Source organism: Colletotrichum godetiae (genome assembly GCF_030913485.1).
Source record: "Colletotrichum godetiae strain CBS 193.32 chromosome Unknown BDP55scaffold_27, whole genome shotgun sequence".
Lineage (NCBI taxonomy): Eukaryota > Fungi > Ascomycota > Sordariomycetes > Glomerellales > Glomerellaceae > Colletotrichum > Colletotrichum godetiae.
The window spans coordinates 1-107,544 of NW_026851275.1; the positions used below are offsets into that span (position 1 = coordinate 1).

The 107,544-nt window shown below is 51.4% G+C and overlaps 42 protein-coding genes and 1 non-coding gene across 43 annotated transcripts; 20 read left to right on the plus strand and 23 right to left on the minus strand.

Annotated features, from left to right (window-relative positions):
• Window positions 1–453: 453 nt before the first annotated feature.
• BDP55DRAFT_555003 (uncharacterized protein) lies at window positions 454–1,563 on the minus strand (the record flags this gene model as incomplete). Its single annotated transcript, XM_060569445.1, has 1 exon — window positions 454–1,563. The coding sequence occupies one exon, from the start codon at window positions 1,561–1,563 to the stop codon at window positions 454–456; it is 1,110 nt and encodes a 369-aa protein (XP_060428052.1).
• A 3,882-nt stretch (window positions 1,564–5,445) lies between these two features.
• On the plus strand, window positions 5,446–6,269 carry BDP55DRAFT_769522 (uncharacterized protein; the record flags this gene model as incomplete). The annotated part of the gene is made up of 3 exons (XM_060581060.1): window positions 5,446–5,487; window positions 5,545–5,948; window positions 6,007–6,269. 3 exons carry the CDS (start codon window positions 5,446–5,448, stop codon window positions 6,017–6,019), a joined length of 459 nt encoding a protein of 152 aa, XP_060428053.1. The 3' UTR covers window positions 6,020–6,269.
• A 178-nt stretch (window positions 6,270–6,447) lies between these two features.
• BDP55DRAFT_729834 (monooxygenase) lies at window positions 6,448–8,414 on the minus strand (the record flags this gene model as incomplete). The annotated part of the gene is made up of 5 exons (XM_060579624.1): window positions 6,448–6,483; window positions 6,566–7,604; window positions 7,666–7,988; window positions 8,053–8,337; window positions 8,400–8,414. 5 exons carry the CDS (start codon window positions 8,412–8,414, stop codon window positions 6,448–6,450), a joined length of 1,698 nt encoding a protein of 565 aa, XP_060428054.1.
• A 768-nt stretch (window positions 8,415–9,182) lies between these two features.
• Window positions 9,183–11,338, plus strand: BDP55DRAFT_612671 (fungal-specific transcription factor domain-containing protein; the record flags this gene model as incomplete). The annotated part of the gene is made up of 4 exons (XM_060571208.1): window positions 9,183–9,455; window positions 9,538–9,551; window positions 9,613–9,753; window positions 9,807–11,338. The coding sequence occupies exons 1-4, from the start codon at window positions 9,331–9,333 to the stop codon at window positions 11,336–11,338; spliced, it is 1,812 nt and encodes a 603-aa protein (XP_060428055.1). The 5' UTR covers window positions 9,183–9,330.
• A 571-nt stretch (window positions 11,339–11,909) lies between these two features.
• On the minus strand, window positions 11,910–12,869 carry BDP55DRAFT_633265 (uncharacterized protein; the record flags this gene model as incomplete). Its single annotated transcript, XM_060572531.1, has 3 exons — window positions 11,910–12,488; window positions 12,577–12,654; window positions 12,711–12,869. The coding sequence occupies 3 exons, from the start codon at window positions 12,867–12,869 to the stop codon at window positions 11,910–11,912; spliced, it is 816 nt and encodes a 271-aa protein (XP_060428056.1).
• Window positions 12,870–13,282: 413 nt separating this feature from the next.
• Window positions 13,283–14,384, plus strand: BDP55DRAFT_705018 (Glyoxalase/Bleomycin resistance protein/Dihydroxybiphenyl dioxygenase; the record flags this gene model as incomplete). Its single annotated transcript, XM_060578019.1, has 2 exons — window positions 13,283–13,957; window positions 14,010–14,384. 2 exons carry the CDS (start codon window positions 13,283–13,285, stop codon window positions 14,187–14,189), a joined length of 855 nt encoding a protein of 284 aa, XP_060428057.1. The 3' UTR covers window positions 14,190–14,384.
• An 852-nt stretch (window positions 14,385–15,236) lies between these two features.
• Window positions 15,237–16,969, plus strand: BDP55DRAFT_584798 (uncharacterized protein). The gene is made up of 6 exons (XM_060570861.1): window positions 15,237–15,402; window positions 15,472–15,659; window positions 15,728–15,894; window positions 15,977–16,292; window positions 16,347–16,428; window positions 16,480–16,969. Exons 1-6 carry the CDS (start codon window positions 15,292–15,294, stop codon window positions 16,921–16,923), a joined length of 1,308 nt encoding a protein of 435 aa, XP_060428058.1. The 5' UTR covers window positions 15,237–15,291; the 3' UTR covers window positions 16,924–16,969.
• Window positions 16,970–17,637: 668 nt separating this feature from the next.
• BDP55DRAFT_694839 (cytochrome P450) lies at window positions 17,638–19,467 on the plus strand (the record flags this gene model as incomplete). The annotated part of the gene is made up of 6 exons (XM_060577396.1): window positions 17,638–17,717; window positions 17,751–17,955; window positions 18,018–18,258; window positions 18,313–18,431; window positions 18,521–19,291; window positions 19,357–19,467. The coding sequence occupies 6 exons, from the start codon at window positions 17,638–17,640 to the stop codon at window positions 19,465–19,467; spliced, it is 1,527 nt and encodes a 508-aa protein (XP_060428059.1).
• A 1,553-nt stretch (window positions 19,468–21,020) lies between these two features.
• BDP55DRAFT_554866 (5'/3'-nucleotidase sure) lies at window positions 21,021–21,997 on the minus strand (the record flags this gene model as incomplete). The annotated part of the gene is made up of 2 exons (XM_060569432.1): window positions 21,021–21,745; window positions 21,817–21,997. The coding sequence occupies 2 exons, from the start codon at window positions 21,995–21,997 to the stop codon at window positions 21,021–21,023; spliced, it is 906 nt and encodes a 301-aa protein (XP_060428060.1).
• Window positions 21,998–23,502: 1,505 nt separating this feature from the next.
• Window positions 23,503–24,692, minus strand: BDP55DRAFT_694841 (glyoxalase; the record flags this gene model as incomplete). Its single annotated transcript, XM_060577397.1, has 6 exons — window positions 23,503–23,534; window positions 23,589–23,698; window positions 23,773–24,023; window positions 24,076–24,228; window positions 24,280–24,517; window positions 24,538–24,692. The coding sequence occupies 6 exons, from the start codon at window positions 24,690–24,692 to the stop codon at window positions 23,503–23,505; spliced, it is 939 nt and encodes a 312-aa protein (XP_060428061.1).
• Window positions 24,693–25,956: 1,264 nt separating this feature from the next.
• BDP55DRAFT_t203 lies at window positions 25,957–26,038 on the plus strand. The gene has a single exon. It is a non-coding gene; the product is annotated as a tRNA-Ser (tRNA).
• A 428-nt stretch (window positions 26,039–26,466) lies between these two features.
• On the plus strand, window positions 26,467–27,569 carry BDP55DRAFT_667842 (magnesium-dependent phosphatase-1). The gene has a single exon (XM_060575185.1). It carries the CDS (start codon window positions 26,657–26,659, stop codon window positions 27,326–27,328), a length of 672 nt encoding a protein of 223 aa, XP_060428062.1. The 5' UTR covers window positions 26,467–26,656; the 3' UTR covers window positions 27,329–27,569.
• BDP55DRAFT_667845 (CRAL/TRIO domain-containing protein) lies at window positions 27,570–29,542 on the minus strand. Its single transcript, XM_060575186.1, has 3 exons — window positions 29,021–29,542; window positions 28,394–28,908; window positions 27,570–28,341 (listed from the first exon to the last, which is right to left on the minus strand). The coding sequence occupies exons 1-3, from the start codon at window positions 29,224–29,226 to the stop codon at window positions 27,734–27,736; spliced, it is 1,329 nt and encodes a 442-aa protein (XP_060428063.1). The 5' UTR covers window positions 29,227–29,542; the 3' UTR covers window positions 27,570–27,733.
• A 2,759-nt stretch (window positions 29,543–32,301) lies between these two features.
• Window positions 32,302–32,884, plus strand: BDP55DRAFT_667849 (uncharacterized protein). Its single transcript, XM_060575187.1, has one exon. It carries the CDS (start codon window positions 32,434–32,436, stop codon window positions 32,767–32,769), a length of 336 nt encoding a protein of 111 aa, XP_060428064.1. The 5' UTR covers window positions 32,302–32,433; the 3' UTR covers window positions 32,770–32,884.
• Window positions 32,885–33,124: 240 nt separating this feature from the next.
• Window positions 33,125–34,611, minus strand: BDP55DRAFT_667850 (uncharacterized protein). The gene has a single exon (XM_060575188.1). It carries the CDS (start codon window positions 34,253–34,255, stop codon window positions 33,332–33,334), a length of 924 nt encoding a protein of 307 aa, XP_060428065.1. The 5' UTR covers window positions 34,256–34,611; the 3' UTR covers window positions 33,125–33,331.
• Window positions 34,612–37,121: 2,510 nt separating this feature from the next.
• On the minus strand, window positions 37,122–37,776 carry BDP55DRAFT_667852 (uncharacterized protein). Its single transcript, XM_060575189.1, has one exon. The coding sequence runs from the start codon at window positions 37,625–37,627 to the stop codon at window positions 37,421–37,423; it is 207 nt and encodes a 68-aa protein (XP_060428066.1). The 5' UTR covers window positions 37,628–37,776; the 3' UTR covers window positions 37,122–37,420.
• Window positions 37,777–38,585: 809 nt separating this feature from the next.
• Window positions 38,586–39,878, plus strand: BDP55DRAFT_633275 (uncharacterized protein; the record flags this gene model as incomplete). The annotated part of the gene is made up of 3 exons (XM_060572532.1): window positions 38,586–38,733; window positions 38,796–39,208; window positions 39,267–39,878. The coding sequence occupies 3 exons, from the start codon at window positions 38,586–38,588 to the stop codon at window positions 39,876–39,878; spliced, it is 1,173 nt and encodes a 390-aa protein (XP_060428067.1).
• Window positions 39,879–44,423: 4,545 nt separating this feature from the next.
• Window positions 44,424–45,974, plus strand: BDP55DRAFT_187703 (R3H-associated N-terminal domain-containing protein). Its single transcript, XM_060565856.1, has 3 exons — window positions 44,424–44,967; window positions 45,077–45,569; window positions 45,643–45,974. The coding sequence occupies exons 1-3, from the start codon at window positions 44,565–44,567 to the stop codon at window positions 45,809–45,811; spliced, it is 1,065 nt and encodes a 354-aa protein (XP_060428068.1). The 5' UTR covers window positions 44,424–44,564; the 3' UTR covers window positions 45,812–45,974.
• A 1,170-nt stretch (window positions 45,975–47,144) lies between these two features.
• Window positions 47,145–48,305, minus strand: BDP55DRAFT_729844 (ATP synthase F0; the record flags this gene model as incomplete). Its single annotated transcript, XM_060579625.1, has 3 exons — window positions 47,145–47,850; window positions 47,910–48,167; window positions 48,232–48,305. The coding sequence occupies 3 exons, from the start codon at window positions 48,303–48,305 to the stop codon at window positions 47,145–47,147; spliced, it is 1,038 nt and encodes a 345-aa protein (XP_060428069.1).
• A 1,908-nt stretch (window positions 48,306–50,213) lies between these two features.
• Window positions 50,214–51,590, plus strand: BDP55DRAFT_554934 (WD repeat domain-containing protein; the record flags this gene model as incomplete). The annotated part of the gene is made up of 1 exon (XM_060569437.1): window positions 50,214–51,590. One exon carries the CDS (start codon window positions 50,214–50,216, stop codon window positions 51,588–51,590), a length of 1,377 nt encoding a protein of 458 aa, XP_060428070.1.
• A 2,031-nt stretch (window positions 51,591–53,621) lies between these two features.
• BDP55DRAFT_554801 (peroxidase) lies at window positions 53,622–54,909 on the plus strand (the record flags this gene model as incomplete). Its single annotated transcript, XM_060569426.1, has 2 exons — window positions 53,622–54,620; window positions 54,697–54,909. 2 exons carry the CDS (start codon window positions 53,622–53,624, stop codon window positions 54,907–54,909), a joined length of 1,212 nt encoding a protein of 403 aa, XP_060428071.1.
• Window positions 54,910–55,258: 349 nt separating this feature from the next.
• BDP55DRAFT_667871 (uncharacterized protein) lies at window positions 55,259–57,524 on the minus strand. The gene has a single exon (XM_060575190.1). It carries the CDS (start codon window positions 57,495–57,497, stop codon window positions 55,662–55,664), a length of 1,836 nt encoding a protein of 611 aa, XP_060428072.1. The 5' UTR covers window positions 57,498–57,524; the 3' UTR covers window positions 55,259–55,661.
• A 24-nt stretch (window positions 57,525–57,548) lies between these two features.
• Window positions 57,549–58,735, minus strand: BDP55DRAFT_187790 (uncharacterized protein). The gene has a single exon (XM_060565857.1). The coding sequence runs from the start codon at window positions 58,484–58,486 to the stop codon at window positions 57,794–57,796; it is 693 nt and encodes a 230-aa protein (XP_060428073.1). The 5' UTR covers window positions 58,487–58,735; the 3' UTR covers window positions 57,549–57,793.
• Window positions 58,736–59,668: 933 nt separating this feature from the next.
• BDP55DRAFT_555059 (DJ-1/PfpI family protein) lies at window positions 59,669–60,426 on the plus strand (the record flags this gene model as incomplete). The annotated part of the gene is made up of 2 exons (XM_060569450.1): window positions 59,669–60,242; window positions 60,302–60,426. 2 exons carry the CDS (start codon window positions 59,669–59,671, stop codon window positions 60,424–60,426), a joined length of 699 nt encoding a protein of 232 aa, XP_060428074.1.
• A 112-nt stretch (window positions 60,427–60,538) lies between these two features.
• On the minus strand, window positions 60,539–62,936 carry BDP55DRAFT_555018 (subtilase; the record flags this gene model as incomplete). The annotated part of the gene is made up of 3 exons (XM_060569446.1): window positions 60,539–61,597; window positions 61,669–62,736; window positions 62,790–62,936. 3 exons carry the CDS (start codon window positions 62,934–62,936, stop codon window positions 60,539–60,541), a joined length of 2,274 nt encoding a protein of 757 aa, XP_060428075.1.
• A 753-nt stretch (window positions 62,937–63,689) lies between these two features.
• BDP55DRAFT_705032 (inosine/uridine-preferring nucleoside hydrolase) lies at window positions 63,690–64,986 on the minus strand. The gene is made up of 2 exons (XM_060578020.1): window positions 64,724–64,986; window positions 63,690–64,663 (listed from the first exon to the last, which is right to left on the minus strand). The coding sequence occupies exons 1-2, from the start codon at window positions 64,831–64,833 to the stop codon at window positions 63,763–63,765; spliced, it is 1,011 nt and encodes a 336-aa protein (XP_060428076.1). The 5' UTR covers window positions 64,834–64,986; the 3' UTR covers window positions 63,690–63,762.
• Window positions 64,987–65,387: 401 nt separating this feature from the next.
• BDP55DRAFT_694853 (cytochrome P450) lies at window positions 65,388–67,254 on the minus strand (the record flags this gene model as incomplete). Its single annotated transcript, XM_060577398.1, has 3 exons — window positions 65,388–66,129; window positions 66,193–66,975; window positions 67,037–67,254. 3 exons carry the CDS (start codon window positions 67,252–67,254, stop codon window positions 65,388–65,390), a joined length of 1,743 nt encoding a protein of 580 aa, XP_060428077.1.
• Window positions 67,255–68,496: 1,242 nt separating this feature from the next.
• BDP55DRAFT_667879 (uncharacterized protein) lies at window positions 68,497–69,013 on the plus strand (the record flags this gene model as incomplete). The annotated part of the gene is made up of 2 exons (XM_060575191.1): window positions 68,497–68,588; window positions 68,763–69,013. Coding segments are annotated over 2 exons (262 nt in total), but the record flags the coding sequence as incomplete, so codon positions are not given.
• Window positions 69,014–69,726: 713 nt separating this feature from the next.
• Window positions 69,727–71,469, plus strand: BDP55DRAFT_554873 (amidase; the record flags this gene model as incomplete). The annotated part of the gene is made up of 1 exon (XM_060569433.1): window positions 69,727–71,469. The coding sequence occupies one exon, from the start codon at window positions 69,727–69,729 to the stop codon at window positions 71,467–71,469; it is 1,743 nt and encodes a 580-aa protein (XP_060428079.1).
• A 39-nt stretch (window positions 71,470–71,508) lies between these two features.
• On the minus strand, window positions 71,509–74,085 carry BDP55DRAFT_187823 (uncharacterized protein). Its single transcript, XM_060565858.1, has 7 exons — window positions 73,882–74,085; window positions 73,794–73,817; window positions 72,871–73,716; window positions 72,548–72,813; window positions 72,334–72,490; window positions 72,038–72,282; window positions 71,509–71,978 (listed from the first exon to the last, which is right to left on the minus strand). The coding sequence occupies exons 1-7, from the start codon at window positions 73,915–73,917 to the stop codon at window positions 71,549–71,551; spliced, it is 2,004 nt and encodes a 667-aa protein (XP_060428080.1). The 5' UTR covers window positions 73,918–74,085; the 3' UTR covers window positions 71,509–71,548.
• Window positions 74,086–74,781: 696 nt separating this feature from the next.
• Window positions 74,782–76,814, plus strand: BDP55DRAFT_187843 (uncharacterized protein). The gene is made up of 3 exons (XM_060565859.1): window positions 74,782–75,107; window positions 75,155–76,083; window positions 76,138–76,814. The coding sequence occupies exons 1-3, from the start codon at window positions 74,997–74,999 to the stop codon at window positions 76,637–76,639; spliced, it is 1,542 nt and encodes a 513-aa protein (XP_060428081.1). The 5' UTR covers window positions 74,782–74,996; the 3' UTR covers window positions 76,640–76,814.
• A 175-nt stretch (window positions 76,815–76,989) lies between these two features.
• On the minus strand, window positions 76,990–78,194 carry BDP55DRAFT_729856 (uncharacterized protein; the record flags this gene model as incomplete). Its single annotated transcript, XM_060579626.1, has 2 exons — window positions 76,990–77,613; window positions 77,682–78,194. 2 exons carry the CDS (start codon window positions 78,192–78,194, stop codon window positions 76,990–76,992), a joined length of 1,137 nt encoding a protein of 378 aa, XP_060428082.1.
• An 893-nt stretch (window positions 78,195–79,087) lies between these two features.
• BDP55DRAFT_705035 (uncharacterized protein) lies at window positions 79,088–80,533 on the minus strand (the record flags this gene model as incomplete). The annotated part of the gene is made up of 2 exons (XM_060578021.1): window positions 79,088–80,177; window positions 80,518–80,533. The coding sequence occupies 2 exons, from the start codon at window positions 80,531–80,533 to the stop codon at window positions 79,129–79,131; spliced, it is 1,065 nt and encodes a 354-aa protein (XP_060428083.1). The 3' UTR covers window positions 79,088–79,128.
• A 772-nt stretch (window positions 80,534–81,305) lies between these two features.
• Window positions 81,306–81,897, minus strand: BDP55DRAFT_667884 (uncharacterized protein). The gene is made up of 2 exons (XM_060575192.1): window positions 81,393–81,897; window positions 81,306–81,326 (listed from the first exon to the last, which is right to left on the minus strand). Exon 1 carries the CDS (start codon window positions 81,860–81,862, stop codon window positions 81,497–81,499), a length of 366 nt encoding a protein of 121 aa, XP_060428084.1. The 5' UTR covers window positions 81,863–81,897; the 3' UTR covers window positions 81,306–81,326; window positions 81,393–81,496.
• Window positions 81,898–82,049: 152 nt separating this feature from the next.
• Window positions 82,050–82,553, minus strand: BDP55DRAFT_554759 (uncharacterized protein; the record flags this gene model as incomplete). Its single annotated transcript, XM_060569422.1, has 1 exon — window positions 82,050–82,553. A coding segment is annotated over one exon (504 nt), but the record flags the coding sequence as incomplete, so codon positions are not given.
• Window positions 82,554–83,392: 839 nt separating this feature from the next.
• BDP55DRAFT_746446 (uncharacterized protein) lies at window positions 83,393–84,691 on the minus strand (the record flags this gene model as incomplete). The annotated part of the gene is made up of 3 exons (XM_060580548.1): window positions 83,393–84,269; window positions 84,345–84,472; window positions 84,529–84,691. Coding segments are annotated over 3 exons (1,050 nt in total), but the record flags the coding sequence as incomplete, so codon positions are not given.
• A 323-nt stretch (window positions 84,692–85,014) lies between these two features.
• Window positions 85,015–86,247, plus strand: BDP55DRAFT_746456 (uncharacterized protein). Its single transcript, XM_060580549.1, has 2 exons — window positions 85,015–85,738; window positions 85,781–86,247. Exons 1-2 carry the CDS (start codon window positions 85,039–85,041, stop codon window positions 86,119–86,121), a joined length of 1,041 nt encoding a protein of 346 aa, XP_060428087.1. The 5' UTR covers window positions 85,015–85,038; the 3' UTR covers window positions 86,122–86,247.
• Window positions 86,248–86,310: 63 nt separating this feature from the next.
• BDP55DRAFT_667887 (uncharacterized protein) lies at window positions 86,311–87,964 on the minus strand. Its single transcript, XM_060575193.1, has 3 exons — window positions 87,444–87,964; window positions 87,309–87,372; window positions 86,311–87,254 (listed from the first exon to the last, which is right to left on the minus strand). The coding sequence occupies exons 1-3, from the start codon at window positions 87,731–87,733 to the stop codon at window positions 86,490–86,492; spliced, it is 1,119 nt and encodes a 372-aa protein (XP_060428088.1). The 5' UTR covers window positions 87,734–87,964; the 3' UTR covers window positions 86,311–86,489.
• Window positions 87,965–91,428: 3,464 nt separating this feature from the next.
• BDP55DRAFT_555158 (cysteine dioxygenase) lies at window positions 91,429–92,170 on the plus strand (the record flags this gene model as incomplete). The annotated part of the gene is made up of 2 exons (XM_060569460.1): window positions 91,429–91,674; window positions 91,730–92,170. The coding sequence occupies 2 exons, from the start codon at window positions 91,429–91,431 to the stop codon at window positions 92,168–92,170; spliced, it is 687 nt and encodes a 228-aa protein (XP_060428089.1).
• A 388-nt stretch (window positions 92,171–92,558) lies between these two features.
• Window positions 92,559–94,219, minus strand: BDP55DRAFT_633295 (major facilitator superfamily domain-containing protein; the record flags this gene model as incomplete). Its single annotated transcript, XM_060572533.1, has 5 exons — window positions 92,559–92,979; window positions 93,039–93,434; window positions 93,497–93,621; window positions 93,680–93,957; window positions 94,021–94,219. 5 exons carry the CDS (start codon window positions 94,217–94,219, stop codon window positions 92,559–92,561), a joined length of 1,419 nt encoding a protein of 472 aa, XP_060428090.1.
• A 2,290-nt stretch (window positions 94,220–96,509) lies between these two features.
• On the plus strand, window positions 96,510–98,572 carry BDP55DRAFT_705040 (uncharacterized protein; the record flags this gene model as incomplete). The annotated part of the gene is made up of 3 exons (XM_060578022.1): window positions 96,510–97,016; window positions 97,065–97,358; window positions 98,549–98,572. Exons 1-3 carry the CDS (start codon window positions 96,699–96,701, stop codon window positions 98,570–98,572), a joined length of 636 nt encoding a protein of 211 aa, XP_060428091.1. The 5' UTR covers window positions 96,510–96,698.
• Window positions 98,573–100,576: 2,004 nt separating this feature from the next.
• Window positions 100,577–101,345, plus strand: BDP55DRAFT_554974 (uncharacterized protein; the record flags this gene model as incomplete). Its single annotated transcript, XM_060569440.1, has 3 exons — window positions 100,577–100,720; window positions 100,847–101,067; window positions 101,162–101,345. 3 exons carry the CDS (start codon window positions 100,577–100,579, stop codon window positions 101,343–101,345), a joined length of 549 nt encoding a protein of 182 aa, XP_060428092.1.
• Window positions 101,346–102,906: 1,561 nt separating this feature from the next.
• BDP55DRAFT_188107 (major facilitator superfamily transporter) lies at window positions 102,907–105,185 on the minus strand. Its single transcript, XM_060565860.1, has 3 exons — window positions 104,806–105,185; window positions 104,369–104,752; window positions 102,907–104,299 (listed from the first exon to the last, which is right to left on the minus strand). Exons 1-3 carry the CDS (start codon window positions 105,073–105,075, stop codon window positions 103,160–103,162), a joined length of 1,794 nt encoding a protein of 597 aa, XP_060428093.1. The 5' UTR covers window positions 105,076–105,185; the 3' UTR covers window positions 102,907–103,159.
• Window positions 105,186–107,544: the final 2,359 nt, after the last annotated feature.

Consider the following 107,544-nt stretch of genomic DNA (forward strand, 5'->3'; position numbering starts at 1 on the left):
TCAGTAGAAGGATTAGTCGTAGGGTGATCATAAGATCAGATATATAATGACCGTCTCATGACTTATGTGGAACATCCAGGAAATCTGGTATGCGATCTCGTCAAGTGATCGCCTGTTTCTCTCAATGTTGAACGACAACCGGCTATGCCACTTTGAAATTTGGGAGGAACTAAGACGTATAGGCCACGACGGGCCATGATTAGTCACTTGACGCGTTGACGGGTGTCAGCAGCGAGCTGCTGGATTTTCTTTGAGTCACCTGCTCTCAGATGCAGGCTGGATGGTGCACCCTTGGGTTTCTTGTCCGTGTCACATTGCGTAAGGGGGACTGCAGGCGTTGCGTGGTAAGTCATGAAATCGTCAATTATAATCTGAGTCATTATCTAAAATCTGTTTACTTCTGGTATAAGCCCCTACCCCGTTAACCCCTGTTCCCAATTCATAAAGGTGTCGTTAATAGATAGATTGCGAAGGGATCTCTGCCGCCTGGTTAGGATCCTTTACGTAAGGATCGACCGGGTAGAACTCCATAATGATGTACCACTGGATCAGACTGGCAATCAAGAACCCGAGTCCGCTCATAAGAAACAATGAGGCAATTGCCACAGTCGCAGTCTTTGCGAGTAAGGTTACCACGCCGATAGCCAGGAATCCACTTGCGCCGACCAAATTCCAGAATCCGTTTTGCCAGCTAGCGTCCAGCAGCTTTGGGACATACCACTTGTCTTGGGACAAAAAGATCATGAGAAGTCCGGCAAGCACGAAGAGGCTGCCGCCAATAAGCTGAGGTGCAGAGACGAAGATGATGGAGGCGTCCGGGTGTGTGAGGTCGAGGACGCCGGGAAGAATAGCTATTGCGGCGATGGTGAAGAAAGACCCAGCGAGGAGTTGAAGGATGCCGGCGCGGAAAGCTGAGCTTGGCCAGAAGATGTTGCGGAATTCGTACCAGCTGGGCCACCAGACCCACTCTTCGCTACCGAGGAGTGCTGGCTTGTAGGCATCGGGAGCATCTTTCTTCGGGTCAAGAGTGCCTCTGTCGACGTTGAATGCAGCGAGCAGGCCCATGAAAGCACTGAGAGCAAGCAGAGAGCTGCCTAGGGTAACCGTGACCTGTACACCTGTGTCGCGGCCAGGGAAGTCGAGTTTGGGGTCGAGCAGATGAATGAGACTGAAGATGCCGTTTAAAGCAAGGCAGAGTCCGGCCCCGATGAATACCATGGTAACAAGCCATCCCATATCACGGTATGGGTAAATGGTAAGCATGGCACCTAGTCTTGAGAAGCCTTTCCGTGTTCCGCTCGAGGTTGTGGAGAAGACATCAGGATCTCGTTCCGGCTTGGCTTCCCTCTCGGCATCGCAGGCTGCCTTATACGCTGCGTAGTCGACATGGTTGAAAGTGCGTTTCCAGACAGCAGATGCGAACCTCTCATCGGCCGATCTTTCCGAAGGGGGGTATCCGATGGAGCTGAGCGAAGGGTATGGCGACGCCCAAGACTCGCGCACCTCAATGACCGTGGTAGGCGGCCTGAGGTACGAGACCCGACGAGGGTTGAAGGTGTTCATGTTGAGTTGTTGAGTGTAGTGATCGTGATCAGGGTCCCTTATCCCATGGTTGCTTGGCACGCCCTTGAATAACAGAGTCACGCTCGGGATGAGCAACAGGGCAGAAGAACGGGAGCACGATGACTCTTATTTACGCCTCGTTTTCCTTCTCCCGGAACGTCATGATCCCTCACTATCTTCTAGCTTCGACCGTGCCTTGCAGAGCCCAACCCCTCTAGCGGTCTGAGCATTGATGGTTAGCCCACGTCGTTTCAGTGCGTGCGTATTGGGGGGAAGAGACGACATACTGGGAGACATCTAAAGCTTCTGTTCTTCGTACGCCTCGAATGCAAGGGGGAGCTAAGTTCCGACTTGCTGGTGACTGCTGAGCTGGAGGGCTTCAGGCACTGATCTCGATGTCGCTCTCGGCATGCACGGGGCACAACTTTTCAGACGACGTACGTCCCCGCGTGCATCCACGACGGGCTGTACTTGCCTTTCACCTTTGGGTAAGCCGAACTTACAGCGGCCTTTCTGAGACACGCATTGCCTTGAGTCCGGTTGATAAGCTGTCGTCCAGAAGTTTAGGACAGTCATTGATGGGGGATGGCCGTCGGCGGGGATTGGCCGCGAGCGGCGAACTCTGTCCGGGGGTGAAACAAACCTTGGAGCCCCCCTTCTCTTCCTCATCTTGCCTTTGGGATGCACACTCTCTCCCACTTCCAACTTTCACTGCCTTCTTCCAAGGCCTGGTCCGTGAAGTTACGCCAGGATGAACGCAGTAGGGTCAAAGAGCACTTGCAACGAGGTCCCCGAGGACTACGACCACACTGGGCTGGTTTACACTTCTAGCATGGCGGTTGAACAGTAACAGTTTATTCCGGTTGCAATTTAGCTGCTCACTGACCAGTAGACCGCCGGCGCACACCCGCAGACCTGTTGCCGGCACTACGCCGTTTAACCTTTCGGCCGTCGCCTCGCTCCCGAAGCCCCCTGGTGAAGAGTCATTAAGATACAAGTAATACAACGTTGTTTTCCCAGATCATCAGATCCACTAGACTTGATTCCAACTTGATTAATGATTGATCTCCATCACGGGAGCTTCATGGGAGTTACAAACTGGCGCAATTTTGACTCTCACTGCCGAGACAAGCAACGGGTGAGAGCCAAACGGTGGGCAGCCCTGAAGCTGCGCGTCATCTCAAATATCCGCCCTCCTTATCCGAAGATACCGCAACTTTGACTTTACTGCTGTGCCTTTCTCGCTGTCGAAGAGCAGAAAAGGAGTCCCCTTTTCCATATCAGCAAGCTCACCACCATTCCCACCTGAGAAGGCCCAGCCGCCCTAACCAAGGGCAACCTAGTTTGTTTCCAGCTGTGAACATGTCACTCTCCAGCAAGTCATAGCTTTGCGGCTACAAGTGGAATTTCGTTTTGGTGTTCGGACATTTTCACTAGCTTCCCCTCCACACAGATCCTTGCTGCGCCTAGTCCAGGTCGGCCTACACCAACCAGCGCGCGCGCGCGCGGGCTACGCACGGCACGAACTCAGGTTTGTGCTTTGAACTACAGTTTTCCTCCCCGATTCAAGACAACAAGCGGGCGTTGAGCCAACTTCCGGGCTGGGAGGGAGGGCAAAGAAAGCAGCATTTGTGTCTGATGTTTTTCTCTTCATGCCTTCGCAATCACTGTCGGCTGCATCCGCGAGCCTCAAAGTGGCAGCCAGCCCAATCCAAGGTAAGGGAAACGGCTAGCCGGCGCCGAAAGGCTAAGCCAGTCTAAACACAGGGGCAACTCTGTCATCTCGGCTCCGGGCGATCAGCGAAGGCAAATTTCTACGAAAGATTATGAAGTCGTATTTGCAGCGAGAGGTTCGAAGACTCAGAACAAGTCAGACAGGACAGATTAGACATGGGGCCTGGTGGCACGAACAACTTTGAGTGGCTGTGTGCAGGCGTTTGCAAAGATGCTGCGAACTTGCGCTTGGAGGGTTATTTATGGAAAGCCAAGAACCAAGCGCCAAGCGCTGCCAAGTAGCGACAAGCCCCCATTCGCAATGCTTGGTGTGGTGAGGCTCTTCTGCGGTAGTGTTCACGAGATATCTGCAGCTCATACAACACGCCAAGAGCACAGCCAAGGCGGGTAGACAGCCTTGGCGGCGATGAAGAGCCACAAACGTTCAACAGATGGTGCGTGTGCTGGTCCTCGTAGACCAGGTTGAACATACCTTTCTGTTGAGACCAAAGGCACCTCAAGAAGGGTGTCGTATCCGCCCACCCGGCTCCTGTCCTGGCAGCCCTACTGATGGTGCTCTGTGAATGATTCATCTTCACAGGGATCATCGTTGGCCATGCGGAAGTTTATGGGACGGCGATAGCCTAGTCATGTTGCGATCGTTTTATTCTGCAAGCGGGTAAACGGAACGTAACATTAAACCCTGGCTCAAGGTATTCGAAGCTGAACATACAATTATCTTTCAGGGTGCATTTTAAGGATTGGAATCAAGCTCAAAAGAAGATTCGACTAGAACTTTTGAATTTTAAGATTATTGGTTAAGGCTATCACGATTTGGATTCTCGGCGATGGCCTCCCGAGAAACAAGCTGACAAAACGGTGTCCAAGACCTCCAATCAGCTCCCAAGTTGGACTTCTCGAGTTCGAATCTCTGATGAATCGGAAAGTAGAGAGAACTCAACGGCATTGACCGTTGGGCTGGTAAGGTTTTGCTTGCAAAGTCAAGTTTGTCTGTGCATGAGCAGACATCCCGATTCGGACGACTTGACAAGCGTCAGTCGAGGCCAGCCAGGTTGTGGTAGTTCAGCTTGACTCAGGTACCTATGCTTCGCTTACTTCCTTTTTGTTGGATACGATAAAATCTATCTGCCACTTGGCGAGGGAGGCTTGGCTTCAAATGTTATATTCACGTCAATTATATGTTGTAACGGGCGTGTTTGTGTTTCGCTCATACCATCAGAAACGTTTCCCCCGTGATTGTTGCGATGGGCATCACTAGAAGAACATACCATCTCTTATAGATGGAAAAGACCTACTTAGACATGATAGTCCCAGACTGGATGGTATACAGGACTACTTTGTCCGCTTGTTACGACAAGAGGTCAAACTCGGATGGCGGGTTGTGACACATACATCAGACCGCGTAGTGATCAAGTGGAAGACATCGAATCGAAGTCAGTGGAAATGGCCAAAGAAAAATGAAGACCCAGCGGCTAAACTGGAAATTGGCTTTACACTTACGGCCCGCCTGTCTCCGTAGGCAGCAAAGGAAGCTGCCGTTTGTTCATCTGAACTTCGTTTCGCCGTCTTTGTCCAAAAGGGGTAATTGTGGGGCTCTGTGAGGCTTCACCCCACCAGCAACTTCACCTTTGCGTATTTCGAGTACGATCACCAGATAAGCAATGGAGAATGGTGAAGTGATTGGATAAGGAGGGCCCAGGGCTCGATAGGCACGCGCATCATGTAGATATCACATGATTTCGTGCCGTACCTACGTGTAAAACCTCTAACTGGCGAGGTGGGAGATGAAGTCAGCCTTGGTCACCAAGACAACCACCCTCGTCTCCTACAAGGCGTGACATTTGTCTTCCGCAATCTCATACTCCTAAATGCCTCCCGTTCTTACCATCAAGAGTACCCTGAGCCTTTCCCGCGACATAGCACTCACCGCGATATAGCAAAGAGCCCCTGCCAGCTCACTGTCAACCGCGGAACACGCAGGTCTTCTTCACTCTGCACGACTCTTGTACACCACAAAATATCATACGCGACGAAGATCATTTATGGGCAGGCCCGAAAGTTATTCTGATGGCATCTAGAGAGATGGACCGCCAACCCCCTAACAACAAGCGACAACGTGAGATCACAGTTGGAGACTGCTGGCCAAAGATGCCGGGACAGTTCCCAGGAGCTCGTCCTGTCCCTCCCCTGGTATTGAAAAGCTCTGTATTTACTGAGCTGCGTAATGCTGACAACAACTCTCCCTAGGTACAGACGAGCGCTATCAAATGGCCCGATGTCCGACTGGCAGATACCTCCTCCAAGACGCCGGCATCTCCTGGTACCAACCCTGAAGTAGAGGAGTTTCGCAAGTGGTCCAGCGACATCGATGACTCCTTGACCGAAATCAATCAAAAGCTCAACTTTCTGCTTTCTGAGACTCAGGCGTTCCGCGCGATGGAGGCGCACTACAAGGGTCTTCAGGAGAGCACGCCGATAGGCACCAATCTAGGCAACTCTTGTCACCGTCTTGATCTCCATCATCAAACCATTATCGAGACCGTGCAGAAGTTGGACACCACAATGAAGCAAGTTGACGATCTGACGCGTGACTTCAGTCAATCGAAAGATGGTTCTGAGGTCACTGTGTCGTTCAGATCGTCGGGTCGCAAGTGAGTTGTTAGTAAAGTTTCTTTTGAAATCAGGCACTAACAATAGAATGGACAGTAGACAGACTCACTGACGGCGAATATTCACGCAGTATTAGAAGCAGTCTGCCCATGCATTCCCCATTTGTGGGTTCCACGAGTGTTACTTCGTGACTGGTGCTTAGCGAATTCTGCTTCATTCTTTACGGTAATGATAACACCCATTGTGCTAGGAAAATAGCGTTGCTTGGGCACCATGTTGGGAATGAATGAAGGAGCGATGCAGGGAGAAAGGAAAGAGAAAACCATTGTGATTTTGGAAAGGCATTTTCTTGATGAAGTGATACCCGGAGGAGCTCTTGCTATGTTTGCGAATGGCAAAGCGCGATTGTCCCGTGCGACTTCATGATGATAATGAGGTAGACCAAAGAACAGAATGAGGTGCTACAGAATCTTGGGAGTCTCAAGACATTCTAGCGCTGAAATGGGGCGAGAAGATCTACTCTATCGTCTACGACATTGCCTAAGGTTGATGTAAATCCATGCTGTTTGACGCCCTCTAATGCAGAAGAATATGGGTTAGTTTCCTTTGTCTGTGTCTGTGGGCGTTGGCCTGATGCAATCTCTAGCACTCCTCTCACATCTGTTCCCTTCCCGTCAAGTGGCGACCTCCAAGCTATGTGATCATCTGGACGGATAAGGAAGGCGTCTCTACCCCAGATGTTTCTTGCCTGGGCCTCTTCTGGCAAGTGAACATTCGTAAGCGGGATTTTGAGCTCAGCAGCTGCGGCTCCAAACTCTTGACTCCAAGTCCCAGCTTTTGTGAAGTCAATGATCGAGAACTCTGCTCCAAACAGGTCGAAAATACTGGTGTCCCCGTCCTTGAGGTAGACATGAGGAGCACGAACACCGGGCCAAGAAGATGGCACAAAGGTTCGCGAATTCCACGAAGGTTCCTGTTCCACTTCTCCAGCCTCATTCTGGAGAATTACGGGTGATCCGTTATATCGATAACCCATTTCGATTCCGTGGTCCTTATTCTCGCCTTGGTGGGCCTCGGTGTATGTTTTGATGCGATGAAACAGACGTTTACGCTTTTCCTTCTTGGAGAGGATATCTGCTCCTTCATCGTTTACCCACTTGACGTATGTCTGGTGAACCTGAAAATGTTGACCAGAACGTTCGATGTTGCGGATGGCAACCGGTTTCCGTTCAAATTCGTAAGAGTGGAACAGCTCTTCGCCTCCCCAACCATTGAGAACGGCCGATAGCTTCCAGCCTAAATCAAAGACGTCGCCGACAGCCGTATTCATGCCGTATCCTCCAGTGGGAATGTTTTGATGAGCTGCGTCTCCAGCTAAGAAAACTTTGAAGCTCTCCGACGCAAAACGCTCTGCGACGGCAATATTTGGGCGCCACGAGCTGCACACGAGGATTTCGTCGACCTTGATAGGATAAGGGGCCAAAGACCCGCCTAGACCTCGGTATATAGACTCTGTTGGATCAAGGGATTTCCAATCCGTGTCAATAGATATGGGAATATGGATGGTCCAAGTGTCGATTTCGTCTTGAGATATTATGACGCTGCCGCTGGTGAAAAAGATGTGCCAGAATTGACCTTGCTTATGCAATGCCGTAAGATCTCGTGATTTGAAGTGGATGAGATACATCGCAGAAGGGCTGAAAAATGCCTCGTCAGACACTCACAGTTGCCAGCAATTTGAAAATCATGCTAACTCACACGGGACCACCAATCACCTTAATATTGAGTTGTCGACGGACGCTACTGCCAGCGCCATCACAGCCGACCAGATACTGGCTGGACACTAGGTGTCGCTCTCCAGTGACGGTGTCGACGAGTTCCGACTTTACACCGTCGGGAGTTTCCACACAACTTTCGAATTTGAGGCCGAAGTGATCCTCAATTAGCTCTTCAGACTGTAAGCGACACTTTAGCCACGCTTCAAAGATGGCCTGGCTGCAGCGCTGATATGGCTCTCTGGGCATGGTTCCATCATTGCAAGTGTGCATCCGTTGTCGCCATTCGTCCGGTGAAGGAAGATTCTACCATCTCGTTAGCACATGAAATTCCTGGCCAGGAAATATATCCGGAAAGATAATGGCATACCCATTTGTGAATGAGCTCCCCGTTTTCTGAGAGGCCCGTGCTGAACAGGACATCGAAAGAATAGTGCTGCGGGACACCTTGAGCCCGCAGGTCATCAGCAATCCCGAGTCTCCTCAGTAGCTCCATGCTTCGACAATTAGTGATATCCATCTTTGGCCATTTGGTTGTATCTAGGTTTCGTTCAGCTAGTAAGCTTCGAATACCATTCTTTGCCAGTTGCAGTGCTAGAAGCAACCCAGCAGGGCCAGCGCCCACAACCAGAACCGGCACATCGTGCTCAGTTGCCTGCGGAGTCATCAGTAATAAACACTTTGAAATAGGCAACTGCGCAGCAGAACTTGACATACAATCTCTGAACTCATCGCAAACCTTTTCAAACCAAGCTGTGTTAAACCAGCAAATTTACGATCGATATCACGTTTTTCGGACTGGTGGCTATGTTTTCGTGAGATAACACAATACGTTTAATATTTTGGTTTCGGGCTTTTTGTACATGATTATCTCCATGAGGTGAGAATATTGTCACGCACAACGGCCGCGCCGGCGTCCACGGCCGAAAGCTTCGCCCGGCAGTATCTTGGTATTTTTCTTGGCCGTACGTGCCTAGCTAATGTGACCACCTAGGACGGCATCTCGGAATGCCGTGGTTGACCGTCCCCACATGGGCATTGACCTCAAATAGCCATCTCGGCGGTTCACATCTCCAATTCGGCAAAGTTTAAAGTTTAGCTGTGTTGAAGCGTCGTTATCTCAGCATACTTACGGATGTTGGCATTCGAACCGGAAGCCACATGCTACCAGTATCTTGTCACGTTGCGGTGTGACATGTAGGCTTGCAACTGCTGAAAGAATGACAAGAGAAGACTAGAGCTTCGCTGATGGCTCGGCTAGGATTTATAAATTTACTCGACACTGTAGTTCGAAGATAAATTCATGTAGAAGATTGGCCTTAGTTACCCCATGAGGAATGCGTTGCCGATCATGTTCCCCCTGCGGCACTGAAGCGGCCTGTGCCCCAGCCCCCGCATGCCACCCCGTGAACCCGGAACGGTCCCTCGCTTGGAATCTGGGGTAACCAGCGGGGCATAACTGCAAGCCGCTTGATCTTTCCCTCATACATCGACATGTTCATTAACACCATCTGAGCACAGTGTACATACAAGCAACATTGTCCAGACTATCACGATTCCCGAGGTCAATTCTGTCCGGATCGCCCGCGACTTGCAACCCCATAGTTACGAACGCCTTCCTCAACATCGTTAGACAGGCTTAATACAGATGGAGGTCGAAGCAAGTACCGCCGGCATTGGGACGACGATAGAAGCCCGTATCTCAAAAGACAGTCATATTCTTGCAACTGCCTCCCCAGAGAGGGGATTCCGCGCCTGTATCGAGTGCCGACGGTGAGTTGCCGCCCGAAGACCAAGAGTCGACATCACTGTCTGCTCTTTTCTTCATGGCCGATACTGACTTCTTTCCGCGTAGCAAGAAAACAAGATGTATGGAAGGACCACCTGATTGTTGTAATTTCTTGAGATGTCACTGACCACAAAGCTGCAGGCGACATGCGACAACCCATTTGCGGTCTTTGTCGTAGAACAGGAGGGTCCTGTACATTTCCGACAAAGAGGAAAGCCCCTGAATTTAGGAAGCGACCGGCGAAAGAGAAGGAAGCAAACGTGATAGATCCCCAAAGGCTTGGTTAGACCTAGTCTCACATGCATCAATTGTTATCTGTACTAATTCTCTGCTAGAACATCTTGTCAGCCTCCTTGAATCCAGACTTGACGAGACCCCAAAGAGCCAAAGCTCCACCGGCGAATCTCCAGGAAGAGACCAAGGCAGTGTTCAATCCAGTGCTACGAGTCCCAGTTACTCCGGATCGATCGGAACTTGTCGAGAAGATGCGGAGCAACACGTCGTCGTGGTTTCAAGCTCTAATTCCGCCAACTTACTCGGTCATTATCTTCAACCCGATTCTCGTCAAAATGTCGAATTCGAAACGGCCAGCAGCAATGGAAGCACAGAAAAGACTGCGAGCTGGACCGAGATACCTGAAGAGTTGGTCACAGAGCTCGTCAATTTGTACTTCGACAAGATCCAAGCATGGTTACCACTACTTCATCGGCCAAACTTCTTCACTAAATACGTGGTCGATTGCACTTTCCAAATGGATAGGCTACTGGTGGTTTCGCTAGAAGAGGGCTTGCTGTTACATGGCATGTTTGCCCTTGCCGCCCGACACTCGAATCATGAGTACTTGAAGGGATTGCCATCGCCAAATCGTGGACAAAGTTTCGCTGAGCGGGCAATTGAATACTACGCCAAACTACGATCGTCCGATGGCGAAACAACTTTGGAATACTTACAGGGGTGTATCTTGTTGGCCTTTTACCTCTACACCTCCGGCCCAAGTCATCAAGCATGGATCCTCACCGGGGTATGCGTCCGCTTAGCTTACGACCTGGATCTGTGCTGTGTGGACGAGGAAGACGACGACATGGAGATGGCGGCTGCGGAGTGGTCAGCAGATGAAGAGCGCAGGAGAGCATTTTGGCTTGTATGGGAGATTGATACCTTTGCTTCAATCCTGTCAATGAGGCCGCGAGGACTCAACAGCCAAAGAATCGTCGTGCGTCTCCCGGTCAGCGATGAAGCGTGGTTCTCCAACCGTCCATGCGAGTCACCTGTCGTTCCTCTGGATCCAACACAGGCTTGGAAAGTCTTGCTCGACTCCCCGAACAAGGAAGAACGAGCATGGTTCCTCCTGGCCAACTATATAATGGCTCTAGCATACGAGACAGCCTCAGGCCGGCAGAAGTCTCAGCGAGACCATAGCGAGCTCACAAGTTCGATGACTTATTTCTGTCTTGCGGTGTCTCAACGACATGGATTGGAAACCAACCCACCTGCTTTCGCTGCCGGGAGTTTTGCAAAGGCCAACTGGATTATTGGCATGCACCTTATGCTGACGAACACTCGAGCGTGTCTGTCCGCTCTGGCAGCAACACCGTTTTCAAATGTCGAGACATTCGAAGACGATTATTCGAGGATCTTCAATCGTTGGCACCCCGAATACATCGCCCTCAGTCACCCCTTTTTTGCCGGAACACTTCTCTCTGCCCGCACTTACCCCTCTTTATCCTCATCACGGCCAATGAGCATATCATGTAACCAAGAGCTTTCAGCCTTGATCCTGTCCCACTTTGCTACTTTCTGGAAGCTGGGTTCTGTGCTACTAGGTAAGTACATCCCTTTCCATACCGAGCCCATTCACCAGGTCTAATAATACCAATTCACGCAGGCCTGATAAACTCCAAGTCAAAGAACGATGAGTCATTCCTTGGGAACCAATGCGCGATACGGAAATACTGCAAGATCTACTTCTCTCACCCGAAACTGCGCAATGCACCACTCGAAGCCACGAACAAAACTCGATCAAAGATGCATCACCCCAGCATCGGATCTGTCCATAAAGGAATGTTTGAGCCAGAAGATAACTGTCAGTCTCCAGAGGAGTTATTTGACATTGGATTTGAACTGAATGAGGGTGCCGATAAGGCACCACAGCTTCCAGCAAACACGTTTGAAGGATTATACAACTGGTGTTCTCCCATGCAGATGGAATATCTAGTATGCGGTGATAGCCATGGGTTCAACTGTTTTGAGCCCAACCATTGACTTAAGCGACTTCGCTATAGGTTTCTCTCTTACCATTCGATCAGGTATCCTGGAGAGTTTCAATCGTTAGAATATGCATATCAACTTTATTCGGCTGTTCTAGTAATGGAAACCTCACACTGTCATGGTGCTGCGGCACTCTAGACATTTCTCAGACCTACCATGCTTGTTGAACACTAAAATACAACCCGATTTGTGACTCGGCCAAGTCCAGAGACTTCCACTTCAACCAAGTCACCGTCCTTGAGGAAAATGCCTCGAAAATATCCGACCCCAGAGGGCGTACCAGTCATAATTACCGTTCCTTTCCGCAAAGTCGTTCCTCGAGAGAGATGGGAAACGATTTGGGCGACTGACCAGATCATATCACTGGTATCCGTCTCTTGTACAACCTCGCCGTTGACGATTGTCTTGAGATGAAGCTTTTGGGGATCCGGCACCAACTCAGTTGACCAGATGGCGGGACCAATAGGTGCGAAACCATCGAAAGATTTCGCGTAACAGAATTGCCCACCAGAAGCCTCTGGTAGTTGAAAATTCCTTGCAGACACGTCGTTCCCAGCTGTGTATCCCAACACGTAACTGAGAGCCTGATTCTCTGGGACATCTTTGGCATCACGTCCAATTACGACCACGAGCTCTCCCTCATAGTCAAGTTGGACCTGGGCATCAGGATGTACCTTGACATCATCCAATGGCCCTGCCAAAGCATCGCTAGGTTTCGTGAAAATTACGGGAAAGGTCGGTACTTTCAGCTACAAAGTGGATTTATACGTAAGTAAAGAATGCTCAGTTTGGGGGAAACCCGGCGTTATGGGGGCAGGACTTGAGTATTGAACAGACCTTTGCTTCCTCTGCATGTTGCTTGTAATTGAGTCCTACACAGATGATGATAGGACAGGTCTCCAGAGGGCACAAAAGCTGTGCATTCGTCGTAAGCAAAAGCTAAATCTGGTAGAGCGCATGAAGTAATGTACCTTTGGAGTTTTGATCTTGCGACCAGTGTATTTCAGACCTTGCCATGGGTTACCACTGAGCTCCAAGACATCGGAGCCTTTTCCGTCACTAGAGTCGATGAGATCACCATAGTGACTTATACCATCTTCCTCAAAACGAATTAGTCGGCTGAAAGACATAGTCGAAAGTGTGTCGCCGGAGTCAACAGAGTGAGCAATTGGAAGAAGAATCCCTGGTCCGTAGCAATCCAATCGCCGTCGGCAATCAAGTCAAGAATTGAACGAAAGTTTTCTCATCGCGGAGTCCGTAGACTACGAAGAAATTGCCGTCAAATAGAGTTGGATTCTTGGCACTGAGAGTCCGCTTCTTCCGAGAGACGCGGGTAAAAAGGCGGCATTCACGGCAAACCCGATCTAGACCGCGTTGCTGTTAACGATGGATAAATGCGCGAAGTTTTGTTGGCACATAGAGTGTATGGATTCAATAATACGAATAGCCTTTCTGATGAACCAAAGAGTCTACCCCTCACCTAATTTGATGTCGGCAAGCCTTTTTCAACTCGAGATAATACTAAACACGATTCACATTCAGAATGGCTCCATCACCCAAGAAAATCAACGTCGCTCGCCTGGCCTCGGTGCTGTATCAGCACGTTGACGTCGAAAAAGCAGCCCAGTTTCTCGGAGACTTTGGCCTTCAAGAGGTGGCTCGGCAGGATGGGCGCATCTATTTCGCCGGGTTCGGTATTGACCCCTACGTCTATGCAGCTGAAAAGTCTCCCGGCTCACGCCGCGCCTTTATTGGTGCAACTTGGGTTGTCGAGGCTGAGAGCGACCTAGAGATCGCTGCGAAGCATCCTGACGCTACAGGGATTCAGAACGAGAAGGGTCCCGGTGGCGGTAAAAGGGTGGACATCGTTGACCCAAATGGGTTTTTCGTGGGCTTCATTCACGGCCAGGCCTCAAGAAACAATGTTGACGACGTAGAGAAGAGCCGGATCGCTGACAATGAGAGCCCCTCCACCAACCTTATTGACGAAAAACCAAGAAAAGGTCGTTTCAGGCGTTTCAACTACGGGCCTAGTCCAATTCATAAGTTAGGGCACTACGGGTTCATGGTCCCCAAAGACAGTTACGAAAAGACGCTGAAATGGTACACTGGCCTCATGAACCTGGTGCCTACCGATGCGGTCTTCGACCCTCAGACGAACAAGGACACGACTTGCTTCATGCACATCGATAAAGGCATCACTTTCACAGACCATCATGTGAGTAGCACTTCCGTGGAATCGCAATGACATCTATTGATCCCGAACACAGAGCTTCTTCCTCGGCGCCCATCCGTTCAGCCAGACTCCGTTTGTTCACCACGCTAGCTTTGAGGTCAATGATATGGACACCCAGGCCCTCGGCCATGAGTGGCTTCTGAAGAATGGTTACACCAACTGTTGGGGAATAGGACGACATGTCCTGGGCAGTCAACTCTTTGACTACTGGTAAGCATGGGCGCATCTCCTAGGATTCCAAAGAGCATGGGCCGAATAGTCTATTAACCTGATATTTTCCCCACAGGTTTGATAGCTCTGGAAACATTCTTGAACATTATTGCGACGGTGATCTGGTCAATGAGGATACTGAAGCTACGCGTTCTCCCGAAGCACCAGACGCCCTCCATGTTTGGGGTCCAAACGTTCCTCTCGGCTTTGTAACTGGCAGGATTGAGGATGCAGGGAAGCCGGTCATGCCACCAGCGGCTTAAAGCACCGGCTGACATAGTGGGCATGCAGTAAGCTTATGAAAAGAGGGTACTCACCTAATGCCGTAGTGCAAGACGCCACATGCAGTCATATGTAGGTAGTCATAGTTGAGCATAAACCCAGGTGTTTGCCAAGGCTCGTTGTAAATTCTATCTAACATAAATCCTAATTTTCACGACTTCTCAGCGGAGTTTGGAAGCCTAAGCCTGTGTCCCTGTGACGGTTGCCTTTGACAGCGTAGACCCATCATTCAGTCGGAGGTCGCAGGAAGAGAATGCAGATGCTTTACAGCATGCAGAGATGATGCATTGGCATGGTTCTACAGGTACAAGCTTGGTATCTACCTCCATAGTGTAATAGATACTGCAATTATGTGACACATTGATATGTAATGCGGTGTCGTTTTTCTTAGACCCCTTCAGAGGGATACAGGCGCAAACGTTCCAAAAACCGTGGCCACGCATGTTTGTTTGCAGCTTTGCTTGACGATTCAACGCAATTTTTGTAAACTTGCAGGAATGAATGTCTTTGAATGCGAAAGATAGTCACAGGGTCACCGACAGTCGTATCACCGTTGAATACCGCATCGGCAAAGCTCGGTCAATGCCGGCAAACTCATCGTTCCGAGCTCTTTTTGACATCGGTCAGCATTCCCCCATTCGGCAAGCCAATTCCATCAGCTTTACGTGTCACTGTGCTAATAGTTTGGTTCTCACAGAGCAGTCTCGTATATGAGTGATGACATGGAAGATGGCACCTATTCATTCCTCCGCACATTCCGGTTACCATCCCGACTGAATCTTCCTACCTGAACACTACCCCACCACGAATTTGCTGCAACTAATATGAAGGTGATTATTATTGGTGCTGGAATTGGTGGCCTGGCGTGCGCCATTTCGTGTCGTCGCGAAGGCCTCGAAGTCGTGGTACTTGAACAAGCTCCCGCTCTGCAACCTGTAAGTGCCACCTCAACTCACCACGAAGTTGGAGACTTGAAGGCTCGCCTAATAACATGGGTTTGGCAGGTCGGCGCTGGAATACAGATACCCCCCAACGCTGCCCGGGTCCTTCGCAAGCTTGGCCTTCTCCCGCAACTAATAGACAAGGCTACCTTGATCGATTCAATTGATTACCTTCGATACAAAGATGGTGAAGTTTTGTACCAGATACAAGGCGGTGAGAAATTCAAGCAGGTTTACGGTGATACTTGGATGTCAGTTATCGCAACCACCCACAGCGTTCAAACTTGGAGTTTCATTGATGAAGCTGACATTATAATAGGGTGATTGCTCGACCAGACTACCACGATGTGTTATGGAACGCTGCCAAGGAGGCTGGCGTAGAGTTGCGACTAGGTGCGGAGGCTGCTGAGATTGATTTTGAGGTCCCTAGCGTCCATCTAGCGACTGGCGAAATCGTGAAGGGCGACGTTATCGTCGGTGCTGACGGTCAGTTGTGCCCACATTCCCCGTTACCTTTCCTTGACCTTTATCCAGCCTAGTGAAAATGTCCTGGCTGACTATTTTGGAGGTCTCTGGTCGAGATCAAGGGACCAGATTCTTGGCCGACCCTCGCCTCCCTCCGAGACAGGAGATCTCGCATATCGAGCCACATTGACCCTTCAGCAGATGAAGGATCTGAGAGACCCTCAAATAGATGACTTGATCAAGCACAAGACTGTCAAATGCTGGATGGGTCCCAACAAGCATTGCGTTCTTTATCCCATTAGCGGCGGCCAAGTGTTTAACCTCGTTATTATCTGTCCAGACGATATCCCTAAACGTGTGCGACAGGCGCCTGGGGATGTGGAAGAAATGAGGGGGCTGTTTTTGGGTTGGGATGGAAGGTAAGAGTCGTATTCATTGAGATTCCGGTGGCATTGTTGACCAGGATGGCGAAGATTGACAAAAATGCTGTCATCCGTTACGTCCGTTTTGAAATGGAAGCTTTGTCACCACGAAGAACTGAGATCTTGGCGGAAGGCAAGCACTCCCCTAACTGAGTGTTTGTGGCTCATGGCTAACTTCAAACAGGGCTCTATAGCTTTGCTTGGCGATGCATGCCATCCAACACTGCCGTATCAAGCACAGGGCGCTGCAATGGCGGTAGAAGACGGCGCTGTTCTGGGGATATTGCTTGGGCAGTTGGTCACCTCAGGTCTATACGACAAATCCAAAGACTCTATCTTGGACCTGCTGGAGATCTACGAGAATCTAAGAAAGTCTAGGACTACCATCAATGTCCAAGGGGCGAGATCAAATCAGCAAGCCTACCACCTGCCGGACGGTCCCCTCCAGGAATCTAGGGACGCTTGGCTTAGATCTGGCCCACAAGACACTTCACCTGATGGCTTTACTTTTGCGGATACAGCCTACCTCAGAGTCATTTTGGGGTTTGATGCCTTGGGGGAAAGTATTGACGCGTTCAAGAAGTGGGAGGCTGGTCATGCGCAAGTTTTGCCGCGGCACAATCTGTAGTAATGTTATTCATCAATTTCAAAGAAGAGCCAAAGGGCCGGCCTCCTAGATCTCATCTCCTGAAAGCTTCGATAAATGATGTCATGAAAAGGTGAACAGTGACTGACGCATGGAGATGATCCCATGCAATCTTACTGTGATTCCAATAAAGGCAGGACAGAGACACTAGGAAGGTGACCAGATGCATCAGCTACATTTACAGATGGATTTCTGAGGCCGAGATTCAGAACGCTACTTCTAGAGATTGGAAGCACTAACTATTATCTGAACGCTTCAAAAACAGGCGTCGCAAATAGCAAGATAGATCTTTCATTTCAGGACAAGCTCGCAGTGTGGAAGTCACCATTTGAAGGCGACCGAGTGCGCGCGGTCAAAATAGGAATACCGTCTCGGTGTCTGACGGACAACTCGTGCCTATCATGGCCAATTTTAAGTTTGAGCTTGACCTTCGCACGCGGAACGCTCAAGTCCCAGGCTCCGGACTTCGCCGTACCCACATGCTCCCAAGAATAAATATAGTGGCTTCATAGATGAACATTCGACAGAAGAAAACACGCTTTCGAATAGGGAGCGGCCACCGTCAGTCAGTGTTCATACAGTGAGGTTCGAATCAAGTACAATTTGGTAGTGATCAACCAGTGCGGAGTCTTTCATCTTTCAGACTAAACATCAACGTAATTTCGGACTCATCAACTTAACCATTGCATCTCGAGCATGAATCTTCCTAATTTGATCACAGAGACTGGTCTCTTCTGTCAAGCGTTCTTCGGCTTGACCGCTACTTTCTGTATCTTGTTCTTTTGGGTCTACCTTCGAAGTGGAAGTAGGCTATCCGCTATACCAGGGCCCTTTCTTGCCAAATTCACCAACGCGTGGAGGCTGGTCGATGTAGCCAAGGGACGAGCCCATGAGACGCACTGGGCATTACATACAAGACATGGGCAGTATGTGCGCCTTGGCCCCACCGTTGTCAGCGTGCAGAACTTGGAAGTACTCAAGACTGTTTACAGTATCAAGAAAAGTTACAGAAAGGTAAGCGTGAATGAGTGTTATGCTATACATATATCGTGCACCACTCACTAATCATATTGCAGAGTGCCTACTATCGAGTCGCACAGCAGATGGCGGAGGGAAGACTAGCGCCTACATTGTTTTCGACAATGGATGAAGAACATCACTCTTCTATCAAACGACCAGTCTCTGCCACCTATGCAATGAGTAATGTGCTAGCATTTGAGAAAGGTGTTGACGACACCATCAAAACGCTGCTCGGTAGGCTGGATAAATTCGCCTCGGCCCAGCAAGTCTGCGATATTGGGAAATGGCTGCAATTTTGTGTGTTTTCGTGTTGAGCCAGTCGGACGGATGAACATGCTGACTGGAAGACAGACGCATTTGACGTCATTGGGAAGGTCACGTTTGGAAAGCCCTTGGGCTTTCTAAGTGAAGCAAGAGATGTGGATTACATTATGGAATCCCTCATTAAAGCTCAGAACTACGTTGCTGTGGTTTGTATCCCTTAATTGTTCCCCAGAACTGCCATTTAACTCTTGAAAAAGGTCAAGAACCATGCTAAGTATGAAATCATTTACTTCAGATTGGCCAAATCCCTTGTCTCGATTACTTGCTTCTCAAAAACCCTCTGACGAGGTTCTTCGGAGGCGGCACAGGAGCAATCGCCAGCTTTGCAATAAAGTGCCTCCAAGAGCGACTCGCCAAGGATCCCACTCATGACGAAGTCATGACCGACGACTTTCTCCGCCGCTTCTTAGCTGCTAAACAAAAACATCCTGCTATCGTCACCGACCGTCAGGTATTTCAGTACACATTGAGCAACGTCACGGCAGGCTCAGATACTACCGCCATCGCGCTTCGATCAATCCTGTACTTTTTACTGAAGAATCCTCATTGCATGGCCCTCCTTCAGAAAGAACTGCTCAACGCCCGGAGGAGGGGAAATCTATCTCTGCCGGTCAAATGGAAAGAGAGCCAGCTGTTGCCATATCTCAGTGCGGTGGTCAAGGAGGCCTTCCGCCTCCACCCGCCTGTGGGATTACTGCTGGAACGCGTTGTTCCAGAGGAAGGTCTTCAGTTACCGGACGGTCCTTTTCTTCCGCCCGGAACGACTGTCGGCGTTAATGCATGGGTTGTGCACCGCCATCCGGTATTCGGCGAGAACCTAGAATCGTTTGACCCCGAAAGGTGGCTCCAGAGATTTGAGGAGTCTGCGGAAGACTTTAACACCAGAAGATCTCTTATGCTCAGTGCGTCTCTCACTTTCGGTGCTGGAACTCGGACTTGCATTGGTAAAAGTATCAGTCTGCTTGAGATCTACAAGACTATCCCAACACTTCTTCTCACGTATGAGGTACGTCAACACATGGCTGATTCATTACTGCTCACACAGATACCAATATTGATAGTGAGATTTAGTTCGCGTTGAACAAAAATACAAGAAATTGGGAGACCTGGAATTCTTTTTTTGTTAGGCAATCGAACGTCATGGTTAAGTTGAGGAAGCTTCATGAAGAATATATTGAGTAGATCAAAGCGAAGATACAGAGGTGCCTCAATCGTAAATAATACGTGGAGACATCTAGCTTAGGTGGCAAAGTCTCCTAAAACACAGTCTGCCCAGCTAAATTTGTCTCGAGAACCAAATTGACGCCCCTGCCACGGGTATAAGAAAGCTTCCAACCTTGAGCGCAGTCTTCTTCCACGATGCTATCATGTCTTTCATCACCATGGCCTGGAACTCTGCTGCGTCGTTGACTCTGGGGTAAGGTATTGAGAGATCTTGTCACCATAGAAGGGGCAAAGCTTATCCCATTCAAGTCCTTCTTCGAGTCTAATCGTCAGTAGCTTGTCCTCTGGAATGAGTTCCTTGACCTTCCTATTGATGTGGATGTAGTCAGTAAAGTGTCCGCAAAACGCGCCAGCCTTCTCGCACTCAGGGTCTCTCATAGATGATAGACTTTGACAGCCTCACGCTGAGCATTTTCCTTGTCGGGCCCCAGAAAACCTCCGTACAGAACGTACATGAAAGGTGACGGTAGGTAAGCACCCAGTCCTTGTCGACATTCAACCCGGTTCTATACCTCTTAAACCAAATCAGTCAGTTCCCAAGCAATGTTCCGCGACGAAAAGTATTACAATAGAGAGCACGAGTCAAAAGCCGGGTGCTAATATGATTTAATTAAGTTATCTTTCTAACAAGCAGTACTATAAGGGTGACGCCAATGAACCTGAAAGGTGAATCGTTTATTTGCTAAGGGCGAGTTGCCCTGTCTCGAGCATCATTTCTATTGAATGCCAGAGCCAAAAAGCGACATGTCTCTCACAGGCCTTGAATTTGAGTAGAGACGGGAAACGGGGGTTATTAAGTTCTATTATGGAACACATGCTCAGGGCCAGCCGGCTTCTTGCGGTGGCCATGGTGGCCGGGGAGAGAAGACTATTTAAATAAGCCATTAGTTGCATCGAAGTTGAAGAGCACCAGGGCATAGATGAGTGACGAAACCCAGTCAGAACGGTACCACAAGGGCTTATACCCGAGGCTTAGCCGTGAAAACTGTCAAGGCTAGCGAATACTAGGTTCTTAATGATATTCAACACATTCCTATACCTTATCTGACCATTTTGGGCGGACTTCACGTAGTATTCCGCCGAGAATACTACGAGAATAGGAAATGATGATGAGCGGTAGGTTGTGCGGTTGAACTAAGTGCGTGTGTCCAGTATTGCTATCATAATTGGTTATTTACAGTAGCAATTACGCTCACAGCAATAGAGGTATCTCACTGTGTAAGTTTGCTGTTGGGCTCGCCCTCGCGATTTTGGGTGTTTGTGATAGAGCCTACGTCTCATCCCGTAAAAAGCTCTTTATGTAGGATGCGGCGACCAGCCCTGCACCAGTACATCCATGTACTTTCACGCAAACGCGACCGAGTCTACCCGAAACTTCTCCGCGAGAAGCAAGTCGACCCTTTCAACAACCGCTCACAGCTCGAAGCACTCGCATGAATAAGTTATCCCTGCGTCGTTTACAACCCGCCATACATCGACACAACATCTCGTCAACCGCCTTCTTTACAGCTTCAAGGCAAGCAAGACAAGAATCCTGACAACCGATCCAGCACGGGCTGTTGCTTCTCCTTGGACGCCGTCGTCTTATCATTTGAATCACCAACGCTGACTGAAATGTAGCATCCCGCCGTGCCGACGACCGTGTTCTCCTCGGGCAACCTGGCGTCGTCGCCGCACGTGCTCACGTCCGGACCCGACAGCAGACCCGGGTTGATCCGACTTAGAACCCACTTGAACTGGTCCGGGTCGTTGCACTCCGTGTCGCTAACTTTGGGGAAATTGACATTCAACCATGTCTTCTCCGGTAAGTACGGAGCGCCCCCGCTAACAATTTCATCCACCAGCCGCGTCGCGAGCTCGGCATAGACTGTACTGCGCGCAGGCACAGGTAGCGTGTTCCACGCGAGAGTACCATCCGAGGAGCCGGAGAAGGCGATAGCGGGGATACCCTTTGTTCCCGAGGCGTAGACAGCGGTACCGACAGTGCCTGAGAAAGGGACCTGGAGCCAGAGGTTGGAGCCGACATTGGGGCCAGAGACTGCGAGTTCCACGGCGGCACCGTTGAATTGCTCTGGAGCAAACTGCTCGATACCGTAACGCATAGAGGTTACCGGGTACGAGTTGACCCAGCGGAGGTCCTTCCGGGTCTCATTGAAGCCTACCGGTCCGCTGTTGGCTGCGCAGCTGTTGTATTGGCAAGCGCTAGTGCGCGGGCTCGGCTCAACGTCGAGGGAACCTATGATGGATCTAGTGTCAGTGGATGTATTCTTCTTGAATGAACCTTGAAATGAGATTGGCTTTACATACTGGAGCCGGACTTATTCTCAGCAGGTGCCGAGAGGAGGACTTCGTGACCCGAGGCTCTCAGCGCATCGTTAAAGGAGCGAACATAAAGCTCTGCCCAACCATCATCATTGGACTGGACGATCCGCACGCTCTGGACGGCGAGAGCCTGTGCAAGCAACACAAAGGTGGTGTCAGCGCGCATGGTGATATGAGATGGGTGCACGCTGTGGCACGTGGTCCGAGTCCGGGGATGAGACGGAGGTACGGAGTGGATGGGAGAGCGGGCGGCTTGCGGCGGAAGTCTTGAGGGTGCGGAATGAAGGACGGTATTTCTCGCGATGTGTGTGGCAATCGTCAACCTTAAGTAAAGAAGCAAATCAATACCCCAAGGCCTACCCCTGGGCCGCTCAGGAACGTCTTGTACGAACCACCTCTGACACGTGCCACTGGATCGCAGACGAAGAGGGGGAGGGAGGCCTTTCAGGCTTCAGCCCTCCGTCTACCCCGGTTGCGATGTGAAGCTGGCCGACGGGAGCTGCAGGCGGCGAAATGATCATCGACCGCAATATCACCCTAACCCCCGCACACCAATGGCTGTCAGATGCGCCGATGCCCCCCTGGATCAGTGAAACCTGCCCTAAAGAGGCAAAGGGCCAACCGAGACAACCGAAGCTTGTTTACCATCGCCCCAGCAGAGCTGCAGTCGTCAATCGCCCCTCCTTATTGTAGGCCCATTCGACCATCCAGAAAGCCAGGAGACCTGTCGAACTGCTTAAGCTCGAACACGTGGGCCTCTTGGCCGTTAATTTTTGACATTGCGCCGGCGACCGGTGCCGCAAAAGGGAGGCAGTGCCGATGGAGAATGCGACGCTAAACGGGAAGACTAGGACAAGGGTCCGTTGGTCACTCTTCTCCCTGAGAAGCTTGCATCGTGGTGCAGGGGTACATGCTCATCACGTCAAGGTGCAGTCGAATAACCTCCGCCATTGGGGCACCTTGGTTGCTGATGACTTCAAGACGGAGTACTCAAGTGTTCAGGGACAGAAAGTCTATATATTACCTGATGTGGTCGTGAGCTTTGTCCGTGAATGGATATTTGATGGTGGCGTCAGTCGAATATCGAGTGATACTTCCGTTCGATATGGTTCTATTTTTTCGGCTTTTGGTAACGCATCATGAACAAAGAACCTCTCTCTTTTGGGACCTTGGTTACTTCGGGAGAGTAGTACCCCAGCACAGTCGCAACTAAAGATGGACACCATTTCGAAACTGCGGCAGCCCCAAATAGCCAGCTCTCAGCTCTACAACAGGCCTGTGCTTGTCAGCTGATCGATCGCGGCGAAGCCACAGCAAAGCCACACCTTGTCTCGTCTCATCTTCCTCCGAGTGACGTAGGAGTGGTATTCCACCGAAGAGATGTTCAGCTAAAGCCAGGCGCTTGTGTATAGTGGGGCGGTGAGCCTGAGTTCGCAGACTTCAAGGTCCGGGACAGCGTCAGAAGAATGTGCGGAACGGCGAAATGCGGGCTTCGGAACAGCTGTATATTTGCGATAATGCTGGGGATCATCGAGAGCCGTTACATTTCGAAAGGGCGCACAGGAACGTGATTGATGTGTGAATGACCTTCTGCTGGGAGTCTGTGCTGAATTGCTATGCACTACGATACATGTTCTTGCTACAAGAAAGACGCCGAGAACTCGTCCGCTATCACTGCAGGAAAGTCGCAGGCACCTCCGGACCTGTAGTAAATCAGTTAGCATAAGTTATGTCTCCCAGCTACGGTTCTACCTCACCCCAGATGTGTAGGTTGTCCGGCGCGGCGGGGGTATGGTGCGTCTTCTCCGTGTCGTCGAGCAGGTCACCATCGACGTAGTGCTCCATGATGAAGCCCGAGGGATCGAACCTGTCCTTTTGTCAGCTTTCTATTCCGCTTTCTGAGCATCGGAAAGCCACCGAAGCTCCCATCGCGGACTTTACCAGTAGTCAAAGATTTGACTCCCCATAATATGACGGCCCACACCCCAACAAAGCTTATGGCCCTGTTCTCTCAGCCAGTCGTGGCCCAGCACCTGAGTATCAAAGTCGTGCGTCTCGAACGAGGAGTGGTGGACGTGGAACTTGGGCCCCTCAAGGAAGAAGAAGCAGTGATGGTCGACGAATTCCTTGCCGCGTGCCAGGCGGAAAAAGACGGTCACGCTCTTATCTTTGTTGTCGGGGGCGTGGACGAGCTGCATATGTTAGAATGGCTGCAGTCCGGTTTCGTGCGCTTGGGATATTCACCTCACTAGGGTACAGGTTGAAGTTCCTAGTATAAAACTCGTACGCCTTGTCAAAGTTGGTCAGGCACACGCCGAAGTGGCCCAGCTTGTGAACCGGTGCCGGGCGCTTGGTGAAACGCTGCTTCTTGTTGACGTCGCGATGCTTCTCTTCTGGCTTTATTGTAATTAGCATGAGCACCCTAGATTTCTTGTATGATTCGCTCACGAAATTGAACTTGAGATTCGGGAATCCCGGATCCCTCTTCTCGACTGGTGTCTGATTATACACAAGATGCAGTGGCCAGCCGTCGACGGGGTCTTTAAATGTCACACATTTGCCGCCACCCGGTACGTCTTTGAGGTCATGGATTTCTGTTGCACTTGGTAACGTCTTCGACGCGTACTCGAGGTCCTCCAAGGACTCCACAACGAAAGCCGGACCTCCGAACTCGTCCTCCTCCCCTCTTCAGCACACAACACGAACGGTTCCGTGCCATAACCGCGGTAGAATGTCTTGTTGCCCTTGCGCTCGAGCTCGTAGAAGCCGAAATCGTCGTAAAACTTGCGAGCTTCTTCAATGTTCTTGTGCTTATAGAAGACGTGCGCCAGGCGGACAAGCTGGATTTTTCTGTCAGGCATGGTGGGCGTTAGCTCGTCGGTGCTGTGACTGTGAAGACCTCAGGAAAAGCTTGATTGTTGGTGCAAAGCCTCGTCCTCCGATGTTGCTTGTAAAAGGCAAGCAGGGAGAGAGCTATCTTATATTTAGAGCTGGAGCTGAGATCTCACCGGCGCAAATGCCGTTGGATGGGTGATTGAGCCATGTTTGTTCCCCCGCACTACCCCACTGCAGTCCATCGGACGTCACGCACGCTCGGTACTTGCGCTGGGGGCGTCTAAGTCCGGCGCAAAAGGAGTTGTGGTGGCTGCAAGTCCCCTATTGTTGGACACTTTACGATGTAATTTCAGATGGCGCGGTGCCGAAACTCAGACGACGGTTCGGGGGTCGTGGCGTTTGGAGAAAGCCCTGGCTTTCACTAGGATGTATCGAGAGAATCGCGACAAGCCCGAGGCGCCAAGGCTGAAGCTGTCGCTCGTCTTCTTAATATCACCATCCATAAAGTTGGAGAGTCAACAAACTGTATCGTTCTCCCTCACTTCAAGTGCCGAGTGACTCTACCGGTTGAGTCGTTGTGTATCAGAGCTTCCTCGGCACACCCACCAAGACAGACGCAGGTGAAGGATGGGCGAAACATGCTTTCTAACGGATGGCCATAGCTCTCGGAGCCAAAAAGTAGTCCCGAACAGATATAATCAACACACAAGGTTCCTAGACTTTGCCGGGAACCAGTCTCTTGATGAACAATGGCCAATCTTTGCTGCCTACATTCGATTTTTCTCTTCCTATCATCAGGACGTGGGGTAGCGGCATCGCGGGGTGCATCGTCGGCATGTTGCCGGCGGGGTGCAGAAACCCGAAAGTCCGTAAATCCGCGGGTTTCTAGGTCGAGTTCCAATAGAAGGAACAGCAAGGGCTGCCGGGAGCCGTGTTGATTAAAGCTGCTTGGCCGGACGTCGTAGTCGCAGGACATTGCCCGGCCGGCCCCGTTGACAACGACTCAAGACGTTCGGGGGTGGGCCAACCGGCCGGACGGGTCGCCAGTCTTCGAAGCTATTGGAGCCGAAGTTCAAGTCGGTCGTCTGCCGAAAGAGGATAGTAATGTCCGACGCCAGCCAGCATGTGCGAGGGGCGGTCAATCCGGAGCGCAATTCCTTCACCGCTCCGTTGACAGGATCATGGCCTCTCCAATCGAAGCCCCGATCCGCCAGACGATACAGAGCTCCATACTTCAACTCCTCGAGGCACCGTTCCCAATATCCCCGCTTGAAAGCGGGTTCCTCGTCCGGCGTTGTGGCAGAGTGGTCTAATGCGCAAGACTAGAAATCTTGTTCCTTCGGGAGCGTCTGTTCGAATCAGGCCAACGTCGAGATACCCTTTTTGCCCGCTAGGACGGCGGTCTTGTGCCCAAGGTCGTGTCTTGCTGGTTGAGTGAGGTAGATCTCGTGGGCATGGAGAAAGTCCATAGTAGCAGATGTCGCGGTAGGACGGAACGCCGGCATGGTTCTACGACTCAATGCTCTTCGTCTTCATTGGAAATATGTGTCGAGACGGCCGAGAATGAGATGTTGATAGATGGTAATTGGAAATTTCCATGTTTCCTTCGTACAGCTTTTCCTTTTCGATTTTTCCGTAATTACGGAGTACTTTCCCAAGGGACCTGCCACAATGCCACTTTTGGAACGTACATTAATTAGTGGGCCCAGTGTGGATGAGCAGGCACCCGCCACAAAAGCACGAGCCGAGCAGAGACACTCAGTGCTTCGCCCCCCCCCCCACCCCCACCAAGAAAGCTGACCCAGATGGAGTGACGAAACTTATCGCAATCAGTTGCAATTGGGGGCACTTTGCTCCTCTTCCTACCTTGAAGCTCGTCGGTGGCTTCTCCAAAAACTGCAACAACTTCCCACGACCTCTGTTTTTTTGCCTTCCTGACTGCCTCGGACCTACTTCAGGGCTTACCAATCGTCCCTCCTCCGCCGACCTGATGCCGAAGAAACTCTCAAAGAACCCCCAAGGAGGGAGCACCACAAATCTCGGGACGCCCTCGACCTCAACGACGAATTCGACCTCCCTCTCCCTCCCTAGAATCCTGACCGACGAGCTCCCCCTTCCAAAACTCATCGTCTTTGACCTCGACTACACACTTTGGCCCTTCTGGGTCGATACCCACGTCTCAGGGCCACTGAAAGCCAACGCGACACACTCGGCAGTCACAGACCGCCATGGCGAGTCCTTCGCCTTCTACCAGGACGTGCCGCGGATACTCTACACTCTCCCACTAGCAGGCATCAAGATCGCAGTTGCGTCACGGACGTCGGCACCCGATTTAGCAAGGGACATGCTAAAGCTCCTGCACGTTCCGCCGCCGAGTGCCGAGGAAGGAGGGAGCGGCAAGAAAGAGAAGACGAAGAAGGCACTCGAGTACTTTGACGCACCGTTGGAGATTTACCCTAGTAGCAAGATAAAACATTTCGAGACGATATTCAGGAAAACGGGTATTCCATTCACGGACATGCTCTTCTTTGATGACGAGAGTCGAAATCGGGAGACGGAGAGTTTGGGGGTGACTATGCAGCTGGTGAGGGACGGTGTGACGTGGAACGAGATCGAGAAGGGCGTGGGGGAGTGGCGCAAGAGGAGAGGATACTCGGGATAGACGGGCCCTGTGCGACTAGGCGGTGGACCGGTTTGGCACAGAAAGGCGTTCGGCGGGTTGAATGATAGAGTTTGGTTCCTGTTGCACTTGCGCACTGGCTAGACCCGATAGATGGGGATATGGAGACGGGATGATCCAAACTTAGATCTACTTGATGTTGGGTCTTTGGGTAGATGGGACGGTACAACGCAATGATACCAAATGCTTTGTTATTAAATAGATGTCCGAATTAAATCGACGAATATGTAACTCCAGCCCATGTTGCCTTGCCTTGCCCTGCCAGACCGACTCCATCACCATCTGGGGTATTAGATCAAACCACATCCAAATCACCAAGTAAATTGATACTGCCATATCAAATATGCAAACCCCAGTCTCAAAGTCACATGCTCCTTTACCACTAGTCTATGCCAGTCCTGACGGGGGCGTCGACGTGCTACCCTCAACATGCTTCTCTGCGATCTGCTTGTCATCGGCGACGGAAAGCTTCTGCATGCCAGCCTCCGGTGCATCAGCGGCCTTGACAGGCCACTCGGTCTCCGTCCTCGGGGCGGCCTCTTCTGTCACGCTCCCTTCCTTGGTCGCAGGTGTTGCGATCGGCGTCGGTTCAGCGGCAGGCACCTCAGCCTTGGGCGGCCACGTCTTGAGGACGGAGCAAATCACCTCCTTCTGCTCGACGCCCTTCACGCTGCCGATTCCAATGCACTCAACGCGGGTGCCATCTTCGGTCCCACGCCAGATAGCAGGGCGTGACGTGAAGCGGTCGTGGCCAGGCGTCCACTCCACGATTCCCTCCCACGCGGGATCGACGGTTGGCTGGTCGCCAAACTTGAACTCGAGCTCGCCGCCGTACTGTTTGGGAATGTTGCGGGGTTCGATGAACTGCTCGAGTGTCGGGCGGACCTCGTGGGGGCTGAGGATGAAGATCTTGGAGACGGTAATAGGGTCGAACCAACGCTTGACCCAGGCCCAAACTGTTGAGAAGAATGCGGGGGCACCGATGATGAAGATGCCTAGTCACGACCTGTCAGTATAGTCGTGCGCTGGTGATGGATGTGTACTCACGATCGAGAGTCTCTGGATAATGCGCTGTTGCAAGCTGACTAGCAGCCTGCATGTGCCCTTTCAGATTCCAAAACTGCTTCAGACTGACCCCAGAAATATCAACGATATTCGTGCTCAGCGTAATGGGGGCCTCGCGGTGTTCGCGGTCCCGTAATTGCGTCGACAGCGGCTGCGTGAAGCGGGTGAGGTTCTCATACAGCGCGAACAGGCGCATCATGCCTGCGGGAGTCTTGCCGTCAAACTTGGCCTTGCTAAAGGTCGATTCCTTCCCCAACTTCTCATAGGTGGCAACCGTCTTGCTATCAAGCTTCTGGACCTCGAAGAGGTAGATGGGAATGCCACGGCGGTCGCGACGACCAAGCCATTGTGGGTAGAGGCGACGGGACTGCTCAAAGGCGTCGAGCTCGATGGTCTGGTAGAGGACGTCAATATCGTTGGCAGCACGCCAGGCCTCCGTGTCCTTGAACTGCGTAAGGGCGTCTTCGGGGACCCATCTTCGTGCGCGAAGGTATCGGCTGCAAGGATAGGCGCGAAAAAGTCAGCAAAAATATTCTTTCTGTCTGCTTCCGGATGTTCCGGCGCAGTATGGACTGCGGCAGAAAAAGAGGATCTGGCTGAATAACTCACAGCAGAGTCGGGTCGTCGTGGGAAGCTGGCGGGCCTGGCTTGTACAGCCCCTTCTCCTCGAGCAGCGTTCTGAAGGCGGCGAGCTGTGTCTCCTCGTGTTCGTTGAGGTGACCAAGGTGGCCGTGAGGATACCCAACGTCAGACACCGTCGATGCGTGGGACTTGACCCTGGTCGCGGGGTCAGAAGTTGCGGTATCGGTCGTCATTGTGTGTGTGTAAAGTACTGTAATATCTGGTGTCGGTTTCGCAGATAGGAACAAGTGATGTGTTACAAAGAACGCAGTCCTCGTTGCATTCACACTTTTTTCAATTTGAAGAACTTCTACTCGTCAGCGCAACGGTGCGAGGTCGCTCGGAGGAAGGGTCTGGAGCATCAGCCCGGCATGACGGGCGGACAGCGGCATAGGGCGGGCACGCGGGATCCATCCATAACCCATCTGGATCCAGTGTGCCAGTCCATCTCCCTTTGATGTGGTAATCGACCTTGGAGTGAGTGGGAGAATCTTGCGTGCGGCGTGCGGCGTGCATGGTACAGCCTGCAGCTTTCTCAACCAACCCCTGTGACCAATCCTTGTCACCTGTCAGCTTACCTTATCATCCGCTGCCTCCGGCTCCGTCAATCCGACGATCCCGGCCATCGGACGGACTTTTTTTATTAACCCTTGTCTGTACGCATACTACGTAGAATGTCTTACGTCATGTAGTAGAAACGTTCAACCTCGGACTTTTCGCATTTGTGTCCCTTCAGAATACCATCATTTCGACGACGCAACTGAACAATAAGCCTTGATGCCGCCGTCGCCTGCTTGAACCTGAGAGAACTGGCAGGGTCACTCAACAATTTCTCTCTCGCTGCCTCGCATCATGCAGGCGCCCCATCGGGCCGCCAGCCTAGGGCCTTAGTGCTCATCGCACCCCATCCTTTGGCGTGTGGCTAGCCAATGAGACGAGACTGAATGGCCACGGCCTGCGAGTCATGGTGGAGACGGAATTTCAAACAAACGACGGCCTCGAGGGAACCAAACATCCGTTACATTCACCAAGAACCAAGGTAAGGCAGCAAACGCGGTTTTGCTGTGTTACCGGTGAATCCAAGGTTGTCCTTTATTCACTCGTCAGCTGCGCAAACACAACGCTCTCTGTTTTCTCACAAACGACACAATCCCAGGTGTGATTTCTGGGGCAAGTTCATGCGCGTGGAGGCTTGATCCTGCGATTCAACATTGCCAATGTTTCTGTTCAACCAATTACATCTGTCTATGATGAATCCACTTCACCTAATCTGGCAACCTCCTGAGATCAAGTCGCGGGTCAACTCATCGGGTTCCGAGGATACGCGGACAGCATCGTGAGCGGCGCGATCCGAGAACATGGCGTTCAAGTTTACTCCTCATACGTGGCCTCCTCCTAAGATGCCAAAGACACTCGATTCCTTCCATCCCAGTCATCATTCAATAACTCTGGCGTCAACTTACTCACTAGGTATACATGACAAATGGGTGTCACAGATGCCGATTGCCGGCTAGAAGTGAATACTTCTTGAGGCTTAGACCATGAACATGTATATTTTACTAAATCATGTGGCAACTAGCTTTTCCACTCGTCGTGTTCCACACCTTTGGATGGAGGCCGTTCTAGATATGGCCATTAGACCTGTGGCCTGACAACGGAAGAAATTCAGCACCAGCAACTTTCTTGAATACCCAATTGACCTCAGCTTCCCATAGCCAGTTCGCCAGTCCTGCTAGTCGGATCGTGATTGGCGACGACCCAGAGACAAAGCGCTCGTGGAATTGCCCATCTCTTCCATGTCTTATGCATGCATACATGGCGATGTGAATCCGATAAAAAGCGCTATATACTTACCATTAGGAGTAGGATCAAAGGTCGAGCTATCGCTTTGTTACTTGAGAAAGCGCGAGCGATGATCCGTGAATAAGCATCTCTAGAACATGAAAGATTTATAGCACTGCCGTGCTACTCAGACTTGCATAAGTAGCCATTAAACAATGTTTTGCCAGCCACCACTCGCTCTTTCTAGCGCCGGTGTATTCACCCCTGTAATACTCTTAACAGCCGTGGGATACTAGCATGTGTTTAGGTTGAGGCCCTTGAATAGTTTTTCAAACACGAGTACTCTTAATCCTCCTATTCAGTCTGCCCTCTTGTCCTCGTCCACTGCGCCGGCTGTATGTTGGCTCTTCTAGATATGGTCATTAGGCCTGTTGCTGTGATGATTACTTCCTGCGCCAGAGCCTGTCTTAAATACTCCTCTATGCCCAACTTACTCTACCAGTGGGCGTGAAAATAGCACCATCGGAGGCGCTAGCCGTTAACGCCGCAAACTTCGTGTACCTTGACATTGTTGAATTTGGGAGGATAGTGGGTGCTTCTGAATTGCAAGCGCTCTTGCCAGCACTTGGGAAGTTCATGGAGGGAGAGTGGTGTCCTTGAGAGACTGTCTGAGTCCTTGGGGCCTTCGCCGGTGGGAACAAGAAGAGACAAAGCAACTAGAGGAATTTCAGCAAGCATCGTCTTGTCTCTGCGTTTGTCGTTTGTGTCCAGAGAAAGGGGAATCGGCGATGTATTGGTTATGAGGGCCTTTAGTATAAATACTTGCCGCCTGCAACGTATGCAATCTCCGATTGGTCTAGCCCTGAACCTGCAAGTTCCTCACGATTCTATCTCCGTGACTCGAAAACCTTGGGCCCCAGCTTGTAGTGGGTCTCTCGGGCTTACTTTGAGGCTTGATATGGTTCCATTCTCCTGACCTATGCGTCTAACCTTCCATTCTAGGTGGATGGCCTCAACGCCAGTCTCGCCGTAGAGGCATCCCTGACATGATCCTGGAACGTTCATCGAGGATCATGGATCACCAAAGTATACAGTTAGGTACCATGTTATCGAGATCATTGATGAGTAAATCGAGACAACCTTAGTGGTGGCTTCGGGAAGCTGGCTCAGTGTCAATGCTGGTGTCTCAATTCGGATTCAGACAAGGCCATACGCCACTCCGAAGCGAACAAGCAATTTGCTAGTGATATTAGAGGGTGTGCTAGAGTTCAAACGGTACAGGTTCAAGGGAGAACTTGATGGGAACTGTTATCTCCGACGGCTTGGGCCAAGAGATTCTCATTTTAAGGTTGAGCGAGTTTAGGGCCGTGGCAAAGGCGTGGGGACATGGATGGGTGCTACAGAAGGAAAATCATGTATATCAAGGAACAATTTCCCCTGCAGGATACGCGCTCCCTCTCCCAAGAAGTCATCCACCAGCAAAGAATCAACAAACAAACTCATCTTCTTCTACTACCTTACCTTACAACCACCTAGGGGTTCTTCTCGACCAGGCTCCTCTTCACCTGAACTTCTCTCCACCTAAGCCTCTCCTAATCCAAGCTTCTTCAACGACCAGGATGAAAGTTTCCACTACCATCTTCACTATCCTCTCTAGTCTGTCCATCGTACAGGCTGGAGAGCCCGGAGGCCCTAAGGACCCAGACAGTCTTTCAAGAGGCCCGCTACCGCTCCACGAGCTCCCTGAATGCTGGCAAGGCTGCCTTCAAAGCGAGAATCGTTGGTTTCCACCAAACATCAACAATATTAACGTCCACGATTTCTGCGTGGATACTGGCCTCCACGTCCGCTTCTGGTCCCAACATACCCTCGCAACCTGCACATACGGCGCTTGCAATAAAGCAGAGCACTACGTAGCGCAAGACTGGTACTACGAACTGTGTCACATGAATTAGGCTCCATATCTACAAGCCTGTTCATTCACAACTACAACGAGCATTCGCATGCCTATGATGCTATTCACATCTGCAGACTGAAGAGCTATTCACCTGTACGAGCCTGGTCTTCAACACACGAATTATCGTCAACCCTGTACAAGGCTCCTCAACAGCGCAAGCCTACGGGTATCTTCATCAATACAGGCCTGTTAATACACAAGGATGTGGATAGAGGCTTGAGGGATTGATCAGATGTTGTGAGATTGATCATAATGAGGATTAAAGCGGTTGTGTTGATACTGGGCACCATTTAGTCATCTCATGAGTAGTCAAACAATCAAAACAGAAGAACAGCAGACTGCTAGCTGCTACCACATGAGCTGATTCATTTTTGTGAATTGTGAGAGTGACGTACAGTACTTGAGCGACGGAAAAGAGAAAGAAGAGTAAAATTTCTCGACAGTGTGAGCACCATTTTTGGGCATCAACATGGTCAGATGGGGTCTAGATTGTTAAAGCGACTATATTATAGATTTGGTGGCTTTTAGACTCTCAATTGATATGAAAATGTTGACTCTGGCTATGAGAGGCTCAGGTCTTCCCCAGATGAGTCAGATCCAAGCTGACTACTGTAGGCTTGCTCCTCTACAGCACGAATGCTTTTCACACGAGGTAACGAGGCAGAAAAGTCCCTGAACAGCTTATCGAGATTTTGGATGGCTGTTGGCATTGATTCCTTGTCAACCCACTCTCTGAAAGTGGGTGACGGCAGTGTCACCAGGTCTTGAAAGTGTTTGAATGCAATCTGACTCGACAAGGCCACTCGAAGTGGCTCCAGGGATTCGTTCGGCTCGTTGAAGATGAGCTCGAGCTCCCGCCTGCCATCGGCCTTGTCACTACCAGCACTGAGCAAACCATAGTGCTCCTCCGTTCGAGGATAGTCGATGATGCAGTTAATCTGAACAGTTCCGATGCTGAGCACGAAGGATCTCAGAGTGGATTGTGGCCAGTGTAGGCATCCCCATGACTCGAGGTACTCCATGTAACCAAAGACCTTATTCCTGAAGGCGCTGCCTTCTTCAGGGCGTTCGAATTTTTGATATAACTTGCGGAGGAAAAACTGTATCGGTGTTCGCGTGCCCTCCCAGGTCCGGACATTTGTCGGGTCGACATCATGAAGAAGGAGCCAATCCACCTTGGCCTCGAAAAGAGCCGGTATCTCCTCGCTCAAGGCATTGCGCCAAGCTTTCCCAGCAACCTGCGGTGTAGATTTGCAGCTAACACTCGCACCGTTATTGAAGAGGAATTCCATCAGTTCGACGGAGTGCCCATCCGCATTTGCAGCTTCGGCAAGTGCCATGTCAAGTTCCCCTGCGAGGATCGGATCATGTTTTGGAATCTGAATCTCGAGGTTTTCCAAAATAATCTTCATGACCTTTCTCTTGTATTCCCAAAATTCTTTCTCGGAGGCGTAGGGAGCGCACACCTTGTACCAGAACGTCATGTGGTATCGACTTCTGGCTGCGAGGGCGAGAGATCCGAGTTGCGTTGCATCATGAGCTTTCAGCCACTCCCTCGTCTCAGGGCATTTTGAGCGAACTACAGCATCTTTGTCTAAGACGATCTCCGCCCCGTTATTGATAAGGGCGTCGGCAGCTTTGAAGTGACCTCCCAGGAGGGCGTCGTGGAGGCAGCTGTCGAGATAGTATTGGGGTGCAGCCCATTCCGGCTTGACTTGGTAGTGGAGAATCGGTTCGAGTATATCAGCTTGGTCGTTTCGCACCAATTTGAGGAGAACAGTATGGTCCTGAAGAGCTTTGCGGTGCAAGAAAGGTTCCGGAAGTTTCGATAGGCGGCGACACGTAAGCTTGAGATCACAAAGGTATGAATAACTCTGGTCTAAACAAGAGACAATTTGCGAGAGAATTTCAAGTGGTAAAAGTTGAAAGCTGGTCATTTTGAGATATAACCTTTCGTTCTGTGTGATGAGGGATGCGAAGTAGGATATGAACAAAGAATCTTATACGGAACAGGCTTTTTGCTGAGTTGCACACGTGAGGAGCCATCATCATAGAGTAGATGCGGACAGCTTTATCTACGAATTTGTGATTTCCAAGTAATACTCGGCGCTGATGAATGATCAAGTCTTCGACCTTTAGCATGTTCGCGACGAACAAAGAAGCTGTTCACGACAAGATTTACCGCAACTTGGACAGTCTCTTTGTCGGGCCGGCGACCGGTGCGTTGCCGGATTTAAAGTGGGACCGCTTTCTTTGCTCCAACGACCTGGAAACACCACCATGACGCACATGCGGAGACCATCCATGTTGACACAGTTAAACCCTTTGAAAGCTTGAAGTATGCAGTGGAACTTTATGCAGGAAAACGCGGTCACATTCATCGTCGTATTACACGTCAACAGGTCGCCGTTTCACAGTCCCCTATTCCTCCATTCTGGTATGCACCGAAGGCGACACAGAGTAGCAGACTGGAAGCCTAACTACACCTCAAACGCGTACCTCTTCAATCCGAGCCCCGAAAGACAGGAACGTTCGCTGGATGATTTATCGCTTGTAGACTACTACTCATGCGTCTGTTGAGTGGCCTAGCGCTTGCACTTGCGGTCTATTTAGCTATTAGAGATGTCTTGCCGTCGAAATGGCTAGAAGGGGCAATTTTCGCAGGAGCGATTAGCATTCCCCAGAAAGTATGGCACTTTCATTAGTCGCGGCACCTGCGGCTTGTCCAAGAACTGCGAAGGAGAGAACGGCTCGAAGATATTTGGCTAACTGCAAATTCACTGTAGATGTAAGTGTGGCGTGCAGAGACTAGACTTCTGCGATTGCTCTCGTAACGATGCGGCAAGAAGGTCAGAAACTGATGTTCTTCCATGGAAGGAACTGAATCAGGCGTTCTGGGTCGCTCTGTCGCTGCAGCCAGCGGTCTGGCGGGCTGAAGGCTTGTCAAAGTGAGCCTCCTGTGACGACCCGCGGTCTGGCGGTCATGTGACGCTATGAATGTCGAAGAAGTCTCTCGGTATTGATGAGGTAAGGTACTTTGCGGAAAGGCGTAGCAAAAATTGAAAATCTCCACGGCGAGCCCTGGCGGAAAGAGTCGGGCGTTGGCGTATTGTACCACCATCTTCTCAGCGGCAGGCAACCTGGTTTGGGGCTTTCCGGGTTTCCTTTAGGGCAGCGGAAGCATGTATTCGTGGAGATCTAAACAATTGAACAAAGTAACTGACGCTTTGAGTCTGACAAAAGAGAGGGCCAATTTTGATTTTTCCACAATGGGTCAAGGAGAAGCAGGCAATTGAGGCACCTTCTCTCGCTTTAGTCTTAGGTGACCAATTGGTCGTTGACTACCTAGCCGTGCCAGCCGAGGGATTATCCAGGTGGAAACTAAAAGGCATTGGTAGAAGCATCACCGGCAAGAGGAGGTACATCTCTCACCAGTGTCTGCTTGGTTCACAGGTAGTCATCATTGGCCAACTCAGCGAAAGAGAGATGAGGTAGGTAGCACAAAATCGAACCTGTCTCAGTCTTTCGGAAGTCACTCAGACGGAACGGACCTGATGGGCAGGATGGAGATCGCTGTTCGTCCGTCACTGGTTCTCCTCTTGATCGTGTCCAAACTGGACGGACAAAGAAGGCTTTTAGACAATTGTCTGTAGCAATTCGCGTCAATGAGATCACGAAGCCTTTCGGTTGGCGGAAGTTCAGGAGCATATTTGAGCCTGCATAAGAGGGATGCGGAAGAAGGAGAATGAGACTCGAGATCCCCCCGAAAGGTGAAGGGCCACCTGGACCTCCTCACCAGTCCGACAACTTGGCGAAAAACGCCTTGGAGGATGAAATGAGAAACCTGAACGCAAAGCAGAAAATCCCCCATCGGATTGCTCGTCAATGTTTACACCTCTACACAATGAATGCGTGTAGTTTGAGGCATTTCCAGTCCTCGGTGTAATCTCAAACCGCTACGACGGTCTTCATGGTAAATCATTCCACAACACTCGCCTTTCTGAACTGCAAGCGCTTCAACCCTCTCAACATACACGTTAATATAAAGGAAACGGCATCGAGAAGTACGTGAACTCAGCATTATATGTCATATTATAGGTAAGTAATGGACAACCCAAGGTTCCTGGGTTCGGCGAGCATTGCACCTTAAGGTAAGTTTACCTTACTGGAAGACAGGTACCTTCCATTGGATTCCCAGTCGGCATAATTCCAATGAGGAAGGCGGTAAAGATCTACCGCCAAGCATCTGACCAATCACAGTAGCTCATTCCAACAGCCGACGTACCTTAGCTGCCTCATCACAGGTGCTTAGATACCTCGCCTTCGGTCACTTTGCAATACCCGGGAAAGACCACGGGCTCATGGCTCCTTCCTCTCTCTGTTACCTTCTGTATTTGACACTGTCACAAAGTCGACCCTTTTCCTGAATTAAATGCTCGGCACCTCTTTGGAAGTCAGGGGCCCAAGGTCTAGAAGCGTGGGCAGCATACCTCAGGGAAGGGAGGCGTCATTTCATCAATTCCCAGGCAGCAATGGATATCTTAGACTGTCGCTGCCCTTGCAGGAATTGATGCTTCAATGCAACACCAAGCAATATCTCCGTTGACTTGGCGGACGCCTTCCTCTTGTATTACCTCACCACGGACATTTCATCGACCCTTGACCGGGTAAGGCAGTCGCCCATGGACCACGTAAGACCGATTCCCCTGATCACAGGGCACTTTCTTGAAGAACCTACTCAAGGTAGGTACCCAGAAGGAGCACGTATCTGAGATCTGTGACATTGAAGCAACAGCTGCCGAGGGTGCTTGCCTTATCCGTTGATTCCACTTCACATGTAAAGCGTTTGCCTCCATCAAATGACCTAGGTATTTTACCCTCCAAGGGCCATTGGGCCCCCTGTGATGCTTTGCTCCTCCTGTTTCTTCCGTTGACAGGTTCTTGAAGATTGGCAGAAAGGCCAACCAAAAGGAGGGAAAGAACGACGTTGGCGGCTAAGGTAAGGTACTTAGACTCAGAAGATTGAGAGACGGCAGGACGACTGATAAATCAAGAGCAAGTACCTTATCAGTTCTTTCGCTCTTTCTCCCGCTGCAAGTTCTGTGAAGGTCACAAGTTCAGGTTCGAACTTGCAGCAGGAGAAAGAGCGAGAGTTCAGAAGAGGAGCTTTGCACATGGGGACCTAGCTACTTGTTGATCTGACAGGCACAGCCAAGGACACAAATAGCGGAGGATCATGGGATGGGTATCTAATACATGGGGATTTCTTGCCTGACAGTCTTCTTCTCTTGCCTCCGGGCACCAGCAATCCCCCAATCTCTCGGATACGTGAAGAACATGATTTTCATCTCCCCTACCTGACGATGATCGATAGCTGTTGCAATTCCTTCCATGGAGTACTTCCTTCCTACATTGGAACGCTGCTTGGGTGTGGACGTGCCTTCCGTCCCTTAATATGCCGTGCCTTCCCTCGCTGTCTCTTCCACTCGTGTCGTTATTGTATTCCCTTTGACGAGCCAGCTGACCTTTGAGAAGGAGGAAGGCACGACAGCTCCAGATCGGGTCAGAGAAGGAAGGAGGCCCGGAAAATCTCTCTCGTGGGCGTCGTACTTAATCCTCTTCTCGCCCCGCCCCCCTATTCTGAACTTCTTCTCTTCTTCGGACCACAAGAGTTTTTGTATGTTGACCCCAAAGAATGACTTTTTGGATCCAATTTTGCTAACTTGACAACAGGTCAATCAGCTGAACTGCCTCATCACTTTTTTTCAATCCGCTCTTGTCCTTCATCCAATCTGCCTTCTGTCTTCCGCCGCCATGGAAGCCGCCGCCGCTGCCGCCGCCTGGGCTGTTGCCGTGGGCCTCGCCCTCATCAACGTCACCTTTGCTTGGGTTTCCTCCTGGATCCCGGTGTGGCTTGTGGTGGACTGTCTCGCCACGACTTGGGTCGTTTGTCACTCTCTTGGTTCGTCCAATGTCTGCTTTCTATCCTATCTTGACATCAGATTAACCTGTGATCTGTATTAGTGACCAACTTCATCCTTCCTGCTTCGCGGGAAATGCCTATCTGGACTGTCCGCCCTCTGCCCTCCGACCTCGTCACTGCCTGCGCCCTTCTGGGCATTTACTTCTTCGTCGCCTTCCACACCTTCGGCTGCCTCGTGTCGGCCTGGCTGTATTGCTCCCGGATTATGCGCCATGGCTACCGGATGCCGAAAGGCGCCCTCGTGCGCCAGAAAAGGGTGATGCAAGCCCTGCCCGACGCCGCCGCCGCCCGCCACTGGTTCGACCTGGGGTTCCGACCCAACCTCTGCCGCCACTGCCTCCGGACCGCCGACCTGGAAGGTGGGGAGGGCCCTGGGTCGTTCCTGGATCGGATGTACCACGGCAAGACGAACAAGGGGGTGGACTTGGGGTGCATTGCGTTCTTTGACCACTATGTAAGTAATCTCATGTTTGCCTCGTGGTGACAGGACCCGGCTAATGATTCTGATCTAGTGTTGGTGGCTGTGGGTACCCGTCTGCTTGCAGACGCAGAAGAGCTACTTGCTCTTTACGGTGTGGATATTGGTATTTCACCTTTATTCTCTGGGAGTTCTTTGCTGGCCCATGGTCTCCTTTGGAACCAGGTGGCCGTATCCTCCCGTTGTCGTGGCTGCTGGATCTCTCCCCTTTGTTATTCTGTGGGTGAAGAAGGCGCCATTCCGGGGTCAATGGGTTAACCAGGGACTTCGGAACCAGACGCACAAAGAGACGACGGCGTACATCCGGAACCTCCCCCAGCAGGCTTGGCCGATGGGGATTGCCGGGCCTAACGGCCTGGAGCATGTGACGGTTGGATTTAACCCGTGGGATCTCGGCGCAATGGGAAACCTGCGCGCGGTGCTAGGCGACAACATCTGGGAGTGGCCTTTCTTCTGGCGTACCCCTCGCCGGGTGCGGGAATTCGGTGCTCACCCCGACTGGGATCTCCCTTTCGGACCTCGGTGGGACCAATTCATGGAAGATCGTGCTCTGGTTTTGCCGGATGGTATTAGCCTCGCTCCCCTCCCTCTCGCCCTCCGAAACGACAGTTCGCGGCGCCGACGCGGCTGGACGTCGGAGGATTAGGCTGGCCGGGGGCCGGCGACTTGAGGTCGGTTACTCGCCTCGTCGCGCCCTGGCACACGGTTGGTGGTCGGTTACGCGCCCCGCTGTGATGGCTTGAGGTCGGATGTACTCGCCTCGCCCAGTCTACTCTCGACAAGATATGCTACCTGCTGTGCATACAGGCTTTCTTGTTCGACCTGTTCGGGACTGATGACCCCGACAGGTTTCGCCCACCCACTCGAATTTTCGTTTGGGCTTCGGAGGAAGACAACCTCCTTAAAAAACAAGGCCGACAATGTCGCACCTTCACGCTGGTGTCGGCTGTCAGTAGTCGGAATTGCGATCGGGCGATCGAAGACGACGAAGCTAACGCGACGGCTGGTTGCTGTTCTGATCGTGTTATTGGAACTCAACCTGCCACCCCTGGGTAACTCAAACTCTCGACAAGTCACACCCTCACTCTCACTCTCACTCTCACTCTCACTCTCACTCTCAACTTCAACTCCAGTAAACACACATCGTGACTTCGAACTTTTGCCTACCATCAAGTACACGCCAGGCATTGTTCACCCCAGGGTTCCTTGCAGTCTCAACACTCTACACTCATCTCAACACAGCGGACCCATTGCACATTCACTATACCATCGGCAATGTGGCTTCGACACAGGAAGCTTGCACAACTACCTTCTCGAGACTGCCATCAACAGAGGCTCATCACCTCGGTCATCGACTCCGGCGAACATCCACACCTAGCCTTGAGTTTCGACCATCACTGTTCAACAACATTCTCTTTCGACACTGTCTTCACAAGACTTTTGACACAACTCGATTCTTCCGACACAATTATGCAGACCGGATGATACATCAGCCGACTAAGACATCAGTTGAACGACACATCAGTCGAACGATACATCGGTTGAACAACAAATCAGTTCAACAACACATCACTTCAACACCATATCTGTTCAACGACACATCAGTTGAACAACACAGCACACACCAGTCGATCGACATGGACAGTATCTTCGGACTCTCGTTTCTGGGGCAGCAGAAACTCGGCAAACTGTTTTCACTCGGCAATTCTTACATCTTCAACTTCAAACTCTTGGCTCTCGATTTACATCATGTTTCTTGAGCCACAAATATTCGGTATTACACTCTCAACCAGCTCCTTTGTCTCATTCGACTTTTGATCTTGGTTCAGTGTTCCTGGAGCAGCAGGAACACGTCACACTTCTTTCACCAACATTTTTGGTTCATGATTCAACTTTCATGCAATCAATCATCGACCTTTCTTTTCTCTTGTGTTCCTGGGGCAGCAGGAACATACAGCATTTCTCTCTTATCAACACTCTCGGCTCGCGATTTGGCACTCGCGAACTCAGCTTTCATCTCTCATCTTGTTTCTGGGGTAGCAGAAACGCGTCACTTCACTTTGACGCATCACTCTATTCTGGGTCATCACTTTGTTCCCTTCATTTCAGGTTCCTTGGGCGGAGGAACTCGACAACTCACACACCTTCCTCAACTCTTCAGGCAAACCATGCCTTCGTTCCACGTTTCTGGGGCAGCAGAAACCTGGCAACTCACTGTGTTCAACAACCTCGAATTCTACCTCACTTTCCTCTGGCGGGGGGAACCAACACTTCACACATCTTTCTCTGGCCATTGTTGGCTTTCCTTCACGTTTCTGGGACAGCAGAAACTCGGCATTTCACTCTGAGTCGACAACCCAACCCGACTCGACTTTCACGTCATGTTCCTGGTTATCGGGAGCTTGACACACAAATATCTTTCGACTTATTTGGCACTATCTTGTCGTCACTTCACGTTTCTGGGGCAGCAGGAACTCAATATCTCACCTGGTTCAACACCTCTGAACTTCACCCCACTTTCCTCTGGCGGGAGGAAAGCAACACGTCGCACGACACTCTCTCAGATTTCGATACTTTTCACATCCAACCGGCATTTCTGGGGCAGCAGAAATCCCGAAACTTGACTTCAATTTCTTGGCAATCTGAGATCGGCACTCCACACGTCGGTCACTTTCTACGGAAATTTCTCTTTTCCTCTCTTCTTCTTCTGGGGCAGCAGAAGTAAGGCGAGTCTTTTGTTTCAATACATTTGACTTTTCACTCCTTGTTCTTCTGGCAACAGAAACCTGACAACACACATAATTTGCTATGGCACTCACCTATTTGTTCTGAGGTAGCCTCACATGAGTACTTCATCTCTGATTGATCTCACTCTTTTGGCCACAGGAGCTTGGCACTCATCCTTCAACTTGCTTCTGAGGTAGCAGATGCCTAACGATAAACAACTCTTCGATTTCTTTTTGTCACTGCCGAGCCTACCTCTCATTGCGTTTCCGGAACAGCAGGGACGATATACACACCACTTATCTAATCCTTTGGCATAGCTCTTTGAGCTTTGCACTGGCACTCTTGGAGTGAGTCTCGTTCACTGACTCTCAACGAGTCAACGACCGTCTTCGGGGTCTACAGCGGGAGTGTCCTAGAACTCAGTCGTACAATAATCATCCATGCAATCTCCCCTCTCTTTCTGATGCGATCTCACCAGTTGGAACTTTTCGCGCCAGGGACGCCCACCGACATTTAGGAGCGGGTCAGGCTTACGCTGAGCTGAGAAGCGTTCTTCACAGTGCACTTCTTGGAATGGACACTTGACCGCCCACCCATTTGTCCGAGACATGGATCAATTCACGGTGGCTGGTCGATTCATTTGTCTTTTCCACGCATCCGGGTCGCGCCGTCGCGGACTTTGGCGCCAGAAGCATGCGGCCCACCTTTGCCCACCTCAAGGCTTGTGCCCTCGTCATGACTCAATGTTGCAGCTGCTGATCAGAATAGGTATCAGGACGACATAACCCGCAGCGCTGGTGCCTTGCTCACCCATTCACCTCGGGCTTGTACCTTGTAGACTTGGAGATCAAAGTTGCAATCGAGCGTTCTGAAGAAAAGGCGCAAGCCACCACAGGTTAGCGCCACGGACCCTGGAACTTTGATTAAAGGCGAGTGCGCCATATCATGATTCACGTGCCATACGAGACGAATACTAATGTTCTGGCACAGGAGACTACGGACCCATTGCTCTTCAAGCCAACAAGTACTTCGGATTCTGCTACTGAGATGTCGTGGAGTCACTGACCCTTTAAGCAGGTTCTTGATTCGGAGCCTTGCGGCGTTCGCGAAGGCCTGGATGCACCTGCTCGAGTTGAGAGGGCCCAAGAGAGGTGCACAGAAACAATGCCATGTCCGTTATCACCCGGCGACCACATGGTTTGTCTGACTTCAAAGACTCGTCGCCTGAGCTTGAGTACTGTCCAGATATTGCACAATAGTTTCCAAACGATCGCTAGGTTTACCAAGACTGGGAATCTACGAGGGGTGAAGCGTGTTTTGCTGTAACGAAGTAGCGTACGGGTTTGGATGGTTCAATACATGGAGGATTGTCTGGAGGGGAGGGGACGATTCTTGAGAGACAAAATACATTGCCTATTCGCCACGTTGGATTGAACATCCAGACTTGAATGCCAGGGTGCTTTTCCCGTCAATATCATGTACCTCGCAACCCAACATTCATGAAGGACTCAGCAGGTCCGTCGTTTGAATGGGTTATTTATGATTGGTCGATTTGTATGACCCTACCTACCTGACACCTTAAAATGTTGCCCAGCCGAGCTTGCAGCAGTATGCAAGGCCGCGCCATCTTACACACCATGTGCGCTGTGTTATCGACGTGTATTTGCCTATCCAAGGGGGTCGAGAGCTTTTACTGCCTCAAGCAATGGCCAAGAGTTGCCAGCTGACCTGTGCCATGACCAATAATTGTAACGAGTCGCGTGCTCAGCTCATGTTGAAGTACGAATACTGTCATGTCCGTCTATTCCTGGGGAGTACAGTGTCGAGGATCTAAATTATGCAGAGAAATCTTGTTGGTATCGATGCCGCCGTGAGAGGTTTTCTCAAATTGCGCTCCTGACGCCTGAGGCCTTGGATCACAAGTTGTGTAGTCCGAAATCTCGAAGCAACTATCATGCTCTCACGATGTTGTGATACAAAGTGATTCCATTAAATGTATGAGAGGAAGACAAGCAGAAATGAGTCGACATGATTCAAGAGCCGTAAAGACAAGCCCCAACGGGTGATCCCAAAGGGGTTATGAATCACGCCGAAAAAGAAGACGTGGTTTGCGCTCGCATCGTGATTGGCCGAAGCTCCGAAATCGAGTGTGTCATGCATGCCACTTCCCCGGAGCTAACCCAATCCCGGTCCGCATCAACCTCCCCTGACAATCCCATTCCCACTCCGTCCATCGTCCTCCTTCCAACTATCATTGCCGTCCATCTATCCATCTTAGACTTCTTCGCATTCTTAGAACTGCTCACCGGTGTATCCCTTTAGAGCAACGACCTGACCCTACAACACCTTCACTTAGACTCCTCAAAGACTCGGCCTGTGTTCGCTTCGATCCGCTCAAAAGACCATCTCTTATCAGCAGCATCCGTCTCCACCCCGCGATCGCCGCCCTTATCGCCTCCTTATCGGCAGCCCTGAACCCTACCTCACCTCAACTCTCAGCTCCGCGTTCTCGACACCTAGACGTCCACTCATCTATCCAATTCCCAATCCAACCGCTGCCTCCGAAACTCATCCCTCCACGCGACTACCACTCCATCCGCCCAGCATGGCAATCTTCAGCGCCGTCCCTCCCCCCGAGGCCATCGACCACCAGATCCCCAATACCGTCTCCTCGCCGTCACCCCAATCCCAGACCCCGGTCGCCGCCCACGTCGCCGCCCAGAGCGCGACCGCCGGTTCCGTCGATATTGAGGCGTGGACAGTCTCCGCCCTCGAGTCCCTGAGCGTCAGCCCTGGTGCCCGCGGCACGGGTACGCCACTGCCCATCAACCTCGACGAGCGGGTCAAGAAGGCCTCTGCCGCCGCTGTCACGATTGCCACCGAGACGACGACAACTGTACAGCAGACGCCTATCCGGCGGCCTTTGAGCAGGCGGGATAGCCAGAAGAAGAGGGACCAGCTTCTGAAGGGGAATGAGGGGAGCAGGGCGCGTCGGCGATGGGAGAATGGTACGTTTCTTTCTCCTCTCGTCTTCTCGAACAGAATCTTTGCCAGACTAACGCACCCCTGTGACACCCCTTTGCCTCTCAACCGCTAACCACATTGTCCCCTTCATAGACCGCCTCATCGGTGTACCAAACGCCCAACCCCCCCTCCCAAGCGACTGGGAAGTCCACCCCACCTACCCAGTCCAAGTCGTCCCCTATCAAGTCGCCCAGTTTTGGGACACCGGCCTCCGCCAGCGCATCGAAGAGAAGACGGCCAAACTCCAGGCGCAGCGCAAGAAGCAGCAGCGCAAAGACGGGTCCGCGACAGGCTTGTCCGTCGGCGAGGTGCCGCGCGATCTGCGCGACACGGCGAAGCGGACGCCTGCTGTGCGCGGGTGGGTGCGCGTCCTCGAGGAACCCGTGCGGAGTTTCTTGAAGGAACGGAGCGAGGCGAGCGACGCGGAGGGGGATAGCGAGGACGAGGAGATTGTCTTTGTGGGCAGGAAGGGGATGGCCTCTGCTGGCAAGGGGTGGAAGAAGGCGAGGAGGGAGGTGGGGAGCGAAAAGCTTGATGACGGGATGGTGTTTGACTCGTTGGGGGATGATGAGAGTGCTTCGTTCAAGTATGACTTTCCCTCTTTCCTTTCTGAGGCGTTGGACGGTGGACGGAATCTTGCTGACCTTCTTATTCCACAGACGATGGTTAACGCATTCCATTTCGGATTACTACGGTCTACAATCCCACTCCGTCACTACCGGGGAGCCCGCCCGCCGGGTAGTGTACGTCACGGTACGGGAACAGGGCAAGCGGTCGAGTCCGAAGAAGCATACAGTCTTGCCTCGCCCTCTGTGGGAGATGTGCTAAGCTATGTGCTACCGGCCCCCGGGCCCCTTTTTGCATAGTCACACTTGTCTTCGGCATAATACAGTCATTTTAGAGGTGCTAACTCTCCGAACTATTTCTCTATACCGCATCGTTGTAAACGGCACTATCCAAAGATACCATTGCAGGCCTTTCTTGGAAGCCGACGCATTTGAAGGCTGGAGGAGGAGGAAGATGAGGAGGAGAGGATCTGCCGGTCAGATACGTTGGAGATGCTCGAAATTCTAGAATAGACCCACGCATGTGGCAAAGGGGGTGAACGAGCTGCCGGGACTGCTGAACCAAGGCTTCGGAACGGATATCTCGGATGATGTTATTGTTGGTGTATTTCACGTTGATGAGTCCCGTTGTAACAGGGCATTCGCGTCGCTACCTAGCCGATGAGATCTCAGATGAAAAGGCATGGTGGACTCACTATCTAAGGTGCCTATTTGAACCTCCGACTTTGGTCACTTGGCTCTGGTTCTTCACTCAGTTCTATATTCTTACCACGCCGACAGTGATTATCAAAAAAAGCTCGTGGTCCGTTCCCAAATAGATGGAACGTCATCGTAACGTCTAACGATACCGCAAGGCCACTTCAGCATACCTACACCACACGCTCTATCCACAATCCCAAGGTATGCCACCACTCTGTACCCGACATCTCTAGCCTCGTCATATGCGCGACTGAATACTCTGCAGCCAAAAGCTGCTCGAGGCCGGATTATCCGATTCGACCTTTTCCTGTTCTAGTTCTTCAGAGCTCCCTCTTCACTTTTTTCATCTGCTCCTTTGTCCTCACTCCAAATCTGCCTGTCAGTCTATCTGCCGCCGCTACCGCCGCCACCGCTTGGATCGGTGCCATGATTGCGATGTCCAAGAAACTTCATTTGAGGTGCCAACTCAGCTTATTTATACTATTGGCAGCCCACAGGTACGGCAATACAGGAAATCGTGCAGCGCGATTCATGTATGGAATACTATACAAAAGGCGGTACGTTTTGCAACTTTGCAACGTTTAGGTTTCACCCGTATTGCTCGCTTTCGTTATGGTCGTTTTCGGGATCATTTTCGTACTTTCTCGGGTTTTCCTCGGCAGACATGTCATTTTGGCTTCAGCTACGCTTGGCAATGGGAGTGTACTTCAGGCGTCACAGTATTACCGATCAATAAAACGTAGATGACCGGACATATCACACGACGGGGATTCATTTCAGCCGGGCGGGGAAAAAAAAAAGAATAATATTTGCAAGGTCTCCCCATTATTAAAATAAGTACCGATAAGACTGACGAGGCCAAACTTAAGTAAGGAAGAGCGGTCTATTCGAGGCTCTCAATCATCCGTGGCATTGTAGTTCTTGTGCGGGTCACCAATGCCGCCGGGGCGCAGCAGAGGTCTTGTCTCCCGCTCGACTTGCCGCTCCTCTCTGTCCTGTAACCGCTCCAGCTCCTCCTCTGTGTCGGCGTACCGTTCAGGATGGGCGGTGTAAGGGCCAGGAAGACCTTGCTCCCATCCTTCCGAGTAAGTTCTACTCGGGTTGGGGCGTCTCGGCTCGTGGACGAGGGTAGGAGACTGCGGCTCTCCGTGGTGCTCCTGGAATTCGTAGTAGATGGCCATGGCAAGAAGGACGCCCTGGATTGAGGCAGTTAGGACGAAGACGCCCCACGTGCTCCATCCTTCCCAACCAAGGCGGGCAAACAGGCTTCCGGCGAAGAGGAAGCCGCCGGGGGTCTGGATGCACATCATGGGGATGCTCAAGCTGCCGACGTGCTTGATGTGGTAGGTCGTCCAGATCTGCGGAATGTACTGGACCGCGGCAAGAGCGGCAGCCATGACGCCGAGGAAGTTTGCCCACAAATCGAGGTGATCTCTGAGCGCGGTGGTGAAGACCACAGTCAAAATGATGACGAGCAGGCCGTGGATCAAGCACACAGAGCCGACCATTATGGCAGTGTGCCATGAAGGCGGCTTATCGATGAGTTCCTCCTCGGGGACAGCCGCATTGTCGTATCGAAAGAAGATGAGGAACAGGACAAGGCTGTAACAGGAAGGAGTCAGTGTACGCCATGGTAAACAAATTCGAGGAGGGAAGCTCACATTAACGCAAAGGAGATCCACTGCATGCCCAGCTGGGCAATTCCGAGCAGACCAGCAGCACACTCGAAGGTGCCCAGCTCGCTACAGCAGGCAATGTCACGTCTCGAGGGCGGAACGGTCAGGATATTGGCGAAGCCGGCAGTGGCGGATGTGACTCCCAGCAAGACGAACCATGGCGAGATGCCTTCCGATGTACCTCTGGCAATAATGCGGTAGTGCTGCGGCAGGTAGGAGACGACGAGACCGATGAGGATGATACTGTGCGGAAGGAATTAGCTAGTGTTTGGCAGATTGCAGGTACTCTCCGTGGAGCTTGACTCACATGGAAATTGTCAGGTTAAGGAAGCCAGGAGCGCGAAGCTCGGCGCAGCGGTCGTCGAAGATTGTCACAACCATGCTTGGTATAGAAAGACCGTCCGGAGTATGGTGTTTTGCGGGCTTCGGTCTGAAAGATGTAGCTTCTCGGAAGTGGGCTACAATGAACAGCCTCGGCTGTCGTGGTAGGTAGTGAAACCAGCTCTTTCCCGGGTACTACCACAGGCAGATTATCCGCCGCCTCGCAAAAAGTAAGATGTCGAAGGTCCCGGAGACCCAAAGCAGAGCGGCAGGTTGAGAGAGGAAGCAGTGGCTAGGAGTGCATTGCGTCACCGTCGGAAGAGCAAGAATAAGTAGCCTCGGGAGTTTGGGATCGCCTTGGCTTCGCTCCTGTCGGTGGTTCGGTGATTTGGGTGGGGATGAAGCTGAAGTGAAGGAGCAGTCGTCGACAGACAGAGACGAGAGAGACGGGACGATGGAGTCAGCAGTAGCGAAGATAGGCGCGAGAGAGTCCGGCCTCCGGCGACTTGGCTGCAAGTGGTGGTGGTAGTGGGTGGAGGACAAATGGAGTCTGGAGGTGGCCTGCCTGGCTCAGATTGATAGGTGTGTATTCGTATGGAGTAGGTAAGGTAGACTGCAGAGATGATGAGTCGACCAGCCACAGGTCGAGAGAATGTCTCCAAGGTCTTACCTGCTGAGATGCACAGTATTGGAAGGGGAATTGAGCTGTCGAGTCGGTCAAGTGGTCGTACCTTGTCCTTTCTACTTGTGCCTGTGGTGCTTTGGAGGAATAAAGTCCGGTACCAGCGGGGTTGGAGATTGGGGATGACTGTCGGGTGTACAGTAGGTATTGGGGGAGAGGACGCCACACTGGTCGAGGACGGGAGAGGCACGGAGCACGGGGAAACAGTGGACAAGCAACCCAGCGCAACCTGAGGTGCCCTGCAAAATTCATGTCACAGCAGCAGCCAGGCAGTGGAGTAGGCACACCTAGAGGGTCACTGGAGTGTCAGCGCGGTGCGGCGTTGCAGGCGGCAAGTCCCTTCCCAAGGCCCCAATCAGCGCTAGGACCAGGAACATGCATCGCTAGCTTCCCCATGACGTCGATGTCTCAGAGACCCGCTTCACTGTGCACCTGCCCACAGAGATGTCCGTACCTGAATCTGCCCAAACTGAAACGCAAGAGCGTTGCTTACATTGGTAGGTACCTTACTTGTTATCCTAATGGAACAGCGCGGAAGGAAGGCACTCACGGTATCTACCTTCCACTCTGGACTTTGCTTTACTTGTCCAGGTAGGTGCCTTGCTGCCATGATGCTTATAGGGAAGGAAGCAGCTTGACGTCCCGTCCTTGAGTTGCCGGCACGTTCTACAATCCTGCTGATCCGCGTGCCTGCCCTCCCCTTCTATCCGTACCTTACCCGGTACTGACAAGGGAGGCGGGCCATATGATGACCCGGCCTTCCCCTGCACACCCACATGGCCGGTGAAGAGGGTGGTGAGCCCATTTGGGCCAGTGGTGAAGGCCATCTCACCGAACTTGTCTCCCCACTTGCTAGGGCCCTGACGGAAAGTGCAGAAATGGTGCAGATGCAGCGCTCCAATCTTCCCTTTGCCGATTCTCCCGACTCGATACTGATACTCGACCTCAGATTCAAGGCAAAGACGTTGCAACGCTTCAGGGCCCAGGCATCACCGCATCTCTTCTTGCCATCACCACCAACACTTGCATCCATACTCGCCAACACGAGTCGCGGAGCATCCCATCCCTCCCACCACGTTCCTTTGATTCCTTCTCAACGGCAAATATCTGCACATAGCGCCCCGTTTAGCTTCCTGACCATCACCGCGATCTTCATGCCTGCAGAATCTTGATTCTTCAACGCCCTGCACGATCCAGCCTCACTTTATATCGCCAATCACACCCGCCACTGAGTAATGCTAGTGCATCTTCATTACCTATCGCATGCCCGCCAACCGTGACCAACGATGCATCCTGCGGCGGAAAACAAGGATGCGAACCCTGCACAGCAACCCTCCGACCTAGCAAACTCGGCCAAGGATCCCACTGATCTTTCCGCCTCCTCCATGGACATCGTAGCTTCCACCGAGCTAGCCGCTGGAGATTCTGATGCACCGGGAAACCGCGAGAGTTTCTTCCGTCGAGTTCAATGGACTCCTGACGGCACAACCTTAATCGCCTCAACGTCTGACAACCGGTTGTTGGCCTACGTACTGCCGCCAGACCTCCTCGACCCTAACGGCCGACCCCGGACGTTGACGCCGCAGGGCCAACTGCATCTACCGGAACCCTTCTACTCGGCAGCCGTGTCACCCTACTTCTCCTTGGCCGACCCGCAAACCCACCTTGCACTTCTCGGCTGCAAAGACCACCCCATCCAGCTCTACCACGTCTTTGCAGACTCCCACTCTTTGCCACCGCTATGCTCCTACAAGCTCATCCGACGGGAGACGGAAGAGTACATTTGCCCCGAGTCACTTTTGTGGTCGTGGCCTGGGACCCATTTCCTAGCCGGCTCGACAAATCGCCTCGACCACTTTGACGTATCACGGACCGGCTCTGACGGTCCCATCCTGACCATCCCGACCATCCCCTCCAAGCGGCATCTTCTCAAAGGTGGCGGCGTTGGCATGAAGGGCATGGTCTCTGCGCTGTCAAGCCAATACCCGGACGAGTCTGGCGCTTCCATCGTCGCCGCCGGCACCTGGTCCCGCTGGATGGGTCTTTACGACGTGACTCGGACAAACAAAGCCGTTGCGAATTGGAGCATTCAAGGCGTTGACAAGTCTCACTTCGGCCGAGATATCGGAGGCAATGGCATCGTCCAAACCATATGGAGCCCATGTGGACGCTATCTGGCCATCAACGAGCGACAGGCAAACGGCATCCTCATCTACGACGTGCGTGGGACAGGCCAGCCTCTGAGCGTCCTGGTCGGCCGAACCACCAACAGCCAACAGAAATTGACCTGTGACGTCTTCCCTGGTACTGGCGAATCATCCGGTGGTTTCGAGCTTTGGGCGGGAACAGAGACTGGCCAAGTTCTCGTCTTTGAAGCTGTGAGCTGCACAGAGGGCGTTCATGACAAGTCATGGGACTGGACCGCTCATCAATCACCCGTCGGGAGTTCAGGGGTCCATCCCACGGGATCAGCAATTGCCACTTGCTCAGGCGGATGGACCAGCCATGGGGATGAAGAGTTGAACAATGGCCTGGGTGTCGCGGGCAAAGATGGTCAGCCTCATCTGGCATCAACATGCATCACCTCCGAATCGTCGCTCAAAGTCTGGACCTTAGCCCAAAGCCAGACGGACCAGTCGGCAGATGACTCCAAGGGCCCATGAGCAATTTCGGAGGCTCTTCGCTCTGTATCGGACAAAGTGTTCCGAATCGATGCATAGGATCATCGTTACCCTCGAACGATATGGCCAACCACAACTCACGAGGCACTCAAGTACTCATGGTACCTCTGCTGACCAAGAGCTGCTTCCTACTGCAGGGCTCCAAACCTTCCGCGCAAGTGAGACGCCCCAGACGTGTTATACGCGGAGGATTCTGCCCTGTCTTCAGGACATGATGATGTTTCCGGCCTGACATTACTAGTTCGGAGACTCTCATCTTGCGACAACTACGGCCACCGTGATACGGGCCTAATTCCTCCGTTGTAATGGCCGGACCAGCGGCTCTTTCTGTACCTGGTTCTGGCCGAGGTACCAGCATGCGAGTTAAACGAGAACAAAATTTCTGACGACTATGGCCAAGATCTACGAATAGCGTACGTGTGCATCCTTCTGCATGGTATACTGCAGATATTGCTGAAGTATGCGGCCTAAAACCACTGACGAGAAACCATGGTACACCCACAGCAGATCAATATCCACGTCGCCCTCTGCAGACCCGGTGTCGCCGATGCTCGATAGGAGCGTCTAGTCCCAGAGGCATCCGAGCTATTCTGCCTCTCCAGACTGTTCAGCCACACGGATCAAACACTGCCCGGTGAATCAGATGGAACCCGTAAGGTGGAGTGAGGACGAGGGAACTGGCCCAGGCCGTGTTGTGGGCGGGACTGAGAGGCCAGCTGCAGGCGTCGAAAGCGAAAGTCACTGCAGAGGTTGAGAGGGCATGCCTCGCATACCCGAGCTCATGTCAGCGGATATCAAGACCATACGCATAGAGCGACCGATGTATAGGCTTCACATGCCATCGTATTCTTATCCATGCAAAGTCTCTTCGGCCGAACGGGTAACATCAGCGCATACAACTCAGCAGGTGTCGTCATCGCCGACCTGGCCGGCCGATACATAGACTGAGCAAACAACTTTTCGGTTGAGTTCTGCAAGTCAACATCACCATGTTGCCATTCTCTTCTTACAGGAAGACCTTGTGAGTTCCCCGCTGGTTCCGTCACACGGACCGTCGGTAAGGCCTTCAAACACAACTTTCTCTGTCTGACTTGAACGGCGCCACGACCAAGCGTTCTCGCCATTAGACTATTTCCCGTCCTGGACAGACACTGCCGTTCCTGACTAGCATGCCCCACGTAGCAGCCTTAGCCCGACAACTACCAGAATCTTCGGACGAGCGAATGTTTTCCGCTGTTCAAGTCCTCTTTGCTTGGAATCGCGAGGCTCCCCGTTGACTTTTCGCATCGACCGCCAACCAATGGCCGTGCGGACTCTTCTCTCCTGGCTCTATCGTGTTACGAGAAGAAGCAACGGTCGCATCCCGATCGCCATCAGATCCCACAAGATAAGGTCGTGATCTATCTACTCCTGGTGGGGCGCTAAACGAAACAACCCCGCCGATTGCCCGAGCACAATCGTCAACGTTGATGGTATCTACAGCGCGGATACCCGTCATCGCATCGACAAGGATACTCTGGGCGGCTTCTAGGAACCGCTTTTCAACTTCGATACCAAGAGCTAGCGACGGTACCGGGCAAAAGCAAAACGCTGAATTCCCGGACGAGAAGATTGCTTGGATCGCCGCTGCCGCGGGGCCCGTCTCAGAGATATGTAACATGGACGGACTTGAACGACCAAGTGTGCAGCTGCTCCATCTACATCTCATGTCAGGAGTCAGACTTGGGATTTCGCTGTCCTAGCGGCCGGCTGTCCATGAGCCGGAAGTCAAAGAAGCTTTTTAGAACATTCCGTAACGCACTTCGCCTAAGGCCTCTGCCATAAATATAGTCGACGATGGCAATCGCTTTCGTTACGGTATCTTGAGCCAGCACTGCATCTCTCGCTTCTAGCTCTACCTCCTTTCGCTTCAACTCTCAGTAGTCCTGACCTTCGGGCGGGGTTCGATTCGTTCCAGTCGTTTATATCCCTTCTTCTTTTTTTTGCTGTCGTTGGACTTGGACCATTGCAATCATGAAGACTACGTCTCTCCTCACTGCGGCCTTAGCCGGTGTTGCGATTGCTCGCCCTGGCATGGATATCAATAAGATGATGGCTGATGCCAAGCTCGAGGCTCGCCAAGCGGACGGCGGCGGTCCTTCGACAGAGCTCATTGGCGATCTTGCCACGCTTCGAGGCCGCGAACTCACTGCGACCGGCCAGGCAATCAAAGATATCCTGACTGCTGAGGCTCCTGGCCAGGACCTGAAAACCTTCTACGACGACTCCGATCTTCCCCCTAAGAACTCGGCGGAGTGTAGAGAAGATGATTGCTGCATTTGGAAGTACATTGCCGATGATATGGCCGCACAGATGGTGGGCAATGCCGGCCGCTGCAACAATGTCGCTCGTGGCGCCATTCGTCTTGGTTTCCACGACGCAGCGTCTTGGTCCAAATCTACAGGCGGTACGGGAGCTGATGGCTCTATCATCCTCGCCAACGAGTGTAAGACACGCTCCGACAACAAAGGTCTCGAGGAGATCTGCGATACCATGGAGGGCTGGTTTGCCAAGTACAAAAAGTACAAGATCTCCATGGCCGACTTGATCCAGACTGCCTCCAACGTTGCCACAGTCTCCTGCCCCTTGGGACCCCGAGTTCGCACCTTCGTTGGACGCAAAGACTCGACTACGCCCGCGGTGAAGAAACTCCTGCCGGATCCGTCTGACAGCTCTGCTAAGCTATTCAAGCTCTTTGCAGACAAGTCGTTCACGCCGGCCGGTCTCGTCGCTCTAATGGGCGCACACAGCACCAGTCAGCAACGCTTCGTCGATCCTACACGCGCCGACTCGCCTCAGGACAGCACGCCAGGAACTTGGGATATCGCCTATTACCAGCAGACACTCAATCCCAATGCCCCACCGGCCGTCTTCAAGTTCCAGAGCGACATCAACGTTTCCCAGGATCCGCGCACCAATGGCGTGTGGAAGGCATTTGCAGCAGGGCCGCGCGGTCAGTTCATGTGGAACGAGGTAAGCCTTATCCCGGCAGCGTCACACCCTCGTCCCATCTGAATAGACTTCCCGAGACTAATAACCCAAACCTTAGGCGTATGCAACCGAGTATGTCCGCATGTCCCTCCTCGGCGTCAACAACATCAATGACTTGACCGAATGTACCAAGGCCCTGCCACCTTTCCGCCCGGCCTTCCAGCAGCCCGATGAAGATCTTTTGACAAAGGTCATGGGGAGTGTCATCAACTCTGACGCCATCAAGCAAGCTCTCGAAAAGGGAGACAAGATTCCGCCCAATGCCATATAGACTGCAAATGGATTGATGTGACGTTTGCTTGCAGCGTACATAATGTTACCGGCTTTCTCGTCCTTTTTTTTCTTTCTTCGCACCACCGATTTGTACCATATTATTACATGTAAATTGGGGCCAAGGCGTTTTCGGTGTTGTATGCATAGACCACCAAAAAAGAGTCACGACATACATGGGCCGAGGCTGGCCTCAACATGGCGTGGACCAAGACTGTTGGAATAGGAGTTTGTTCAGGAAGCATATTCTTCGTTATTTTTACTTGTAATCTCAACATTTTCTTCTACCGTGTTTGACTTGATATCAGAATACACAATGCTAGATTTGCAGAAAATTTGCTCAAAACATATCTTGACTCTTGGCCTCCTCGGTATCACGATTCACACTTGGTAGGCAAGGCCGCCACCTGTTGGGAGGAAGTCTTTTTGCGTGCCTGACACGGGACTTTACCTGGGCAAGTTGGCGGCCCTGTTCTCGGCGGACCGATGATGAGACGTGAGGTCCAATTTAGATCACTTGGTGGTCCCAACTCGCATGCAAAACCCTCGCCCGAGCCAACCGATCGTCGTCTGCAGCGAAGGTTAATCGCACGCACCATGCGGGTTCGACGCAATGTACGTATGGTTAACCGACACCACACCATACCTCAACACCTTCTTTTCACAGCACACAAAGAAATCCATCCGAACTTTGTGCAGATGGGTTCGCCAGCTTCCGAACGCCTTCCCCTTGCAGCTAGCGAACTCCAACATTCAGCCCAGACGCGCATTGACTCTGTCCACGAGACTCCCACCACCAAGGAAGCCCGTGAGGGCGCTCGCCCTCTCCGAAGGGCTCATTCTCAGGAACCGTACGAGTGTCCGGTCTTGGTGATTGTTACCGCCGCCGTCGCCGTTTACATCTGCGACTGGATGACCCCCCTTGACGACTGCGAGAGCGACCTGGGCCGCGTACATGTTGAAGCCGGCGTGTCGGAGAAAGACTTCCCACTCTGTCTCTTCCGACATGATGACTTGCTGCACCTGGTGGGATGCTTCTTTGAGGTGCATCGAGACGAGGGCGCACGTCCAGTGAGCTAGTGTCTTTTGGCCGCCGGCCACGTAGGCCACCTCGATGGTGCAGCCATTGCTGTTGCTGACAGAGCATGCGAAAGCGACGAAGAAGGTGTACACCGCGGCATCAGCTGCGTTAAGGGGTCCGATGTGTTCCGCAGTGGGGTTGCCTTCCGAGACGAGGATGAGGAGTTGTTTGTAGAGCGGTGCGACTCTCGCTACGCGATCGCGAAGTTGGGAGAATTGCGTCTTGGATCCTGGGAGAGGCTTTTGTCGGACTTTGAGGATTGATGTGATAATGATGCCTGTCGTTGGGGAGGGAATGATGTCGGCTTCGTAGGATAGCGGGGATGGCTTCTCTACGGTCTTGACGCTTCCGGGGGACCAGACACGAGTGTTGTGTCGAGAGAAGTCACGGTCTACGAGATCGATGTCGGATAGCTTGGCTTGGAGGGCTGATATAATTTCTCGCGGAAGGGTGGTAGAGATGATGATGCGCGAAGGGCCGCTTGTGTGCCTGACAGCTGGGGCCGGTGCGTCCACGGGGGCCTTCTTTATTGTCGACTGTGGTATTTCATGCTTCGATGACACCTGTTTAACGATCGGCGCGGGAGCTTGGGAAGCCTTGCGTTTGGTGATTGGGAACAATGGATCGAATGGGCTTTCGACTCGTTTCGCGCCTCGCAGGTCCATGTAGTTGGCCAACAGCTTTCCCGCGGCGTCGCTCTCATTTTCGCCGAGGAGCAGGCCTGGTCCATGAGTCTTTGTCGGCTTCGATTGTGTGCTGGTCCGACGGCACTTGACACCCACAGTGGGTGACTCCTGATCTATGGGATCAGCCATAGCATTTTGCTCCTGTTTGCGTTTTCTAATAAGCTGCATCAAATTTTCCCTCGGCGCAGGTGAGCTACTCTCCGCTTGGTCTTCTTTCCAAGGCATCGGAAGCTCCTCGTCGTCATTGTCGGAACGTAGCACCTTGAGGGTGCGTATTTGTCGCACGTAATCGACGCTCGTGGGCAGTGCCGTAGACCGTCGTCCATTGAGTAGATGTTGCAACACTCTCCCATCTTCCACAGACTCCCTGACATCCACATGACCCAGTGATGATGGAAAAGGGATCCATCGCAGGTCCGTTTGTTCTTGCCGATTCCGTGGCCACGGTGATGATGTGAGATGACCAATGTTCTGGTTGCGGATCCAGAGGAACATCTCGCGGGGGCCATGGGCAGCTCCTTGCCAGTCTGGTGTGGGTGTGCTGAAATCGAGGGCTGGAGGATGCATTCTGGCTATGGCGCCTATGACTTCGACTTGTTCTTGTTCGAGCTTCCGAGTCATGGTTTCTGCTCTTTCCGTCAAGAGAAGATTAAAATGTTCATTGAATCTAGATTCTGCTTCCGAGCAAGGACTTGACCTTAACGGCCATGGATCTTTCCCCAAGGCGAACTCTGCGGTATCATGCATTGTCGCCCGAAAATATTCTTCCCCTTCGCTTCTAGGTATGGATTCGTCGGACTTGGGCAGGATCGGAACTTCCATGGCCGGTGCTGTAATTTTTCGTGGAGGCGTGGGGATGTCAAAGCTGGGTGTGTCTGAGGGAATACCGAGAATGTCTGACGTAGAGGCATCGAGAAATTCGAAATCATCGTAGGCTTCATGCAGGAGGCGTCCCGAAAACTTGAGATCCTCCTCGAGAAGGCTCTGCGGGTCGGAAAATTGATGTATCTCGCAGACGTCGGCGTCTGGTATAAATAGCTCTGCGTTGTCGGTTTCAGCGAAAGGCGTCATGATCAACGGGGGAGTCATGGCTTCAACCCGCTTGTGATCGGGTAAGCTTAGCAAAGGCCATAATGAGAAGTTTGGTCGTGGTTTCTTACTGCCATCATGCCCGTCTCCAGGGCAAACAGCTGCTCAAAGTCTTTATTGGACCATGCAACGTGTGTAGACTCTGCAACGTAAGCCAGGTCTTCCTCGGTGTAGTCGAGTTCATCGGGCTCGGCTCCCCTCATAAGCTGATCGTGAAAGTGTATCGCGGAGAGCGGAAGACCGAGACCCTCATCCTTCGCATCATTGACAGGTTCGTGAGGTAGCGCGTTGAGCTTGCAGGAGAAGTCTATACACTTAGTTTCGGATATTAGCCTGCCGAGGGCTTTGAGGTCATGTCTCAATTCACTTCTCAGAGACGGAAGCTCAAGTTTCAGGATGGCGTGTAGAAATCGCGTGTGTGGTACAGAAGCTTCCATGGACAGCTTGAAGATGTTTTCCGGAGGAAAAACTTGGATGGACTTTGCAAGGAAATCGTTGGCACTCTCGTCTTGTAAATCGATCTCGGGGGTGAAAATGGGTTCTGGAATTGTAAAGGATGATAACTCAGGCATTTCGTCGAGGTGATGCGTGTATTTGATATGTGGCGATTCTTGCAACCGCTCAGCGATATTCTTCGGGTGTGTGGGGAGGTAGATCTTGGGATTAATGAATAACTCCTGCATCAAGGCATATTCGGCTGGTTCAATGCCTTCGGTGGCCATGTTGTACGAGGGCCTTCGACAGAAATCTTCAACTCAGTCGGTCAAGAGCGTCCGGTTCTAGTTGCGGGAATAAGAACAATCAAAGAAAACATGAAGGCCAGGCTTCAAGATCCCACACGGAGAGGGCTGCAATGGTCTGATACTGACGATGCGGCCTTTTGGCGGATTGAGAATCAAGATATTTGCAGGAAGACCTTTGGGATATTCTTTGTGCGATTTACACGAGTGTCAGCAGCAAGGAATGTCTCCTATTGTCGTCGTCCTGCCTGCCTCAGGACGGGAGGTAGCGGGTGTCGTTCTAATGTTACTCCGGGCTCCCGGTGGACCCACTTTCACCGCCGTGCCTGCCACCCGAGATGCAGTCCCGAGATACGTACATGTCTAGGCAGCCAACGGGACAGACGGGGAAGGGACGACATGTCCGTACTACCGGCTAACCGAGTCCGGTGTGGGGCTGCGCCAGGCCCAATCGACTCAGGTCGCAGTAAGTTCGCCATGCCGCCTGGAAAGAGCGATGCCTACCGACAACCTAAGTCAAGAAGGAATAAGTCTGGGTGCAAGTATGGCAAATCAATCCGAGTCTGGTGTTACTTGCGCCACCATCAGCATGGCGTCTGAGCGATGCCTGGTGCTCGACCGAATGACCTCGGGAATGAACTCTTGTTAACTTCCGATGCCCTTCGGAGCTAATCACGGATCGGGGCCAGTGTAGTGGAATGTTGGACCCGTTCCCCTCCCTCAAGGCGCACGGTGCAGCGGCCTCTAGCAGTCACGCAAGCGGTGTGCTTGGTTTAGGGGAGATCTGCCCCGAGGCCACTCGGCTCGGGGGGAGGGGATTGGGTTCGACGATCGGATGATAAGCGGACTTAGAGCCTAGCGTAAGGGGAAAATAGGGACCAAGGTAACCTTACTCCGTACAGCGGTTCGAGTTCCACGTTTGAAGATGTGCAAGGGCAGCTGAGTAAGACGTTGATGGGGAAGCCGGAGGGAGGTGGATGAACTCCATCAGTGCGGAGACAACAGGTTTCTATTTCTTGTGTGGAAGTGTAAAACCACCTCTCATGGCTGATACATCATCTTCTGGCTTGTTTTGATAGCTAGCTAAGCACCTGTTTTGATCCACGTTTAACTCGACCGCACACCCCAAGCCTCTTCCGAGAATACGGTCTTCAAGCAGGCAAAATGGCGACAACTCTAGGATCAAAGAAGTCTATCCGCATTGGTGTCATGTTGGAGGCAGTTCAGCTGAGCGATATTATGGGCATCGACCTCTTCGGCAACTTATCCCGCGATTATTACAACAAAGTCAAGGACTTCGACCCCGAATTCGCACAATGGGCCGATCACCCAGTCGACACCAAATTTTATTTCATCTCATCCACTCTAGAGCCAGCCGAGATGACCCCGGGCCTCAAATTCGTGCCCAACATCACCTACGACGACTGCCCTAGGGATCTGGACCTCGTCCTCATCGGCGGGCCACTCCCTAGCCACCGCCCTCCCGCTGCCGAACGTTTCATCAAGGAAGCCTACCCGACGACGAAGGTCTGGTTGACGACGTGCATCGGTAGCCCTTGGTTGGCCAGCGCCGGGGTGCTGAAGGGCAAGAAGTGCACGACGAACCGCGAGTTCTTGCCATTTGCGAGGCAGGTACACCCCGAGACTGAGTGGCTTGACCAGAGGTGGGTTGTTGAGGAGAAGGAGTATGAGGGCGAGGAGAAAGGCGAGCTCTGGACTGGTGGCGGAGCCGGAGCGGGTAAGGCCCATATCCTTCACCCTTTTCAAGACTGGCGGTTGATGCTTACATGACTGAAGGTCTTTCGATGATCATCACGTACTTGAACAAGAACTTTGATCCTGGATTTGTCCAAAAGATGGCACTGGAAGCTATTGCCTTCGAAGAGTTGGCGCTGAATCAGTTTTACAAGACTTCAAGGTAGACTCAATGAGCATTTGAATGAATTGATCGAACAGATCCAGGAACCTCCAAATGGTTCATTGCCCACAAAGTTCCTCTATTTGCCTGGCCTATGTGCACTGAGACGTTGCCAATCATGCGTCCACGTAACGAATGATGAACTCTGGAGAGTCATAACGATCCCAGCTCTCCGGCAGGCTTCTATCCGCCATGATTTTCAAAGCAAAGATGCTGAGCTTATATTTGCCAGCCGGCACCCAAGAGCCATCCGCCAAGCTCCCATCCCACGGGCTCATCCATCCAATGGGCCTCACATAAGTCATTGGGTATCCCGCCACGTTTCCAAGGCTCACCACACCAAGGCCATTGTCCTTGGCATCCGGATTGGGCTCAGATCCCAGCGATGCAACTGGCACGGCCTCGAGACGAACCTCGGAGCTTCCCATGACCAACCACAAAAATTGGTTAGGCAAAGCTCCGAGGGGAAGAATGAGACCCGAAGTGTTGGCCAGGGGCAAGGCCCAGTCAGGATGCGCAGCTGGGACGGAAAGCTGGAACGTGGTGTTAGCGGGTACGTCTGGGCTTCTTGGATCGTCACTGCGGCTGAAGATGAGGCGTTTCGCAGCAAGGACTGTGATGTTCTTCAAAGACGTAGCAGCGCCGATGTAAGGGACCGAAAGTGCGATCTCACCATCGCCATTAGTACCATTAAGAGCGACCCAACCCGAGTATAGCGGGAGAACTGCCGCATCCAAACCTTTGGGAGGGACCACGCTGATACGAACTTCACCGGTGGCATTGGGCTCCAAGCTAAAGCTTGATGGTTCAAATTTCAGAGTCGCGTACGTCGTGAAGAGCTCGGGAGAGCTTTGACGATAGATGTCGGTGAGAGTTGTGGCAGTCAAGGCTGGGATGTGGGACACATTGTACGTTGCCGTTGTGTCTCCAATGTTTGTCACAGTGAAGTTGGTCTCGGAGATGAAGTTGTCGGTGTCGTTGAATGATAGACTGGCGACGTTCAAAACGGAGGTTGCGTACGCTGCGTCGTAGGCCTGGACCATACCAGCTCCTTGTTGCGGCACAGGGCCAAGACCGGCTTCGATGTTGTCGACTCCGTAATTCTGTGAGAGGTTTGGCTTTGCGGTTGAAGCCAGCAGCCTCTTGATCAAATCTGGGTCTCTAGTTCCTCGAGCCTGTACGCCGTCAGTCTAATTAGTATGGGCAGGGTATGGTCGAGACACTCCGATTGATTGTAGGAACCTACCTGTGATACAAGAGCCACGATGCTGGCAACGAGAGGAGTTGCCATGGATGTGCCTGATGCTTCAGCATATTCTCCAAGAGCGACAGGCCATGTGCTCAAGATACCGGCACCGGGGGCACCGAAACTCGGCGCAAGCTTAAGCTCAAAGGTCGGACCCCAGCTCGTGAAAGCAGATACCTTTCCCTCGCTATCCGCTCCCTGACTTTGGTAGGATGAGACGGATATCACACCGTCACCGGTACTCGGTGTACTAATACCGAAAAGGCCCTCCGTACCACCAACTTCGTTACCAGCGGCGAAAGTGCAGGGTACGCCGGCATCCACGATCCTGGAAACAGTGACGGCAAACGCCTCTCCAGCCCAACCGTTCGGCCCTCCAATGGATCCGGTGATGATGTCGCTACCATCTTCGAAGGCCTGGATCACACCAGCGAGCAGAACATCGCCAGTCGTCTGTCCGTTACAGCCAAAGGTCCGGTACATACCCAACTTCACCCCCGGCGCCGCACCAGTGAAGCCCATGGGGTTCTCCATCGCAGCAATGATGCCGGCGACATGTGTGCCGTGACCCAGGCAGTTCTCAAAGGGATCCGCGTCGGGAACGGGCGCGTTCGTGCCGTCGTAGGAGTCACCGACAATATCGGATCCGAACTCGATGAGACACCCTGGGCCGAAGCAGCCGCCTAGTGCGGGGTGGGTGTAGTCGATGCCCGTGTCGACGATGCCGATCTTCAGGCCTGTGCCGATGAAGCCCTTGGCGCGGAGCTTGTCGACTTGCGTCATGACGTGAGGGGGCCAATTATCTGTGGAGTTTGTTTGGCGTTTGTATTTGGATGAGGTCTTGTCTTTGCCGGTCCAGGTGATCTCCAGCTTAGGTACACTGATCAATGGGACCGGCCAGAGTTTCTTGACTTGCGGGAGTCCGGCAATCTTTTGGGCTGTCTCGTTGTTGGAGCCCTCGACATGGATGGACACGCCCTTGAAGACCTTGGAATCGAGGCTGAGACGCTGGGAGACCCCAGTTGCGCCAGTTTCTGTCTTGAGCTGGTTGAGGAATGCGGCACCGTCCTGCTGCGTATTAGAGCATCGCCCATGGGCACAGGTTAAGTTGGTGGACTGACTTGATTGTCGGAAAACTCGACGATGAATGCGCCAGGAACATGAGTTTCCTCGAAGACCGGTGTCACCTGATCTCTCTCCACGGTCAATGCAGAGGACAAAGCCACGATGCCGGTCAATGCCGCAAACGATGCTCTTAAGGCGACCATGATGAGCTGATCTTTTGGTTACGAAGAACCTCAAAGTCCTATAGTCCAGGGCTCCGAGGAAGCCAAGGCATAGTGTGTCTGCAGGATATACTTATATATACGTCTAAACCTCGAACGACATGATGGGCGCGCTTCGAAAACCTATGCCCGTGGTCACCAGGGTCACATTTGACACTATCGCCATGTTGTGTTGAGGGGACACGTTCTCCACCGAAAATCGCCCAAAACTGACATTCGGATAGACGAAGCGACCGGAGGGTGCGGGGCAACACGAGCTTCCTGAGAGCAATTGAGCAAGATAAGAGCACGATAGATGGCGATACTGTGGTCTCTTCGCAATGACAGTGGAGGAATCCCCTCATCACGTACTCGGATCCTGTCTATTCTGGCAAGAAATCTTGTCTGTGCCGCAGCATTCAACGGTCATGTTGCAGCGGTCCCGATGGCTTCATAAGGGAAATCCGGAAATCCGTCAACGGGGAACCAGGGGGCTTAAGGAAGGTGGTAGGCACTACCCCATGTTGCCCTTGCCGGCGCGAATGCAACGTGATCTTGGCGCATACATTCGGCGCAACTGAGGCCGCGGCCGATACTGAGAGTGCCCGAAATGTAAATTCCACGTCGATCAAAGTGTGGTGATATATCGGTAAGGTTACCAAGCCTCGCAATCGGTCGAGAGGCTTCAAGTACCAAAGTCCGTCAAACTTGGCAAACACAGCGCACGCATAAGGTCCGAAATGCAACTTTCTCAAGGACAAATATTAAGCTTACATTTACTCGAATAAGGTAGTCGGCGTTCGGAAGTGAGAGTAATGCTTAGGGTTCTTCATGCAAACGTCTCATTCACTACCGACCACGCCCCCTTGAGGTAAAGCTTGTCCAGCGCCGCCGCCGCCGTGACATTGTCCACCTTGAGGTTCAGCCAGTGCTGATTAGTGACGTTGTTGTCATAAACCCACTCATTCGAGCCATTAGCATACACAAAGTTGCGCCCGTACGTGTTGCCGTAATCAAAGACATCTCCCAGGCCATGCATAGCATACAGCACCGTTAGCGGATCCCACGACTCCCGTGGCCGGTAGAAGTTGTAGTAGATGTACGCCTGCCGGACCGGATCCGACACGGGGCCCTCTGCAAGCAGCTTCGCTCCGGACAAGACGATGGAGCCGACTTCAGTCCCGCAGAAAACCATGCGCCCCTTCCAGTTGTTCACGACGTGGGCCGTGTGCGAAGGATTATCCCCAAAGAAGTTGAACTCCCGACCGGACGGGTACCCCCCGCCCATAACAACTAGTTCCGAGACCTTGCTCGCAATCAGCGCGGGCCCCGTGAGGTTAGACACGGCGTCAGCGGTGGAGTTCAATAGCGCGGAGAGGTTCTCAAAGAAGCCGATGGAGACAATGGTCACGGGCTCGTCGGCCTCAGCGAGGATCTTGCGGTAGAGCGTCACCGCGTCGGAGGCGTTTTCGGCCTGGCCGAAGGGGAGCGAGCCGCCCGAATAGTGGTATGAGATCTTGCTTGCGTATTCGCCTAGGTCGTAGGCGAAAGTGTCGAAGAAGGGCTCATCTGTCATTGGTCTGCGCGCACCGATGGGGACGTCCGCGAGGCCATAGTATGCGAGGATTGCAGAGGTCGCGGTGATTGAATAGGTTGATGGGTAGTTGACGTTGACTCCTAGGAGGTTCACTTCTGGTGAGGTTGCGGCCAGCAGGAGGGCGCCGGTGTCACTGTTGCGATGTTAGAGTCTGGGTGTTTGGGGAGTTTTTGGGGGCATGGTTGGCACTGACTCGCAGTCACTGAAGATGTCAGTATCAATGATGATGTTCTTACGCGCTGCCAAGGCCGGCTGCACAGCCAGCGCGGCTGTCGCAACTTTCACGACGAACGAAGAGGCCATGGCTGATGAAGGCTGTCAACTCAGATTGAGTCCGGTGGTCAAGCTCATGAGTAAACTCTGGGGCTGAAAAACATCGGACGAACCGGTAGTTGTACTCTTTAAGATGAGGATTCTTATCTTGACTCGGCAGTATGAGGGGAAATATTGCTCTACTTGCCAGGGATTGACTCCGATTTCAGGAGACGAGTGGAGACTCCCAAATCAATTTAAGATGGATTTTCCAGGGGAAAAATCATCATTGTCAAGGTTCACCGTTGAAGACTGAGCTTGGGTGAGAGAGGCGAGCTGATAAGGAAATCCTTAGCATTTGCTGCGTTGACCAAGCTCTTGGAGACCTTCGTTTTGAAGTAGATCGACAATCGGCATGTAGCAAACGGCGAGAAAAACACATGCTTTTGTATCAATCAACAAACTAGGCCATTTCGGCTTCATTTCCATTGTAAATCTGCCGTGTGGTATTTTAGATCATGCAACTCATTCACCAACAAACAGTGCAAACTTGAATAAGGGAAACGCCAAACTCCACTCATGTCACATTCTAAGGGATGCTTTCTTCAACCTCGCTTGCAAATCTTAACCGGTACCTTTCTATCAAAGGCATGCGATCCAAATGGCATAGCTCGGTGATGTGAACGAGCCTGAGCCGCATCCGTCGGGTCCAAGATCTCCACCTGAAAGTCCCTCAAAATGAGAAAAACGGAGACGAGAATGGTGTTCTTCGCCAAAGTCTCCCCCGGACACCTCCAGGCGCCTCCTCCGAAGGGAAAGAAGTGCCCTCGCAACGCGGATGGATTCGACAGCTTGGCTTTCGAATCATCGCGCACGTATTTCTCCGTCACATCGTAGTTATGCGTCACCGAGTCGGGCTTCCGGAGCGGGCCGCTTGTCGGATCGTCGGGGTACTCGAGAAACCGCTCCGCCCAGAAAGACTCGAGAGAGTGCTCCGTGACCCCGTTGGTTTTCCGCCCCGTGTTCCAGATGGATCCGTCTAGACCGCCGAGCCAATTTGCTGATAAGGCGGTGGTCCCCGATGGTAAAGTGGAGAAGGAATCTCCATGGAGACGAAGGCCGCCACCCACCGATTTGCGGCCGATAGCGCCGGCAACGTGAAGTCGCAACGTTTCTCGATAGACTGAGTTTAGCAGCGGAGCCGACGATAGTACTGTGCAGTCTAGTGATGTTTTTTCTCCGTTGTCTCGGATGCTCAACTCGTGCCTCAACCTCAAGGTAAGAGACTGGTCCAGTAGAGCATGTAGAACCATCCAGCAGGCGGCGGGAATAGTGTTCGCCGTTGTTCTGGAGATGTGGATTAGTGTGAGTCTCCGAGTAAATCACTTAATTACCCGGGGGTAGACTTACACAAACAAGAAACCAAGGATAACACTTGAGATCCCGGCTTCGGAGAATCCAAGATCCTCATAGCGCCGAACCATGTTCCTCACATAGCGGGTACCCCAAATAGGGTCGTACTCCGCGTTGCCCGGTTCCGTATCGTCATGATCACTGTTGGAGTTGCACCAGCTCCTCCACTTGCTCAGGTTCTCGAGCACAAGGTCTCGTGTGCGGTATTGAGAGGGGTACATCCAGCGTGGGCCTCCACGTGAGATGACGGGGAATGCATCATACAAGGCCCAAAAGTCTTCACAGAATGATGGGCAACTCTTAAAGATGTGCTTCCCGTAGAGGGCCTCGACTTCCGCTCGGAAAATTGCATCGCGGACGAACTTATATAGATCAGGAAACACAACGGGACATTGGTTCGTGACAGAAGCGTTATGTGGCCAGAGTTGATGATTGAGGTTAGATGAGAATCTGTCCATCACAAGTCTGAGATTTTCCCCATTCAGGAAGGTGATGAAGTCTTTTCGTTGATGTTCCATGATTCTTCTGGATGCGTCCGGATGGGAGGTCGAAAATCCTGCGCCGTCACGCTTCTCGAATGCCGAGACGTAGTTATGTTCGAACACATGGTAGTCGGCAGCCTGCAAGCCAAAGAAGATAGTCAAGGCATCGAAGATCCCAGGTACTGGGACAAGCTCTCGAGGCCCCTTGAAAAGCGAACGTACGCCTTCGCCGGGGAGGACGTAGCAAAGCGAACTTGCAGGTGCTGAAAGGGATAGAACGGAGCCCTTTAGGCGAGGCCTGGGACTAGTATTAGACTGGCATCGTAAAGTTGACGTAGTTTCATATCGTTTCCACTCACTGTAGAGGACGAAGAAATCTCTCGGCGTTGAAGAGGATGGAGTAGGCATGGCCAAGTCCCGGGACGAAGTATGAAGGTATAGCAGGCCGTATGGCTTCTGCCCTACTGCAAGGTCGGGTCTGCCAGAGAAAGCGGATGTAGGTGAAAAGATAAGTGAGAAGGAAGGGTGTACATAAGATGAGGACAAAGCATGCGGACTTTGCAGAAGCATCTCGCATTCCACCTTCCAGGCGCGATTCTCCACGTACTTTGGTAAACATCTTAGGGGTCTCGACTGGCATCAAACCAGAACGTCTACATCAAGTAAGTAAGAAGGAGAAACAAGAACACCCATGATCCATGAACCATAGAGTATCTGGCTCCCTTTATCACATCACTCAAGACTCCAGGGACCCAAGGACCCATTATCACATGAAATTATTGACAAGTCAAATATCAGCCGGTAATCGCGCGAGTAGTCACCTATTCAATGTGCGCGGGTGGAAACAGAGTGACAATGGGCCAACATCAGCCGCTGCCTTGATTTCTCAAACTCGTCACGCAGGTCGTGTTGGTTGTGAACATGAAGACTTGGCTCAAGGGATCATGGCAGATACCCTTGTCGCGGGTAATGACTCCTTTTGGCAACTCTTCATTAAAGAATCTTCGTCTTGACGGCGTGACCGCCGCAGAAAGACATATATCACTTATCACAGCGCTTCTTCGACTGAAAGGTGGCTGACGGCCCGGTATGCATGCGTCTCGGGACTTGGTGGATCCATGCATCTTGTTTGTCAACAAAAGAATGATATCAATCCAGGTCGGAGACCCCCCAAAGTGACTTCCCCTCCATAGTGTTACGAATTACGATTGGACGCCCGGTTTGTTTGCTTGGTGAGGTGGTTTTGGGGTGAAGGGAACGTCAGACGCTGAGCCGCCGCACCTCCGGGTCTACCGCCGGCTTTCCATGGAGACGGGCGGTGACTCGACTTGCATGAGCACCCGGAAAAAGCATAGAGGGCTACCGATATAGACGTAGCGAGCCTTTGACTACGACACCAACCCCGATTCTGAGCCCCAGAGTTTTGAGGCCCGGGATCCTGCACACAGCTTTGGAAATGGCCCCCCAGCAATGGTAGGGCGATATGTGGGACTCCATTGTGATGCCGCATGGGATTGGGCTGGGATCTTTGTTTGCTAAATGTCGTTGGAAGATGCAATATGGTCAGTTTGGATTCGATAGGTCTGATTGGGTCAGCGGGTTGGCTTTGCCGCAGGTGAGGAAAAATCCATGTTCCAACGGGACGGATGCACTGTGACAGTCTCTTACAGTCATTCACTTGGCTGAATTAGGCTCGCCACGGCCTCCGGGTGACAACGGGGAGCAGGCGTCACTCCCACGGCATCCTCTGTATTTGACAGATATCTTCGAGTGAACAGGAGGGTTACACATAGTTCCTTCTAGACGGGTGGCTTGATGTGATGACTTGGGACTTTGCAGCTATCCTGCCGGTCTCATTGTTTGCCTTCTTCTATCGTGCATGCGACATTCGTCAGCAGATTCACCGACCCGGTAGGTACACTGCTAATTAGTATGGTACCAGGTCATTGGATCTGATGCAGGTCATTCGCACAACATATCGCGGTGAGGACTCTTGTGGGGGCATTGTTCGAACTCGATATGCATTCACTGAACCTGCTTGAAGGGATGAGCGCAAAAGGCTAACTAGCGGTCCGATGTAGGTAGGTGGGAGACTCTTTTCCCCTTCGCATGGTATGGTCTTCTGGGAAAACCAGTCTCGGCGACCACATTCATTCACTGCAGTCTTGACTCAGCGAAGGGACAGAACAATAGGAACGATATGCGGAAGCTCAAGGTTTTACAAAGAGGCGCGGTCTTGTTCTACGGTAGCTTGAAAGGTTGATCAAATCTATGACACTATTGAGGGCAGTTGCGATTGATTGGGCATCAACCGAACCATTCGCTGTGTTCACCAGCCTCACACTTGAGCCAATTCCTCACTGAGGTATGTAGGTGGGAGCTTTGGACAGGACTCTATCAACGGGGTACCCGGACCGTGCTTTTGAAGACTCCAGAGACTCAGTCACCGATTGAAAACAGAAGGTCCAAGTATTCAGGCAGCAAGGATTATGCGCCGAGGACTTCTAGATCGTTTGCTTCCGCAAGATTCTCGCAAATCGACCTAGACTGTGTTGATAGCCACACTGTTTGCGCTGTTTGCTGAACCTCGATATCCATGCCCCGCAGAATCTCTATGCCGTGCTAGATTCGTTCCGTACCGTAGGAACCGCGAGCTCGGGGCTATGCAGCAGCGCGCCCCCCCCCCTCGGGCCACGGTCAATATGATTGAAATCACCCCACAGGGGCCGGGCGGTCCGTGAACGCCAACCAGAAACCCAGGCGTAATCAGCTCGTAGACATTGAAGTTGGGGAACCGGCGGTTGTTAAGCGTTCCCCGCGTTCTGTCTACTAGAACGTAACACAGCAACTCGATGGTTCACACGATTGCCGGCTCGATCAGCGGTGGGATAGAATGCCGAGGTCCTGGTGACAATTCATCATCAACCCCACCGACAGTCGAGCCTGGAGAGATAGCAAGTCTAACAACAAACAACTTGATCGTCCACCACCTCTAAGCTGTCATCAAGAGCCGAAAATTGAACTTTGATGTTACGAATCGTGCACGAACATGTCTCCTCAATCTCAAGAAGCCCCGTGGAAAGAAATTGCCCGACGTAAACAAGCCGAAAGAACAGCACGCATCCCATCAAAATGGCACATTCCAACCAGATCCATCCCAAAAGACCCCTCTCAACTAAGCGACGGGCCACAGAAAGTCCTCGACATACCACGCCAATTCTTGTCTCAATCCGAAATCTCAATCACCGAGACATACACAATCTCAACCCTGCTCAAAGCCATAAGCACGCGCAAACTCTCGGCCAAACAAGTCATCGAGGCCTTCTGCCACAGGAGTGCCATAGCCCAGCAACTCACAAACTGCTTGACGGAGCCACTATTCGACACCGCCTTGAAGCGGGCCCAGTTCCTCGATGACTATCTCCGCGACCACGGCGCCCCTCTCGGCCCCCTCCACGGCCTGCCCGTCTCCGTCAAAGACACATTCAACGTCGCAGGCGTCGACACCTCAATGGGGCTGGCGTACCTGTGCCACAAGCCAGCAGCTTCCAATGCGCCCTTGGTCGATCTCCTTCTCTCTTTGGGGTGCGTCATCATCGCCAAGACCAACATCCCGCAAACTCTCGGAAGTCTGGACTCCGTAAATAACGTTTTTGGCCGGACCATGAATCCTATCAACCGCCTGTGCACCGCTGGTGGATCCTCTGGGGGCGAGGGCGTCCTTGTGGCCATGAAGGGCTCCATGATTGGCATCGGGACCGACATTGGGGGCAGCATCCGTGTACCTGCCATGTGCAACGGGGTCTATGGCTTCAAGCCATCCAACGGACGCGTTCCGTACGGCGGGCAGGTTCTTACTGGCATCGACGGTATGAGCCGCACTTCCGTACAAGCTGTTGCGGGCCCTATTGGCCGCAGCGTCGAGGATATTGACGCCCTCATGCGTGAGATTGTTCCTCGAGCTGCTCTTTGGGGCGAGGACTGCATGCCCGCCTCATGGCCTTCCAGCTCAAGAGGATCGTCGATCTCGGGCTGCGGTAGAAACGGGGAGTTGGTTATCGGTGTTCTTCGCAGCGATGGAAATTGCAGCATTCATCCGCCTCTTGCTAACATGCTGGATGATATTTCCTCTTCCCTTTCCGAAACGCCCAATGTCAAGGTGGTTGAGCTGACATGCCCTGCGGCGTTCACAAAAGCGCAGTCAGTCATGAACAAGCTCATGGGCGTCGACGGCTCCGTCACAATGGCGGAGATGATTGACGCGACGGGCGAGCCGCTGGTGCCGTGGACGGCGGCACGCTTCAAAAAGGGGAAACCGCAGTCACTCACGCAAGTTGCTGAGCTTCAGGCACAACGAGCAACATTGGAGCGGGAGATGCTCAAGATGTGGGTCGAGGACGATGAACACGGCCGAAGAAAGCAGAAGCTGGATGCCGTCATATGCCCTGTTGCACCGCACCCTGTGCCGCCTATCGAAGGGTATAATGCTGTCGGCTTGACTAGCAGCTGGGTGATGCTTGACTATCCTGCAGGAACGGTACCAGTCCGTGATGTCACGGAGAGTGACCTGCAGCTAGGTCAGCCACAGGGTGGGAAGGTTCTGAGTAGCTGGGATGAGAGAAACAGAGAGCTGTGGGACGAGAATAAGATTGACCGAAAGATATATCTGGGTACGCCGCTAAGTGTTCAAGTTGTTGTACCCAGGTTGCGGGATGATCAGCTAGTTCAAGCTATGGCTTGCGTGGACGCTGCTTGCAAGGGTAAAGGAACTGTTGTGAACGCAAAGCTTTGAGTTCGATTATTCCTGTAGCCAAGAAGCTCAAACTTCAACTCGAATTGCCAAACTAGTCTAGTTCGCGCCGCAGAATCTCTCATGGTATTCTCCCATCAAATGGTATGTAAGGTTCTACAAAAGAAGCCAATGCGCCGGCCCCAGTGCCCAAATCGAACTCATCCATGACAGCTTCCCAGTCCTGAGGAGCCATGATGTGATCATACGAAGGTGCAGCAAGATTGACCTCTGGCAAAGGAGGTATATCCTCAAGTGCTTGCTGTCCATACACCTGCTCTACTTGCTGCAGTCTCATACCTATTGAGTCTTTTCGCTTGACAGAAAAGCTGGCGAGCTCATAGAACGTCTTGCACACATCGTACAGCTTCTTGGCTGAAGGCGAGCTGTCTGATGTGGGTTCAATGGCAGAGATGGCGCTGCAGAGGAGCGTCAGGTCTTCCTCAGACGCTGTTGCCACTGTATTTCCCGCGAGGACAACGAAGCAGGCAAACGGTACTAGAGAGAACATCCTACCAAGGTATCAGAGATCCTCCATCAATAATCATGGCAGCATCATGTGAAAGCGTACATATTGAGGAGCATCGTCCACCCACTGATTCTGAGGTGCCCCCACGATTCGAATGCTCTCACAATTGTACGAAGGGCGTTCCGAGCAGCCTCTGTACATTCGTCGCTGCACTTCAAAGGGCCATCGCTTGGTTCATGGCTTGGAATGACGCGATAAGCTATCGTAACAAGACCGTACATCATGAAGTCGAGCAACACGGTAAGCGCTTCGTAGAGGTCGTCGTCTGAGGGATCATCTTTAACGCACTGTGAGAATGAGTAAGACTCCTCATGAATGGTATGAAAAGTTATATGCACCTGTTTGATACGTTCGTTGACTTCAAGCAGCTTCGAAACTACCTGCGTGGCACTCTGGCTCCGTATTTCCAGTGGCTTACGAAGCGCGGAAGCAGAAAACAGCTCCACGTGCATATCGCCAACGATAAATGCATACTCGATGAACCCGGCATAGAGACTCACGATACTGTTAGTGTTCGAATGCTACACGTATCCGAAGAGGGGGACGATTTACTATACTGGCACGCCTGAAACGTGGTCCTTGGGTATAAACGGCCTTTCAGTTGACACGTCATAGGGATGGATCGCCGGCGTCCTGCCCATTGTGAAAGCCATGCTCTTGTCGTGGACATAAACATGCCAAAAAACTTGCCGCCTTTTTGAGAACTTTGGCTCATCGCTAGATAGTCTATGCCAGCCGAGGTCAATGCACATTCTAGATGCAGCCGATATCAACTGCCATGCGAGTGCGCTTCGACCTATTTTGTTGCAAAACGTGTACTTTTGATGTTAGTGCTAGGAATTAATTAGCTTCAGCGGCGGTCGCGCGAGACTTACTAGGACCGCCAGAGCTTGACATGCTTGCATAGAAGGGTCGCTGCAAAGCCTCAAAGACTGTATCGCAGCTTCAACATTGGCTTTCAGTAGTTGAGAGTATGTCTCGAGGTCCAATTTCGTGATGCCAAAATGGGAGTAATGATGCTGATTGAGCCCCTGTAGTAAGAAGAACAGACCGACGTTGACGATAACCCAATCCGTAATGGAAAAGTTGGCGATGGCAAAGCAAACCTTTTGGCAAATCTCTCCAAACTCTTGTTCGTCAATCACAGGGACATCGACGAAAAATCGCTGTTTTTCAGTCTGACATAATCGAACCAGCTTCAGAACGCTCTCAACCGGTGGAAGAGACCTGCTGTCCAACTCGGGATATTGAGCCTGGAAAGACAGAGGTGACATATGAGCCTGGGCGGAACTCTTTTCTTCACTGAGCGTGGCATGGTCGATCATTTGCACGGTCGCAGAGAGCGCTGTATCGTCGCCCAGGGTCGACTCCAGATCTGAAGCAGCATTCTTGAGTGCATCGGTGACCCGCTGAACATGCGCTTTGAAAGAGGATTCACCTCTATAGCCCTCAGATAAGCCAGAGATGCTCGGAGAGTGGCAGCCGGTGAAGGACGGTGGGGACGCCAGTGGTGATGAGTGCGACTTTTGCTGGTTGATTTCGAGCAGCTTTTGCACCGCCTGTGAGACTTCCTTCAGTGAGCGGTCCACGCTCTCTATGGCCTCATCATAACGGGGCGAGATAAGGACGCGCTGACGTCTCTGGGATGAGCGATGCGTCAGGTGGCATGTAAGGTTTGAGGCCACGCAGCTTGAACATGGTGTTTCGCGGTCGCATTTGGTCTATCATTTCTCGTTGATTACATACATTACTGTGCGGCGTTTTGATGATATGATGACATCGGGGATGTAGAGCTCACCTTTCTGTCTTTACAATTATCACACTTGCAATAACAGGTTCAGCATACAGGCAATGCAGTTTGAGCTGGGCAAAGGTAGGGAACTCACTGCCGGTCTCTTGCTGCTGCTACCGGTGGCCTCCATGATGCGCGAGACAGGTGATAGCTTCTACCTGCGGCGGGTCGATTCAACAGCCTAGATAGATTTCAGAGAAGAGTGAATAAAAAGGACCCAAGCCAAGTGGATAGAAAGGCTCGACGGGTGATCGCTTGTCATCATGTGTTCTTGATGATCTCCAAGGCCACGAATGTTTAGGGGAGTGGAATAATTAGGGGACGTCAGTTACGGCTGCTAGTGACTAATCTTACAAGAATATGCACTAGTGTCGATCGCTTACAGGCCAGAAGTGGCGGGAAGTTCAGTATTAACAAAAGTTTAGGCTACCTGTGCCATCCCAACTGCGACACATAAAGGTGCTTTACGTTATTGGGCATATCCTAATCATCCGGAAGTGGGAAATTTTGCTTATTATTCGAGAGGTCTAAGCTCCGTGCCCTTGGAAACTGTTTAGTAGATAGAAAGTTTTACGCAAGCCTCCGCCCGACAGCGATTGCTATCAAACGTTCTGTTCCCGGCCAGTTATTTTTCCCAACTGATCGTTTCTCCAAGGAATGCTAATACTCGTGAAGCTCCCGATCACCCTCGCATCGGTCTGCGAGGCCCGATGGACCCTCATCCTACCCTTGGCAAGCTGACGACGCAAAAAGAGCCGAAAGCAGGCAACGACGATGATCGCTGACAGCTTCATTGTTCACTCAGTCAGCACTTGGCCGGGGGACCTTGGACCGCAAACCATCTCCGGGCCCGAGGCCCCGAGAATCCAACAAGCTCATTAGAGATCTTACCACACCCGAAAATGCGCCACATAATTTAGACCACCTGTGGCTTTACCCTCGTGAATTCTCACAGCGCCACATGTCCATTGTTGATAGCTGGAAGACACCATAGGGCCCGAGGGCCCGGGGGTTTTCAGCGACCTCAACTCAACCTGGGCTCATCAAAGACTCTGTAATACGGCTTTGGGATTATTTGTATTATTTAAGAAGGCGCGCATTCTGCACCACAATGACCGTGAATTCTTCTGTTCATCGACAACTGATAAGCAACATTGGCTACATCGATGTGATCTCAGCAGCATCCCTCAATCACACACCATTTCCGCCATGATTTACAACTTCTGGAAACTTTGTACCCTTGTCGGGTCGCTGGCTGCTTTAAAGTCTTTAGCTGCCGACATGAGCACGCCGATGCCTTCCACCGGAGGCACTCCACCAGTGAGCACCGTTTGAGCCACCGTTGGGTGATTGACTAACACTGCTAGTGTGACGCACTCATCGCCGCTGGTTTGGGGGACAGGGTTTTATCGCCAATCGACCCAGGGTATGAGAAGCAAGTCCAAACCTGGTGGGCTCGAAACGCCCAACTTCATCCGTGGTGTCTTGTGCTGCCCGAGAGTACCGAAGAAGTTTCCCTCACGTTGACCACGCTCCTCAAAGCTGGCAAAGGCGCTGGGGACTGGCACATAGCGATCCGGAGTGGAGGCCATGGCTTTCAGCTGAACAATAACATCCAGAATGGCGTGACTATCGACTTGAGCATGCTGAATTCTTCCACTTATGATGCTGCAACTAATACCGCAATGATCGGCTCAGGAGGCCGTTGGGAGAATGTCTACGCCAGCCTGGAAGAGCAAGGCGTCGTGGTAGTCGGTGGCCGCGATGGCGACGTTGGGGTGGGCGGGTTTCTCCTTGGCGGCGGCACATCCTATTTCTCACCCAAGTATGGATTCGCCTGCGACTCTGTCCTCAATTACGAAGTGGTTCTCACCAACGGCAGCGTCGTCAATGCGAACAACAACAGCAATTCGGATTTATGGAAGGCGCTCAAGGGTGGTGGCTCCAATTTTGGCATTGTTACGAGGTTTGACCTAGAAGCCCTTCCCACCCGTGATATCCACTACGAAGTCCGAATTCTGCCGGCAAGTGCTCTAGATGCGGTTTCCGACACACTTGTCAAATTTGCGAATCATAACATATCGTTGGCTGATAATGCACTCGTCACTTTTCTCCAATACAACGGCAGTGCGGGCTCTGATACCACGATCACCGCCATTTATGTCAACACTGTTGGAGACGATGACATCGGAACGGCTTTTGATAACCTCAGAGGTCTTCCGGCTCTTCGCAATGTTTCTGTGAAACAGTCTGTGGCTAAGACTGCCGCAGGTTCGAAAGTCCAGGGCGGACAGCTGTAAGTCTAGCTTATGCGAATCACTCATTCATCGGCTGACTTTGTGATTTCTAGAAGTACTGCGGCGACTGTCCTTTTTAGGAATGACCCAGAGATCCTCCGCTACGCCGGCAAGCTCCACGAAAACTTTGTCAAGTCACTTCAGAATTCCATCAGTTCAGAAGCATTTGGAACGATGATCTTTCTACAGCCCGTGGGAATCGACTACGGGAGTATTGCAGAAAAACGTGGGGGGAACATGCTTGGGCTAGACAGATTGCAGTCCAGTGCCATCATGTGGACCGGAGGTGTGTATGTCTTGACGAACGATGCAGACTTTGCCATCGCGCAAGCACGTTTGGCTGCGATGTCATACATGATTGAGAAATTTGCGAAATCTGTCGGAGGCGCCATGGACCTGGTCTATCTCAACTATGCCAGTCCTCGACAGGACGCGCTAGCAGGTTATGGCCTACAGAACGTCCAGTTCATACGGGATGTTGCTGCCAAGTATGACCCGAGCGGAGCATTTCAAACTAGAGTTCCCGGGGGCTTTAAAATTGGGAGATCTGGCTAGGAGAACGAGCTAAAAGATGCAAATGGGTCAACGCGCTGCTAGAGGTGATATTTGCAAGCGAAGGTCTGTGACACTGACATTGAAGGTCAAATCACCCCGTTCGTTAAATTTTGATCTAGTCACTATATGCTCTCGAATTTTTGGAACTGTTTCTGTCTAAGTATGTAGTGCAATTTAGAGGTCATTTGATGAATAGTTAAGATATGTTTATAGGGTCAAGTCAGCTCTTAGCGGAAGTGTAGCGATGAACAATTGGTCTCCCCGGAAGAATCTGCTGTACAAATACGCCGGCAACTTTTCAAGATTAAACAGTTCGCTTCAGCCCCATGAATAATCAATGAATCTAGACGTTAGACCTGTGGGGTGTAGTCTTTAACGATCCCAAAGATGAATTCTTCGAAGTGACCTCGACCCTCGAAAGTCTCTTGTCCAGCAATACCGCCTTTGACGAGACCATTGGCGCGCTGATAGATGCCATCCTCATCCTTGACAATGAATTGAGTAGAGACATCAACCTCCATCACGTCGCCGTTTGTGAGATTGTACTTGATGGAAAGGCCATCGGTCTCCAGCAGTCCAGTGGTAGGAGGCCAAGCTGCCTTTCCTCCCTTCTGGCGAACTTCCATGCTCGCCATGTCACAGCTGACGAGAAGAACTTGTCCGTCTCTTGAAACATAGGAACGTCTGCTCTCATTGCCACTATAGTCGAGAAGGTTGTACCAGACAATGGAGTAGGGACCGAAGCGAGCGTGGCCCCAGTCCCAATAACGAGGACCGTCGATGATGGACTGGTTGCCCCAATTCTTATCGTGATATCCAATACCATCTTCGAAGGCAATAACCGTGTCCTTAACGACGAGGTCTACCATAGTCTCGGCATCAGGGACAGCGTTAGCCCAGTACAGTCCTGGCAAGAGGTTCTGGTTGACGCCAACTGCGCCATTCAGGTCGCAGGGGTAATGGGCCGGAGCAGTCTATTAATCCTTGTGTCAGTCCCTTGAGAATGAAGAGTGGCGAAAATGAGGATAGAGCATTCACTTACGGCCTTAAAGGAGACGCTGCCATAGATGCCCATGTCCTCGGAGTTGATGTTGATCGTATACTCCACATCAGGCTTGTCCAACGAGGTTCCCGTGAAGGATCCAACACCTTCCCAGTCTCCAGTGATACCACGGGGACCGTTGGTGAGGTGGACCCCGGCATCGGCCATAGCTTCGAAGTAGAAGTCTGTCCCATTCGGGTAGACTCCTGAAACTTGAACCGCGAGTGGATGCGGGTACTGTGCAAACTCCCCTGAGTTGAAGAAGACGATGTTCAGAGTCTGGTTAGTGGACTTCGAAACGACGTCAAAGTACCAAAAGTCGGCTGAACTCTTGGCAGCCGGGGTCAGCATCTTGAACCCATCGAGGTTGTCCGCCACCGAGAGATGCTCAACGCTGACGGTACCATTGTGGTAACGAGGAGGTAGGTCGAGGACTCGAGTGGTGTTGCTAATAGCAGCCCCGTAGGTTGTGCCGAGAATAGCAGCGGTCAGTATCAGCCTACTGAGAGCCATTTTGAAGGTGATTAGTTGGCGGCTTGAACGAATGTGGAAAGGCCGTAGAAGGATGACAAAAGAATGAATGAGGTAATAGTGCACGGCATGCGAGTATCGAATCGATTGAAAAAGTAAGAACGAACTTCAGTATTTAAGGAATTTGACGGTCCTAATAGTTATCGACGGAAATACGTTTATGATAAGTATTACCTCATCTGTAAATGATGCACCTTTGAGGATATACGAATGCGCGGCAAAGTCAGGCTATGGCCTAAGAGTTTTCCAAAGTCCCTGGTCGATGAGCGAAATGCAAGCCTTTTGCGATCTACTCCGTAAATCTTGGAGGGGAGAAGAAGTTTGCCGACATCGGGAAGCTCACCCACAAATCTACGCAACAATTTGGAGATATCCCTTAGCTATTCTTCGTCAAGCCTTGTAGAAGCCCCGGTTTCTTAGCTGCACCAAGCATGAAACCTCGAATGATGTGACGTAAATTGTGGCTGATGATACTCGGACCGCGTATTCGGGCTTTCACGCGTACTCTCTTCGCTTAAGCCGACGCCGAGCCTGGCTTCCTACTTTACCGACAATGACGACCACAACCTAATCATCCCTCCAGACCTAAGGTAGCTCGTGGGTTGACATCATTGCAGGATGAGTCATTGTACTACCTCAAAGGATATATCAATAAGATTGGATGTGTCTCAGCGGGGCTTTTTGTCCCGCAAGGCAATGGGCGGTCTGCCATTCAAAGCTGTGCGTAGGAGCAAAGTTCAGAGCATTCCCATGTTGAAAGAATCATAGTTTTCCATCAGGTGCTGCTCTAACAAGCCATGCTGAAATGTACATCTTGGGCTTTCCAGAAGTGTATTCCAAGAATGGGTCTCTAACAAGGGCGAGCTCTGTTCCTAGTGTTCCCAAAACGACCGCCTGCTAGAAAGCTATGAAGACCTCAAGCTGCCCAATTGGTTGGATGAAACTCCATGAGAAGGTACCACTGGATGATGCTCCCTATCAAGAAGGCAGTACTCGCCGCGAATCCAACAACTGAGCTCTCAAAGATTCGATTATTGAGGAGCAACACGCCGGTCACAATGAAGCCAGCGGATGCCAGTGCATTCCAAGCAGCCCCTTGCCACTCGCCTGCAAGAATTCTGGGTTTGTACCAGTCTTTCTGGACGTGTACGACGAGAGCCATATTGGCAATGAAGAATAGGGCACCCCCAATAACCTGAGGCATGAAGACAAGAGCTTGAGTGAGAAACAGATCCATGGGGTTAAGAACTCCTGGGAAGCCGGCCACTGCGGCCACGGAGAGGATCAGACCGCCAGAAAGCATCACCAGACCAGCCTGAAAAGGAACAGTCCGGAGAAGGCCGGTAAAATCGGCCGCAGATGGAATCCAGAGCCACGCTTCAGAGCCAATGAGGGCAGGTCGATAAATGGCCGGAGTGCTGTCATCGACGGACTTGGTGTTGCTCTTCTCGAGGGTGCCGCGGTCAGCATTAAAAGCGGCGAAGATACCGAGAATGCCCGCAGTCATGAACATTGTGGCTCCGATTGTGATGGTCGCCGGGAGAGCAACGGTTGGGAGGGTCTCGAAAGCCAGGCTTGGTTCGAGGGTAGGAAAGAGCCCGAATCCTGCATTGATAACAAAAGACACACTGCCAACCAGGAATAGCATCGTGACAATCCAATTCATGTCTTTGTAAGGGAAAATTGTAAACATTCGTTTAAGCTGAGACCGCTGCGAGCCTTCAATCTCGATGGCAGAATCCTCGATGGAATAGTCTTTTACCGGCGACGGAAGAGCCTCCTCTCGATCCATGTCGCATCGCACGCGATACTCTAGGTAGTTGAGAGTCTGTACGACTCGACGCCTTTCTCCATCGCCAACTTCGATCCCCCGGGAGTATGTGCTGGAGACATTATCGAATCTTGTAGGACCTAAGGGTACCGGGATAAGCACCGATGTGCGAATCAACGACGCACGCAGGTTGGCTGATGCGTTCACATTAGGGACCAGATGATGTTCGTTTATCGATTAAGGGTCGAGAATAGTGATCAGTCCCTGCGATACCGGCTCGCTAGGGTTTGTAATGCTAGAGAATGAAGCAAGTCGAAAAAACACCAGAAAAGAGAACAATCAAGCGCAAAATACCAAAGTCGCTATCAGGAGATCATATGGTGAGTCAAGAGATATATTGGACGCGAAATGCGCGCAAGAGAAGTAAGAGAGTTGATTTTCTTCAATTGAATGACAAAGACTTAGAGTCCAGTGATAACGTGTCAATATCGACCGCAAAAGTCCGTTCTCGTTTATTTGCTCCAAATCTACTACCCACCGGCTCCCGCATTATGCTAGGGGCAGTTAAAATCGGGTCAATGTTGCGTTGAGATCATCATGAATGTTTGGAGAATTCGAATACGTCAAATCTCGGACAAAAGATGATATGAAATGAAATAAGGTTGACACATCCGCTCCCGCAAAGCCAATTCTGTTGCACGGTTATCCCCTGGATTCGTGTTCTCAATGCTCCCACCGGGCTTACCAAGCTCGAATATTGGGTCGGTGACCTACTGCGGAGCCCGCGGCCACAAGGTTGTTCCCAATCTGTTTCTACGCTCTCTAAATTGCAAAAAATATCTTAGTTTCAGTCCCCTGTACTTTGTAGATCAAATCAGCTTGAGCCCCCCATCCCTTGTTCTTTGTCATTCTGCTAGCGCGGGCCTAATGTACCGTAAAGAGCTCTTACAAAGACTCCTGCCTCAGAACTTCAGCGTCGGCAATTCTACCTGGCTACTTTCTGTCCCTGAGGAGCGGCTCATCACAAAGATTTCAATCCGGTCTGGGGCACCATCGCCGCCTTAATTGGTTTCCTTGCGTCATGCTCGCAGGACAAGATGTCCGATGTCGTAGCGCTTGCTTTGTCCAAGGACGTAGTCTTGCGTGGTGCCAGGGTGGGCTGTAGGCAGCGCTCGGAGGTCACGCGTTACGTCGACGCCCGTCAGTTACAAGCGCTAGTGGGAACGAGACTATTATTACCTTGAAGTATTTCACCGGCGGCACTTACATCAGCATGCTTTGCATTCGAGTGGTTAGATGTGGCTTCGCTACTTGTTATAACACAGAACCACAATCTTGCTTTGGTACGTTCTGATTAGATATTTGAACATTAGGAGCTACGCTAAAGTTGATTAATCTCGTTTGAGAAGACCATCACGATTCCCGTTTTCCCTAGGACATGCGTTGATGGCAAACATCATATCTTCGCCCACATGAGCGTAGATTCATTACAACCGAGATCATGTCTTAGCGTTTAAGCTCTAGTGCTCTTGGAAATTTTGAATTCTCCTGACACCCTGTGTTGAAAGAAGCCGTAAGGGTCATAATCCTGAGCTACCTTTTCCAAAAAGTCCTGATTATCGCCTCCATACGACTGAAGAGGGTCCTGTGTCTGGTGTGCATAGTTGATATACTCGAATCGTGCGCCCTGCTCAATACTTGCAGCGTACTCAGCGATCTCAGCTATCACTGCTTCGAACTTTTCCGTCAATAATACCTCGTCATCTGTCGTTGGAAACAAGCACTCGACTTGGAGGACGACGGATGGCTCTATTAGTTCCTCATTCAGCCCAAGGATATTCGGCCCGTTATTGGCATAGTTAGTTGACAGGGGTGTCATAAGGAAAATAATCGTGGCGATGCGCTGGCCTCAATAAGACTTCTGTTGGCCAGAACCACCTGAAAGGCCGCATTCATCAGCAATTGCAGGTAGTACGATAGGCACCATGGGTGCGGAATGTGCTCACCTCATAGCTGATAACATTATCGGCGGAAAGGCCATACTTTCCGGAGTACCATGAGAAGCCTTAACCGTACGTCAGTGAGTCTTGCCCTTTTTCGCGTCTCTGTTCTGCGTTATATGTATCTCCACCGACTAAGAACCCTCCCACTCCGACATGAGTTTCCCGTGCTTCGGTTGTCATGACTCCTTGCGCCTCAAGTGCGGCATACACATCTCCCCACCGCCCACCAGCGCCTATGGATGCAACTCCATAGCCTGTCGAAGTTGAATTCTCTTCGTATTCAACTGAGTTGAGGCGGCCAAGGCCAATAGTCACGCCATTAGCAGCATTATTTGATGGGTAGGGCGAGTGACCACCGCTGCGAATCGCCACGGTCCAACAGCCGCCGGTTGAACTACTTAGTGCCTTCACAGCGTCCGAGACTTGATTCGACGTCTTTGGTTTTAGTACACATGAAGTTCGAACGACTTTTACGTCACCAAAGTAGTAGGATGCAATAGTCGTCGCATACTCGGTGTCGTTCGAGAAGAAAATGTACTCAGAAAGACCAGCACAGACAAGAACGTCTCACTACATAATATTAGTTCAAAAGATAGACTTGAAATGAGATAGATTGCCTTTCTTACCCCCCTAGTATCGATGGTAACATTGATCCTGTTGTCGATAGAGATGGTGCAAGGAGCGTAATATGCTGCGGATACGGATCCCGCGGAGAGCAATGCGAGTGTCGCAACGATAAGAACGTTCATGGAACTCATTTGCAGTTTCTTGGAATGTTCAAGGCAAATCTTGGTTTCTCTCTCCGTAACATTCGAGGAGAATTCTCAGTGGCTCGAGTCGTTCGTGTATTTCTCCGCTTGATCGTGATTCCTGTTGCTGCACCTGCTGCTTCTACAAGTACTTGAGGATGCCAAATCACTGGTAGGTGGGCTGGAATTAAATATGAACACGCATCCGGCACCCAATCGTGAAAGACTCCAATGCTGTGCGATGAATAACCAAGGAAGACTTCGCCGTCGCGTTCACGATTGTATTCTCGTAGGTGAGGCGTGCTGAGAACTGCCCGATGACCCCAGCGTGTGTCTTTGGCTAGGCTGCTGCCTTTTGATCCAACTCTGGGACTATTATCATTGAAAAGCCAGATGGCTTAGTAACTTCTTGATATGATTTATAGGTTGGCAGTTGGCTACGGAGTACGTGAGATTCACGACCATTGCTTCTGAGAAGGGAAGTCTCCCCGGGAGCACCAGAACCAGCAGGAGAGAGGAGACTCATTGTCAATACTCCTATTATGGCTTGCAGGGCTGCGGAAGGTAAATTTTGAAGCTCAGCGATCAGTCCTTGATCGCCGATCGACGATTCGTGACCAGTACCCACGCAAGGGCTTGAATACCTGAGAATGTAGTAGCCAGTTTTCACAAATGAAATGTTTTATCGACAGAAGCGAACCACCAATGTATGGGACGTATTGACAATAGCCTCCTCATCACTAGCTTCTGAGCGGCTCTTTGGCTTGTGCCGCGTCTAAGCTGAGCCCGTTTCATCCGTATCCACTTTCCACCTCATCTCTGATCCATATGGTCTGTCGCCAAGCTCAAGCTCATCAATGGTATCGAAATGTCTCCGCTTCGGCTGAGAGTCACCAAACGTCCGTAGAGCGTACCGCATCCTGGCCGGAGGAGTGCCTCTGTTTCCATCGCCGGTGCGACTTGCTGATTCGCCGAGGATCTTAGGCGCGACGTGATTCAAGAAAACACGAAAGGTAGGCAGCGAGCCACAGATAATGATGAGATTTGCTTCCACAATCAACCAAAGTGTGCCCTGGCCTAAAACGAATGTGGTGTTTGAGTTCTTCAAACTCGGGATCAGGATAACCAAGCGTGCTACAGCGGCACCCAACGTGCTAAAGCCCGTGCCAAACCACGCGATCAGTGCCGCCTTATGCTTCCACGACATCTGAAGTCGAAAGATGATGGGTAGAGGCATAACCATGAGCATTACATCAGTCACGCCGCCCATGATAGCTTGGAGCATGTACATGGGAGGGCGGTCGATGCGATTTGTTCCAGTGTAAAGGCGCAGATTCCATGCTGCCGAGATCGGGGAACAAGCGAATTGGACTGTGAACCATACGGCGCTGAACGCAGCAATGATGATGACAGAAGTAGCAATGATGGCGTAGCGGTACCAAACAATTGGCGACAAGCGGTAGTAAAATATGCAAAGCACAAGCTTCGCGAGAACGGTGCCCGGTAGCACAGTCAAAGTCTTAGCATGAATCAGCTAGATCTCAATGTTAAGTCAGTAAAGATGGTATTGGCATTCGCGAATGCAAATGTTGCGAGATCATGTTCGTACCGTGGTCTCCCAAATAGCATCTTCAAGCGAGATTTCCCATGTGTGAACCCCGAGGACACCTTTTATAAGGCAATGAAGAATAAGAAACTGATCGACAGTCGTCAAAAGCCATGCTGTAAGGATCATATCTTGTGCACCTCGTCAGCGGCTGTTACTAACACTAGATCCTGGACAGCCATCTTACAATCATCGCTGTGCCATCGGCCAACAATGACAGTTGCCGTGTACACGCGCTGCAGTAGATACAGGAAAGCAGCGATAAAGTCGATTGCACAAGCGCAGTAGCTTGAATTAGTAGTTGCAGTGTCTCTGAATGGATGAGTGAAGTTGACTTGGTAGTTTTCTGGGGGGTTCCATCAGCACCTCGGTGCCATGGACAGTAGGAAACGACATATTCGAGTCGATGAGTGACGGCTATCCTCGCAATTAGGATGTTGTATTCACCGATATGGGAGGAAGAGTGTTTCGTAAAACATACCAAATTGATTCTGGAACCTTCTTTCGTCGAACGTGAAGCCACGAGATACTATGGATAGAGAAGAGCCCAACATGGCCCTCAAAAGTTTAATGTTGGGGGAGACCTACTTTGGGAGCCTGGAAGTTTAACGAAATTGACTTGGCTCTCGCTGGGTAGTCTTGTTTGACACACGTGCACTGACTTGTTTTGCAAGTTGAGGAAGGTGTCACTATCGACATGAACCTGGTCAACCAAGTTGAGTACTCCTCCGAAACCAAGGTCGCCAGCATTGGAGCCGGGGCACTTTGGCGTGACATCTACTCTGCGCTCGAGCCCTTTGGTACAACGGCACCCAGCGGACGTACTTCGACTGTCGGCGTCACTGGGTTCCTGACCGGCGGTGGCAATAATTTCTTCGGCGCAGACGTCGGACTCGGTTGCGATAACGTTGTCAACTTCGAAGTTGTACTCGCTAGCGGCGAGACCGTCAATGCCAACAGAGAAACCCATTCCGATTTACACCAAGCGCTTAAGGATGGTTCGAGCAACTTCGGGATAGTCACACGTGTCGACATTCAGAGGATTGACGTTGTCAACATCTGGGGTGGACAGGTTGTTTACCCCCTCAACACCACTGAACAACACATTGCTGCCTACGTCAAGTGGGTTGATAACATCCCCAACTACACCAAGGGTTCAGCTGTTGCCTTTTGGGCATACACACCCACTGCTGGCACCGTCGTATCGGCTGCTCTTCATGATACATCTGACTCCGAGTGGGCACCAGCCTATAAGGAATTTCAGACGATCGGACCTCAGATAGCGAATACCTTCCGTCATGATAGTCACCTGAACATGACTGTTGAGCTCGAGGAGCCTATGGGGTACCGCCAGATTTGGATCACTTTGACGGGCAAGAATGATGCCCGCTTCATACGTCGCGCTGTTTAAGCGCAGGCCAAGTTCATCGAGGGTTGAGAAGCCACACAAGACGCCGACTTCTTAAACTACATCACTTTCCAGGCTATGCCAACACTGCTGTTCAAGCACTCAACAGAGCGAGGAGGCAATTTGGTCGGGATGGAGCGCGAGGCTGAAGATGCGATTCTGTTCCAGATGCAGCACATGGTTCGCGCTGACAGTGCTGAGAAAAAGGCCCGAAAGCAACATGTTGCCATGCGCCAGGAACTGAAAGATTTCTACATCTCCGAGGGCGTCAATGTTGAATGGGAGTACTTGGGATATGCCAATGGATCACAGGACCCTCTCAGCACCTACGGCCAAGAGAACATTCAGTTTCTCGAAAAGGTCACTACTTAGTATGACCCCCAGCAAGTATCTCAGAAAAGAGTTCCTGGCGGATTCAAGATCTTGAAGGTTGATCTGGTTTGGCCACTTTGCCTGGAGATGAAGGCTTTTTTCATTGATAGATCTTGGAATGGTATAGTTAATTACAACAATAGGGCTGCGATTATTTTCTTCAATTCGTACTGTAAAACTACTACATAAGTCACCTTACAAAGCGTTCATCGGGCGAGAAATATTTAACAACTAGAAATTAGATTGTTTCACCGGGCAGAGTGCGAACCGGGGATACGAAAGAAGCACTACTTTGACACTATGGATTTGACACATGAACAGTCGGAAGGCTGTGCGTCTCAGATGAAATTCATGCTCGAATGGCCACATTAGACCTCTTTGTACAACCCTCCGATGAGCAGGGACCGATCCTGAGCTCCGAAAGAAGCCTCATACATGTTGTTCTTACGGTCGTACCAATCCATGACATTTGTCAACCGACCTTCTCCATCGATGAACTCAACGTCATCACTAGGTCGCAGGAAGTATGTGACAGAATAGCGATCTACATCAGGCAGCGGAAGCACCCGGTGTACCGCCGACTTCAGTCTATCGCGCGTCAAGAATCGTAGCACGTCAGCCACGTTGACAACGGCGCAACCGGGACGCGGCTCGACATACTGCCACTCTAAGTTTGCTTCCACCTTCTCTTTCTTGAGATTCGCATCGTCGGTGCTCTCATTGTGTCCTCTGTGGTAGCCACTATCGAGACTTTCATCTGAGTCGTGAGACACTGAGGAGGAGGCCGACGACGGTGAGGACGCTTCAGGAGGTGAAAGAACTTGCAACCCCCACTGAGGCGCGAAGACAAGCGTTAGTGTGCCATAGTCGGTGTGGACGTTGTGTCCGGCATAACCTCCTGTCGGATCCATAGGGATGTAGTGCAAGAACGCAAGCGCGCTCTTAGACGGACAGTCGCTACGATGGAAGTGGTTGAGGCTCTGTGCCCCCTTTAGGCCCAAAGCGTTGGAGATGCGGTCAAGAAGCACTCGCGTGATGTAGTGACACTGGCTCTGGAATGAGGTGAACGCCTGGAGATTACTCTCGACCACTGGGGGTAAACCCCACCGCCCGGCCAACTCAAAGCTACCGGTCTGGATACTTGTTAAAATCGTCATTCTCCGTGGATGCTAGTCTTTATCACTCACCTTGAGAACTTCCCAGCCATCACGACCCCCATGCGTTCCAGCCTGGGATCCAATTGGCTTGTATCTGAATGTGACAGGTTGAATTAGCTTCACGAAGGACTAAGGGCTCAAACGAAAAGGACAACTATCACATACCCATGGGATGCCATGCTGATGGCAAGCTCTTTGCGCTTTGCGGCGGCTGGCTGGTCAAACCAGTCTTTCATGACAATGTTCAACTTGTCAAGATTCTCTAGCATTGTGGCCGAATACTGGTCCGAAATGTCCAAGTAAAAAAATCCAACATTCTCGCAGGCAGAGATGATCTTGTCAATGGTCGCCGGATCGCGGTCTAACACTTTGGAGAAAACCACCGTATCTAGGTTTGCCGTCGGTGCGTAGGGTGCAGCAGCACCATCCCTCTTTTTCGAACCAGCCACAGTCATCTTGGGGAAAGAAGAGAAACTGGATGTGATATTGTAAATGTACTAGTGTTGATGGCGATGTGAGAGAGTTAATTGGAAGTTTCGAGGTAGGAGAGCTTCTTGGATCGGTCATATAACCAACACTCAGTCGTAAGATGTAACTTTCAAATATTAGGAGACACTTGCCTTTTCGCAGGTCTCCTGAGTTAACTTCGATACAATGGGTAGCTACGCCCGCTTACGCGTCAGATCAATGCCTTGCTGATCCTATAACCGCCACAGAGACCCATCACATTTATTCATCCTCGACTCTATCTCGTCTGACCTGAAATCAGGCTATGACATTGTTTACTCACTTCCGAATCGATACATTCAATGACATTAAATCCATCTTCAACCCGTAGATCCCCTCTGGATCATGTCGTACGAGACTTCCGCCCTTCCTTTCCGTGGTTACTTCTATGTATCTCTCTACCTTTACGAATTCCTTGTCTCGGACTACAAGTACTATTGGAATGCGCCTCACGGTCACGTCCGCTGACTGCCTAAAATGCGGGACTTTTGTCAGAATTCCCTCGCTTTGTGATCCTTTCTTGAAGCATAAGGTGTTGAAATCTTCGTGTGATGAACATCGTACATGTTCCACTAAGCGCAGGGTTCCATCCGAGGCTGAAAATCGAAACAAGACGCCCGCGAGAGCTCAGCGAGGGGCCCTGCAGGGGCTATGTCTCACACTGGCTGTGATTTCATTCATGCGGGAGCGTTGGGATTGTATCTTCCAGTACCAACGCGGCTGTCGCACAGGAAACGTAGTTACCCTTCGAAAGGCCGCCGGTAATCGGTGCCCGATAGCCGTGTGAATACCTACTTCATAGGACGAGGACAAACATACCGTAGAAACTCGAGCAACTCGAACTTGCGCTAGCCCGTGCCAGCCCTGCTAGCGCTCTGGCAGAATCGTAATACTGCCTAAAGTGGTTAAATGCGGCCGCCACCTATTTTTGGCGTAGGTTAACATTTCGATCGATCTGACCAATGAGAGCTCGCCGTCGAGGCCGGACCCACAATTGATATAATTCAATAATTATTTTGGCTTTCTCGTCGGTTTTGAGCTTTTCTCGTCGAATTGGCAAAAAGGGCAAAAGTGTCAATTGGAAGCAGTCGTACGTAAGCAACCGAGCCCCTGACTGTCCCCTGGCCCACTGCCTCCAACGGGCCCCTATTCATACGGCGGTTGGACTGTCGGGTCGACGATCTGCCCATTGATGCCATCACGGACTTCCTCTGCTGTGAAAATGTACTCTAACCCGTCGTTCAGAACAGCGAAGTCTGGAATCTCCTCTTGCAGCGTCTCCTGCTCAATGTGGGCTTCTACGTCGAAGAGCTCCCACCCAGTGTAATCGATGGCCTCGGCGGGCACGTCTTTGATCCGGATCTCGTCGACCTGGCTGCCATCGGGCCGAATAGATATTCCGCACTGCAGGAAGGCCTGGCTGACCATTGAGCCCTTCTCGTGGGCCAATTTAGCGGCTGCCGTCTCGACTGTTTTGGTGACCATTATTCTCTTCATACCCGTCTCCCACTTGAGCTCCTCCTGCTTATTCAGCGCTTTTTCTTCCTCGTCGAGTACGTAAGCGTCGGTTGCTTCTGAAAGCCACTGCTTGAAGGGCTTATTGACTGCGGTATCGAGAGGTTGGAGGAGGGAAGTGGTCCCTGGCGGTATGAGGCAGGGTGTGATGTGGTGCTGACGTAATAGCGCAAGGATGGAATCTGTCTTATGGAAGGAAGCGACATCCATTACCAATAGGTACTCGTCTCCCTTAGTCAGCGCTACCAATTCCTCTTCAATCCATCTTTTGAACAAGTACTCATTGTTGTAGGCAGTCTTGTTGAACTCAACTGTCACTCCTTCTGCGTATAATAGGCCCTCTTTTTTCCATAATTGACCCCCTTCCTCTGCGGGCTTGCCGTGGAATATTATTTTCGGTTTAATTCGTTGTATGCCGTCGGCGAAGATGTAGAGTATTAATGTGGCCTGCCGCTTGCCCCAACCGCTGCGGTCGCTCTTGCCAGCCACGGTTTTGGCCCCGACGTCGTCGTATGTGTAACCGTCTAGGTATTCGAAAGGAACTGGGGTCTCGTCGAGGTTGAGAATTCGCGAGTTAGGAAATCGACGGGCTGGACTTCCGAGTAAATCTCCGACGTTAGACCGCTTCACCTTAGCCAGGGCCATTTGATTAACTCGTCGGATAAAGGAAAGAAAGCTGTTGACAACTTTGAAGTACTCAGTGGGTAACTTCGTTGCCTGTTTGGTAAGTCGACGTCGGGTAATTCTCATACGATTCTGGAAGCCACGAAACCAACCGGGGGAAAAAATAAAAAGATGTTTGCTGTTCGGGTTCTGCTGGGCGAAAATCCGCTTAGCGGTCCTTTTGAACCAACTGGTACTAACGAGCTTTCCCTCACTTCGTCGCTGGCGGAAGGCGCCGTATAGCGCTGTCTCGAGCTCTGGCCACTGAGGGTGGTAGGCGTAGTTGGAGGACCGATTGACGATTGACTCGCGGTTCTGATACCAGGAGATAACCGTGCTTCGAGGGACTTTGAACCAATCTGCGGCTTCCTGGTATGTGGGACGTCTGTATATCCCTGGGAGCTCGGTCTCGCCCTGGCGCAGCCTCGGGGGGCAAATCGACTCTTCGTCGAGCTTCCTCACGCGGTGATGCTCTAAAAACATCAGGACGTTGACTTTGGTATCGTGGGTATAGTGGTGCTGGCGGCGCTTGATTGGGCCACTTCGCGGTGTATATTTCCGGTCTTTGATGGGGGTAGGAGCAGGCCCGCGGCGCTTAGCTGCTGGAGGTGTAATTGGCACTTTTGCCGTATTCGAATCCTTCTCGGCAAGGGCCCGTCGTGAGGGCATCGTGGGCACGTCGACGAGGCCCGTGGTGGAGGTGTAATTGGAGGTATAATTGACAGTATAATTGGTGGTCAAATCGGTGATGTAATCGGTGGAAGTGGGCAGTTGGGTAGGAGTAAAAAATGGAAAATAATCACTTACCGCCTTCCGTATACGGTTTAGTCGATTATATAATCGGATAAAACTGATCCCTCGAAAGGGCTTAGTGTGGGCCGCTAGCAGGGCTGGCACGGGCTAGCGCAAGTTCGAGTTGCTCGAGTTTCTACGGTATGACTAGAAGAGGAAAGTGCATATACAAAGTTTGGGAGGGCGTTCGCCGCTAAGACAGAAACGCGGCGCAACGGGAATGTAAGCGTTGCATTGCAGGGAGAGGGTGGCCCGGTGAGGATGTGGGGGGAAGGATCGGAATGGAGTCATAGCCGTGTCTCGGCGCAATCACTTTCACGCTACTGATCACCTCGGCTTCCCTGCTCAAATCAAGTCTGAGAACGACCTGAAGTGATAACCAAAATATCGTCGAGATAATCACAGAGTTGCCACCGCACTATGCATGTCAGCCCCCGACTGAAAACATGCCCGATTTAAACAGCTCGACTAGGCAGAATCCAGATGAATCGATAGGAAATGGAAATTCAATGACTTTCCGATACGGTTTTACGTGATAGTACTGGGACTTACGTGGAAGTAGGGCCTATAGACTAGGGTTTGAGGTTGAAAAGGACGTGTTATCATGGCCGCTTTCCAAGTCATTCCTCGCATCGGGTTCAGCTTGAGTCAAGACGATTTCAAGCTTCTCACAATGCCGCACTTCGAAGACACAACTAGCCTGAAAGGTCTTAGCAAGTTCGATGATCTTGTGACAGCCTTGAAGGACTCTCTCGGTTCTTCAGGTTTGACCTGTGATGACATCGACCTTGACTTCTTGATGGACCTCATGAAGACCTATACCAGCGACGAGAAAGAATGGAAAGCCTTTGCACTAGCCAATCCTAGCATGGCATATACTCGAAACCTTGTAGACGAGGGCAACGGCAAGAGTAACTTGGTAAGTCCTGTGTCAATCAAACACGTTCATCAGTCTCTAAACGACGTGAATACAGTTGGTCCTCGTCTGGACGCCCGGCAAGGGAAGCCCCATCCATAGTCACAGTAACGCACACTGTTTGATGAAAATCCTCAAAGGCAGCCTAACAGAGACACGTTACGACTTTCCCCAAGAATCGAACCGAGAAAACATTTCAATCCCCCTAGGCGACAGGAATGCAACCATGGATGTGGCTTTGGAGTCAGTTTACACAGAGAACGATGTGGCCTATATGAGTGATGACCAGGGTGTGCACAAGATGTGGAACAACAGTGACGACTTTGCCGTTTCGCTTCATCTCTACACGCCTCCCAATATTGTCAGGAACGGTTGCTATGTCTTCGATGCCGACACTGGGAAGGGAACTCTTGTGAAAAATTGCGAGTACTATTCTGTTCGAGGACATCGATGGGACGGGCTGTTAAGAGAGACAGAAGTTGTGTCATCTCTACTTTGAAATTCAAATTCTGAGACGTACTCGCTCGAGAGCGTATACTAGTTTTCTTGCCAACGAAACCTTGTTCGCGTGCAAGACCTTCCAATAGCAAAATTTTATCCTCAAGAACTACATGTACGAACCAAATGTTCAATAAGCGATCATCTGTTTTTCCAGGTCTCACGTGTAAAACAGTTATCAGGGGCTTCACCAAAGTAATCTAGATGGTTTCGCTTCATCGATTTGGTGATGCAACAGCGCTCAGCCTACATGTTCAAAGTACGCGTGTAGTGAACAGAATTGCACCTCATTGGCACCATTTGCGAAGGTATATCTAGAGTACCGCTCTCCTATTTCTCCAGTCGAATCCAATCTGCGCAATCTAACTTTGAGAAGACAATGGCAGATCTCAAGTTGTCTTCCGTTTCTTTAGAAATCCGAAGGCTCCTAGGGTAGCCGCTGTCATCGTAGTTCCCAACAGAATGATCAATGGGCGCCACTTTCCAGCACCGTACCCAGGCTGTACTCCAATGTGCTCGCTGTTTTGGAGAACAGCTGCGGCGATATAGCCTGACGCTACGCCTATGACACCCCTAGTGAATAGAAGGATGCCGGAGACGAAGAGTTCCTCGGCAGGCCGCTCGGGATCGTCGACTGCAATGGCCGCCATATGGCTTCTTAGAACCATGAAGCTGAAGGCAAATGCTCCAAACAATATCGAAGTAATCACCATATTCCAGTAGTATCTACCCAATCCCCATATAACAAAGACCGCAAAGCTGCTGACGAGGGTGCTTAGCAGCATGGGTATCAAAGGTCCAATCGCATCTCTGTTGTATACGTCTGTTAGCAAAGAGTCATTCGTAGACCTCGGGGGCGGTTTACTCACGTCAAGGCTCCAAGAGAGATTTGGCCGATGATTCCAAACAGCGACAAGAATGTGACCAGCAATGCACCTTTCTCCGGTGAGACACCGAGATCCGTAGCGTAACTGGGCAAGTAGTTCGCCGGTAGATTGTTTGCCAGACTCTGAAGCGTCATCGAAAGAACAAAGAGCCAGAACACCGGCTTTCTGAAAACTCTGGTGGTAGACGATCGTTGCCGAGCTGCAGCCTCCATCTCCGCTTTGCTTGTACGACGAGGGCGGACGCATACAATGCCAAGCGATATGATAACTGCTGTAAACACAGCCCATCCAATTAACGTTGTACGAGGTCCGAAGCGCTTCAACAGAACGGAAAAGATTGGAGAGAGACCAGCAGCCGCGATGTTAGGGGCCCCGAAACTGGCACCATGAGTTAGCTCGTTGCCTCATTCGCCACCAGGACGAGGTTCCGGGCATCATACAAGATGCCGTTGGCAAGACCACGTCGATTGAGAAACCACTCATCCACGAAGCTTAGGCAAGGTGCGAAGAGGAGGCCACTTGAGAACCCATACATGAGCCCTTGTGTCATGATAACCTGCACTGCCTATGACAAACTGTTAACATTCTCAAGTAAAGATGACGATCGTTCGTGAGCTGCTTACAGAAGTAGAGAAGGCAGCACCGATTGAGGATGCTACCACTAGAAGCATACCGCTCCACATCATGTAGAGTCTATAGTGAGGGTAGGCAGTGATGATCTTGAGCAGAAACGGCGGCAAGGTTTGTAATAGGCCCTTGTAGAACTTAGTTTGGCGGTGCGAGTGCACGGTCAGGGTACTCACCACCACTAACAGGCCGGTAGAAGCGACCAATTGATTCCCTTCCAAGGGAGGAGTCTTGAAATAGTATTCTCGAAACACGCCCTGAGTAGCCCCGAAGCCTACAACCATGATTGTCAATTCTAGTGCTGGCTTGCGACAGGGAAAACCTCAGCTTGACTCACCCCAAGTTGCCATTGCAATGACGGAGACAGCAGTGAGACTGGTCCAAGCGGCCCTACCACTGTCTCGAGGGGGCAGATTTTCATCACCATCATGCTGCTCTCCGCTTGCAGAGGGGGAACTAGGCACCAACACCGGCCCCGTACTCACCGACTTCTCATTTGACCGTTGCTGCTGCCGTTCTGGCCAACTCGAGGCCATTGTGGTGTAGAATCTGAAAGGTATGTGGGAAAGGGAAGAGGAATAGCATAGACGCAAGCATGGAAACTGTCTCCCTCGATTGCTGTAAGTGCTAGTTTGTTCGAAAACTGAGTGCTCCGGTGTGAAAGAGGGTATGTATGAGGTGTCGGGATTGAACGCCAACGACGTTTGTGCTTACACGTATACGTAAGTAAGCTTGGCTGATAGGCTTCCTGACTTGGCAAACGTAGACGAAAGATAAATCCAACATGCCATGGATCTTGTAATGCTTAGCCGAAGAGACAAAGTCTACCGCTAAGCCCGGCGCGAACCGAGACGTTGACCCATCGCACGCCTCCCGGGCGACGACTAGACAAGAACGGATGGGAAAGTATTCACAAGTACTGCTCACACCGGGACTCGGTGCGGACTCTCGCAAGCGCGGCTCTCGGTCGCGAGCCGTTATTCACGAAATTTGAGCGACGAGAACCTTTTGGATCATAATCCTTGTCGTTTGTGCACGATTTACGATTAGGTCGGCGTCTATTCGTTGGCAAAAGTGCCAAGTAAGATCTTCTTTGAGGCCCCTGCATCCCGTTGTGCCTCATCTGCTCTCCCGTTGCTCCGACGCGGCATGCCTTATCATGAATGACTTAGCAAGGATTCAGAGTACCGGCTGAAGCCGTCCGCCTCAATCATCACAAGGAATCAGAGCGCCTGTCAGCCTTCAGAAATGCAGTAAGATTGGAGCGTTTTTAAACAGCCAAAAGTCTAAGAGCATTTGAGATTGTGAAATGTGATGCTGGGGGGAGTCGTCAGCCCCAACCGGAAGCTTTCGCAGCCAATCATTCAACCTAGTCGTCTCGGCCCGAGCACTATCATGCACCTAGCACATGAAGTGTCCGGGTGGATATGCAGCTCGACTAATTACTTTGATCCTTCAAACTCGTCGATGGGTTGTCAACCTTGCACCCACTGGCGATCGCGCTGTGATTTCAACATTCGACGCTTAGGTACTGGGTAGAGACACGGGGTACGTGGGGGGTTGAGTGGTGACCCGTGTCTAGTCGCTCGTCGATAATTAAACTAGTAGAGGTGACTTGAGACCTTCTCGATGCAGCCCCCTACTCTTAGGCAGCGGCCATGGTCGATACGAATGTACGAAGAGGGAAGGACGGTACGCGAGGAGGCTCACTTCGGACGAAAGACACATTGCTTAATGAGGATATAGTTGGGTAATGACGGCTTAAGCGCCAACATCCAGGTGAGGTCAAAAGCACGCCTCAAAGCCTTAGCGCCAGAGAAATCCGAAGCCTACTTGTCCATGTGACGTTACGGAACGGGGATGTGCTGACAATGTTACTAAAGTGGTTCAATTTTGCCAGCGTAAGTCAAGTTGGTTCCTCATGCTGGCGATCCACGCGTGCTAATCACATATGCCATTTCTCGTCCTGCAGATATGTATTGATGAGTCGGCGAGTCTTTCGTCCATTTCTGCTCAAAGTGGAATCCAGAAATCTTTGTCTTCGATCCAATGTCCCATTACTTGTTCTTTGGTCTTAGTCTGTCACTGCGAAATATTCGGGAATACCTGAAGACTCAGTCATCACAAATACTGGCAACACGATTGGTTTCAAACGTACCTATGTGTAAATTTCTCCACGATTAGCAAACCCTGCTCATAATTAGTACTGGATTCGAGATGGATGTTGCTAAAGATTGGTCACCCGTCATATGACATCCTATTGCACGAAACACATCCGTTCTACCGAGTAGTAAATCTGGGCCTAGCTATCCACTCAAGGAGCGCTTTGAAGAAGATCGTTCTCAACCTCGAAAGCTAAAATGGCTTCTCTTGAATGGAGGGCACGACCAAGACAGGAATTGGGGAGTGTGTTGTCATCAGCTTCCCTTCGGATGTAGCCTTCAAATTTGCGAAACCGATCTACACTATAGCGATCCTCGTCCTTAAATAGCTGTTATTGGGCTCCAGTACAATTCGACTAGTTAATGAGCTGTCCTCTAATTTAATGTGATGTTAGCAAAAGGTGGCCTTCTTAGACTTTGTCATTATGTGATAAAAGACTGATGAGGCGGACGATCTATCACCCCGCACTGATGCGACAAGGCTGTCCCATCTGTAGGCCATGTCATGGCTCTGGAGCCGAAGGTGATGCTAGATAATATCCCTATTGGTTCGTGGCTTCGCCTAGCTGTAGGCTGAAATTGTGGTTCACTTGGGCCAATGATTCCCGACCAAGGCAAACCCCCGCCCATGAAGTCAGATTTGAACTCTAGAAGTCTGGTTTTAAGGACTTTCTTTCTCCTTACCAATTAGCATGTCAAATATAATCAACCTCTGGCCTTAGCCAAGACTCGCTCAATGGTTAGCATGTAACTCATAGACATAACAACACTTAAACTTCATGAACGTTCAAAGGGAACAAGATACGCCATCCTCTCTCATACATGGGATCGAGAGGAAGCGTCGCATAGATACATGAGCAACCTCGCCGTTGCTTCCACGAAGAAAGGATTTGCCAAGATTGCCAAGAGGTGCGAAATTGCCAAGGCATCTGGCATGGATTGGGCCTGGGTCGATACATGTTGCATCAACAAGAGCAGCAGTGCCGAATTAACCGAATCAATCAATTCCATGTGGCGGTGGTATCAAGAGGCCGAGATTTGCTACCCCCATCTCTCCGATTTCGTAATGCTACTAGCGGTCAACGGTCGATTATCAGAAGAGGGGGCTCCTGGCGTGGACTTCGAGGACTGCCGCTGGTTTACTCGGGGATGGACCTTACAGGAGCTTCTCGTAACCAAGTAAGGTAGTCTTCCTCGACAAGTACTGGGCAGTCACTAGACAGTCTACGGCACAGAGGAGTCTTTGCGCAAGCAGATATCCGAGATTACACGTATGAGTTCCCATGTCCTCGAAGATTGTAGCCGCTTGGATCGCATACCAATCGCCAGCAGAATGTCTTGGGCCGCGGAAAGACATACCGCTCAAGAGGAGGACCGCGCATGCAGCTTGTTCGGCATCTTTGACGTGAAAATACCTCTAATCTACGGCGAGGAATCCAAGGCATTCTATCATCTTCAAGTAGCAATATTACAAGATTTCACTGATCTCTCCATGTTTGCTTGGAATAGTGAAGTGGAGAAACTTGATGACATCTTCGGACAACGGCATCGGGGTCTGCTTGCTAGCTCGCCTTCCAACTTTTGGGACTGTATTGATATTCCTCCTGGATCGGAGCTGGGAGATGACCCCGCGACATTCAAATGACGAACAAGGGAGTCGGGCTGGGCATTAATGGCTTGAAACTCTACGATGAGCGTGAATCGCCACTATGGAGGGTCCTCGTGCCAGGCCCGGATCAGACTCAACTCCACGGTAGCCACTCTGGAACTCGAGGAGGTTGATCCACGCACATGATAGATCTGCGGCACAAACTCAGTTACCCACATCTTGGATGTCGCCGTGCTTATCTGCAAGTCTTTCGAACATCCTATTACTTTGCAAGGCGCGCGCGAAGGGTCCTACCTACAAGTTACCTGGATCCGGCACATTGTCACGAATGATTCGAGGATCACATTCCCAGAACGCTTTCTATACTACAGTCCGGCACAATTCTGTTCTATTTGGAGCATCACTTCACATTACTATACGAAACCTTGCAGTCACAACTCTGGGCACTCGAAATCATCGGTACTTCGCCACCGCGGGTGTGGAACCGAATACATCAGTCAACCCTCGTCACTGGCCAACTCACATCTACCAGAGTCGGTACTTTCTGGATCATATCACCGAATAAAGACTTGGATGGCCTGAAACCGGATCAATTCGCATCATAAGATACTTGGGAATATCCGCATTCAAACGTCGCAATGGGACTTGTGCAGCAGGGGCATTGGAAAGAGCTGCAACCGTGGGTGAACATTCCCAACTACTGAAAGTTCGGCTACAAAAATGTCACCGCGATATCAGCATCATTAGTCGACGCCATGAGAAAGCTGTTCGACACGGACTTTCGCCTGCAGAAGGATAACAAAGTTACGCCCTCCGGCTGCGACACCTTCCAGTCCTCGGCGGGTCCCATGACACTTACACCCATGTCGATAAGAGCAATTAATCAACCGAGTCTCACTTCGCAGAAGGCAGAGGAGGCATTCGTCTTCGCGGAAAGCTCAGCGCGGTCTGTGCAGGTCAAGGCGAAGACAAAATCGTATTTTGACCCGGACGGGATGATTGAGCACGAAGTCGCCATCTCCATTACACCGCCTGCTTCATCTCCTGGAAGCCTTCGGCATTTTGGATACTACCCATTGGTTGCGTGAATCAAGACTACCTATGTGGGACTCAACTAAGAGCCTGACTGAAACGGAAGTGCGTATCAATTGGAGATTGCCGGAATAGGGGCAAATTGATTCCCGAAGACAAGAACTGAACACTACCCTACCTCCAGACAGCGGGGGAACTCTCTGCTTATGAATCCACCTTGAGTAGTCAGAACTCCTGAAATCCTTAGTTCACGGGGATTGTTGGCTCTAGTTTACCCTATTAAGGGTGCCCTGATATGCTGTTGAGTCTGTGGTCCGGATCGAACTGTTTAGTGTAGGTAGCTCGCGGACAAAGCTGTGGAGCTCATGCGAAACCTTTATATTCATTGTCTTGTGTCAAGACTGTGGGGAGACTGCGAGATGTAGCTTCTTTGGGCCTTTTGTAGACTTTTCGTTCCCATGTAGACCCCTTCCCGCCGCCGCGTGGTGTCCAAGACGACTTACGGAAGCACAAATGACTTGCCTGAGTTGGTACCAGGATTCGTACCTTCCACTGCTCCAGAAATACAACAAACGAGTTTGTTGCATCAAAAGTACTTAATTTCTAATCCAAGATTTCATGGGGTCAGGTCTCAAAAGTATTGTGTAGTTTGCACCAGATATTGAAACGAGTGTGAGTCTGATGTGGGGGTCGGAGTCATATCTTACAGGAGTGGGGTGTTCATGAGATCTAGCTTTCTTTCAATTTGTCAAATGCTACTCGAGGAACAGTTTTAGAAGCATAGTTGAGAAGGCGGGATAACTCATGCGACTCCATTAAGTCCATTCAACTCCACGAATCCATAATCCTGTTGCGCCATTCTTGCACCTTCCGTTTCTTCACGAACCGAAGCTTAAAAGGGCATCAGGTCGCCGAAAGGCTTTTAAAGTTTCTCTATCGCTTCCCCGCGATAGAGAAACCGAAGAGTCTCGAACCAGTTCGCGGCGTGGCGCAATACATTATTTGTGAGTCTGTGGCTGCCGTTAGTGCCGATTAACCGGAGAATCCGGGCTTGCTAATCACCAATCAAACCCCCTCCAGTTACAGAATAAGTGCGCTCTAGCACCAAATCTTAATTTTCCGGGAAATCCATTTTCATGTGAGGTAAGCCGTAAGGTAAGCTGATGCTTTGGAGAATGATGAGCAATTGTGGAGCAGGGGGGTTCAGGGCTGTCAAGGTTGGTCAAGGTTGTGAAGGTTGGTTGTCAGGGATGGGACAGAATCGATTCGGCTGGTCTAGCAAACATCTGCGTGCGCAAGATCAACAGCCTCAAGGCTCAACCGGCACGAGACAGTGACATAGCAGCGCCCCAACAACCAACGGACACTTTTACGGACGTCTTATTCGCCATTTATCTCAAATCCTCATTAATTACCAGATTCCCGGGGCAAACAATCCAATCTTCAGATGGCAGATCGTCACCAACCATGTCTAGGTCCTTCCTTGGCAGCGAGACTTTTTTTTGGCTAGCCCGGTGCCACCAGAACCTTAAACGTTTAATTGAACCAGGGTCTACAAAGCCACTGTAAACCGAGACCGACATTTTGGGTTTTTTGGCGGCGTGCGGGTTGGCGCTCCGCTATCAAAAATGCTAATCAAGCTTGCTGGTAGGTTGAGAACAAGGGTGTTCAACAGGCCCACTTCCATGGGAAACCGAGACCGACGGGCTGATTTGCACTGCCATTTTCCCTCGAGATAGTAACATGACGTTCCAGCTTCACAGCCATACTAACTGACGCTGGGCGTTTTCGCTGCTGTGCTGGCTTTGTCAACCACTTGCGGATGATGCGGTTCATCATTACACTGGCCAAGGGAAGGCCGTACGCGTATAGAGTGAACCTACGTGGTTGGGGATAATTCATATAGAAACCTGTGTGCCTCCATGATTATCTCTGCGTCTTGGAAACCACCGCATCGCAGGATACAATTATTCTCAACACCGAAAATCCTCAATTATTCGACCTTCTCCTCCCCGTCGACGAGTACACGATCACATATCACCCGCTAATTACCACCCATTACCAAAGCAAACATGGAGAGAATCGCCAATATGCCCCTGTTCGACAACCGGCACATGATGAAGGTCCACATTGTGCAAATCATTGTGATTCACATCGTCATGGGACTTTCGGGCGCAAGAATATTCCTCAAGGGCGGCCCAGTTACTCGCACGAACACCATGTCGTTGGGTATAGTAAGTACAGCCTTTCCCCATTACCCTCCTCCAGCAGTCTAGTTTCTTGGGACGATTCAATTCTGGCGCAGTTTGTCCGACAATAGGAGTCAAGGAATGGAGTGGTCTAACACCATAATCAAACAGTCCGTGAAATCAATGGTCTTCATCATCTACCAAATCGCAACGCAGCACTGGGCCCGAGGCCGGGGCTGGGCTTCCCTGAAAGCCAACGCCATCCTCAACGGCCTCGAGCCAGTCTTTTGGGGCGCCGTCGTCTTCATGTCCATCCAGGGTAACATTCAGCGTTGCATTGGAACTAGCTGCATTCTCAGCTGGGTGATTGTAGGATGCGGTATCTTCCTCAAGTAAGTTTACACGTTCCCACCAGAATCAAAGCCGAGATACGATTTGTCCGCCTTCAACTTGGAAACATGAGCTGACTGTACTTCCGTACCATAGCCTCCTGGCCGCATACACCGCCGTTGTTTCCTTCACCGACTTCCGATACTTCCGCCGCACCAGCACGACCCGTGGTGTCTCTGTCGACCGCAAGGCGCCGATGCACACCGAGGAGATCACTTCGACTGGCTCGGTTGAAGACCAGGAAATGGGACAGCCGAGAAGAAAGGTCGAGAGGATGTAGAGACGGAAGCATCGACGTCATACTCCAGGTGAACACTTCTTTGAGGAAATGTTCCTATACCAATACGATAATGAAGAATGTAATCGGCCTAAAGTATGGAGGATGGGAACTTAAGTCGATGAGGGGTTTGTCATGTTAGATTCCAGTCTCTTCGGGCCTTCGGAGGCGGGCAGAACGTTACGGGAAGCAGTGGGAGGAAACGAAGGAGGAGTGAAAATAATGATGAATCGTTTTGTGGTGCGATACTTTGGAAAGGAGAGGAATTTCAAGACGAGTTAAAGAGATATACCTACTTTAGTAATGATAGACAAGCACACTTCAGTCTAAACCGTCCCTCGAATAATTCGCAAGTCGACAACTAAGTTAAAGGTAATTATTGAGAACACGGACGGAAATTCACTCCTTCTGCTGCGATTATCCTCATCCCATTATTTCATTGAAGTCTTCAATGATGAGCCATCTACGTTTTGAACGACCTCAAATCCGAAAGCAGTCATCAGAGAAGACTCCCAGAACGATCACGATACCACCCTCTCCTGACCATTTGACAAACACAAAATCGTCTACAAAGCAGCAACTTTCTCAACGAAACCTGTTTCCTGAGTTCTTTATCCCTCGATGAAATGACATACAAAGACGAAAATCAACAATGCGTCCATCCAAATCCGCAAAAGCCACCAAACGCTCCCTGACAGCCCCCACCCGAAGATCAGACGGCGGACGCCCCAAACTCTCCGCCCGCCATCCGCATCCGCCGCGCTCTCCCCGGCCCTCGAAGACTCCAGACGATCAAACCAACAAGCTAACCCAATCGCAACACACCAATATCCCCAAGTATCAGATGAGTCCAACCTCAGCCCCCATCCGAACATCAGACGGAGCATCCTCCAGCCTGAAAACGCAATTTCAACCCGACCTGTCACCATTCCAGAAACACAGACTGAGGTAATGCCAGATCTGTTCGAAAGAAGCACAACGACACCACGTAAATATCTGGATACACACAAATTCGCAACATCGGCATAACCATAATCCTATAATCAAAACCCGAAGCCTCCCCTGCTTTATCAAAACTCTTTCGAGGCTACAGGGCAGCTCATGCTGTGCGTTTCCACCACGAGCCAAGCCAAATCCACATCACCTCGCACAAATCCCCACCCTGAAACTTAGAGACCCTCCACCCGCGCATTACGCCTCCGGCCCTGATCTCCCCCGACCGGGACTATGCTGCATCTTCCTGCTTCAAATACAAGACAGGGAAAAAGAAAATCACAACACCCTTCTCCTCTTTGTAACCTTGTCGAACTAGAAGGTGAAAGCACCGCGAAGCAAACATGCAAGTATTCAAGTGCGGCATCAGCAGACTGGAAAGAAGCAAAAATGAACGAGGTGCTTCCATTACTCGTGTCCTCCCCTCCGCCAAGTTGATTCGGAAGACTATATAGTTTCACCGTGGGTGCTTGAAAAAGCTTGCCAGTTGCCCCTTTCTCCCACTCTCTCTTTCCTTTTTGACACCTTCACTCTTATCCTGCCTTGTCTCTGATCAATCCCTCCTGCTGCCCCGGCTCCTCTGCAGCACTGCTTGCCGTCGAATATGGTGGTATCTCAAACAAAAGAAAGTAGTGGAACAGATAGTTCCTGTCCCCGCATGTATTGAGACCAGCCCCCAACCTTCGAATCAGTCCGACTCAGTCCGACTCAGCCCGACTGAGCCAGACACCATCATATGTGCCACCCACCCCCTTCATTTGTCTTGGACTCATCATCGAATCATTCCCAGTCATTATTCGAAACGTCTCACAACCACGCGGCCCTCAATCCATATCAAAGAAGCTCCCAGTCCTCTTCAACATGCTCAAATCAACCAGGCCCATGACGTGTCCGTCCATCCTCCTCACTTGCCCGTCATACAACCACCACGTACAACAAACCGCCATCGCGACCAAGATCTGGGCGACCCCGAGCCCGATAACGGTCGACTTTAACCCGGCCCACATGACAATCGCATTAGGAATCGTCATGACAAAGACACCAGCGAACAAGTTCCTCCAACACGTCACGCCGGCATCCATATCGGCCACGTTCCGCAGGCACACGTTCATGTTAGACGAGGTGAACTGCGTCGAGCGCCAGATGATGGGGCGGATCGCGGTGTCAATGACCGTGACACCTGCAGCCAGGAAGCCTAGCAGGAAGGACAGGAGAGGGAAGGAGAGGTGTGCGCCTACGCCATCCAACTTGAAGACGCTGGCAGGGTCCTCGTCAGCTACTTCAGACATGACGGCGTGCGTCTTGAGTCCAAATGCGAGGATGCCAGTAGCCGCGAGGACAGTTCCACCGGCCAAGGTACAAAAGGTCTGGTAGGGGGAGTAACCGACATTGCGTTTCTGGTAAACGGAAAGGCCAGTAGCGGTAATTATCGCGAAAATAAAGGGTGCCGCCATAAGAGAACCGATACTGTTCTCTCGGAGCATCCACGGCATGGGGAAGAAGAGGAGCGACAGAGATTCCGTCAAGCTCCACAGCGCACAGTACGGAATGAAGGTGATGACGAAGAGCAGAAGGGTCGTGGGCGCGACAAAAGCTCGCGGGGCTTGGAGAATCGTGCGCACATCCGTCATGCCGGAGAAGGACAGGGGCTTCATGGTACGCAGGTAAGCCTTGACTTCCTCGACAGATGGCTTTCCGAGTGGTTTCGGGGCCTTTGACATCCACGACACCCCGGACGCAGGGGTTTGGGCGATGCTCCCACTAGACCATCTATCGTAAGTCGTTTCAGGAGCACCAAAGAGGATCAGCGGTATGGCGATGATCTGAAAGGCGTTGATAATGTCGAACTGGATGGTAAAGCGGCCCGCGTTAAACGAGGCCAGGCCACCGAACAAGGGGGCTCCCCAGGTCGTTGAAATTGAAAGGACGTGGTAAGTCGTGATGCGAGCGCTGCGCTCATGTTCCTAGATGGATGTCAGTGAGTGGCTATTCCAACCGCATTCTGCGAATGGAACATCATTGCGCTGACTTACAAAGTAAGTGTCTTGTATTGAAGCGAGAACAAGTGTATCAAAGGCACCCCAACCGAGGCCCTGGAAGACGCGCGCTCCCATGCACTGCCCAAAGCTGTCGCCTGAGCGCATGTTCCAAATCGCGCCAATGAAGATCAACACCATCGAGACCAAGTAAACCGGCCTCTTTCCCCATATCTTTGACACTGACAGACTAAAGAGACCTGTGAAGGCAGATAGGACGAGCGGTACGGCCGTCAAGGATGCCACTGCTGTATAAGAGACATTAAACCTGACGGCGAGAACGCTATTGACGCTCATGTATGCCGTCTTCATCCCTCCGATCAGGCCTACGGTCATTAGTAGAGCGATGAAATTGAGTTCCTTCTTCCATTGCGGCCAATTCTGCGACAGGCTCGTTAGTCTCCGCCCACTGTAAAATGCTGGACCGAACATACCAACGGATCATCTGGGTCATCATTCGGCTGAGGACTCAGTTCTGTTTGCGAGTGTCTTCCAGTCCCGTATTTGATCTTGCGTTGACTCATTGTCGTCGAAAAGGACAGCCGCTTCGTCGAACTCGTCATCGGTCGTGCGGGCTCGTCTTTTGGGGGCGGCGGCGGCGGCCTCGCGAACGACATTCTCCTCGGTGCCTTCTCCGGTGCAGCATGGCTCTCCTTTGGCCGCACTGGATCAATCTCGCCCTTTTCCATATCCCTCTCCATCATTCCCGATTACCGATTTCTCTAGTAGGTATCTGTTGTCGCACAAAAGGAGCCCAGCTCCGGTAGAACTAAAAACTGAACCAGCAGTAAGGATAGAAGAGAAAGGCAAAGGTTGTGACCAGTCAGTGAAGTATGGATGAAGAAGTTACAAACCAAAGGGAGGGTCTAGAAGAGGATATGGTTAATTAGATTAGATATCAGACGATCGGATCATCCACGCAAACTAAGCTGATACAAATCCCCATTGTGTGATGAAAGATGGAAAACTACAGTCGACATGCGGCTGTGAGCCTGTGACGGAGGAAAAGAACTGTCCAGTGTCAACAGGGACTCGGCTTCTTGACCGGCTGCAAGCGACCTGATGCAACATCACGGGCCCTAAGCATGACAGGCCCCCGACATGTATCCGTATGGATACCAGGCGTCGTGAAGGCGGCGGTGGCCAGGAGTTCGGCCTTGTCTTCCGCGCCATCATTGGATAAGACATGGTTGCAGGGATACCAAGCCCTGTCAGAACGACCCCGTCCGATGCGTGCTTGGACCATCGCCGGCCTGGGCAGACGACGCGCTGAAACCTTCCTGATGCTAGATTTGTCTCTTGGGTATTTTCGCTGGGCCTGGCTGTATTGTTTCGCTCACCACGTATCATAGTGGCTGGAAATATGGTCGACTCTTGCTTGGAAGTTGGAGCACAAAAAGGATGGCTCGGCCTCTGGAATTCGACGTCGGCCTGCACCGCCGTGGCGCATGGTGTGGCCAATGTTGATGCAAGGTTAATTGGAATCAAAGCCAGTGGATCGTGGGTTGCAGGAGCTGACAGACCTATGACACCAGATGACGGCCAGCATTGTTCGGCTCTTTTCCTTGTCCCCCATGCATTTTGACTTTTTGACAGATAGTCAATAATTGATTGACGCGCGTTCAGTTAAATGCATCTTCGGGGTGAAAGTTGCGTTCGTGTAATAGCGGCTAACCCGGCCGAGCTTCAATTGAAAAGTGCACTCTGCTTGAATTGATGTCAATGGTGTCGTTGCGAATGATTCATTTGTGATTGCCACAGCCTGTTGTCATGTCAAGTGGCTCTTGCCTGCCGGACTCGGGGCCTTTCACCTAGGCTGGCCAATCCCTCGAGGCCACGGTGTGTGGCATCGCCGTATTCGAGGCTCTACCATCTAGAACAGAACGTACGGAGTACTAATAACTGAGCGATTGTCTAGTTGTTTCTTTGGGGCCGGTCTCGGTAAATTGGCCCGCTCGCCATGGGTCGGGGGGCACCCCTTCGTTGCAAGCCGTTTCGCAAACCATCAAAGAACCAGGATCCTTGTCAGAGTGCGCAGAGTCATACCCGCGGCCCTTGTGCCCTTGCTGCTGGCGTGAGCGTTGAAATGGCCTCGGGTAGGGCGCGTTTGTTCGTCTCAGTAGACCCGGGAATGGACCTCGATTTGCGAGCAAAGCAGCCTGCTGGTCTGGTGCCGCCAACTACTCCGTACAGTATCAGTGCGATGAAATTGCCGAAGTAGAATGCTGCAAGCTCAATCCAGGGTCGTAGACCATCTCCCATCTGTTCGTTGACATTGCCCCACGTATTCTGCGGCGCAGTTATCGGTCATCTGATCAATGACTTTGACGTAGTGATAGCACAATGGACCTGGCATCAATGTGCTTGCGGCCGGCGGGATGCAACCATCTCAATGACCTGCGAGCGGGTGACTAATCAATGTTCCTCGTTGCTTGTCCGCCCTATTGCCCCTCTGCCAGAGCGCTCGGCTAGTGCAATGGCCCCGCAGCGTCGATCATACATGAAGTGGTCGGATGTGTATGGAGTGTCATACAAGGGGAAAGTCCACCAAATTATGGCGTATGCTTATGCAATTCAATATCCCGAGTAGCCTTGGCAATTCTGTTGTCAAGGCAGGGAGGACTATATCTCGTCCTGTATATCCTCAACGACCATCCAGTTCCGTTGTCTATCCGCGTCGTGGTCATTGGCCCTTTCCGTGTAACGCCATCTAGACCGGATTCGCCCAAACGCCATTTCCAAATTCCATGTTGTATGTATCCCCAAGAAGAACTGATTCCAATTTAAGGTCGATCGTCCTACTCCATTGTGCCAGGCGCATGATGATGTCGCCAAGATGGTGAAACATCAACTCTTTTGTATCCAATGCATGCATCTCATGCAATACGTGCTGGCCTTGCGACCTCGACGAAAGACAAGCGACGTGTTTCGCTCGCCGGCGGCCCCGAAAGACCCTTTCCGTTCGGCCTTTGCTGTGTTCCCCATGTGTAAAGACGGAATCGGAGAGTCAGTCACCGGTTAACGTTTGGCAGAACCCTGATATGACCCATTCCTTCACATAACAGCAACGGCTTGGGGCTGGAATGGTCGCATAGCGGGTGCCATTAAGACGGTCTCCACTGTATGGGCACTCTTTGCGTCAAGCTGCATAACAAAACCTATAAAGAGGACGG

Coding starts and splice junctions, on each gene's coding strand:
- BDP55DRAFT_584798 (XM_060570861.1), top strand. CDS start 15,292: ATGAAGGTGATTATTATTGGTGCTGGAATTGGTGGCCTGGCGTGCGCC. Junction 15,403..15,471: donor AAGCTCCCGCTCTGCAACCT/GTAAGTGCCACC, acceptor TGGGTTTGGCAG/GTCGGCGCTGGAATACAGAT. Junction 16,293..16,346: donor TTTTTGGGTTGGGATGGAAG/GTAAGAGTCGTA, acceptor AGGATGGCGAAG/ATTGACAAAAATGCTGTCAT.
- BDP55DRAFT_667842 (XM_060575185.1), top strand. CDS start 26,657: ATGCCGAAGAAACTCTCAAAGAACCCCCAAGGAGGGAGCACCACAAAT.
- BDP55DRAFT_667845 (XM_060575186.1), bottom strand. CDS start 29,226: ATGACGACCGATACCGCAACTTCTGACCCCGCGACCAGGGTCAAGTCC. Junction 28,909..29,020: donor CACGACGACCCGACTCTGCT/GTGAGTTATTCA, acceptor CTATCCTTGCAG/CCGATACCTTCGCGCACGAA. Junction 28,342..28,393: donor TTATCCAGAGACTCTCGATC/GTGAGTACACAT, acceptor GGTCGTGACTAG/GCATCTTCATCATCGGTGCC.
- BDP55DRAFT_667849 (XM_060575187.1), top strand. CDS start 32,434: ATGAAAGTTTCCACTACCATCTTCACTATCCTCTCTAGTCTGTCCATC.
- BDP55DRAFT_667850 (XM_060575188.1), bottom strand. CDS start 34,255: ATGACGTTCTGGTACAAGGTGTGCGCTCCCTACGCCTCCGAGAAAGAA.
- BDP55DRAFT_667852 (XM_060575189.1), bottom strand. CDS start 37,627: ATGGAGGCAAACGCTTTACATGTGAAGTGGAATCAACGGATAAGGCAA.
- BDP55DRAFT_187703 (XM_060565856.1), top strand. CDS start 44,565: ATGGCAATCTTCAGCGCCGTCCCTCCCCCCGAGGCCATCGACCACCAG. Junction 44,968..45,076: donor GCGTCGGCGATGGGAGAATG/GTACGTTTCTTT, acceptor TCCCCTTCATAG/ACCGCCTCATCGGTGTACCA. Junction 45,570..45,642: donor GATGAGAGTGCTTCGTTCAA/GTATGACTTTCC, acceptor CTTATTCCACAG/ACGATGGTTAACGCATTCCA.
- BDP55DRAFT_667871 (XM_060575190.1), bottom strand. CDS start 57,497: ATGGAAGTTCCGATCCTGCCCAAGTCCGACGAATCCATACCTAGAAGC.
- BDP55DRAFT_187790 (XM_060565857.1), bottom strand. CDS start 58,486: ATGGCCACCGAAGGCATTGAACCAGCCGAATATGCCTTGATGCAGGAG.
- BDP55DRAFT_705032 (XM_060578020.1), bottom strand. CDS start 64,833: ATGGCCTCTTCGTTCGTCGTGAAAGTTGCGACAGCCGCGCTGGCTGTG. Junction 64,664..64,723: donor GACATCTTCAGTGACTGCGA/GTCAGTGCCAAC, acceptor ACATCGCAACAG/TGACACCGGCGCCCTCCTGC.
- BDP55DRAFT_187823 (XM_060565858.1), bottom strand. CDS start 73,917: ATGGAGGCCACCGGTAGCAGCAGCAAGAGACCGGCA. Junction 72,814..72,870: donor GTCAAGCTCTGGCGGTCCTA/GTAAGTCTCGCG, acceptor TAACATCAAAAG/TACACGTTTTGCAACAAAAT. Junction 72,491..72,547: donor GTTTCAGGCGTGCCAGTATA/GTAAATCGTCCC, acceptor CAGTATCGTGAG/TCTCTATGCCGGGTTCATCG.
- BDP55DRAFT_187843 (XM_060565859.1), top strand. CDS start 74,997: ATGATTTACAACTTCTGGAAACTTTGTACCCTTGTCGGGTCGCTGGCT. Junction 75,108..75,154: donor CCACCGGAGGCACTCCACCA/GTGAGCACCGTT, acceptor TAACACTGCTAG/TGTGACGCACTCATCGCCGC. Junction 76,084..76,137: donor AAAGTCCAGGGCGGACAGCT/GTAAGTCTAGCT, acceptor TGTGATTTCTAG/AAGTACTGCGGCGACTGTCC.
- BDP55DRAFT_667884 (XM_060575192.1), bottom strand. CDS start 81,862: ATGACACCCCTGTCAACTAACTATGCCAATAACGGGCCGAATATCCTT.
- BDP55DRAFT_746456 (XM_060580549.1), top strand. CDS start 85,039: ATGAACCTGGTCAACCAAGTTGAGTACTCCTCCGAAACCAAGGTCGCC. Junction 85,739..85,780: donor GAATGATGCCCGCTTCATAC/GTCGCGCTGTTT, acceptor TCGAGGGTTGAG/AAGCCACACAAGACGCCGAC.
- BDP55DRAFT_667887 (XM_060575193.1), bottom strand. CDS start 87,733: ATGACTGTGGCTGGTTCGAAAAAGAGGGATGGTGCTGCTGCACCCTAC. Junction 87,373..87,443: donor ATCAGCATGGCATCCCATGG/GTATGTGATAGT, acceptor TGTCACATTCAG/ATACAAGCCAATTGGATCCC. Junction 87,255..87,308: donor ATGGCTGGGAAGTTCTCAAG/GTGAGTGATAAA, acceptor ACAAGTATCCAG/ACCGGTAGCTTTGAGTTGGC.
- BDP55DRAFT_188107 (XM_060565860.1), bottom strand. CDS start 105,075: ATGATGGAGAGGGATATGGAAAAGGGCGAGATTGATCCAGTGCGGCCA. Junction 104,753..104,805: donor ATGACCCAGATGATCCGTTG/GTATGTTCGGTC, acceptor AGCCTGTCGCAG/AATTGGCCGCAATGGAAGAA. Junction 104,300..104,368: donor CAATACAAGACACTTACTTT/GTAAGTCAGCGC, acceptor ACATCCATCTAG/GAACATGAGCGCAGCGCTCG.